The 144,179-nt window shown below is 43.8% G+C and overlaps 1 long non-coding RNA gene across 1 annotated transcript; it reads right to left on the reverse strand.

Annotated features, from left to right (window-relative positions):
• Positions 1-2,101: 2,101 nt before the first annotated feature.
• LOC142015829 (uncharacterized) lies at positions 2,102-115,948 on the reverse strand. Its single transcript, XR_012646230.1, has 5 exons — positions 115,834-115,948; positions 110,525-110,609; positions 109,584-109,696; positions 2,631-2,770; positions 2,102-2,200 (listed from the first exon to the last, which is right to left on the reverse strand). It is a non-coding gene; the product is annotated as an uncharacterized LOC142015829 (long non-coding RNA).
• Between the last annotated feature and the right edge of the window lie 28,231 nt (positions 115,949-144,179).

Here is a 144,179-nt window from a genome sequence, read left to right on the forward strand (position 1 = left end):
CTCATTTACCTGTTACACAGCTGGAAGGGCTTCACTAGATGTCTGTCCATGTGGTTTAACAGATGGAAAATGTGTTTTTAACAGGTTTTGTCCCTGGTTCTTTTAAAGGGCACCTGCCTGTATATACCAAGAATCTCCAAAGTCTATTTCTCTTGTTGAGGACTGAATGAGCCCCATCACGGAGGGCAGCCAATGGGGACTCACTGGATTAATAGATGTTTCTTTGCCAAAGTCGCTTCAGGAATCATTCCCATCACAGCCTTTCTTTGGTCACTTTAAGGGTGCACTGCTGGCCTGAGACTTTTAGGCCACTTGAAGCACAGCAGGATGTTGGGTTATCCCTCCCTCTTAGCAGGAATAACAGATTGTCAGCAGCACGGGATTGGATATGTGGAATCTTGGACTGAATCACAAACAGTAGTTAGCCCTGAAGACACTCTATAGATTTGCTGGTAAACTGAACTATGTTAAAAATTCCCTAGGTATTGCTACTGGTCCTATAGCAGCAGGGAGTGGGAATTTATCTTTTATTTCTTGTGTTGTCTGTGGTTTGGATGTAGAAATCAGACTTGGCTGATTGTTTTAATCATCACTATAATAAAAGAGATATCTTTAATCAAGTGGTTTTAGAATAGATTCTGAAATCTCCATTCTTTGTAGCTCTTATAAGCTTGGAAAGACTCTTTCTGCCTTATTTTGACCTTTTCATTTGGCAAGATGTTTATTCTGCCTCATGTTTCAAATGGACGTGGAATGAATGTACCTGCGTTTAGAGCACAGAAGAAAGTTCAGACTGCGATGGCTGAGCAAAGAGTCTAGTATTTGTATGGGGACCTCACTTTTAGACATCAGATGGAATCCAGCCCAGACTGTTACCCCTCCCTGAATGTTGTTGAGTGGCCTATAAGAAGTGAGTGTGATGGTCTCAGTCTATTTTGCATCAGACAGGCATTTGTGCCATTACAGGTTGTCACCATGGTATACATAGAGTGAATGAGCATGGGAACTGACCTTCCCTGTCAGCCTCACAAGAGGCCCTCCTTTATCCGAATTGATGCACTATGTGGGGAAGCTTGAATGGCCCCTGCCTGCATTGCCTTTGTTCTCTGCATAATTAAACCATTTCACTCTCTCTGGCTGCCAACTGAGCAATTTTCAGGGGCTTAGAAAACAAAATTCACCAAGAATTAGAACCTCAGCTTCACTTTGTAGCACACCTTGAGTGGGAGTGAGCTTGCACTACCAAGTTATCCCGTGTTAACAATAGTCTGGGCACTACTGCTAGTTTCCTGCAGAAGCCATTGAGGGAAGCACAAGCTAGCCCATTTTACATTTCTTGCTGATGGAGTTTTTTTACACAGATATAAATATAAGTTGGAATTTTTGCTTGTCAGATAATTTAAAAAAAATCAGTATTTGGACCTAATCTAGGGAAGGTGTTATAAATTAACCAGTCAATAGAACTCCATTGCTATTATGAAGATGTTTGTGTGACAATGTCAATATTTTAAACAGTTTCAAAATAATAATGTGACTGTTTTCCTTCAAGTAGTGAAAGGGTTAGAGCTGCGTGCACTTATAGTACACTAGAAAGGCTACAAACAGGACAGTCATTTTTTTGTTTTTTAATAAGGGTCCACATTTCTTGGTCAAGGTCCAGACTCTAGAGAAATTGAAAAAAAAAAAGTAAATAAAGATTTCATGATCTGCTCAAAAGTGTCCAGAGGTCTAGATATGGCCTATTGACTACCTCTTACTACCAGCATGTGAAAATGCTGCTGAATGTCAGCGCAGGGCTGGGAAATCCTAACATGCCCCTTTTCATCTCCCCTCAAGGGCTGTCTTCAGCATCAGGGCAGGTGTGTGGGGTATGGAGCTGATCTCAGAGTTCTTACTATTGAGGGATCATGCTTAGACTGGCCTGATCCTCCTAGAGTCAATGGAACTACTTTTGTGGTCAGATCCTGTCAGTATGGTGCAAAACAGAAGCATTGCACTAGAGTCGGCTTCATGTGTTTATTTGGAGCAGATACATTTCCTTCTTGCAAACCCTTTCCTTATGAAAATCAGCAACAATGCTTCTAGTTGCCTCAGTTTGATACTCTTGCACCATGGCTCTGTTCATTGTATGCAAATGCACTTCTTGTTCTTGAGCTTTGCCTTGTCTATGTGGATAATCCATTAAACAGACAGATGATTCCTGCTGGGCACAAAAACCATGTGGTTACAGTGAACTGTTCTTTTGTTATGTCTAGGCAGGTGGATAGGTTATCTGGCCAAGTGCAAACTGATGATATTAGTGTTTTCTTCAAATGCCAAACAATAACTTGCCACACAAAAAGATCCTACGGAAGTGCAAATGCCCTGTAGTCCAAGGCTGTTACTAACAAGAGCTCTGTGTGGCTCGAAAGTTTGTTCGTCCCACCCACCAAGTTAGGCTGATAAAAAATATTTCCTCAACCGCCTTGTCTCTCTAATTGAGAGAAAGTCAAAGACAGAACAGCTCAGGAGAATCATGTAACTAATGTCATTGCAGCTGGGCTTTTAGCACTTCCTGCTGGACAAAGTTAGGATGTGTTGGCCTTTAAAAGACAATCAGCTTATATTTAATCATCAAAGCATGCACTTACATTACATAAGACAATGAAATCCTGCGGGAAGCTGCATCCACCTTGTCTGATGTGCCCCTGTGGCCTCTAAGATGGAAGATGACCTTTGGTTTCTGCAGTCATTTCCCTTCAGTCCTTTGGATGAGGAAGCCCACAACATGCTAAAAATGTGAAGATGTATGTTTCAAGGAAGACACAAAAGGTGGAATAAGGTAACAGTATGTCTAAGCTGGTAGATAAGAACCTTGATAATTTTATTGAGCAACGTGTGCCATCTGAAAGTCTCCTCAAGATGACCGTCATTTACATAGAACTAATTTGTGTTACCTTCACTCCAGAATTCTCAGGGTTGTGACTTTCTTTTAGAACCATCCTCATATTAAACCTCATGAGTTCATGCGAACTCGACTGCTTTGGAAAGAAGTTCCGCTTCACTGGTTCCTTAGGGATCTCTTTGGGCTTAAAACTTTTCTCTGGCAATGGAAAGGGAATATTGCCTGGACATTCTCTGTCAGCCTGAGAATGCCAAGCTTGGCACGGGACAGCCCACCTTAGTGCACCGAGCAGACGCCACCAGAGAAATATGTCTAGCAGAAACTGTCATAGGGCAAATTAACCTTTGAAAATACACATGCAAACTATAGTTTCCGAACTCGGCATTTGGGATATCGGCAAATGACAAAAGCAGAATGTAAGAGAACAGCAAGATGGACAAACGTTTAGTCCTGCATGGCAGAAGTGTTCCAGGAACGAAGGCTGAAGAGGAAGAAATACTGTGCATTTTTAAAACTAACTATGCAGATCAACATTTCTCTTGCTTGCTTTCTCCACCTCTGTAGGGGTGCTGCTGTGCAGGTTCAGAGCCATTCATGCATAAAAGAGCCCCCCAGGCAGTTCTGCCAGTGCGCCTCAGTCTTGTCGTACAGTTCCTCCTGCTTTTCTCATTTGGCACCCTACTCACACCAGCAACTCAAAGAGCTGTAGCTCACTCCCTCGCATGCTGAATCCCACATAGAAGCAGTGTGTGGCTGACCCCTTTGTGACCCTGAGAAACAGGCAGCAGTGATTCTCCAGGAATCTGACTGCCTCAAAGTGCTATTCCCTCCTTGCTCCAGGTATGCCACATGCTGCGTAAGGTCAAAACGTAACCCTGCGAAGTAGATGTCTTTGTTGGTGTCTAATTATAACATATATCTCAGTATAGACTTTTTTTTTACTAAGTTTAGCTGCTGCTAGGATTTACTATAGGATTTGCCTGCTGTTACCCCATGTTTTCTCCAGCTAGACGCTAAACACCAATCTTGTACATCTCTGTAGTGAAAAAGATGCATTTGCCAAAGTGAACAGGTAGGTTTATAAAACATTGTAAATGTTCTTTGACAGCAGTGGAAGAGCCTGTACTTCTGCAACAGGCATTGATCTTTCCAAAATATTACATGGAGCAGAGACCCCTACCATAGAGTCCAGTCTAGAGAAATACTCCAGTGTTTAGTTGGGGATATTGCTGTGACATGACCTACACATGAAAGCATGGAAGAAAACTTTGCAACACTAGACAAAACTGCCGCAATGACTGGACTGAGCATGAACAAGGGAAAGATCAAGACAAAGAGGATCAACCAGTCCAACACCACAGCCATCACACTGGGAGGGGACAACCTGGAAGTTGTGGACCGGTTCACCTACCTGGGGAGTATTATGGGCAGAGATGAAGGAACAGACAAAGATATCAATGCCAGTCTAGGGAAAGAAACAGCAGCATTCAAAGCTTTCCGTCCCATATGGAGTTCAAAATTAATATCTGCAAAGATGAAACTGAGGATCTTCAACACAAATTGAAGAGTGTGCTCTTGTACAGATCTGAGACAGGACATAATAAAAAGTCTTCAAATCACAAGCTACAGACATTCATAAACAGATGCCTGAGGTACATCCTTTGCATCAAATGGCAAGACTTGTCACAAATGAGGAGCTTTGAAACAGGGCAGGACAAGCACCAATTGACACTGAAATCAAGAGAAGAAAGTGGGGATGGCTAGACCACACTCTCAGAAAACCATCATCCAACAGTCCATCAAGCTCTCATATGGAACCCGCAAGGAAAACATAAAAGAGGAAGACCTCAAACAACATGGAAAAGATCTACTGAGATTGAGGGATGACTGGGGTACTCCTGGAGTCAGCTAGAGGTTTTGTCCCGAGACAGAGTGATGTGGAGGACACTTGTGGATGACCTATGCTCTTGTCAGATTACAAGGGTTTATGACAAAGATGACACTCATGTTACACTCCAGATGAGTATGTAGCTGCTCTCTAACCCTTTACAATGCTTTGTTGCAGTAGCCTCCAGTCTGGACTGCTCACAAACAGCCTACAACCTGCTGCTCACTCCCAGCTATTTGTCTGTGTGTGGCAGCCGGTCAGCCACATGTTATATTGCAGGCTGAACCCCATGCAGCCGCATCCTAGATTTCTTCCCTTCTGTATTGCCAAGCTGTCTTCTGGGCCATATAAATTCACAGATTAATAGAAATATGCACTTTTTTTTACCCCAAATGGAGTTTCCCAGACACCTCAATGTAAACACACTGAAGTTGATAAAATAGTAAAACACGTTTAAGAACTACCAAGAAATGGGTTCCCTTAAAATCTAAGTAATGAGGCATAAATTCAGGGCTGGCAACAGACTTTGCTGGGCCCTGAGCCTTGTGACTCAGGCAGGGCTAAGTTCCAAGCCCCCTCCACCTCTGGAAGGGGCAGAGCTTGGGGTGGAAGGACAACCAGCCCTCAGTGCCACTTGGACCATGCTGTGTGGGGCTCCATCGACAGTCCTACATAAATGTTAGAAATAGTTACAAGAACTATAAAGATAAAATGCAAATAGTGCCTGACAAATTATATTCAAACCTAAATTGAAAGTAAATTTTCTCTCACTGCATGTTCTCAATCTTATTGCCCCAATGTTTTAGACCAGGATCCCTTCTTCTTTTTAATGGGTGCTTCCTTTGTTCCTTCTCATGTGCTGAATTAATGGACAGAGACAGCAAAGAGGGGGTGTCTTGTGGGGTTCCCCCCACTTTTTATAGGCCAGACTCTGCTTTGGACTACATTTCTAGCTGAGACTCTGGAGACAGGTCTATAGGAAAGGATCTTCCCTGTTGTTGAGTTGTCGTTTCCCTACACGGAAATCTTGTAACTTCATATACAATGTTACCAGATGTCTTTTAGCAGGACAAGACTGACTAAAAAATTATGAATTTTCAGATGACACCTCACAAGGCACTCTTTGTACAAAGATTATTACATCGGCATGTAGGGCTTGGACCTGGGTATATTCCATCACAATTGTTCTCAGGTAACATATTGGTCAAGCCAGAGATACACAGTGGTTGGAAACATCTCCCATCTATTCTCATCTCCTGTAATGAACAGCACAGGAGCACCAGTTCTTCCAGTACCAGGTTTAAGTCAAAGTCATTTTCCACCTGTAGAGACAAGCCTTGGGTGACAGAGCTTGAACTGAGTGTGAGGTCACAGTACACAGTGGTGGAGGGTGCAGAAATGGGGAGGTGGTGCTATTTCATTTTCAGCTGCTGAAAACTGACCTGCAGCCTCATGGCCTCCAAGTTCACTTCAGACAACAGTTCTGTGTCTCTCCCAGAATAGGAGGCTGGGGAAAGAGGAAGAGCCCTGCTGAGTAGGAGTAGGAACTTGGCTTCCAATGAACAGGAAAGGCAGGTGCACTGTGCAATTCAACAGTGCAAGCAACATATGTTAAATGGCCCCAAGGAACCTTTCAAGCCTCACTTGTAAAAATCTACATCTTTCTCTCTGTATGTAATGCACCTTTGTATGGATAGTAATTCCTCAAGTATCCAAGCCAGAACTGACTTTCAGTGTGTTTGTCCAGGCAGGCTGCCAGCTCACCAGTCCCGCAATGCTCCCAAGCTCCGACATTTGTTAACACTGCAGTAAATCACAGAGACTCTTTGGGGACATTTTCCATAACAAAACAGCCAAAGAAAGAGAAGAACCCACAACACAACAACAAATGGCTTATTTAACCCAAAGAGGAATAATGGGTCTGAAAGCAGAGACAGATGGGAGACAACAGAGAGGGAAAGATGCTGCAGAAAAATCTATTATCCATCAGTGTCCAACAGCACAAACATTTAGGAAAAGGTTGAAGATTTGTATTTCCTTTTGAATGGAGAAGATGTGACAAAAAATAGAGATGGTTTGGATATTTCATGGTAACTTGATTAAAGAACCTACAAAAAGTGTCTGGTTGGGAATGATGCCGCAGTAACCGAATAACCCAGACTGGAGAAAACCCCTCTATTTACCATCTACCTCCAGGAAGCATGGGGGAAAAAGACATAATATGGTCCATTTAGCCTGAAGGTTTAACAGTAGCTGCAGCTTCAGACCAAGTTTCCAGAGAGAAAATTTAAGTTATGGAGGAAAAAAAATAACTTGGAGGTTGAATACCTTCCACACAGCCAAACTGGAGTCTCTTGTGCACTATTGCTGAATACAAACAAAACCACAGCAGTCATAGTTCTCTTCTGTCTCTCCCTTTTAAAACCGTTTAGGGTGAAATGGCCTCGCTGGAATCAGTAGTGGGAATTTAGCCATTGGCGTCAATGGGGCCAGCTTTTCACATTCATATTTTAAGGTGGTGATTAAAGCACCAGGTAACAGATATCAAGAATACGTATACCAGAGCTTGAGGGGAAAAGAAACAAAGGAACCAATTCAGCCATGGTTTAAGCAGGTGTAAATTCTACTGGCATTAGTGGGTTTGTGTCTGCTTACATGGTTGGACTTGGTCTTATGTCTTTCCTTACCAAAGAGCACCAAAACCTGAAACCAGGACATCTCAGCCAGCTGCTGGAAAGATCAAATGCTGTGTAGGTAAAAGAAGCTTAAAGTTCAAACTTCTTCCGTTTCACCAATGAAGTGAAGGCTCCATGACAGCCTTTATGAGCGACGGAGTACTGTACCAGATTCACCAGGAGGAAATGTGGCCCTGTATTGCTCTGGGCTCTTTTAAATCAACTAGTTCTCATAAAAACACATGCAGCAGAGGGGACAGGAGTCACAGGTGGAACTCACACTGGCTTTGTGCCTCAGGAGACTTGGGAACATCCATGCGCTACAAGTGAAGTAAATAATGTAGAAGCAAACCTTTGCCCCTGCGAGCTTTGCATACTGGCTTGATGGCTGTGTGAAGTGAGCTAGAGACTGGATAGTGATCATGGCAGAGACACTACAGACCCAGATCTTGTGAGCCTGGGAGAGAGGGGGAGCATTTCCTGAGCAACAGAACCTAGAAGGAATATACCATTGAGAGATGTGGTACCTCCAGAAGCCAGGGAACAGAGTCATAGATTCAATCCCATCCTGCTGGTGGCAGTGCCAACCAGTTAACCCCTTTGCCCTGGAAGCCAGATTTATGTGTAGCACCAAATGACAGCTGCTTGAGATACAGCGGGGCAAAGGAGTGGGAAGGGCTCCCTGGACCTCACACCTCCCAACTCACTATACCCCAGGCTTTTAACTTTCAGATAAACTTTCAAAGTTTTTGCTCATAGCCATTTGTTTCTTCACAAGCTCAGAGAGACAATTCAAGTAAGAAGACACCAAGGAATATTTCTCTGAGGAACCAAGTGCAGTAGCAACAGCCTTGGCTACATGCTTTGGGAGGGAAGATGTCTTACTTTTATGGAATTTCCAGCTCAAACAGACACAGCAAGCAGCAGTAATCTCATGAGAAAGTGCTAGCTGTGCAATTCCAGGAGTCTGATAGGTTGGCTTAGGTTCAGAGAAGCACATGAACTTTTGAGAGCTCTTCCAAACTTTTAAAGGTTCATCCAGCTCCAGTGTTAGCTCAGACTCTGGTATGTGCTTTAACAATTCACGACCCACACCTAGGAGATTGGGATGGAAGAAAAAAGTGTAGGGGTGAAGAGATTAAAAGAAAGGAACTTTAAAGTGACTGCTGGCCTGGGACAATATCACAAACAACAGCTGGGAGTTTACAATCCAACACACACTGCAGGTTCAGCTGAAGCCTATCATAAAAGGCACGATTCTCTCAGGTACTAATGCCAACAAAGCAAAACAACCACAGCCATCTGGCCTCAAGCTCCCTGTGCTGAGTGCCAGCTTCTCCATGTTATCCTTCACCCATTTTGCCTGACTTTCGCAGAGGGCACTGCTCTGCATTCTACTGTCACTTTATTTTACCACCCTCTTCCCACTGCTGGCAAGATTCCCGATCCTCCAGTATGCATCCCATGTAGCATAACCCTGTTTCCAGACTGCAGCCCATCTGATTCGCCCAGACCTGTCTGTGTCACTGTCTGAGAGCAGGTATTTATTTATCTCTGCCAGCCTTCTTTCTTTTTACGTTTGCTGGCTTATTTATGGCTCTCCCTTTTCAGCTTATTACCATCTCTCCCTGAACATGTCCATTATGCTCTTCTCATCTAGGAAGCATTAATCTGCTGGCCCAGTGTGCAGAGTGATGGAGTTCCCTCATCATCATTAATTTTTCCTCAGCTTCTGGTCTTCTCTTTGGTCCCAGCAGCTGTACATGTGCTGCTGGTGGCTCCTGAGCTCCCACACCGTACATTAAATTCATTCACAGAAGTCCATTATTTTGTTCTTACAGGCATCAGGTGGTGTTCCAAGCTAGGTCTGCACTGTCCAGAATCCCAGACTGTGCTTGGGACAGACTTTAAGAAAAAGTAGCTGAACAATTAAATGAAGTCAGTTATTTTACTCTTCAATGACCCCGGCTTTGAGAATACTAATCTCGTACATAGTTGAGAAGTAATAAATATGCAGATATAACTACATTTAGCTAGAGATGGACTCAATAACCTTTACTCATGCTTATCAGCATTTATCTGAGTAGTACCCTTGACCTCAAAGGGATGAGTCGTGCAAGTGTTGCAAAATCAGGATCAACACATTTTTGTGGAAGACATCTAAAGGAGCTTTAATAACTTGCTCTCTCTATGTACCGTGTGTGCCTGCACATACATAAAAACAGACACCTCATTCAATCCTAAATGCAGCCACTGCTGTGATGGAACATGGTAGATGTTTAACAAGACACAGCAACGGTACATAATTTAAGGACAAAGAAAAAATGACATTTATTAAACTTCAATGAATATGTAATGTCTATATATTTAGCAGAAAATAGTTATTGTACAGCAACCCAAAAATACATGAGGTGCTTCATGAACAGCTAAGAGGACATTGTGTCTGAACAGAGTTGTAACTAAGTATTTTTCCACCCTGGGCAAAATTTTATTTATGTGCTTCCTCTCCTCCAAATTAAAAAATGTCTCTAGTTTATTATTTTTATTTATCTTCACTTCAAGAAAGTTCCACAAAAATTATTAATTAGTATAGTAATATAACAAAATATATATTTTCAATAACATTAGGAACATATTTAATATAGATATTTAAAATATCAATAAATACAATGTGATTCTTAACGAACAATAATATTCATAAAGGAACACATAATAAAGGACAAAGCCTCATAAAGTTACTTTATGCACCCTGAGTGCGACAAACTCATAAACCAATGAACTTTAAAACAACTCCAGAGATCTTATTTCCCCTGTAAGAGCAGACATTAAACAACAAAAGGCTGGAGTTGAACCACTGCACATGGAGGTGGCAACTGTGTCAGACCACGAAGCCCAGCACCTGATGTGTGGGGCAGTCCAGTCTCTAGCCCCTCCTAGAGCAGGGGGCAGAGCCCTGTAGCATGGGAGAGGAGGTCTACCCCTTAGCTGCTGGAAGCTGCCCACCCAGGCTGGGGCAGGGGCTGGAAAAGACGATCCGAGGTGAGTGGCTTGCAACTTACTGGAGCTGTGCCCTGATTATGCTGCACCCAGGGCAAGCACCCCACTTGCTCCACCCTCTTTACAGTGCTGTGTCTAACCTTAAGAGCTTGTGTAAGACAGGCTGCAGCAAGAGACAGTAATCTGTGATGGATGGATAGATGGAAAGGAGGACCAGACTACAAATGTAAATCGTGCAGTCGCTTAGCATGTCGTGTATGTGTCAAGCAATCACAGGATGCCTCCATACACAGGAATTTCTAAAAACTCTTACTACATCTGCCTTGGGACCAGGACCACCAAGGTTACCAAGCAAGTGAGGGGATTCACTGAGCAAAGCTTGCCTGCACTACAACCAGAACCACCTTTTATTGTCTGCAAAACTTGCAGAATAGAGAGCCTCCAGCACTGAGTGGAGACCCCGGTTGCTACTGTAGGACTGAGTAGTTAATCTGGGGCACTCAAGTAAATATACTGTGTTTATGTTTGAGATGAGCTTGAGGCAGGGAATTCAGACACTCAGACCTCGATGCTGTAGTGTGGCAGTAGATTTGGCAGATTCACTTCGTGTAAGTGAAGCCCTGTGCTTTGCTGAGCTTAATGGCCCAGATTTCACACGTAGTGGTACAACACTCCTTTGTATTCTTACCAATGTAATTTCTGGATGGAAACTCTCAACAATATATGAACTTAAGCCCTTTGAGTGATGCTTCCTGATACAGAGTGTTTGTCACAGGTGCCTATCAGCAGGCAGCACAGAAATGCACGTCTTAACTAAAGGTCTCTCTATTTTAACACCAATCTTCATCATACAAGGAGAGGATCTACATTTCCCCCTCACCGAAGTTTCCAAAGGATGTGCTGAATTTTGAAAGAGATTCCTCTTGGCAATGGGTGAAGATGCTGGTTGGTGAGACAAGCACCACAGCTTGTGGCCCTGCCCATACTTCACCCTTGCTTCTTCAAGGTCCCACCTCCTCCCCACTGTCCTACCCTTCCCCACTGTCTTCCTCTTCTCTCTGCTTACTTATTCCAGCCAATTTTCTTGAACCCAATGTAGCAAATGACATTTGGGAAAAAAATCTCTTCTAAAATTTCTTTCTAAAGAAAATGAAACATATTTCCCCTTCCGTGCCAGATTGCAAAGACTGGACATGCAGAAGCGCAATTAAAATCACTAAATTTGGGAATAAAAATGTCAGAACCAAACAGTTTCTTGATATACACTAAATTTTGCCAGCGCTTTATTTGCAAAAACTTTGTAGTAAGGACAAGTCAGGTGCCCTGGAATTCAGGGTACATTCATGATTTTACACTCTCTTCATCAGTATTTCTAAGCTGATTTTATATTTTAAATATACTCTTAAGCCTTAATAAATGAATCACTCCAGATTACTACATATTTAAACTCACTGAAATAAAGACACTATTTTAAATTAATTTGTCATAGCTGTTTAGCGTGTTCATAACAATGTTCTTTCTTTTTAGAAAAATGGAACACTAATTTTGTGTTGTTTTCATCACAAGTTTATGAAATTTCACTCTATGTTTATATTAAAATATGTTTCCAAAGATTTTAGGTATATCAAAGGATTTTACACTTTAGTAAAGTACTGATTTTGGTGGAAGATTCTCTTAAAACTAGTTCATTACATAGTCAGACGTAAAACGGAAACTCATTTGTCCAGCTATCTGGAAGAAAAGGAATGGGGTCTACTTACAGGATAGCTTCACCAGGGTAGGGGTGAAATGAGAGTAGAACTGAACAGAAAAGACAGGAAGACTTTGGAAGCGAGTTCTTGTACTATTGTAATTAAAATGTGTATTTTATATAATGGTGGTCTTTTGAAGAATTTAAAAAAAGATAACCCATATCTGAAGATCCAAGCATTTAAGGCTAAAGTTGAATACTCAGATTGTGCATCTAAATATCTATGCAAGGATTTTTAGGGATGTGATTTTTATAAGATTCAGCCACAAACTAACAAAATCATTTAAAGCAAATTTTAAGCTAAGGTCCTGTAGACACAGTAATGCACCACTGCAGAGATCAGCAACCTTTCCAAGTCACAGCACTGAAATTTGACCTTTTGACCTGTATGTACCGTCCCAGTGCCAGTGATACTTTTTAAAGTCACTAATAGCCCTACTTACAACAGCTGCATTAATAAATAGATTAAGAGGCAGAGCTTTACCCTTTTGGTCTTTAAATCTCTGGACAGCTGGGGTTTTTTAAATATATAAAAATGTGCAAGATTTTAATACAGGTTGAACTTCTCTTATCCTGGATTCTCTGGTCCAGCAATGTCCGTGGTTTGGCAGGACTACTGATATTGCTGAACCAGGGAGCCCTGGCCATATAGGTGGCTAGGTGTTAGGGGCTTGGACAGTCTGCCAGGCAGCCCCACTGGCTGGGGATGGAGCCGCTGCCAGCCCTGAGCAAGAAACCCTGTGGCCTGGGGTGCGGAGCTGGTGACTTGAGTTGTAGAGTTGCTGCTGCCCCAGGCAGGGAGCTGCTGGCATCCTCAGCCAGGGAGCCCTAGTTACCAGGCGGAGTGGAGTCAACACCGGGCCTCAGCTGGGGAACCCCAGCAGCCAGGTAGAGTGGTGCCGCTGTGGGGTCCTGCAATTGAGGAAGAGGGGCTGGGCTGAGCTCCCACCAGGTGCCACAGAAAATCATCTCCCACGCCACTCTTGTCACACACAGCAAGAGTTTGCCTACCTGGGCACTGCTGCTTTTATCAGTAAATTCAGGGTGAGCACTTGCCTGCTAAAGGGTGTTAACTGCTACTTCAGGGCTCTTTCACAGGTTCAACGCTATGCTAATAGGTCTGGCAAACTGGAAGACTTTTCACTTGAAGATAACAGTGGGTGTGTATATGTGTGTGTGGGGTGGCCGGGGGGGCGGGGGGAGACTGTCACCTTTCTGCAAGCTGCAACAGACTGTTGTAAGAGCCTCCACAAACTGTCAGAGGAGGCCAAAGCAGCATTTATAAGTACAGAGGACCAAAAAAAAAATTGCAATAAAAACTGACAAATCAAATAGGATTAAAGGAAGGCGGTTAGAGGTCTGGGGATGTTAATTGACTTGTCTGAGATAATTACGAGCATCAAAGGAAGGGAAGCAGTCCTTGTAATGTGTGAGGTAACCAATGTCTCTTGTCATACCACATGTTAATGTGTCGAATTTAAATATGTACTCTAACTCAGAAATCTCTCACTCTAATCTGCTATTAAATTCTTTGTGTTCCAGGACACAGATTCTCAGGTCTTTAACGGAATGGCCCACTCCACTGAAGTGTTCACTGACCAGCCTATGTGTATTGAGTTTCTTGATGTCTGCTCTGTGTCCATTTATTCTTTGATGAAGGTTTTGCTGTCCTGGAACACAAAGAACAGAAGGTGTGACTCTTGACCAAACACCTCAAGACAGCTGATCCATCTGCAAACTAGAGCAACAGGACATGGGTCCTTCTCAAATCTACAGACAGATAGTCCAGTAACCTTCAAGCTTCAACTTCCCCAGGACCTCAGAGTGCAACCTGTATTTCATGCTTCCCTCCTGAAACCCTTCTCAATTAATTGCTTCCCTAACCTGCTCCCCAATCCCACTGCCAATCATTGTTCACCAGATCCTTCCAAAAAGGGAAGTTGTGGTACTCCAATGATGGAGAAGGATTCTGGCCTGAGGAGTGGACCCTTAAAAAGTCAATTCTTTTCAAAGGAGATACTGAGATCTCTTGCAGGTAACCTCAAGGTGGGACATATGATCTTGAACCTGATTAGTTGGTGACCATATATAAAATTCCTGCTTTGTTTTTGCCCTTGTCTGAGCAACAAGCCATTAGCTGTTGGTCGTTACATGGACCCCACTTGACACCCCTTTTGCTGCCTCACATGACCCTGTCCCTCTAAGTGCTCTGATCCTGCCTTACCAGACCTTGTCCTGCTGGCCTGTCTTACTTGACTCTACTTTCCACCTCATTGTATGCTCCCTATGGATGGAATCTCCTGATTATTGGACCTGGGTTTAGATATAGGACTTGGATGCAATCATATGTTAAAGACAATAATGAAGTACAACAATAAAGGAAAGCTGTGCTCTTTGTAAGCCATGAGGACTGAGTACTTGAGTAACCAAGCAGGGCATCTACTTTAGAAGATCAAAAATGCACATTCTGAGCTTTCACCTAAATCTCTTCAGACTATTTCATTTGCATATTCTTATGTTATATTCATCTAACACTACATAAACTAGTATCAGAGAGGTAGCCGTGTTAGTCTGTATCTTCAAGAACAACAAGAAGTCCTGTGGCACCTTATAGACTAACAGATATTTTGGAGCATAGGCTTTCGTGGGCAAAGACCCGCTTTGTTAGATGCATAAGTATGCCTCATGCATCTGACGAAGTGGGTCTTTGCCCACGAAAGCCTATGCTCCAAAATATCTGTTAGTCTATAAGGTGCCACAGGACTTCTTGTTGCACATAAATTAGGCAGGCTTTTAGATGCAGGCTGCAGCTAACTGTTCTACTGAACAATTCACATTCTTACACAAAATGTCTACTGCACACAGGGCCAGTATAAGCGTGTAGCTCCTTTGTCACCTCCTTGAATAATATTGTACTCAACCAGGGGCAGAGGGTGAGATTCTCAGGCCAGGATGAGGAAGACAGTGGAGAAATGATACTTTTGACATTTAATTCATACAGGCATGAAAAACAGGGATCACAGAGCCTATCTCACTGGCTTTCCTCATAGCATAATGCAATACCTTGGAGACAAGGCCATCAGTGTAGCCATGGCAAGCTTAGTGGACCAGGACCTCTCAAAAAGTAATGGCCGCCCCTCCTTTTCCAAGGGAATGGGGTGGGAGCAATGGTTCCTGAAGAAATACATAAACTGTAATCAGGAGTCCTCCTTTGGCTGATTGGAAAGGCTAGATGTTCAAAACCAATGATAAAAGAGAATGAATATGTGAGGAAAATGAGGGAGTGGGGTAGATGGGATGGGAAAGAGGGGAGATTGTATGTCTGAGCAAGGGACAGGATCAGAGAGCTTTTAAAGTAGGAGAATTCCTCCTGAAGTAGTCATATGAGCTGCTCCAAGGACAGTGTCACAGCTCAGGAGAGTCAGAAGCCTGAAAGAGAGAGCAAGTCCCCCTTCCTCAGGAATCCCACTGCTGCAGGTGTCAGGGACAGCTGCTCCAAAATCCACCTGCTACTGTTGGGGCTGGAGCAGGGAGCCTAAAAGAGAAAAAAACTCTCCTCCTTTCTTCACACAGCAGGGTGGGGATGCTGATGCTGGCTGCCACAAAGCCTCATTTCAACTTCTCCACTCTCCCCAAGGAGGGAGCTGGGAGGGTGGTTCTCAGTAATACACTGAAAAGAAAAGGGCCACTGAAGTCAACGTTTTTCACAAATACAGTGAAAAGAAAGAAGCCATTTGATTCCCACATAGCTTCGCTGACTCCCTGCATGCCTCCTACCCTTGGGTTGATCTACTTTGGCTGAACCCCTTCTGTGTGCTGGAGTCCCCTTCATTTTATATGGTAATATCTTCATTGGGCTTGCTAATGGCTCTCACCTTATGGAGGTGCTGGGCTATAAATTTATGACTGCTCACCATCTGCCTGTCCTACCTGCTGTGTCAGCAGCATCAGAGAACATCTGCTGGGCTACCTGGATCAGCAGCATTAATGGAATTAAAACTGGTGTAGGAATTATTAGAATCATTCTGTCAAGAGATCTAAGAGCCCATGGAATGGTTGGGGCTATGTCACTTCAGATTATTCTTTCTTTAGAGGAAGGAGGCAGAGTTCACCAAATTATTGCAATCTTCCTTCCTTAGGCCATTTGACATTACATCCATCTGAGAATGCCAGAAATCTACCTTAAACTTCTCCCAGGAAACTCGTGTGTTCTGGCTGGCTGCCTGCGTTTGGAGGTGTCAGATGCCCTCTGGTGGGCACGTGTAGCTTTTTTGTGAGAATAAAAGGCAATTTGCCACGGGTAAGGCCGGGTGTAGAGGAGAGTTGTTTGTTAGTAATTTTGAGATCAGTTTGAGGTTTTTTTGGTGGGAGAAAGCAAGGTAGGTTCAGAGAGATTATTGCTTAGTTATCTCTACTGCTGAACCTGGGTTTCAAGGTTGAAAAGCAACTATTTCAGCCACCTTCCCATGCCAGAGCATCTCTCCATTCCTGAGTAAACATTCGAGGGCGACAGGGTGCAGTGTTCTATTAAACACAGCTGCCATGTCTAGTGCCATTGCTGTAGAATACTACTGCATCTTGTAAATGTCTCATTGGCCTCCCCAGCCCCCTTATCTATTATCCCTCCAATGGAAGACATCTGACCTGCCTCCGTCACCCCCCCAACCCTTTCTCCCTTCAGAGGTCCCCATATTTTACCTCTGCCTTTGAAGAGGTGACACTGACCCTTCCACACAGCAAGACTCCTTCCCATGGAGCTAAACAACCTAAATAAAAGACGACATAAAAGAAGAGGACTCAAGCTTCCTCAGCAGCTTCAAGTTACTCTCAGGCAATGTGGCCTCATTCAAAAATAAACTGGTGGTTATGGCAGGGTGTATGCTGGAGGTGGGGGGAGGAGGGTTGTTAACATGCCTTAGCTTCCATGCAGTATTTTTAGGGTTGGCATTTAGACTTGGCTCAAGTACAAGTGGCAGGAAAATGTCTGGCATTTCCTCTTCCTGTCAGATAATATGGTAAGCACGTATGGGGCACTATACCCTAACGCACCAAGCCCAGGTCATCAGGTGGCTTGTACACAATGCTGGTGTCATTTGCTTGTCTATTTGTTCATCCCTAGCTTCCAGAAATAAGAGAGAGTCTCCCTCGTTAACAAGGCTAATTATGTTATTGTGGTTAGCGGTTAGGTCCCCTAATGCAGCCCTTTCCGTCTTCAAAGCACTCTAGAGATATTCACTAATTAATTACTTCTCCTGCTTTGCTGGCTCACAGTACCTGTCTGAAGAGAATCAAATAATTTAAAGCATGTTCTGCTATGTCAGGGGCTTCAAATAGCACAGGGCACTTGGGAAATACTTCAAATATATTCTGTGAGATGCCTAAGGTGGTTTTTGTTGTTGTCGTTAGATGAGCACCCACAATGGGGAAATATACTATTTCATGGCAAGGAAAATAAACTGCAAGTGGGTAGAGTCCCCTTCCCAGACATTTGGGAATGTGAATTATTTAGAATGGAAACTGGTGACCAGCTGCCACAAATTCACACAATTTATTTTGAAGTGTTGGCAAAAGAACTGCCAGAATAAGGTACCAAATTATTAGGGAATTGTGGTTTAGGTTGCAGCTTCCCCTTCCCTTTGCCTTCTTAAAGTTTCATATAATGTCATTTTCTGTGATCCTCCCTACCCCAGCCATCAGTCCGATGATATGACTGATTTGGGCTCACGTCACATCTGGGCTACCAGGTGGGGATGCCAAGGGTGGGGTAGCCTTATGTCACTTGCTAGGAAATTGCTGAGTCTCCTGTTTTACTTTTATATAGGGAAAATATACTCAGGATATTTTGGTGGGGGTGGGGTGGGGTGTGTTTGTGTGTCTGTGAATACTGAGAAGACATGGTGCAGTAATTACAAGGATTTGGAGTGCAAGGGGTGGCTCTCTGGACATACTTGTGATGCTTTTCTCGCTAGACCTTTGAATATATTTAAAGCTGCTATTCCCAGCACCATTGGGAATGGTCAGTTCTAATCACTAGAAGGTTAGTGTTTGACTTTTGGCTGCTGTACACTGGACTACACCAGTACCAGTGAGGCTATCCTTGTTTATAGTGGAAAAATCTCAGGCCATGATATAATCTACAGTTTACATCTTTACAAACACATGGGTGCAGTTTACTTTTAATGCTCATAAAGACTCAAAAGATGCATTTGCAATATTTTAAATACTAGACCATGGAGTAACACAGCGCAACAGAGAGAGGACACGCTGGAAGGTCCCAGAGTGTCCATGGAGAACAAGCAAATACAAAGGTAGGCCTGGGTGCCTGGGGAAACTGAAAGAAAGACACACTTCAGCAAGCCTTGGTATTCACACGCTGTAAAAATTCTTCAATGTGTTGGTTTTGAGAAGTTTTTTCATGAGATTTAATATTGAGGAACATCCTAGTCTAGATCTTCAGCTCATGTACACTGTCAGTCCCTTTTACTTCACAGAGGCAATTCCAATTTACACTAGTTAAGGGTCTGGTCCATAGTGCATGTGTGCATACATCTGGGCAGGTAATCAGAGGTAGGTCAGGGGTCTGGGAATAACACAGAATCAAATGGGGGCAGTGGGGGGTCAGGTAAGTGATAAAGTGAAAGGATTTATTCAGTCTTGGAGTTTCAGCACTGCTGATTGCAAGCAGTTATGATTTGGTAAGCACTGACATCATGCGCAAGAGCTGTTCAAGGCACAAATATAAAGAGAGTCCCTGCCTAGAAGAAATAAATGTGGTGACCTCAATGTGGTTCCATGGAGTCAGGAGGTCCAGTGCAAAGCTAGTCATCCCAGAGTGAGTCAGGCTTGAGCTTAGAGTATAGACTGAACTTGACTCCCAGTTAGAGGGTTTCCATCACTTTAAGCACACTGCTATGATGGAGCTTCTCTGAAATCTGCCAAGGGCATTTGAGGATCATTGTGGGCATGGACTACCTTGTCAATTCTTTCATTTGACACAGTAGCAGTAAGAGGAAAACTGTGACCTATGGTATCAGTCACCCCTAACCTTTCCCCACATCATTAATCCCTTCACCTGGAACAAAAAATCTAACACAAGAGAACCAGATGCAGAAGCCTTTGAGTGGGAGAAACTCATAAATCTCCATCCAGTTCCCTGACCTTTGGTTTCCCTGGGGATCCAAATGGAGGGAAAGGAAGCATTTTTCCTGTGGCAGTGGCATGTGGGACAGAGGTTTCCCCTTGTCAAACCAGATGTTATATAGATATGCAAACATGTGCTGTCGATCATACAATTTGTCCAGATCCTTTTATTGAAGAAAAAGTTGTTCTAGTTGGAAAATAGAGCTTTGATGGGAAGGTATGGCTGGAGTAAGGGTTGAATTAAGGGTTAAAAAGCAAAGCCAGGGGCTTCTTTTTGTGGTGAAAGCCAGATTTCACATTTCAAAAGCCCCAGTCTCAGAGAAGGTTGGGGGCTGCCTCTGGGCATGAAGAGGCATCCGGATCAGGATGGGAGGAGGATCATTAAAGACAAAACACAGACCTGCCCAAGGTCAGCGCTACCTGACAGCAGCTGTCTTGATCTGAGTGTTGGCTCAGGGATTGATTTGGAGCTGAGTTCCAGTTTGGTATGCAGTTCAAGTACAAGATAAATGTTGGCCCCTGGAGAGGGCTCCACTTCGTGCTCATCCACACCTAAGCTCATACGGCAGGTAAGAGGCAGATGTACATGTTTTCCAAAGCATCTCGGTCTGAAAATCAGAAAGTAATTGGCTGCAGAGAGTCATCTAGTGACCTACCACGTTCATGTGACAGAGACCATTTCAGCCAGGAAGTGCAGCATAGTGGAGAAGATCGTAAGCATTGTGAGGGTGTTACCAGAGGAACTTTCAGCAGTCGGTATCAGAGAAATGCAGGGCACCACGCAGGGGTTTCTTCAACCAGGTTGGGATTGTCAGGTGCACTGTGTGGGCACAGCAGAGTCAGATGGAGGAACATGACACAGGCCGTGGAGATTTCATATGTGGATCCAGTTAACTTTTCAACATTCAAATGCCAAGAAATAGCTAGAAATAAACTCCTACCACAATTCTCCTTTGTCCCCTCACTGACAGTACACACCTGTTGTGGAGGTGCTAAGGCCCAGTTCTCCCAGACAGTGGGTATTTGCTCAAGGGGACACAGGTGGAGTGCATTGCTGTCATTTTGACAGAAATGGCAAGTCCCTGTTCTTCCATAAAGGGGACTTTCCTGTAGGTGGCACCACAACCACTCCCTGCTCTCTAACTAGACAAAGATAGTGATGCTATAGCCTGTATCTCTCTCACTAGAAAGGGTATTTCCTTTGGGTGGCACCAGCACCATGCTCTGCTTTCTAGCCTGGGCAGCAGCTGAGATGTTAAGAGCCAGTTTCCCAGTTACAAAAGTTCCTGAAATTAAGCTATTTGCTCTCCATTCTGCAGAGCGCAGTGTTTGGAGAGTTCCCAGAGTGCAAAATCTCTCCCCTAGCACCCAATATAGGAACTCTGAATTCTAGATGCAAAGATAAATTAAAATATGGCTTTGCAGAGCCTCTCCATGGTGAGCTCCATGCTACTGAAAAGAGATATTAACAGCGACCATCTGAAGCTTAATACTGGTTTGTACATCAGAATAACTATTGCTGTTTAACAGATTGTTAATGTTCTCTGTGTAATTGTCACAGTTCTTTTCCTGATTGTCAAACCAGTAGTGAAAGAGGATAAAAGCTAGTTCATTCTCACTGTGGCTGTGCTCCTAAATGGCTGGTGCCAAAAATGACAATTTTTTTCCAATAGTACAGTACAGCGCTGCCTGCCAGAGACAAACAAATGCAATGTGAGTGGGCATATTCACTGTCTTCTCACACTGGATACAGGACTCACTGGAAGTAACTACTTTCTGCACTTCATTTTTGTAGTGAACTCAGTGGGACGCTGTGAGGTCAGCAACTTGATTACGAGGCTCAGCAAAGGGGAAAAATTAATCTCCCATCAAATCCCACTTAATAAACCAGTCCACGAAGAGAAAAGCCATGACCAAGCCCAAAGTAGAACTCATACTGCTCTTCTGTTTGCTAGCATCATTTAAACATCCAAAATATGCTCTGGAAGGGACAGTTGTACTAGCTGGGCGAATAAAGCAAAAGCAACGCTGGGAGCATTCATGTGAGCATTCAAGGAATTGTGTTTGATTGTGCTGTGGCACTGTGTGCTCACATCCCCCAGAACTGCACAGAGGGAAATTTGCTGCAACGAATAGGCACAGTAAGCAAGTGGTCAGCCGGCGTATTTGTCAGACTTGATTGTTGATCTGAGCAGTGAACTTCTACAGTTTGAACAGTGAATGTGCACTTTGAAATCTGCTTAGCCAGAGATGTGCTACAAAAGTCATCCAATCAGGGAACAGAATCAATATGATTGCTACATCCCACTGCCAGAGTGCAAATGATGAATATTCACAATGAACTTACAAAATGCTCTGCGAGCTGAGAATTAGTTACTAAAGAAATCTGAAAACATTAACAAATACATTTGAGAATTATGCAACTTGTACATAAGCAGAAAAATTATTAAGGAAATAATTCACGAAAAATTATTTGCCAAACTTTTCTTGTTAACTCTGCCTGTATTTTGGAAACTTTCAGGGGTCATGTGAGGCCTTCATTCTTCATCTGTCTCCAACAACTTTAATCCCAGGCCGGCTATGGAGATGGGACTTAGTATCTGCCCTGACCATCTCATCTGTGGGGATCACAGTTACTCTGACCATTTACAAGGGTATGGCCCAGCGCAGCAGCTGTACACTGCTCAGCGGACACAGGCAAATGTAGAGTAATTGTCAGGGGCGGAAATTCTGCTCTGCATTCTTCCCCTCTCAGACACTGCAACATGTGTGCTGTTGTAAGGTCTACTCTTGTCAAAAGTATGCAAGACAGTGGTCATGTTATTTGTGTTTTATGGTTGTCACTTATGAAGCACGTCAGTTCAATCCGCTGTCAGTGCCCCTAGCTCTGAATAACATTATTAATTACTTGACTCCTTCATTCAAACAGCACTCTCCCTACTCTGCCATCCACTGAGTATATTTTGTTCCTCTTTCCTAACCTTTGCCTTTGTTTGCCATTGTGTTGTGGACAGAAAACCACAGTTTTGGTTGCTAGGCAGGCGGCAGAAGCTGTAATATAGTATCTGCCCTTAAGAAGCAGAGGTGTCCTTTAATGAGCAGAGCATATATGCTACAAAGAGAAGACAAACAGAAAGGCTGCATCTACACTAGCAAGTTCTTTTGAAAGATTTTTCGAAAGAAGGGGGCTCTGTCGAAAGCGACTATGGAGCATCTGCACAGAAAAAGCACTCTTTCAAAAGTAAATGGAAAGAATGTGGTGCTCCTTTCAAAATCACTCTTCCTTTCCCATTTCAGGAAAAGTGCCCCTTTGCAAAATCATCTTTTGAAAGGAAACGTATAGACACTCCACAGGGCCCTTCTTTCGAATGATCAGTCTTCATTTCCAATCCCTGGCCTGCTGTTTTGAAAGAGTGGGGGTTGTATGGACACTTTTTTTCGAAAGAGCAGATCACTCTTTTGATCTGCTTTTTGGTGCATGGATGCACTCTTTCAAACGAAGTTCTTTCGGAAGAGATCTTCCGGAAAAGCTTCTTTTGAAAATCTCTGAAGTGTAGACGTAGCCAAAGTCAGCTAGAGACTGGCAGGTAGTCACACAGGGAGATAGAAAAAGGAGAATGAATGAATGACATGAGCCGCGTCTACATGAGCCAGCTACTTCGAAGTAGCCGACCAACTTTGAAATAGCGCCCGCCACGTCTACATGTGGCGAGCACTATTTCGAAGTTGAAATCAACGTAAGGCGGCAAGACGTCGAAGTCGCTATCCCCAACAGGAGATGGGAATAGCGCCCTACTTCAACGTTGAACTTCGAAGTAGGGCGCGTGTAGACGATCCACGTCCCGCAACATCAAATAGCGGGGTCCGCCATGGCGGCCATCAGCTGAGGGGTTGAGAGATGCTCTCTCCAGCCCCTGCAGGGCTCTATGGTCACCATGTGCAGCAGCCCTTGGCTGTGTCTACATGTGCCCCAAACTTCGAAATGGCCATGCAAATGGCCATTTCGAAGTTTACTAATGAAGCGCTGAAATGCATATTCAGCGCTTCATTAGCATGCGGGCGGCAGCCGCGCTTCGAAATTGACGCTCCTTGCCGCCGCGCGGCGTGTGCAAACGGGGCTCCTTTTCGAAAGGACGCCGCCTACTTCGAAGTCCCCTTATTCCAATGAGCTCATGGGAATAAGGGGACTTGGAAGTAGGCGGCGTCCTTTCGAAAAGGAGCCCCGTCTGGACGCGCCGCGCGGCGGCAAGGAGCATCAATTTCGAAGCGCGGCTGCCGCCCGCATGCTAATGAAGCGCTGAATATGCATTTCAGCGCTTCATTAGTAAACTTCGAAATGGCCATTTGCATAGCCATTTCGAAGTTTGGGGCACGTGTAGACATAGCCCTTAAGCCCAGGGCTTCTGGCTGCTGCTGCTGCAGCTGGGGATCCATACTGCATGCACAGGGTCTGCAACCAGTTGTTGGCTCTGTGGATCTTGTGCTGTTTAGTGCAAGTGTGTCTGGGAGGGGCCCTTTAAGGGAGCAGCTTGCTGTTGCCCCGGAAGTGCTAGTCTGCCCTGTGACCCTGTCTGCAGCTGTTCCTGGCACCCTTATTTCGATGTGGGCCGCTTTGGTGTGTAGATGCTCCCCTGCAGCGCCTACTTCCATGTAGTGCTGCCCAACGTCGACGGCACCAGCCCTGGAGGACGTGTACAGGCTATTCATCAAAATAGCTTATTTTGATTTCGCTACATCGAAATAAGCTACTTCGATGTAGCATCCCCGTGTAGACGTACCTATGGAGAGTTAAGAGAAGGGCAGAAAGAGACAAAAGAATAAGCCCTGGAAAGGAAGTGAGAGAAAGTGGCACAAGGTTGGAGAAAGATGCTCTTTTGGTTAAGTCACTAGGTTTTGAGACAGGTGATCTGGGTTCACCTCCCTATTCTTCCATAGATTTCTTGGTGAACTTGTACCAGTGACAGCCTCTCTATGTCCGAGCTTCCCATCTGTAAAAGGGGGATAATACTTCTTACAATGTTAGAAGGGAACATAAATCCCCTAATACCAGGAGGTGCTCAGATAACACTCTAATGAAGACGACGTAAATAGAAAGAGGGAATGGATAAAAAGAGCCTCTTCTGAAATGTTATGGTACCTCCTGTTCAGTTGCTTCCTTGTCTTTACACTCCTACTTGCTCACAACTCTGAACACGGAGGATGCGCAAATCAGATTTATATAGAAAGTCTTTCCTTATGATTGGACCACTGGAAATGGTAAGAGGAGAGAGAACTCCATTAGCTAAACCTTGCCTTGTCATGTGTGCACTGGGGGAAAGATGAGGGGTACAGAGGGACTGTGAAAGGAGGGGAACGCACCATGATTTTAAGAATCCAAGATTGAAATATACAGGTTGAACCTCTCTAACCTGGCACTATCTCATCCAGCCATATCTGTAATCTGGCATGATTTTAGTTACCTGGATGTCCACTTACCATGGGTGTGGCCAAGTTTCCTGTGGTCCCGTAAAGTTTGTTTACAGCCACCAGTCCTGGCTTTCAGTGTTCTTTGCTGTTATTTTGCCGTAATTTATCCTAACTGTCTTGTAAGAGCCCAATAAGCAGTGGGAGTGTTGGTAGTGCTGCCAGACAATACTGACCTTTTGTGGTCAGGCAAATTCTCTCCTCCGATACCTGTCAGGTCCTGAGGGTGCCAACGCAAGCAGTTTGACCTGTATTATGAAGTGTGCACAGTGGCTGGTGCCCCCAGCTATATTTGGAAATTGCTCTATACACTACTTCACTAAAGGGACCTGCTGTGCCTTGGGCTTTCCCCTTTTGCTTCTGAGCACAATGAGACCCGGTATGGGGTTTCATTACTGACCTCAGGTTGGAGTAGCAGGGGCACTTGCATTCTTCATCAGCATCTCAGTAGAAGAAGCTCCCTTGTCACTGCCTACTGTTGCATACCCAGAGATAATAGAGCAGGAGAGACGTCAAGCATGGTCACGGCTCACGTACTTGGTGATATCAGAGCTCGCTCATGGGGAAAATGATGGCCCAGGCCCCCACTTTCCCATCCATTCTAAATGAACAGTCAAGTCAGGCAAACAAGAGGAGTACTCGGAAAGACAGGTTGGCTGTGCAGGTGAAGGATAAGAAAGCAGCAGAAGGCTCACTTCAGGGGAGCTTTGGAGCTCAGATCCGCAGAGCTGCATGGCAGGAGGGGCCCCTGTAACCATGTGAGTGAGCAGGGAGTGGGGAGCCAGGCTGGGAAGAGGAGGAGGAGCTGAGCTCTTTGGTGGATCTGGGTAGGAGACTACAGGGAGAGAGGTCCAAGGGGGGTGGACGAACCAGGGTGGGAAGGGAAAAGAGGGGAGGGGTGTGGCCAGCAGAGGTAGGCAGGGATGGCTGTGAGCAGGTGGGGGGCAGGGTCAGTCACAGAACCTCTGGGGGTTGCAAAGGTGAGTTGGGGGCAGAAAAGGGAAGGGGATGAGCTGGCCACATGACTGCTGGGGGCAGAGCTGGGCAGGATTGCCGAGGGTGACAGGGAGTGGAAGAATAGCGGGAGGAGCACATCTAGGCAAGTGAGGGATTGGGCTGTGACTGACCAGGAGGTCCTCTGATTGAGGGGTGGTGCTCAGGGTTTCCCAGGGTGGCTTTATTGGAAGGAGGGGAACAGGGGGCCCATTGACTGCGGTGCCCTGGGGCCTGGAATTCCTGTCAGTGAGCTTGCAAACCACACAGGATACAGCTGAGGGCAGGAAAGAAGAGTGTAGTTGGGGAAAAACAGATGAGGTGTCCCAAGACTAGTTATTTCCATTTCATACTCTATTAAGTGTATCATTATTCTTCAGGGCAGGAAGTGCAGAAGTGGAAGTGTTCCTCTCCAAAATCTGGCAGAGAGGAAACCTCTCCTCTTTCCCCCCCGCCGCCCATTTTTTTTTTATCATCCTGTCTCTGCCACCTCCATCACACAGGCCTCTCCCAAACACTCAATTTCAGGTTTCAAAGCAGATGCTCCAGATGGGACATTGTATACCTGAGCCTGGATGCTGAACAATGCCCACTTTCTTTCCCAGGCAGCAGTATGGAGTAAGAGACTGGTGTTGTCTCAGCTTTCGTAGGGGCAGATTTATGAGGTGTTCCACTCCAGGGGACACTGCCAAATGTTAATTGCTTCTGTTAGATGACTGCTGAGGAAGAAAGGGAAGAAAAAGAAGGAACTCTTTCAATAGAAGAGACTGTGTTTGAGGTCCATTGCCTTTAACTGAAGTATCAGTTTATATCCCTTCTGAATTGCTGGTCACCTTCGGTTCTACTTTTGAATACCAGTTGCCAGAGTACTACCTGTTCTTGGTTAAGTATAATATAGAAATGTCCCATCAGCACATTTAGTATGAAACAGAAAAAGCCAGGCTTCAAAATTAAACCCACAGAACTCAGCCTTTTAAAAGTGCTATGTCTAAGTAAGGTAACCTGGCTGGTAAAGGGTTAGTCACATAAGGAGTTTAAACAAAATACCTATGAATGCCTCTCTCCCCAGTCTGTGGAGTTATACCAGTATACAGCTAGAGCCATGCAGCTGTAAATCACGCTCCATATCTTCATTTTATGTGTGAAGGGAATGCTTGTTTTTCCTAAAGTTTTCTTTTATTAAACGGATGTAATGGTTTGGATCAGGGCTAATTTATTTTAGGAAAGTGGCATGGATAATTAATCTATAATCCCACTGAGAAATAAAAGTTAGTGGAGAGTTTAATAGACGTAATAATGTGTTAGCTGAACTCATTACTTTCGCAACAAAACAGAGACACTTTGTCCAGTAAGTCAGTGGCTCTCAAACAGGCGAAGGTATTGGTCTTGCAGGGGGTACATCACTCATCCAGATATTTTCCTAGTTTTACAACAAGCTACATAAAAAGCACTAGCAAAGTCAGAACAAACTAAAATTTCCTACAGTGACTTCTTTGTATTGTTCTATATGCTGTACTCTGAAATTTGAGCAAAACATTTATAATTCAATTTATTTATAATTCCATGGGGAATATGGAAAAGTAAGCAATTTCCAGTAACAGTGTGCTGGGCCCCATTTGTATTTTTATGCTTGGTTTGGGAAGTAAGTAGTTTTAAGTGAGGTGAAACTGGGGGTCGGGGGGGGGGCACTCAAGACAAATCAGTCACCTGAGGGATACCATAGTCTAGAAAGGTTGAGAGCCATTGCTCTTTTGATGTGGAGTCGTGATAACCACAGGGCAGTTTCTGTAGTGCAGTTGATCCACTGACAATTTTAATTACATAAAAACTGAGAGGGGCTGTTACTGGATTCAAAGAAAGTCATTTCTTCAGCTCACACCAAGATCTATGTGTGACCATTAAACTCCGTATAAATCAGATTTGGTTTATTATGGCCATAGCCTGCTGCTCTTATTCAGAACTGAGATATGACTAGGTAAGGCTGCAAGGTTCGATTTTGGGTATTTAACTTCTTTAATGAAAGAAAACAGGATGTTCCCCACATATAATGCACACATAATAAAGCAGCATATGCATATGATACTAAAGTAAGTCTGTGCAAAAATAAATCTCAGAAACAAAGAAGCCTCATTATGTTGCAATGCTTGGAATTGCCAGAGCAACACGTCACATTCCTGATCAAGTTCAGTCTCAAATAGAATTAATTGCATTCTTCTTTTTCAGACCTGGCTTGAGTCACTCCAGTAATGTTGATACTAGGCACAGGCAGTCTAGAAACATGGCCAGAGTCCAATATGTGAGAGGGGCCAATCTGAGCTCTGGATGGTCTGGTCAGAAGCTGGCCCAACGGCAGCAGTGAGGAGGAGCAGCTCTGGCCACCCCATTGGCACTCAAGTTTGTTTGTATGGTTCCTACATGGCGACAGCACTGTTGTAGCAACATGGCACATGGGGGTTGCACTGCAGCTCAGGCTGGCCCCTGGGAGGCTTAACCTGAGCACCACGATGACCCCTGTGCTCTATCTTGGAGTGCCAGGAAACCACATCTGAGCAGTGCTGCCCGGATGCAATGCCATTCACTCAGTTTTGGTCCTGCCAACCCCTCCATGGGGCTCAGTCTGAATGAGTAGTGGGGAAACCCATTCTTCCCTCCTTGCTTCTGTTTTGGGACCAGCTTCTGCACTAGGGCTCCTCTGCAGCCTTTTTCTGCTTCCAGAAGCCCATGTCCTTCAGCTCTGCTTGCAGGACTTGGTCAAGTGAGTCTCAAGTCCCGCTAGAAATACAGGGAACCATGGTGAATGCCCACATAGAGATGAGTGGATGCAGAGATGGAGGTGGGGAGTTCTGGAGTGTAGACACCAGGAGAATGTACTTAGTGTGAGACAAAAAAATTGTATGAGTAGACAGCTGAGAGTAGCTCAGTTACGTTCTCCACATGAAAATGTTCTAGGGACTGCTGTGAACCACACTACATAGCAGATAACTCATAGGAAACAGAAAAGGAAGACAAGTGAGTTTAACATGTAATCTTAAAAAGAGAGCTATCAAGTAATGACAGGGCTAGAAACTGCCAGGAGCAAGGGGGCCACCGTTACTGAGTCCTACTAGTAACCTCCATTTCTGACAGGGACTGAAGATGCATCCTGAAACATTTTTACTCAGCTCTGCAGTCATTCTGGCACAGGAGTCTGGATGGAAAACCATTCCCATGGCCAAAACGTCTTTTAGTTGCAAGAATGATGGTGGATTTGATTTGTACCTGGGAAAGTTTTGAGGGTGGAAAAGCAGCAAGCAGAAGTACCATGACTATTCACAGCAATGTATTATTCATTACCAAGAATTTCACAAAACCTCCAGGCCATTTCTTACTGAAATTCCAGCAAAGAGGTCAAACGGAAGGTGCAGAATGACAAATTCTTTGGGGGGCATTTGTCCATATTCAATCATCACTTTAATGTTCATAAATTTACTTGTAATAATGCTTTTCAGGTTACTCACCATTCAGTCACTTAATGGAAGGGCCTAACTCCTACCCCTGCTCGTCAGAATACTCACATTAGCCGTGTCTACACGTGCACGCTACTTCGAAGTAGCGGCACTAACTTCGAAATAGCGCCCGTCACGGCTACACGTGTTGGGCGCTATTTCGATGTTAACATCGATGTTAAGCAGCGAGACGTCGAAGCCGCTAACCCCATGAGGGGATAGGAATAGCGCCCTACTTCAACGTTCAACGTCGAAGTAGGGACCGTGTAGTCGTTGTGCATCCCGCAACATCGAAATTGCGGGGTCCTCCATGGCGGCCATCAGCTGAGGGGTTGAGAGACGCTCTCTCTCCAGCCCCTGCGGGGCTCTATGGTCATCGTGTGCAGCAGCCCTTAGCCCAGGGCTTCTGGCTGCTGCTGCTGCAGCTGGGGATCCATGCTGCATGCACAGGGTCTGCAACCAGTTGTCGGCTCTGTGGATCTTGTGTTGTTTAGTGCAAGTGTGTCTGGGAGGGGCCCTTTAAGGGAGCGGCTTGCTGTTGAGTCCGCCTTGTGACCCTGTCTGCAGCTGTGCCTGGAACCCTTATTTCGATGTGTGCTACTGTGGCGTATAGACGTTCCCTCGCAGCACCTATTTCGATGTGGTGTTGAGCAACATCGATGTTGAACGTCGATGTTGCCAGCCCCGGAGGATGTGTAGACGTTATTCATCGAAATAGCCTATTTCGATGTAGCGTGCACGTGTAGACGTAGCCATTCTGACCCAGTGTTCAGGGTTCCTTCTTCCCTTCAAAAGTAGGATCTTCCTGCATAAAGGACTAGGCCCACCACTTGTCCAGCCTTATAGGAGCTAATTGGATCCACTTGACAGTATGACTCAGCAGTAATTATTCAGACCCAATACAGGATTTTATGTCCAGATTTATGGTGACTCAGCAGAAGAGCACAGTTTTTCTATACAGGGCCTTAGTGTCCCCAACCTTGTAACAAATCCACACTTACACAGGCTGAACCTCTCTAGTCCAGCACTCTTGGGACGTGACCGGTGCTGGACAAGAGTATTTGCTGGACCACAGGAAGTCAATATGGTTTAGCACACTACCAACACTTCTGCTGTTTACTGGGCTCTTAGGAGACATTTAGGGGTAAATGACAGCTAAATAACAGCAGAGATCACTTACAGCCAGAACTGGTGGCTGTACACAAATGTTATGGGAGCACAGGAAATTTGGCCACAACCATGATCAGTGGTCATCCAGGTGGCTAAAATCATGCTGGATTATGTCTGTTGCCGGATGAGAAAGTTCTGGATTAGAGAAGTTCGACCTGTATGTATTTGGATAAGAAATACACCAAAAACTGTGTTAGAAATCATTCCACAGTAGAAAGGTGGATTTTTTGCTGACTTCTTTTCTGGGTATTTTATTAGCTAAAGGTTTCTCCCTGTCATACCCCAAGATGCTTGCCTGATAGTAAGTCAAATTCATTCCTACTTTACTGACTTCCATTGAGTTACACCAGCCATGAATTTGGCTGGTTATTTATGGGAATAACATCATTGGGATACTGTAAATAACACACGTATGTCATCTTCAGGACTTTTTCTGACACCTTTACTGCATGTGTCATGTCCTGAGGGGGCACAGTTTTCTGGGAATGCAGTCATGATACAATAGACATTATTGGGGTTTTAAAAATCGCCTCCCTTGCCTCTCCTTCACCTCTTACATCAGCTTGAAATTAGACTGTGAATGAAAGCGCTAACAGCAGCATGGCTGGCGAAACACCAACTGACCACAGCAGACTGGAGACCTTCAAAAAGGCCAACGCATGGTGGTGGGATGGTGAAATGCCTGCTCCAAGCTGTACTTCAGTTTGTAAAAGGGAAGTCTAGCTGAAACTTCTCTCCTAAAAGACACAAACCAGCTTGATCCAAGCTGCTTTCATTCAAGCAAAGTGGGAATATGGGAAGAGTTCTAGTGACCTTGAGTGAGACAGAAATGAATCTCTGTTCTGCGTAGACCCTTCTCCATACCTGTAGCCAGTTGCTCCAACTTTATGCAATTGACGTTGCATCTCTCAGCAAATTAGTCCTGAGAACAAAAGCTGGGGAATGGGGCAGGAGGCAAAATCTGAAGATATTTTGTAAAATCAAACTCTTTTCTAGACTTGTTAAATAGTGTTGGAGCTTGTAACGCTCAGCCAGTTAGCAATCGTATCTCCACTCAGAGCTGCATCAGAAAATTAACTTTGAGACCCTTTCCCTTACAAGGCAAAGAAGTGGTAGCGGGGGTCTATTTGCCAAAATAGCACAGAAAGATTCTTGTCCATGCTGGTTTGCATAATTTGTTTCAGTTTGCAGACGCTGTCACTCAGCGTTCAGATGGTACCTGTCTCCTCTGTGCAAACAGCCTGAGTAGATCTCCTGCTCCTGGTTTTCTAGAACTCTACATATTAGTGGTGATATAACAAACCACTTTCTGCCTGGCATTTTCTACCACATCATGATGCAATGCTGTCCTGTCCACTGATGGGGCTACTCCTTCTTGCCTGCTAAAGATGAATATGGAAGAAAACTTAGCAGGGAGTGGGTAAGGAGGTAACAATCCAAGAACTGCCAGCTGTGTCATTGCTCAATGAGGGAGTTTTCTTCACCTGGAATAATATTTTAGGAATCAAGTTCTTCATATGAATTAATAATGTTCCCCAGGGAGAGCATTCTGTTTGGTTTGGTCATGACTGCACGTGACCCTTCGCAACCCAACCCACCTTAAACTTTGGCCCTGATAAAATGAAGCCCCCAGTAAGGATCATCTCCAACAGGCTGTTCCTTTGCTTAAAAGGCTACTTTAAAGAAGCTTTGCAAAACTGTTACAGACATTTACATGCTCAGGTACAATTCTATTGATCAGCCTTTTATCAAGATGCTTGAGAATGGGAAAAATTAGTGTTTACCAGTACTTGCCTCAGACCAAAGAAGAAACTCCTACTGAGAACTAAAACAAGGTGTGCAGGCAAGTAAAATTCTGCAAGGCTACTTTTAAGTGTCCCTAAGGCTTCCCATCAATTCTGTTTGATCTGTAGCTCAGTAGTTAAAGTACACAGCTAGCTACATCAACCAGGCAATACCCTGGGTACACTTGATTATATAAGGAAAAGCACCTCCATGAGATGTTGATATTTGGCAAACAGTCATTACTGGAATGAGAGAGAGCTTGCGGGGGTGGGTGTGTGATTATTAAATCAGGCTCACTGATAACAATAATGAAACTGCTGCTGATTTCAAAGGGAGCAGAGATAGACCAATACTGAGTGTTTGGGAAAATACCGCCCTTGCACCCTAACTGGGATCCTTTGCACTCGAAAGGGATGTTTGATGTTCTCTCACAATTTCCTGCACCTCTGCCCTTTCTCCTTTGAAGCTCTGACTCTTACCAAATCAGGCCTGTGGAGTATGGCCATGAATCCCTCTCAGGATCTGTCATCAGCATTTCTGAATCAGTCATACCGAGTCATTATGGAAATTCACTACGTGTTTCTTCATTTTCACTTCATTTAAATAACCTGCTCTCACTCCAAGTCTCATCTCTCGGTGGTCAGTCTGCTGCCCTAGGACTTGTTTCCTTTTGGATCTGTCCGCTTTGTTCTTTAAACAGGCATAGGTGTTGGTGAGAAGATGCAAAGTTTTACCTTCTGTTCCCCTGCCATCGCTTGGAACAAGAGGATAGGCTCAGGGACCAAAGTGGGTCTGTCCTAGAAGGGGTACAGTTTTCTCTGCCAGGGCATAGTAAATACACATTTTGAATAACGTGAACCAAACCAGACTAAATAAGTTGTTCTTCTAATACAGCATAGCCTCAATGGGGAGCTGGGAAGGCAGGCTTGATTGCATGTGTTGCTACGTATGCGTTGCCACAAAGAGATAGGAGGAAGACAGGAGTAGGTGTTGCCTTATCCTGCCTAGGATTTTATTCAGGAATAAGAAACCCCATATTATTTAGAAGCTACATCTGTCCTCTTCCAATTTCATAATAAGTTGACCCCCCCTCACATGCAGATAATTCATGTGGTAACATCTATCTATCCATCCATCCATCCTTAGGTTATGTGCTTATTGCAAAATCCCTGCTGCTTCTGCCCCACCCTCCACCCCCGCACTCCCCAAACCCACCAGCCAGTTATCTTGTCCCTGTTGTTCTGTGAAACTTTTGCCTGTTCCAATCCCATCAGTATCTGTCACTCCAGAAAGCTGAGTCTCTCTGTGATCAACCCCCCTCGGCTCTTGGCTCGGGGGCGGGGCAGGGTGGAAGGGGAACATTCTTGGTCACTGTGTCGCAGTCGGCTCTGCACCTGTTTCTCCACAACGGCACCATGGGAGCCTAAAGTATAATAAAGGGATATAAATAATGCAGTGACACACGCTACCTTACACAATCCACTATGGACGGCAGCTTGTGCAATCTGTAATGAGAACCATCAGCTGTCCTCTTGCAAACTTCTCAAAACCCTGTCACAGGGCCCTTTTGGTATCATCCTGACTATTACAAGCAAGTGAGTTTTCGAGTTCTATATTGAGACATCCTCCACAGCTCAGATGGGAAAGATTCTGCAATTCTCTCTAAATATTTGTACCATATGTATTGATCTTGTGCTTTTCTCTTGTCATCAAACACATTTTAGGTAGTGAAAAACAGGGACGCAAAATCATCCCTGGTGTAACACCACTGGCCCAGAGTTTTTAATCTTATTGGAGAGATCTGTGGTTTCCTAGAACCCTAATTTAAAAAAGAAAGGGTATTATATATCTGCTTATATTTAAAAAGGCACATGCAAGTCTGCACACTCAAAACCAGTGAGGAGTTTATGAGATTATACAAAACCCCAGTGCAGACTCTCCCAAGAACATTAGGTATATATTTTAGTCAATAACATAGTAGAAACTCTGGGTTGTATTTAACATGAAAGCTTTACAATTACACTGACAATTCCCTGCCTCTTCTCAGCAGTGACCATCCCAATAGAAGGTGACATCATCTGTGGTATCAGAGGTTGGAGAGGCCCAAAGACAGAGACTAAACCAGTTTCCTTTGGGTGAAATTCTGGTTTAACAATCAGGAACGTGTGTGTTTGGGGCGGGAGTGGGAGGGAGGGGGAAGCTTTTCTTTTTAAGCATTAACCACATTATTTTAATGTTAGAGTATGATCCTATTTCTGATCATTAAAGCAGCATTAAAATTGAGTGGGGACTGTGAAAGCTCAACTTCCAACAAAGGGAGTCTCTTTTCAATACCTGAATAAAAATTCACATTGCCAAATATGCCAGGTCAAACTTTCACTAAAGCTCTTTGTTAAACTGTTTTCAAACAGAGCAAAACAAGGTTATTTTATCTGCTTTAACGCAGTGTGCGCATGTGTTTGTGTGCACGCATGAGCGAGAGAAAGAGGAAGAGAGGATATACCTGTGCAAGTTGTATATGCATCATATTATCTTACAGTACTCTGTAGGTAACAGAACTTGTGGGTAGATCTGGATCTCATACCCCATACAAACAGTTACACCTAATATGTGAGATGCTCGTGGGTTAGTATTTTAGTGGCTGGAGTGTTTTGTGTTGACAATGAAAATCTTGTCATATTCAGTGAAGTTTTGTTCACTGGGACAAGTTTGGAGATTTTATTACAAAATTTTTTTCTGACATTCTATGTTTCCCACTGGAAAACGCTTATTTGTCAAAAGCAAAAAATTTTGTGGTAACACCTAGATTTTGGTTCATTTCTTAAGGCACCTAGCTGCATCTTCAGGCATCTAAATGCCTTTAAAACCTGGACCAGGTTTATTGACAAGGTCTACTGATGAGGGAGGGACTTTCTGCCTTGCACATACCTGTTCGAGGGGTTGGCTCCTTGAGTCCTTTCCCTGTGTAAGTGAAAAGCTATAGGTAAGGAGCTGAATATGCATCATTCTGTTTAGCAATTTCCCATCAAAGTGAAAACATCAGCAGAATCTTGTTCAAACGCCAGAATGCCCACAGGACCCAGTCCTTGGATTCTGCTCACAAATTACTCCCAACAGTGCTACAGACAAGAGATGCGGACAGGTTGTAGTCCTGTCAAGGGCCACCATGTGGCTTTTATGGAACTACACAGAACCCAAGATTTAGGATAACTGGGACGCTGATCAGAGCCAAATGTTCTGACGTTTCTGTTCTGCCATCTTTCAGTGAGGCACAAGAAACACTGACGCAACAGGAAAAATTAAAAAATTAATGGCATCAAAAAGCACCACCTGTATGTCATAGGTGTGTATTTATTCTTATAGGCCTACAATTTTAAGCAATCTGTTTACACAGGAAAAAGAAAAAGTAGAGCTGCATTCTGATTAATTTATCATTTTGATCTTTTTACAAACTGTTTATGGTTGCACTAGCGAGTTTTGCCAACAAAGCCCTGGTTTTGTTGACAAAACTGGTAGAACTTCCCCACACAAAATGCCTTTTGTTGACAGTTTGTAAACAACCATGAGGCATAATGCTGCTCTTGACAGATTTTGTCGACAAAAGGGCTGTGTGGATGCTTGGCGCATGGGTGCATGTGTGTGCTTCACTTGACAGACAGGGCATTCAGAACAATGGGCAGCCCTGTCTTCTCTGCTTCTGGGTGCCTGTTTTGCCAAGAGAGCAGCTGGGCAGTCCGGCCACTCTGTCAACAGAGCAGAGTGCTCTTCTGATTGGCTTTTGTGTGTGACCGCACTCTTTGTCGAGAAATCTCTTTCAACAGTGACTTCTGTTACCAGTAACAGAGAGGAAGCCGTGCTAGTCTATACACTATCAAAACAAAAAGCAGTCAAGTAGCACTTTAAAGACTAGCAAAATGGTTTATTAGGTGAGCTTTCGTGGGACAGACCCACTTCTGTTGACAGATCGCTGGAGTAACCATAGCCCCTGGGTTTTATAACACACAAAAGTTGTTCTGAAAGTCTACAGGATTTTTTGACGCTGTCGTGTGTGTGTGTGTGTGTGTCTGTGTGTGTACACAGAGTTATACTGCAATGTCTCACTGATGAATGTCTTTCATCAACTTGCTGGTTAAAATATTCCCTCAGATGCCAATCCTGCAGTCGACTGTGGGTGCACATTAGCCTGTGTGGAGCCCCACAGACTTCAGAAAGGGTGTGCCTGCATGCAGTCACTTGCAAGATCAGGGACTACAAATAGTCATGATCTGACGGCTGCATGATGAGCTAATGTGAAATTAGTTGGTAATCTTTTAGTCCAGTTCCTGGTAGCAAACATGTGACCATATCTCGTAAAACCACCATCACAGCCGGTACTACTTGGCACCCTTATTAGCAATCTCAAACAAAAGGTTCGGTTGCCACCTGTGCCTAGACATCAAACTACCCTCTGATCTCTAGAGACAGAGCTACCAGATCAGGGTTGAGGTACACTGGCAGGGCAGCCTGGAGAAGGCCACGTTTACATGAGCAGCTTTTGTCAGCAGAACAGGGCTTCTGTTGGCAAAACTCACAGAGCATCTACATGGTTAAAGCACTCTGTTGAGAGTTTGTTGACAAAAGTCAACTGTTCTGCCAGCAAAAAATTTCATAAGTTACACCTCTCGCTGTTCTGCTACAATGGTCTCTGCTGACAGTGTTTTGTTGACAGGATGCCCATGTAGACAGTTTTGTCAACAGAGCGAGTCCTCCATGGTGGCTGGCTGTGAGAGCCGGGAGACGCCCTTTCCATAGCCAGCGGGGCTCTATGGTTACTGCTTCCACCCTCCCTTAAAGGAACAGGGATTCAGGACGCCCAGAGCAGGAAGCTGGGGGCATGCCTGAAGGCTGGCTGCATGTGCCCAGGCACACACCCCAACAGCTACACCCCACACATTGCCAAATAGCACAGGCAGCCCAGGATTGCCCTGGCCCCTCCCAAGGATCCCAGGAGACATCCCAGAAGCCCACCTCGTGGTGGAGGTACAGGCGTGTCCTGTTGTGGTCCAGCAGCAAAATCAAGGACCACCTGACCCTCTGGGCTGATGAGCCCCTTGTGCTGGACCACAGTGCAAAACAGCGCAACATCCCCAGAACACCCTTGCATCATGGCTGCGGCCTGACCACCCGATGTAAACATCTAGGAATTGCCCCCAGTGGTCCACTAGGGCCTGCAGCACCATGGAGTGGTTGTCCTTCCAACTGATGTAGCATCCTGCACTGTAATCTGGGGCCCAAGTGGGTATGTGCCCCGAAGCAGGTGGGGAAGCCAATGCAGGCAAAGCTGGTGACAAGGGTGTCCATGTCCACATCGCTGACCTTCACCGGCCTCTGCAGCAGGACGGTGTTGGTGGCTCACACCACCTGTGGGGGGGGGGTGGGGAGGAGAGAGAGCAGAGATGCCCATGAGGGTTGGGCAGGTATTGGGCCCCTGGTCAGCGGCAGGACTCATGTCCCTGTCCCTCTGCTCCCTCCCTCTTCCCCCTGCCCATCTCCCCCTCTATCCCCTCCCACTGTGCTCAGCCAGAGGCTGGCTGGTTCCCTTACTTGCATCAAGATGGCCCCAATGGTGAACCTCCCAATGTCGAATTAGTGACCCACCGAGCAGTAGCTGTTGGGTGTGGCCACCTTCCTGAGGGCAACTGCGACCCTCTTTGCCATGGGGATGGTGGCCCGCATCTTGGGGTCATGGTGGCCAATGGCGGGGGTGAGCCAGGTGCATAGTTGCAGGAATGTGTCCTTGCACATCCTAAAGTTCAGTGTCCATTGCTCATCACCCCATTGCTGCATGATGACCCGCTCCCACCATTTGGTGCTCGTGGGGTACCACCAGATCCGCCCAGCCACCTGAGCTGTGTCTGCAGCCAGGGCAAGACGATGTCGGGGCCGTCTCTGCAGGCCGTCTCTTAGGGTTTGGTCCCCCATTGTGGTCACAGAGACAGACGATAGCCAGTGGCAGGGCCAGCTGGAGCTGGTCCGCAGTCCCGGGCATGCCCATTGGCTGCTGTGGCATGATCGGTGTTGGGAAAGGTGGGGACTGAGTTGGGGGGAAAGGTACTGGGTTGGGAGTGTGGATGAAGATGTGGGGAGCTGGGCTGGGGAGTGTGGGGTTGGAGGGAGTCGGTGTTGGGAGGGGTAGGGTGTCAGGAAGGGTGCTGTGTCAGGTAAGGCAGAAAGTGGTTTGGAAAGAGTGGTCTCTCTCTCAAACAGCAAGGAGCCCTCAACAGCTTTGCTTTCGCTCCTGGAGGTAGGCAAGCTTCAGTTTGGTTTGTGGGGGAGCCCTTTAAGGGGGCGCAGAGCCCATGGTCTAGGATGGACATTCCCTCCATGCCTGCCTGCCTTCCAGATTGCAGGGACATCTCCGTCAACAGAGCGACCAGCATGTGTGGTCGCTCCCGGCCTAGTGAGAGGCTCGCTCGGTCGAGGTGCGTTTGTGTGTAGATGCGCTGTGTTGACGGAGGGTCTGCCGAGATTTCTCTGTCCACAGCGACATCTGTCGACAGAAGCTGCCTGTGTAGATGTGGCCAAAGAGTACAATGCTGCTGGCTGTGCTTTATCAGTTCTGTGGGTCAGCAGAAGACTTCAGTCTTCTGACTTCAATGCTGTGTTCAGTCTGGCATTTTGCACCAGTATTAAATATATTATAAGTGAAAAAAGCAACCTTTGCATGTGTTCCAAAGGCATGATCACTGGGGGAACTAAGCTTTTTTGGGGACCAGAAGGATAGGTCAAACTGTATCCAGGAAGTCCCAAGGGATGTACAAACCCACCACAGCTTTCACTGAATTCTCAGACCTTTCTGCACACTTTTGAAATATTTAATATTTATTTGAATTTTCTGTCATCAGATTTCATATGGTGCTAGGAATTTCCTTGTCTCTGGGTGGAAGACTCGCATTGCTAAATAAGGAGCTTTCAGACATAGTTGAACATTGAATTGCTTTAGGAGTGGCGAAAGGCTATATAACAGAACTCAGAACTTAAAGGGCTAGTTCCTAGAATTTGAGCCAATATTTGCTCCACCTTAAAATTGTTGTAATCTAGATGGAGATATCTTATTGTGTCGGATAGTCTGATTTTGATCTACGGCACACTGTTTAGAAATCAGGAGTAATTCCACTAAAGTCAACAATTACACAAGTCTAAAGCTCAGAATCAGATTTAAAAACAACATCTCATTCCCCCATAGCTGAGGAAGTATTCTTTAAAATGCCATTATTTTTATAGGACTATATGACTGCTTTCTGCTCTTTTGTTATGAGAGTATGCTTGCTGGCTCAGACTCTAAAATGGTAATTAATTACTGAGTATTCCCCGCCCCCCATATATTTCTGCTGGCTTGATTGAGGATCTGAATGCACAACCAAATAAATAAAGAAAATATTCATGGAGAAAGGGTGCTTTCAAGGCACACTGTGTAATTTGAAAAGCACAAGCATTTCTCTAGCTCTTATTCACATAAGTCATTGGAAACTGGAATGCAGATGTGTTACACATACAGTAGGTCTACACAGCAATGTGGCCTATAGTTTCTCCTTCCCCTTGCTTTTTAGAAGGTGAGCTTCTATAGCAATGCTGCCCTTCCTGGCCCAAGACAAGGCTAGAGATCCCTGGCTTTGCTTTGTCTGTTTTCCGCCTCGTCACTTTTGCTTTATTGCTTCTGCTGTGTTTTTATTCATCTCTCTTCTTTTACAAGCAGGTCCCTGAAATCCTTCTCTGGCTGTGTCCTTCCTGCTCTCCTGAAGAATCCGTTACTGAAATCCCAACTGGGCTAGCCTGCCAGATTGCTTCAAGTAGTGAACTGCTGCCCCCGTTTCATTTGCCTTGTAGGCAACTCTGCTTTTCTTTCCTATTCACAGATGTTTCACATTACTGTAAGGGTTCAAACAGGAAGGCAGCGGCCTGTGGAATATTTTGCTACATTAAGTAATGCAGGCCAGACTTGAAACATTTGGAAAGGAGGTGGATAAACTCAAACAAAGCTGGTTGTTGAAGCCCCAGTCCTGTGGGTTTCATGCATCAGTCTCCAGTGGTAGGGACAGATGGTAAAATTTGGCAGATTGGTTAAGAGGAAAGGACAAAGACTGTCACTAGCATATGTGTAAATCTGGCCTTTTGCTGTCTTTCCTTCCTTACCAACTCAAGTTATCACCCCTTAGTAACTTCTTCCTACATGATGCTTATTGCTCCTTTCCCTTGGCTCGGTGACCTTGTCCTTCAAAAAGCCTGAACTTTGGGTCATATACAGAGACGATATCCAATAATTCAGACTGCCGTCATCTTTGATGGAATATTTTACAACCGTTCAGTTAGGGTAGGTCTATACTTAATGCACGTTTGACGTGCTGCAAAATTGATCCACGCAACTTTGATTTGCTGTGTCAGTGAAGATGTGGCAAAATTGGGCTCTCTGGGCTCAGGCATCCACCCTGGTACTCCATGCTGCCATGTGGAGTAAGGGACGTTGGCATGATCCTGAAAAGCCCTGATCTACACCTGGGAACAAAATCGATCCTGATGTGTCAATTCTAGCTATGTTAATGGCATAGCCAGAATTGTATATCTGGGATCAACTTTGATCCCTATTGTAGACCAGGCCTTAGAATATGGTAACACTACTTATGTTCAAGAGCAGATTTTCTATTCACTTCAGTGGGTTTTGGATTCATCCCTAAGTAGGTACAATTTACATAAAAAGTAGTTGGAAGAAAATGTGAACGAAAGTAGCCACATGCTCCTTTAATTCGTACCTTTCTTGTACTTGCGCAGAAGTACGTAAGTGCAGCCACACTGGCTCAGACCAGGGGTCAGTCTAGCCCAGCATCCTAACAGTGGCAGATGCCAGATGCTTGAGAGAGTGACTAGAACAGAGAAATTATTCAGTAATCCAGCCCCTGTCATCCAATCCCAACTTCTGGTAGTCAGAGGTTTAGGGACATCCATTACATGGGGTCGCATCCTCCTCATCTTGATTAATAGTCATTGATGGACCTATTCTATGTGAACATATCTAAATCTTTGACTCCAGTATTTCTTTTGGTCTTTGCAACATCCTCTGGAAATGAGTTACAAAGGTTGACCGTGCCCATTGTGTGAAGAAGTACTTATGTTAGTTTTAATTCTGCTACCTGTTAATTTCACTGATTCCTGGTTCTTGAACTATGTCAAGAGGTAAATAACACTTCAAAATGCTTCACTTTTTCCATGATTCATTATAGATTTCTATCATATCCCATTTTAGTCATATCTTTACAAAGCTGAACAGGCAAAGTCTCTTTAATTTCTTCTTGTATGGAAGCTGTTCCATACACCCCATCATTTTTGTTTTAAAAACCTGTTCCAGTTTTGGAATTCACAACATCCAGAATCCCATTTTTTGTGGGGAAGGGGTTAATCACTCTATTTGTCTCTTTACTTTACAAAAGCAGACCATTTATCCCTACCCTTTGTTTCCCATTTTTAACTAGGAGAAGACCTTCCCTCTTATCCTGTAACTGCTTACTTTGCATAAAAGCCTTGGTGTGGGACCTTGCCAAAGGCATTCTGAAAATTCAAGTGCACTCTCTCAGCTGGATTACCTTTGCCCATGTGCTTGTTGAAACCCTCAGAGAATTCTTATACTCTGGATGAGACATGATTTGTCTTCACAAAATCTGTTGTAACTCTTTCCCAACTTCTTGATTTATATCACAGCTACTTAGACTCCCTCACATATGGGCAGAATGAGGGTGAGTAATTGTAACAGTTTAGTAAACATGTCTGACTTATACTATCTCTGAATTATCACTGTGATGGTACACCACCTACCTCCCCCTAAATCACAGCAGGAGAGCAAACGGGAAGGTCTTAAGTCTAAAAAGAGGAATTTTTGTTATTCTTTGGAGTTCATTGGCAAGGAATGGTCATATTCCCATGCTTTTATATACAGTGTGTCTGTCCCATGGTATTAAAGGCCTTAGCTATCTAAACCTGATCCAGGCTCAGGTCCAGGTTTCAAACTTTCTCTAACTTCATGAGTACTGGGAAAGTTTAGGGTATTCTGGAGAAAAGCCCTGCTCCTGACATCTGGGTCACAGAGCAGTTTTATGTTTTCAACTAAAAGTTTGGAGATGTTCAGATTAGGGGATCCAGTTTTGGCTCAGTTCAAATCACAAACTGCAACTCCTTTACACCTTTGTCAATGCTACACAGATGCAGTGTTAGTCAGCCTGTGGGGGAGTCCAAGGTGAGTTGTGCTGAAAAGCATGAGTGACCCTGGGAGATATTCTGTGAGCAGGTGGGCAGCTTTACCACAGCTACTGTGTCACATACTTAGTGCTTAAAGACACAGTGTGTCCCTAGTCCTTGAGAGGTGTAGCTGAGGATGTAATTACAACAGACTCCAAGGCAGAAGTTCCCCCCCATATTTTTCTTCAGTTCTTTGGAGGGGGTTTCAGGGTGAAGAGAAGAGGGAGTACCATGGTCAGTCTCTGCATGTAAGTGCAGCTGAATAGATATTATCTTCTCAGATTTAGAACAATAAAAGAAGCCATAATAACGTGTGAGCTGCTCGTTTAAGCAATTGAATTATGATCATGGTTGACAAGCAAACCTGCCAGGCCAGGAGCTCTTACCCTGGGGTTTGCTCCAGTTTGCTCCAGAGGAATTCTCGGCCTAATTCTTTGGCCTTTTATGAAGGTCATTTGAAGAAGCTGGTAATTTGTGCAGCCTTTTTAAAAGGGCTTTGTCTGGAAGAAAAGGTGACGAAAAGTGTCTTGCCTGGAGCAGGTAGAAGCAGCAACAGCTTGAGATGACAGTCACTCTTGTCTTTTCTGACACCTTTTCACTCCTACTCTCTTCCTCATTCCATCTTATTTCTTCTCTCTCACCCTCTCTCCTTTTCTTTTATTCTTTCTGCCTTTGTTCAGCTTCTTAATTCTCCCTCTGAAGGGTCTCTCCTCTTCTCTTGAGACCTTCCATGTCATTTGTTTCTCCGTTTTCTACCCCTGTGGGCCTCTTTGCCCTCATCTTTGTCATCTTCCTCCAATCTTTTCCTCTGTGGTTTGAGCACTGGCCTGCTAAACCCAGAGTTATAAATTCGATCCTTGAGGAGGCCATTTAGGGGTTGGGGCAAATAGCTATCAGGGATGGTGCTTAGTCCTGCCAAGAGGGCAGGGGACTGGACTAGATGACCTCCCAAGGTCCCTTCCAGTTCTAGGAGATGTGTATCTCCAATTATTCCTAGTCCTTTCCTCTGTCTCCTACTGACTCCCCATTCCTCACTCTCTGTCCCTGTCTCGCCACCCTGCTTGTCATTATAACTAGCAGCCCAGCAAATCCATCATGAGGGATATTTGCCATTGCTCTCTTTGCACTGACAGCCTGAATCTCTCCCCACACCTCCTCCTTTTCTGAACCACTTGACTCTTTGCAGTGTGGAGACATGAGGAAGAGATAGATGTGGGGCAGCATCAGTTCCACTGCAGCTGGCATCTGATTTGGAAAAAGCTTCAAGGGACAGCTGGAAGTCTTTCTAGGTTGCACAAAAATATGGAGAACTTTGATCATTGTTCATCAACACACCTCACAGATGAGCCTCCCACATTACTGTGGGGCCAAGGTTTCCACTTTTTAAAATTTTAGAGGGGGTGGAGCCTAGCATTTCTGAACAAAATGAATGCCCACCAACATTTATTGATGTCACAACATAGCACCAACGAAGGGTCCTGTGGCACCTTATAGACTAACAGAAAAGTTTTGAGCATGAGCTTTCGTGAGCACAGACTCACTTCATCAGATGCTGGTCTTGGAAATCTGCAGGGCCAGGTATAAATAAGCCAGAGCCAGGGTGGGGATAACAAGGTTAGCTCAGTCAGCAAGGGTGGAGCTTACTACCAGCAGTTGATCTGGAGGTGTGAACACCAAGGGAGGGGAAGCTGCTTCTGTATTTAGCCAGCCATTCACAGTCTTTGTTTAAGCCAGAGCTGAGGGCATCGAATTTGCAGATGAATTGTAGCTCAGAAATTTTTCTTTGGAGTCTGGTCCTGAAATTTCTTTGCTGTAGGATAGCTACTTTTAAGTCTGCTTCTGTGTGGCCTGGGAGATTGAAGTGCTCTTCTACGGGTTTTTGTATATTGCCATTTCTGATGTCTGATTTGTGTGCGTTTATTCTTTTACGTAGAGACTGTCCAGTTTGTCTGATACTTGACAATGTAGCACTTCAGCCACACCTGAAATTGACAGTTGCCTGTGTCCCACCAAACTAATCAACTCAGAAGGTTCACCTAGCTGAGACTGATGGAGAAAAAACTGTATTGAGTTGAATGAATGATTGACAGCAAAATTTGACGTCGCATAACCAGAGAAGACAACAAGCAAAAAGTGTAGGAGAGGGCATAGGAGAACAGTGGTTACCACCACAACAAAACCCCATAACATAGCAGAGGAAGGTTATGCACGGTCACAAAGAGGTCTATGTCCATTGTCACTCTTGGCAAAAATGGGGAAGAACCTCCCTCCAATTCCACGTGAAACTTCTCTTCTCTCATCAGAAGTGAGAGAGAAGAGGGCTTTCTCTGACTGGGAGACCCAGCACTGAGAGGGGTCAGTAACAAGTGCATCTCTATGCATCTCTGTTAGCCTTAAGATGGTGCTGGAGGGCTGCTGGGACAGTCGGTCCAGAAATAGTCCTTCCTGCCTTAACCATTTGTCTTCTTCAGTGTGCCCATTACAGTAAAGCTAGGGTAGCCTAATGTCTGCAGCTCTCTTCCTCAGAGTTTCTCCAGCAGGTACTGTAAATTAAAGCCTGTCTCAGAAACCCTTAAGAAGCAACAACCAGCAACATGAAAAACCACTACATTGCATCTGATGAAGTGGGTGTTTGCCCGTGGAAGCACATGCTCCAAAATATCTGTTAGTCTATAAGGTTTTCTCGTTGTTTTTGTGGATACAGACTAACACTGTTACCCCTCTGATACTTGTCAACTTGTAAAGGGAGTCTGGAAACATTATAAATACAATTAGACAGATAGCGTTATCTTAACCACAAGAGACTTGTATTCTCTTACCCTGCATAACAACACATCTGTAGAACCCCTGGGCCAAAGGTAGCTCTTTTACATTAGCCCACATACAGACTTACTTGAGTAAAGGAAGATACTCGTGCATTCCTGAGATTGGGCCCTGAATCACTAATAATTATTTCTTTAACTTCCTCTACATGATGCCAAACTATAGATGAATAAACAAAATAGGAATCAGATGATTTATCAGATGTAAGACACATAACAAGACAGGAAGGACAGAGGTGCTCCTGGTGACACTAGGAATGGTGACAGATGTCAACACCTCTTTCAAAATAAGTTCTGTATTTTCCTTTTTGTTGCTTATTTTGCTTAGTGCACATTTCCTTGTCAGATGCACACTGCTCCTCACAAAACACAGAGGAAAACTACTATTTCTTATGCCTCTGGGATCTACTTGCCTTGGTACATGTCATCACACCGCAGATCCTGTTTGAGTTATAATTAAAGTGGCAACTCCCAGGGATTTCACAGCTGCTCAAGTCACATCAAGGAACATTGTGAAACATTTGCAGTTACAACTTATTCTCATAGCATAAGTTTTCCTGGAATCAACTAGAGCAGCATTAAATTGATCCCTAAAGCTTTCTTTTGGCTATACATCTTTTTGAGTCCTCACATTAGGGCAGATGGTGATAGCCAGACAAGGGTGTTGGGGGAAATGCACAGAAGGAAGGAGACAGTTTACAAAGTAAGACAAGATAAGGTACCAAGAGACAAATGATAGTGAGACCTCTCCTGGAGGGCATGATATAAATAGACAGCAAAGGGTTTCATTTTCAATACAGCACTTGCCTTGGCTCCTCGCACCACTCACCAAAGCACCGCTAAATGCATCCTAAGAATCCAGAAATCACAAAGTGGAGCACAGTGAAACTGGGACACAGAAGATACTGGCAGTGTTAGGCACAGGCCATTGGTGCAGATATAAAAGGAAAGAAGTCTGCTTTTGGAATTAAACAATGAATAACATAAGGAAGACAGAACCCCTTCCACTAAACTGTGGGTCCACCTTTGATTTTACACAAACCTGTTTCGGGAATCCTCCAGCCATAGCATTAAACTGGGTGTGATAGAACATTACACCCCAATCTGACCTTGAAACCCAAAGGCAGGATACCAAGAGAAGCAACAAGTAAAATGCAGACCAGCAATGACAAGGAGGGCCCATGTTTTTCATAGGTCACATCTTGTGGCTTTCAATAGACAGGCCATTTTGTAAAATGGTAGACAAGTTCCTGGGCCACTACTGAATTTGCTGCCTGATCAGGCTGGTTACCTTTGCACTCCTCCTGCTGCAGTCCCTCAGAATTCAACTGGTATAATTTCTAAAGCTCTTAGCACCGGATGGTTCCTTATCACTCACAACTACTCCACTCACCGCTACATATTCAAGGTCACAACAAATATGTCATCCATGAGATCCTTAATGTCAGAATAAGATGTGGTAAAACCTGGTATTTGATGCAGACTATAATCCTCCCAAAGAATGCTCCTGGCAGCCCACAGAAAATGTCCACGCCCGGGACCTAGTACACAAGAATAAGCCTGGAGAGCCCATTCTACTGACTGCCAGATGCTGCCCTGGGAAGGGTGATGTTTAGGATCATAGGTCTTGAATCCAGCCCGTGGGTCCTCTGGTAGCCCACAGGTGGCAGCCAATACCTTGAGGTTGCTCATAACAGGATGGACTGTGAGCTGGTGGACATGAGCTCACCATAGTCACCACCCATGAAAGTCATAATTGGAAGAGATGTCCAGACTGACTAATTGGCTCAGACTCACTGGGTGCATCTACACTAGCCAGCTACTTCGAAGTAGCCAGAACAACGTCGAAATAGAACGCATCACGTCTACACGCGCTGTGTGCTATTTCAACGTTGAAATTGACGTTAGGTGGTGAGATGTCAAAATCGCTATTCCCATTTGAAGATGGGAATAGCGCTCTATTTTGACATTCAGTGTCAAAGTAGGGCGTGTGTAGATCATCCACATCCCGCTACGTCGAAATAGCGGGGTGCTCCATGGTGGCCATCAGCTGAGGGGTTGAGAGACTCTCTGTCCAGCCCCTGCGGGGCTCTATGGTCACTATGTGCAGCAGCCCTTAGCCCAGGGCTTCTGGCTGCTGCTGCTGCAGCTGGGGGTCCATGCTGCGTGCACAGGGTCTGCAACTGGTTGTCAGCTCTGTGGATCTTGTGCTGTGCAGGGCAAGTGTGTGTGGGAGGGGCCCTTTAACGGAGCAGCTTGGGGCTTTGCTGGCCCCTTATTTTGATGGGGAGTACTTGTGTGTGTGGATGCTCCACATTTCCTTCTGGGGTGGCTCCTTTCAATGTTCCCCGTCGCTACTTCAACGTGGAATGTTGACAGCACCAGCCCTGGAGGACATGTAGATGATACACGTCGAAGTAGCCTATTTCGATGTTCTTCCTTTGAAATAGGCTACTTCGACGTAGTGTGCTAGTGTAGACGTAGCCACTATGTAAGACAGGAGGAGGAACAGGAAGTTGTGAATCCTTGGCTGTGAGCAACTCTGTGTATCCTTGGCTGGTTGCTACATTGGATTCAGTCTCATTGAATTTAAAGCCAGAAGGAGCCATCATGCTCAGTTGTCTGACCTGCTGCACATTGCAGACCACAGAATCTCACTCACCCAACCACCCCTGTAATAAACCCCCAATCCCTAGATGAGTTACTGAAGTTCTGAAAGCATGATCTGAGGACCTCAAGTTACAAAGGACCCACCATTTACACAAACCTGTACCTAGAAGTGACCTGTGACCCAAAAGAAAGTGAAAAGTCGCCATGGTCTCTGCCAATCCTACCTTCCTGACCCTAAAAACAGTGGTCAGTTAGATTGGGTGCATTTCAGTAAGACCTACAAACAGACACCTGGGATAGCATACTCTGCAGTAACTCAAAAGCCCTCCTCATCTAGTGCCCCATCACTGGCCATTGGGGATATTACTACTAGAAGTCATACTGTGGTTAAGATGTCACTGTAGGAAACTGCCTTCTCACATGACTCCTGAGCTTTGCTTTGTTACTGCCTTCCTGTCCTGTTCCTTGATTCCTGATCATCTACCTTGCTCTAATTCCTGCTCCTACCTCCACCCTGACTACTGATTCTGGATTGGACTCTTAGTTGTCCTGACTCTGTTGCCATCTTTGACTCCTGCCTCTAGTTTTTGGCTCCAGCCCACCACTGCTCTGATGACTAGGTCTGCTCTCTTGGGATGGATATGCTAAGATGAGTTTGTGCCTGCCTGTCAGTGATTTTGTTTTTCTCTCCATTTGAAGGTATTGGACATGATCACAACTTTCTCAGGTGCTAGAGTCACAGTTCCTGGTTTACATGTGATGGTATCAGCTATGAATACCAGATGGCAATGGCAGAGACAGGAATTCCATTCTTGTGCAGATTAATGGTGGAAGCACGCTCAGGATTTGTGCCAGCCTCTTTATTAGTATACTCTTCTCTATGTGGTGACATCATCATACAGCCTCAATTTGCAGTACAGTGTACACCTTGGTTCTGCCATTCCAGCACCAAGAATCCCTGTTCTCTCCTTGAGGTCTTAAAGCTCCGCAGTTAGTCTCCCCAGCCACGTCACTGGTAATTTATTATTATGCCTACCATATGTTGGTCTCCATTCCATACTAATCTCTCTTCAATCTCTGCTTCTGCAACATGGCCAGCCCTGTAGCTTTCTTGCATTCTTCAAGCTGTCCTTTCTTTGCGGTTATTTTCTCTCTGACCAATCTATTCAATCTCCCACTTCTCTGTGGGATACACATCTGTTCTGCCTCCTAGAAATGGGCTAATTCTTCCATACTTCACAATCTAGCTTTTAGATTTTGATCTATTATTAGTGTTACCTTTGGCAGTAGTACAGCATCCCTTTTCAATAGAGGTTTAAATCAGAGGTGTCCCAATGAAAACTGGATAATTCAAGCATAGGGTAACAGAGTGCCTAACTTTTCTCTCCCACAGTAATTGTTCTGATGTTTCTCAGGTCAACAGGGAGTTAAAGTCTTGAACATCTGCTAGTTATTTAATTGGTCTATAAGAAATAAGTTATTAGCTTAACTCCATTTTATAGCAGATAGCTGTAGGCATCATAAACAAACACTGCCACATATAGCTCCCTTATTGGCTGCCTACATAGACAGGCGCTAGAATGCATGCACATGGGGAATGAACTACCCTTTCAATTCAAGGTGTCTTGGGCTATGTGGTACAGGGAAGTTTACACTGCTACTACCTGAAAACATCACTCTCTAGCACCTTCCACCAGTGCTAGTAACACTTACAAAAATGTAATAGTGGAGACAGGCTGCTGGATAGATGCAAGAAAGTCAGTTATTCAGCAACATTACCAACAATCTGTTCAGCCATTACAAGAGAGAATGAAAACAATTCCTTTGAAAGACTCCTGTATATGTTCAGAATCTCCATAATAATTTTCATAACACCTAACAAGTCCAGGGCTCAGCATTTTGGCCAAGTCTTTCAGACAGATCTACACCTAACCAAGAAGCAATGTCTGGGTTTATTTCATAGGCATTACCTTTGGACTCAGTGAGGGAAAAACATCATGTTTCAGTTCCCTGGGTGTGTGTATATCTTACTGTGCAGTTTGTACCACATCTGTAAAGACACCTCCAGAAAATCACAGCAAGATGGGAAAAGATGAAGAAAAAAATATGCACTTAGGCCAAGAAAAAAAAAAGCATGGCGAGTTTCTGCAGACGAGTTCTACTGCCTTTTCCCACCACAGAACTTGCTGCCTGCCTTAGAACAGGCAAGCTTAGCTTTGGAACAATCCTCCCTGGAAGCAGAGAAGTCATATTGTGACCCACCGTCACTTTGCCCCCACTCATCCTCAAACACTTGACTGATAATATCAGTTCGACTTGTACTTTGTAATAACAATAATAAAAACAATTCTTTGCAGATCAAAGTATCCAAATACTCAAGAGAGTTTTTAAACCTTTGGAAAGTTAAAGGGTGGAATGCAGTCAGAACAACCAGTCATGGGGAGTTTTGATCATTATGTAAGCTTCGCTGCAGGGGTCTGCCAAGGCACCTTGATCCTGATCTGCAGCACCAGCTGCTATTCTAGTCCTGAGTGTCCTGCAAACCTCTGCTAATGAACCCCTGCATGAACTGTAGTACCCCCTGCTATTTCAATCACAGAATCTTTGCCAATGCACCTGAATTCGGTTCCCCCAATAAAGGCTTAAATTCCCCGTGGCACGAGTGAGCGATGGAATGCCCAGTCTCGTGAGATTAGCACATATGAGATTTGGCTGTTAAAATTATTTCTCGCTGTTCATGTGCAAGTCCAAGGTAGAGAATTCCTGTAAAATACATCCAAGGGGTGCTTGATTTGTTTGTGTAGGTTTGATAAAACTCTGCTGGGAGGATGCTAAAGGTGTCAGACACTGGGCCGGGGGGAGGGGTGTTAGGAGTGAAGCTAAGGGGCATGCAGAGAGCAAAAGCAGGACTGTCAACCACTGAAATTCCTAATATATGGAGTTTCTTTTGTGCTGAGATCAGCTGTCAGCTTGCTCCCTATTTTTAGGCATACAGATCCCACACCCTCCATATTGTGTTAAGGCAATGCTAAAAGAGAGTATGCTAGCTAATGGGACCTGTGCATGGGTCCTCATGTGTTTTTGTATTAAGCATGTTCATTTGAGCATCTGCATGAGTGCATATCTCAGCATATGCATATTAATACCAGTGTTCATACATGTCTGTGGGTGTACATAGGTGAAAGTGTTCATGTATAGTACAGTGTGCAGAGATTTTGTTATAAGCAAAAGTATTTGAGTGTATTCCTATTCCAGTATGCATTAGGTACATGTATTTAGACATATATATAAATGTAGCAACCTACATGTAACCTGAAGAAAGAAGCACAGCTGCTGGAGGGAAGTATTGACAGGAGGTACTTGTCAGTCAGTCTGTATGCATATGACTAGAATGCCAGCTGAAGTTGCAACATCTCAGTAAATAATTCTCTTAAAAAAGGGCCAATTTAGTTTTGACCATTTAAAAGCCAAAACTTAAAAAAAAAATCCCAGAGGTCATGTGAGCAGTTCATACCAGGGATCGGATGAGCTAGGGGCTAGGCCCCCCTGGCCAGGGCCTGTTGGGTAGGTCTTCAGCCCCACCCAAGAGTATATGGGTTAAGTTTGGGGCATGGCCCCAAGAAACTAGTACCTGGGGGAGGGTCCTGGTTGCACTCTCCAGTGGCTGACCTGATGGCAGCTCTGGCTTGGGGCCCACTGCCTCAGAGCCAGCCCCTGTCTCTTGGCTGGTCAGCCACAAATTCGGCTGGCTTCCTTCCTTTTATACTTCTCCAGGCCCCACACTGGCTACAGGTGAACCAGGGTGGGGCTGATTAGGCCAACAGGCCTTGTTTAACCCCTGCCTTGCTTGGCCTCCCTCTCACACTCCTACAGGTGGGAGTAGATTTATTACAGAGCTGAGAAGTTTAGCATCTACATGCAGCTCTGAAGACATAAAAGACTTATATAAAAGGAGGATCACTTGTGGGATGTGTGACCAACTGTTGAACGAACCAGAGCTAGACCTAAGTATATGCCTTCTAAATAGCTATGGCAGTTGAATTGTGCTAGGATAGATGAAAACAATGACAGTCCCTAAAGTGTAAATATATAAACTCAAGCTAAAGGAAGCCAGAAGGCAGGGCAGAGACTGACCGATAATGCAGGCATCATGTTCAACATATGTATTATGTAAAGCAGCAAGAAATGTGGAAAGAAAGATATCCCGCCTATGGGCAGTTGTGCCAGAAACGTGGGGGAAAAAACATCCAACATCCCAAAATAGTACATGCAGTGATTGAGGGCACAGAAGCTTCCAGCAAGGAGAATGTCTGCAGTGTGATTATAATAGATCCAAATGCTCTCTGTGTACACTCACTGCACATGAAAGCTGACAATTATTCTCCCTTCTCTCTCATTTGACTCAGTACAATACCACAATATCGTCAGTGAGAGAGAGAAGGGAGAACCAGCAGTTAGCATAGGCCCTGCCCAGTACTCTAACAGAATGTAAGGACTTATTTCAGGGAGGTAGACACTTGAAGGAGTCCCTGGGAATTCCATTAGTTCTGGTAGAGCCATTGAAGAAGGAACTCTCAGGCCTGCAGAAAAGAGGCACATTACAGCTGTCAAAATTAGCTCAGAGTGGAGCAGTATAGTCTAAACAGAGGTCTAACAGAAAACCTTCAAGGAAACTGAGAATCTGTATTGACCAAAAACCTCTTAAAAGAGCATGGAAAACAAGTCACTATCCCTATCAGCAATTGAGGACATACTACCCATACTATCTGGGATAATAGAATTCACTGTTTGTGATGTCAAGAGTAGGTTCTCAGATACTGAGCTAGATGAGCAAGCCAGCCACCAGACAATCTTTGCCACACCTTTTGGCAGGTACTGCTAGGGATATATGCCAATTGACATCAGCAGTAGGCCACATGCCTTCCAGAGTACAATACAGATGACTCTGAGAAACAGCAGACAGCTTGTCAGTGTGGTACAATTTTAAATCTCTTCATATCTTTGATGGGAGGCTCCAGGTATTCCAAAAAAACCACCAAACAGCTGGGGTGCTATAGGCAGTAAAACAGTCGGCCAGCCTGACCAGATCACAAGGAACAAATACTAAATGAAGTTACCCCCCTAACACCATGTGAGGGATGGTGTGTGTGTACAAAACAGGATTTAGTGTAAAGGACACCAGGCAATAATCCCAGCATATTTATGAGCTGACATCATGAGCTGAATCACAACTGGGAATAGAGGCATACCTGACTCCAGGCAGTATATCTACTGCACAGGCATGAATGTCCAACTGAGAATGTACACAGAACAGTGACATGTGCAAAGAATACAATGATCAACATCAGAGACTCTGCAGTCTCCTGAAATCCCCCCTGAAACAGAAAAAAGTCAGAACAGACCTTTTCATTTTATGACAGGAACTACATGTTCACAGCTGATCGCTGCTCCTGCTAATGGGAAGAGGACACTTAAGAAACAAGACTATTATCTGGAAACTGAAGGTGCATTTCGCAAGTTAGGAAATTCCTGAGATGCTATTTTAAGAGAGTAGGCCACCGTATACTTACAGGAGAATTCAAACAGTTCAGTGCCAAATGGGAATCTGAACACCAGATGTCTCCCCTTGGGTATCCACTGTGTCTCTAGCAGACCAGGCACCAGCTCATGCCAAGGTCCCCATATCTTTACTGAACACTGACAGACCCTGGAATCTGTGTGGTTCAGTTTTGGGTTAACAATGATACAATAGGTATTGAATTTACAAGAATGCATGTGGTAGACTCTACAAAACATTAGTGTCTTTGTATGACTTGATCTTTCCTGTAAGAATGGTGTTGCATAGTGTAACGTAATATCTAAGTGGATATAGCATGAGCTTCTGTCACTGAATAGAAGAGGGCAATGAAAAGCCCCTCTTCTGTATAAATTACTGTGCCTCGCCAGAAAGAGGCTAAATGATACACACTATGGTTGCTTCTTACAGCTGCAACCTCCCTACATCTGGGCAGATGAATTGTCAACAAAAGGATAAAAGACACTTATTGTTGTTTTACTTTCCTCCCCATGAAGATGGGTCATGTGAATGGACTCCCCCCACCAGCTGAGAGCACATGGCAGCAGAAGGATAAAAACCCCCGCAACAAAAGGAGCTAAGGAACTCTGTTGCTTGAGCTATGAAGTGGAAAGGAGTTTCCCAGGCATAAGCCAGAGATTCCCCCAGGAGCTTACCCTAGGTTATAGGGGACAAATAGAGTTGCTGCTTATACAAAGCTCTACCACCTTTTAAAACCTAAGATTGAAACTCAGTTGTGTGCCTATATTTACTTTTTTAAACCTTGTAAATAACTCTCAGGTTTCCTTTTAAACAAATCTTCAGTGTGGCAAGGTGCCCCTTTTGTCTTAGTTTAGGCCCCTTGTCTCTATCCCTCAAGCTGGAGAGTCCTGGCTGCAGCTACCCTTGCTGTTCCGGCCCAGGGGCCAGTCTCCTTCCCTCCTCTCGCATTCCCAGAGCTGTCAGACTGGCTGGGGGAGGGCGGCCCACCACTCACTCCTCCATCCCCAGCTCCGTTGTAGGCGCTCTCCTCCATATCTGTTTTTGGCTACCTCTTATCCCTGTCACAACATCTCTCACACCACCACTCCCACTCCTCCCTCATTCTATTCCCAGTGCTGTTTGCCTCAGCCGCTTTTGTGCCTCCTGGCAGTCACCTCAGCTGGTCCTTGTTAATTGGTTGCCTGTACCACTTCCTATTGCCTCCACCTGGGAGCTTAATTAACTCTGTTTTTTCCCTCTAGCCCAGGCTGGGTCCTGAGCTGCCTTTCACCCATCCACCTGGGGTCTGCTGGCCTGACCCTGTTACATCCTATAGCCTATGATGGGATTGGCAACGGCTGTTATTCTTGGTGTAAGATCTAAGGACCAATTGATCTGGAGTAAGTGATTGCTCCTTTGGAACTAAGAGTAAGCTGAATATTGCTGTGATTCTTGGTAAAGTGTTAGCTGTCACAAAGATACGCTCAGCTGGGTGGTAAGCAGATCATCTCTGACTCCATTTAATTTTAAAGTACTCCTGGAATGGTACAGTTGGCTGGTGAAATCTTTAGTTGAGAACTCCAGGCAAACTTGAGGGTTCCTTGTTTTTTTTTAAATCTGCCCTGAAGTTGGCACTCATGCTGGTTGGTTCCACCCCCTTGTCCTGGCTCCTTCCTTTAGAGCGTCATACCACAAAGCAATAGGGGGGCAGAGTCTGCATTAAAGATTGCCAAGAGACTGATAGTGAAAGCAAAACAGACATGAAGATCTAGCAATATTGTAACCACACAACAATGCCACCCTTGGACTAGATCGTGTCCTAGCACAGGGACTGATATGCTAGAGAACCAAAACACTGCTTTCTTGAGGGGGAGTCTGGTATAGCCCAGCAGAGGAAAGACAGGCTGGCTGTCGGCACTCTGCTGATCAGCTGGGCAGCATCTGAATCTCTCCTGGGTGGGTGCCCAAGCACTCATTTTACAAGGAACACTGCTCAAGACTCCTCCTCCATGCTAGCCCTGTTCCTGTAGTCAGTGCGAATATTTTTTCTAGTTTGCATCCTCGAGCTGGTTTCAACTCTGCCCCAGACCAGGCCTACAAGTGGGCCATAGCCTTGGCTCCCCGTCTTATCCTCAAATCTGTGACTCTCCTAAGCCCATTAGTGTCCATAAGCAGTTCTTTCTTATCTTCCTGAACACACTCCATAGTGCAAGGGTGTTGTCACACTGGCTCACTACCACCTTAACTGAAAACAGTAATACAGAGACAAGAACTTTTATGGAGATAAACAGTTATTAAAAATGTGGCGTTCTCCTTGAGGTTTGCACATAAAGTCACACAAATCCTTCCTCGGGTGGTGTGCAAGGTTACGCTCACTTCAGTGGAACTACACCAGCTGAGGATCTGGCTGGGTGCTCGGATTTGGGGTTCTGTGTGAGATGCCTCAAGAGTCACCTATTTTCTCAGGCTTTTTCTGGAGTTAAGAGAGAGAGTGGTGGATGGGCTGAACAATAGGGTGGTTATGGAATGGCATTTTTTAGGAGATCTATTTTTCTACTGCCATTTTGATGTATTTGGATTATTGTTTGTGGTTTATTGCTCTTAGCTTTTGCTTTCAGCTTTTGTAATATGCCCACAAAACCAACTGGGTTAATGGGGAAAAAGGCTACAGAAGGCTCGGTCTTTCCACTTTTAAACATGCTAAGGAGCACTTACTCATGCAAGTTAACCATGTCCACTTCCCTGAGGCCTTCTGTGTGAGGAAACATTCCTCAGTGTGAGTGCGAGTGTCAAATCTGCCCTCAAATTGGAAAAAAAAAAAAAAAAAAAAGCTAAGGAATTTAAAGCATTGACAGTGGTTCTAAAACCAGCATCTCAGTCTGTAAGACTCAGAGCAATGTCCAGCCTTTGTGATGGTAGCGTGATGCCATCTGGTTTTTATGCACTGTTGCTTTACATAGAAGCCACCCAAACTTGGCAGACATGGTCCCATGTCATCAGTGGACATGAGCCACTCCATTGGCACTGGCTACATGCTGTTTTTGCAGCTAAGAATAAGCAAATCTATTTTATTGTGGTAAATGCTTGTTCCTGATGGCCACAAATCATACGCAGGAAAAAGACTACTCCCAGGGCTATTGAGGCATTGGGTGATATGTTTGCTGCACACAGCTGAGCTAGGGAGGTTGCTTACATTACTAGTCTTTATGTGGGAAAATTCTTTCAGCCACAATGGCTATGTCTACGCTAGCTCCAGAACTTCGAAAGGGGCATGATAATGAACCTAATTGAAAGATGCTAATGAGGCACTTCCATGAATATACAGCACCTCATTAGCATAATGGCAGCTGCGGCACTTCAAAAATGCCGCTTTTGATCGCGCAGCTCGTCTACACGGGGTCCTTTTCGAAGGGACCCCACGCACTTCAAAAATCCCCTTATTCCTATAAGAAGAGCCGTGAATACCATTATGCTAATGAGGTGCTGCATACTTATGGCAGTGCCTTATTAGCATCTTTCGATTTGGTTCATTATCATGCCCCTTTCGAAATTCTGGGGCTAGTGTAGACATAGCCAACATAAATGCACACTTCTGACACAAATTTCATAATAAAATAAAGCAAAATTGGAAGTAGAGAATGCAGGTTTTTTTAAAAGGTATTGCATCTTTTAATGTCTCAGAGTCTTTCTGTGTTTGGCCATTTTGGTCTTAGAACGGCTGCAGACTACAAAAGAAGAGACTCAGGAACTGTGCTCGCTCCTGGAGACTTTGGCTTTCTTGTCTCTTGTTGATGCAGTCAATAAATCAATTACAGTTAAACTCCTTCAATCGGGAGGCTGCTGGATATTGAAAAAATGCTGCTTAACAGAGAGGCGGCTGCAGGATCCCTGGTAGTGGGGCAGGGGACCCTGCCAGCCCTGTGACTGGGAGCTAGCTGGGGCACCAGGTTAGGAGGAATTCTGGCAGCTCTGGGGCTAGAAGAACTTCACGGGTTCCTGGGGCTCTGCTGTGGCATGTGGCAACGCCGGTGCATGGGGCTCTGCTGGTGGATGGGGTGCAGGGCTCTGCCAGAGGCCTCAAGCTGTGCTGGCGTGCAGGGCTGTGCTGGCGTGCATGCGTGCCTGGGTGCTGCGCTCTGATGGCAGCCCTGGGGCGTGGGGGAACACCAGCGGCCCCACAGGGGAACTCTGCTGGGGAGCAGAGCTCCTCCAACAGCCAGTCCATGGAGTGGAGTTCTGCTGGGGCCAGAGGAACTCCAGCAGCCCAGGGGCTGAGAACTGGGAGCTCCAGAGCCAGCAGGGGCTGGTGCTGGTTAATTGAGAGTTCTGGTATAACGAATACCAGATCAGAAGGAGTTTACTGTATATGCATTTGCTGGTGAATTTTTGTGCTTCTGACTTAAGACGGTTGAAGCACACGTGCTTGTTAATTCAGCACAGATGCTTAGGCAGATACTAGTCAACTTTCCTACACACATTTGTGTACCACTTCCCAGCGTGAACTTGAAATGTGTCTCACTGCTCCAGTCTTGGTACCTCACAGAGCTCTGCCTCATGGATTCAAAGCTGACCTGCAGCTTCCTGTTATTCCAAGGTCTCTTCTGGGCACAGACTGCCAGTCAGATGGCATACTGTATTGGTTTGTGAGGCAAACAAGCACAAGTCTAAGCCTGCCAAAGTTTCCCTTTGTGAATTAAATTGGATTTGAACAGAAGTCTCCAGAGGAGAGCGGCTGTTTCACTAATCCTCTGCATTGCCGGCTCCTAAGAGAAACTGCTTGGTCTGGTCCTATGTATTCTTGCCTTGGAGTCTGCATGGTGAATAGTTAACATAAAACAGGGCTTTCCCCCTGTTCTGTTCTATGTTCTACCAGCAGCATCTTAGGCAGTGGTAAAAAGGTGTGAGTGAGCTAAGCCACTGTTCCTGGAGCTGGGAATGTAAAACTTTGGCCATTCACCCCCAGATTGGTAGGTCTAGCTCATTGTGGGAATCATGAGTGCTGAGCTTGGTCTGACACCATGCACATTGATCCTGTCTCCAAAAAGACCTCAAGTCTGGCAGTCACGAGCAGGTTGTTAGAGTCCCAGGCCTGAGCAAGTCTGAGGTGTGAACCTGTGAATTCCAGTCTGTCTGCAGGAGAGGGCTAAGGTCACTGGCAGGACAGTAAGAAGGAGAGGTGGTTTGTATTTAAAAGAAAAGACTATTTTTAAATAAAAGCATATAGCCTGCCCTGTTTGGAAAGCAGTTCCATTATGGGATGCACAATTTGATTACGAGGGCCAGAGCATTCCTCTTGCTGAACGTTCTTACGGGACTGTAAAATTACTCTCAGTCCCCGCAGGCTCTGATATAATGAATTCTGACCTCTGCCTCCAAAGAAATGGTGCTAGAACTTGCTCTCAGTCAAGGGAGAATTTTTTAACAGGGCCTATACTGCAATGCAAGGGAACGGAGTGAAATCAGCAGTGTTGATGGTAGAAATGGTAGGTACCGTCCTGCTCTCAATCTTTCATATAGGGTGCATCTACTCTAGCCAGCTACTTCAAAGTAGCTGGCACAACATCAAAATAGCACGTGTTGCATCTACACACGCGGTGTGCTATTTCGACGTTGAAATCGACGTTAGGCGGTAAGACGTCGAAATAGGGCGTGTGTAGACAATCCGCGTCCCACTTCTTCGAAATAGCAGGGTCCTCCATGGCGGCTATCAGCTGAGGGGTTGAGAGACGCTCTGTCCAGCCCCTGCGGGGCTTTATGGTCACTGTGTGCAGCAGCCCTTAGCCCAGGGCTTCCGACTGCTGCTGCTGCAGCTGGGGGTGCATGCTGTGTGCACAGGGTCTGCAACTGGTTGTTGGCTCTGTGGATCTCGTGCTGTGCAGTGCAAGTGTGTGTGGGAGGGGCCCTTTAAGGGAGCAGCTTGGGGCTTTGCTGGCCCCTTATTTCGATGGGGAACTCTTGTGTGTGTGGATGCTCCACATTTCCTTCTGGGGCAGCTCCTTTCAATGTTCCCCATCGCTACTTCGACGTGGAACGTTGACAGCACCAGCCCTGTCAGGACATGTAGACGATACATGTCGAAGTAGCCTATTTCGATGTCCTTCCTTCAAAATAGGCTACTTCAACGTAGTGTGCTAGTGTAGACGTAGACCTAATGTTTTAAGCCTCCAGGACGGGAGTCCTTTTTTGATGATTTTCCTAAGGGTCACTGAATGCAGCGATTCACAGGAGTATCACCTGGTGCAGAAGTGTCCTTTATAGCCAAGCTTCTAGGCAACTTTAGTTTTCCGTGCCCACTGTCGGTAGCTAAAATGGGCTAGGAGGGAACAGTCCGAGCAGAGACCTGCAGCCAAAGTTGCCTGGGAACCCTGGCTTGCAGCTTTGCTATGAAGGAAACTTCACCCGGACAAACCTCCTGCAAAAGATGCTGTGGGGTGGTAGTTCCCGGACACTGTCCAGATTTCAGCTCAGACACTTACATAAATTTCTCTGTATGTTCTCTTGGCCACTTCCCACTTCATATTCTTTCTATAAGCAGCATTGTGTAGAATGGCTGCTGTGCTTCCATGCCAGCTCATAATCACATCTCTGAGAAAATTACTTCTGTTTGAGTATAATTGCCTACTTCAACCTGTTATAATCCTCCATCCTGGAACCAATGCTTTTATATCCTTCAGCCATAATGGTCACAATGAGCGCCATTACTGGCAGGAATCTGCTTACCTGGAAGTTTGGACTTGTTTAGTTAGAGGTTGAACAGTTAGACATTTTCTCGTTAAATACTTAGGAGGCCTCAAACCAGTGTGAGAACTGCATATGATTGTAATTAGAAATACACGTTTTCTTTATTAAAATCTTGTGATGCCCTTCAAATACATTAACACCCACCCAAAAAAAAATTGCTATTTAAGCCACACACTTATCTCTGGCTTGTGTAACTAATGCCATTAGCTCTCTGTAAAAGGGTTGTCCTATTAAAGTCACTGGGAGTTCTACAGTGTGCTTGCAGACTAGGCTGAGATGCAAACAGCTTACAGTTAGGTGGAGGGACTATGCCATGAGAGGTAAGATAGTTGGACTTTAGGCCCTTAACAGATTGCAGTTCCCTTGGTTAGAAACATTATGGGTCTGACAACTATGTTCATGCTCTTTGAAGCAAAATGTTACACAATTTGATTATGGGAATCAGAATCTGACTCTATGTTGGGTTCTTTCAAGTGGCCATAGTTCAGAAGTCTCACCCTGAAATGTAACTATCCAAGTGGAACTCAGACATCTTGAGTTCATGGGGGTTTAGGTAAACCCTTTCATCAGTTTTGGTTCATGGGTTTTAACCCTCTTGCCTCCACACTTTGGAGTTAAGATAAAAACTGAAAATGAAAGTCAGCCAAGATGTCTGAGAGTTGCCTAATTTCAAGATGAAACAACACAAAGGGAAGCCTCTGAGTTTGTTATGATTTCTACCCCAGTCAATAATCTGAAATAAGAAATTGGCTTGGGTTCACTTGAAACAAAGCCCAGGCTTGCTTGAAACATAGCCCAATTTTGTGAGAAGGAAAATCTTAAAAGCAGGCTGGGTTGTGTGTCCATGTGGGGTGTCTAGCACATGGAAAACACATGAATTACAGCCAAAGATGCACAGCACTTTATCAGCCTGGGATAACTGTAGTGCTAAACATAGGAAAACAAACCTGTCTGAATTCCAAGACAGTGATGTGATACAGAGAGCTCTGGTTGGTGCAATCAAACCTGCAAAGGTAACTTTGAATCACCACAAGGGGAACAGACATTAATATTACGTCACTTTTTTTTCCTAACTTAATCAACCTAAAGCAAGTTGAGAACTGGGCATCAGACTGAGCCAGTTTATCTTCTGACCTGAAAGTTGGACATTAGGCCACACAGGTGTAACTGGTGTGCTGGCAGAGTTAGGATGACTTGGAAACCCCTAGAAAGGCATTGGATTCCAGAGCTGATACATCTCCAGCAGCCTGTTTGACTAAATCATTCTGGTATACACCCAGGACCCTTTGAAAGTCTGGGTGGGCTGGTAGTGCTTTATCCAGAAAGCAGCTTAAAGTGGACCTCTATGCATTTTTTAATCAAGTTATGAATGAATTTTTCCACTGCTTTATCCACATAGCAAGTGTATTCCCTCTGGGAAGATGGGCATAACCATTCCACTTCTATCAGGCTGTGTTGCTGTAGGTGTTAGATGTTAGAACAAATAAACATACATGTTGGTGCAACTTACAGAGAGCAAATTTTATCCCCAATGATGCTCAAGGTAGTGAGGATACCTAGTATAACAGAAAACAGAATTTGGCCTATTAGTCATAAGGAAAAGTAAATTAGGAAGGGTGTAAGACTAAGCTGAATGTCATTGCACAGCATCCTCTTAAAACCTCTCGAGAGCAGAGATGCACAAAGTGAGGGGTAGACCCTCATGGGGCCATGAAATTTCCTAAGGAGGGGAGCAGCACGACTGGATGTTGAGTCTCAGGCTCATCCATTTGATTAAAAATGTTGAAATCTGTGACTGTTTTTCTGTGTGTGTATTTACATTTATGTTTTTATATTCTAAGTCCTTATTTTCTTACACAGCCTAAAGGGGGTTTCTTCATATGAACTTAAGTGAAATTTCCATCAGTTTGGATTTCATTAGACAGGTGTGTGTGCGTGTGTGTGTGGGGGGGCTGCTAATTCAGGGATGAACAGGGGGTCTAAAGTAAAAAGTTTGCTCACCCCAGCACTTTGCCTAGAGTAATTTATACAAACAAAAGAAAGGTTTTGTGACTAATAAATTCATTTTAGCCTAGATGCTTCCTGTCATTTCTCCTGTTTTGCTTTGTTTGGGATAAAGAGTCAGAAATACCAAGTCACCATGATGCCAATTACCCTCAGAATATCTACAACCCTGAGGCTTTCCTAGGCACAGACTATGGGTGCTGAGACAAGCAAGAGGACTTGTGTCTCTTTTGAGGGCCAGTGAGAATTCTTTGCTTGGCACATCTGTCTTGGAGCACGACTCGCCCATTTGTTCTTCACACTCTCCTGCCTAGAATCAGCTGTGATGCCTGCAGGAAATGCTGCCTGGGAGACAGAAAAAGAATGTGGGAGGGTTTTAGAATGGAAGATTTTAGCAGATAGGTGGAAATGGTCTTCATGAAACAAGCTCATTCATCACATCTTCTTGCCTTCGTTTTTAAAACTGAGCTTCCCACTGTTGCAGTTTAGCAATTAGACTGTGATATATGTTAGAAAACAAAAGTATCTGACCATGACAATTTCCAGGTAATGATGAGTTAGAACTGGATAAGGCTAGGGGGAAAACTGCAGCACCAAGAATATCACAGAGATGCCAAATCTGCTGCTTTCCCTAATAGACTAACTACAGCACAGGTTGGACCTCCCTGCTCTGGCAAGCTGGGAACCTGACTGGTCCCAAATGAGGGAATTTTCTGGACCAGGAGAGGTCCCCTGCCATCAGCCCCTCAACCTACTGTCCCTCCCTACCACCTGCTTTACTTCTGGACCCGAACAGCCCCCTGCCTTCAGCCTGGCTGCACTGTGGGGTGCCAACCTGCCTATCCTCAGGCTTGGCCAACCCCCACTACAACCAGCCTTGGCTGGGTCCCTTACTGCCAGCTTGGCTGGCACACTGGCCTTGGCCCTGTTGCTGCTGGTCCTGTGGCCGCTAGCCCCAGCCCTGCTACCACCAGCTCTGGCTCTGGCCCTGGGCCTGCTGCCAGAGGCTGGCCCTGATCCTGCTGTTGCCAGCTCTGACCCTTGCTGAGCTGCTGGATGCCATTCCTGGCCTGGATCCCAGGCCCCCTGCTACCACACTCCCAGCTGCTGGCCCTGGGGGTCTCTCGTCCAGGAACATTACAGACCAGAGAATCCCAGTTTAGGGAGGTGCAGCCTGTAGTGCTTTTTGGTCCTTTCTGCTAGTGAACTGGAAACCCTCCCCCATCAACTGCTGGGTTGGAGGAAGGGGATTTTATACAAAATCAGATTGTGGTTTCTGTGTGCTCGTACCTCACTGTGGGATTCAAATGGTTAAAAGTGATCCTGTTTTCCTGACCCCTCTCATAATTTAGATTATTCATATTCTCTGTACTCTCATATGGCACGTATTTCTATTGGGTATGCAACGTATACATAAGATACTGTATAGGTCATATGTGCAAACTTACAGTCTTTTGCTGATGTATTAGATGATGTGGCATGTGCTTCAAAGATGGGTGGGGATGTGCTTCTAACCTCAGCACCAGCTTGGTAATTATGATGTCAGCACTTTGGGCGTGAGAACCAGCCTGTCTTGGAAAATGGAAACCATGATGCACTGTGATGCAAATGGCACTATATAGCACCTTCCCTGGCTACACTACCCTGTCCGTCAGGCTGGCAGAACTTCAGCATGAAAGGCAAGCTCAGACTCCAATGGCTTTTCGTGGCCACTGTCCCACTAATGAAGCTCCTTTGAGTTCCAGTAGAACTATTCCATGGTCTGCTTCCAGCAGTAATTTGGTTTTATGGCCATGGGGGAATGTTCCTGCAAGCCAATAAACATGTGCAGGGGTGATAAAAGGTGTAAACTGAACTAACTTCATGTGTTCACTAAGAAGCAGCAGCAGATGAAGAGACTTACTCCCTGGTTTACAGCCCCCTGCCCCCCCTTCATAATAAATTGGGCTTGAGGTGTTACTGTACATGAAACAATATTTTTACAATGGCTACAGTATCCGTGGGATTGCCCCTGTGGAGATCTTCATGGACTGGTGTTTTCTCTCCATTACACCTCCTTCCTCTTAGACTTGGTTTCCTGATGGCTATTCCATTTCCCTGTACTCATGTTATTTTATTTTCCTGTAAGTTCCCCACCCCATCCCCAACTGTTTCAAGGTTTTTGTACCCTGGCTTATTTTCCTCCCCTCCTGACTTTCTGCTGTCTCCTTTGGTGCCTTCTTGTTCTGAAACAGACATAACTGGGAGGCACAGAGGACCAATGCCTGAAGGGGCAGTGGCATTGAAACGCCCCACTTCTCTCGTCACTGACAGAAAGACAACAACGCTGTTGTGGGAATGTGTTGCCAACCAAGAGAACAACTCCCCAGACTTGTATTTGTTTTTGACAGTGGAAACGTCTGTGGCACCATCTAAGGCATTGGACTCTATGAAATCACAGATGGGGTGGAGAAAGTGAATAAGAAAGCAGATTTTAATCCCTTGACACAACACAAGAATCAGGGGTTCCCTTATGAAATTAATAGGCAGCAGGCTTAAAACTAGCAAAAGGAAGTACTCAGCTTATGGAACTTGTTGTGAGGGGATGTTGAGAAGGTCAGAAGTATAAATGGTCTCAAAAAGGAATTAGGTAAATTCATGGGGAACAGTTCCATTGGTGGCTGTTAGCCAAGGTAATCAGGATGTGACTTCAGGTTCTGGGTGTCCCTAAACCTCTACTAGAAACTAGGACTGGACAACAGCAGTGGATTACTCAGCAAAGGACCTGTTCTGTTCATTCCCCCTGAAGCAGCTAGCACCAGTCATTGCTGGAAGACAGAATATTAGGCTTAATGGACCATTGGTCTGTTCCAGTATTCTAATGTTCACTTTTAGTCAGCTTGGTAGATCTGCCATAAGATCACAGGGTTGGAAGGGATCACATAGGTCATCTAGTTTAATTCCCACCCAAAATTCAGGATTTGTTGTGTCTAAACCATCCAATGCAGCAGGATGGTCACAAGCCCACCCCGCCACCAAATATATTAAAATTTAGTCTTATAGGGTTTTCCACAAACATTAGTGAAAAGGCATCAAAGTAAAGCCATTCAGTCAGAGTCCATAGCATGTTTCTAGTTTGCTTGGAACATGTAAAGTAGCTCAAGAGACATGAAATCAAGCAGTCCTTGGTAATACAACTCAGGACTTGTATGCTGGCATAATAAGTGGACTCTGCTGCAATCAGACTCTGTACAATTCACCTTAGGCAAGATTACACTGATGTGAGGACCTGTTTCACTCAAAACCTCAGAGCTGTGTGGGAAAACACAACTATTTTGTACTGCCAAACACCACTGCACCTTAGCAAAGGATCCCGTCCGGCACAAACAACTCCCAACTCAGACCTGCCAAACTCACTACACCAAACATACCTTACATGATATTTATGCATAAAGAGTAATGTGAAGTTATCCATGGAAAGCTTGTAACTTGTCAAGATTCAAAAGCATTGTAAGTTTGTATGTAGGGGCAATACTTAAAAACTATTTATATTGAAATTATGCCTTATGGGCTGGGATAAATATTAGTCACCCACAGGGTATAATGCAGCCTTTGTGCTAAGCTATTTGGGCAGGGAGAAGGGGGCTATTGTCACCTCATCCAGCAATACTGAGACTTTCAACAGAAAACCATCAGAGGCAACTGCAAATTGGATACTGGTTCATTTGAATCAAGTCAGTTCTGCCACAGACTGAACTTTGTTGGGAAAACCTGTTATATTAGCTAGCAAAGTTAACTACTGATAAGGGTAAAAACATGTTTGAATTTTATGATTTTGTTTTGTGTTATAACCATTTGTTTCAGTCAAATTCTCTCATTTCTGATTAAATCTTTCCTCTCACTTAAATAACCCAACTTTTGTGTGATTAGAAGTGTTGTATGGTTAGCAGGAGTTGGAGGTTTACAGTAAAACTGTTAAACTGGGGCATACTGCAACTGTGGGGACATTTGTGAGCAGCCAGTGTCAGGAGCTCTGTACCACAGAGAAACAATTCAAACAGACTTTGGCACAGGGATGTACTGTGAACTTGCAAGGTGAAGGCAGGGTGGGCATAACCCAGAGGACAGAGCTTGAGTGGCTGGAAGGCCGGTGGTGTTTGGGTGCCAGGAAGAGGTGTTACTCCCACATGCTGGAGGCAGAGGGTAACAGGGTGAGTCACAGTTCTGGGTGTCCTGTGAGTCCTTGTATTGAGTGCAGATATGAAGGCTGGCAGTACAAAACCCTAAAGCACGTAATTCTCTACAGCAGTGACATAAAGGGGAAAAATCCCCTTTGTACAGATGATGAGAGAGAAGCAGCAGGAGATCTCTCCCTTTCAAGGATATCACTTTTTATTTAGCCATATTAAGTGCTGAGTGTCCCTCCTCTCTTGCCTGCAGCCCACTCACTGGTCCCAGCTGGCAATCTGCCAGTTGGCACTGCGCTTCACTACTATTTTCTCTGCTTTGAAGATTAGCGCTCCACCCTTCAGGAGGCTTCTGTTTTTAGAGGCAGGAGTATCGTCTCAGAGCCTCATCCGAGCTGAGTTGCTAGTGTTAGACAAGGGGGAAGGTGATTTAGGAAGGCTCTTAAGGGATGATTTCTTCTTTCCAGCTACCGTAGAAAAGAACAGTAGGTCATTAACATCACTGCAATGGGACACACAGAACAAAATATTGAACTAACTCAAAGATTTACCAGGCATCACGTGGCTCTTTCAGGGCAGGAGGCTGGGTGAATGGGGGGTTCCGGAGTCAGGGCAGGGGGCTTGGAGATGTGGGGGGCTCAGGGCAGGGAGCTGAGGATGTGGGAGGTGCAGGCATCAGATGTGAGGGGTGAGAGGGACTCGGGATAGGGGATGGGGTGCTAGAGTCAGAGCAGGAGGTAAGGGGTCTCACTGCAGGGATAGAGTTGCAGGAGTCAGGGAAGTAGATTGGGAGGCATGGGGTGGGAGTGGCCACCGGCTGCTCCCTGGGGCTGGACTGAGGTGTGGGGGCCATCCTGCCCATCTACCAGCTGCTCCCAAGGGCTGGGATGCTTGCTGCCTCCCTGAGGTCATTACAGAGTTTGACAGCCTCTGCTCTCAAAGCCCTCCCTTTCCATTTGATGGAAAACAATCTCATTCCATGAAGAGCCCATTGTCCTGGCACAACCAAACCCTTTCCTCTTATCATAAGTGAAAGCATGCTAACTGCATGCCAAATCTGGCGACCCTAATGCTTACCATTTAGGAGGAGATCTTGAACAAACAGACTCACAGACAGATGGATGCACAGACTCTCTCACAAATATAGTAGACTGTGATGCTGGAAGAGCAGATGCCAGCTCATGCCAAAGCTGCAGGGTCTCTCTAAAGACTGACAATTGCATAGCTGGAAACCAGTCTGGCTCACCCGTGTGTTAGTATAGTTAAAAACAGACATCAGTATTATAGGAGTGTGTTTTGCCTTTGTGGAATGCTTGTAGGGTGCTTTGTGTCGAATCCTACTTACACTGTCTGTAGCCAATGTTACGAGGCAACACTTAAATGGTTGCTCTGTAACTATAAAAACCCGGAAGTGTGGGGAGAAACATTATCTAGCTGGGTTACTACAAGAGGAGTTATCTCCTCCCCAACAAACATTATTGACCTCAGACAAGCCCTGCAGGGTGGGCTTGGACAAAGGACTTTGGACAAAAGACTTTATTGAGTGCTTCCTACAGCCCCTTGAGGAGGGTACATGCCCAAACCTTCACCCCATCACAGCCTGAATGCTGGTAAAAGGGAATAAAAATCCCCGTTAAGGAGAAATTTTTATCAATGTGCTGCTTAGAGAATGCAAAATTTTTAAGCATAAGTAACTGATCCTCAAGTTGCTTGGCTTGGGTTAGCCTGCAAGGACATATAATGTTTGCATCTTATAGCACCTACTAATCTAATGCGAAACTTCAGACTGTATTTAACCTGTAAATGACTCATTTTTCCTAGTTAAAAACCTTTATTATTTAGTTAATTATTAGATTGTCTACAAGCATCATCTCTGATGAGCAAGCAAGGGTGCAGGTCACCTGGAATAAGTGACTGGTCTTTGGAACTGAGCATAATACAAATATTGTTGCAACTTTTGGTGTCAGGGACCATCTGTCACAAAAGCAGGCTTGCCTGGGTGGCAGGACAGAGCAGAGTACTCAAGGGGACTGTCTGTGACTCCATGCTAAGGGTGTTATATAGTGCTTGAGGAGTTGTCCCTTGTTGTTTGGCTGGTGAAATCTAAGTGCAGAACTCACAGCTAGTTTGAGACATGTGGTCTCTTTTTTGACAGTCTGCCTTGAGATGGCCGTGAGCCACTCCAGCAACATTTTCCCCAGAAATTGAAATTAAAGGGGATGTTTTAGCTTACAGGGTGTGTGTGTTGGAAAACAATTAGATGGGAAACACAACATGTAACTGCTGTCTCCTGCGGGGGAGGGATAAGGGAGTCCGGGGTGGGGGTGTAGGGCAGTGGTTTTCAAACTTATTTTCTCACGATCCAATTGAAGGAAATTATTGATGCCCGCAACCCAACATAATTATATCCTTTGACTAAAAGAGGGCTCTGAGGTGGGGCCAAGTTTCAGAGTGCAGAAGTGGGCTGTGGCTTGGAGGTAGAAGACTGGGTACAAAAGGGGTGTGGGGTCTGGGCTGAAAGTGCTGGCTCTGGGGTGGGGCCAGGGATGAAGGACTTGGGGGGCAGGTGGGAGCTCTAGGTTTGGGGGGAAGGACTCGATGCTGGGGAGGGTGGGGCTGTGGCCCAAGCTTACCCCTGGAAGCTTCTGGTCAGAGGTGCAGTGGGAGTGCTAAGGCAGGCTTCCTGCCTGTCCTGGCCCCATGCACTGTACTGCACCCCAGACATGTCCAGCAAAAGGTCAAGCTGCCAGGGGTAAGCACAAGCAGCTCCATGGGGCTTTTGCCTGAAGGCAGGACCCTCTCCCACCTTCCAGCAGCTAGTACCTGGCCAATAGGAGTGCACAGACAGTGCTAATGGCGAGGACAGTGTGTTGAGTGCCATAATCTCCCCTGTCTAGGAGCTGGATCTGCAGCTATCCACTTCCAGGTGGCAGCACAGTATGTGGTGCCAGGACAGGCAAAAAGCCTTAGCACTCCGCTTGGTCACCTCAGCAGCCTACAGCAAGGCAACCCAGTGCCTGGTACTCTGCACCCTAGTACAGGGTCCCAACCCATAATTTGGCAACCAGCAGGTACGAAGATCTCTGGACAGCTTGACAGTAACAACATTAAGTCTCTGACTTCAGTCAGTCAATAGCAGGAAAATAGGAATTAAAAGCTGCTAGAGTGTCTTTAATTCACCTCCCCAGAATAAAAATAATTGAGATATAACGTGCAAATTAAGGAGGGAGCTGTTTAACTGGCATAGTAGGGAATTTCTTGGGATTTATGGTGGGGAAGGAAGAAGGAAGTTATGTCCTGAACTTTATCATGAAAAGCCAGCATAGTCTCTAGGGTCAATACAGACCCAAGAATCATAGACTCATAGAACACTAGGACTGGAAGGGACCTTGAGAGGCCATCGAGTCCAGCCCCCTGCCCCAATGGCAGGACCAAGTACTGTCTAACCCATCCCTGATAGATGTCTATCTAACCTGTTCTTAAATATCTCCAGCAATGGAGATTCCACAACCCCCCTTGGCAATTTATTCCACTGTTTGACCACCCTGACAGTTAGGAACTTTTTCCTAATGTCCAGCCTAAACCTCCCTTGCTGCAGTTTAAGCCCGTTGCTTCTTGTTCTATCCTCAGAGGCCAAGAAGAACAAGTTTTCTCCTTCCTCCTTATGACTCCCATTTAGATACCTGAAAACCGCTACCATGTCTCCCCTCAATCTTCTCTTTTGCAAACTAAACAAGCCCATTTCTTTCAACCTTTTTTCATAGGTCACATTCTCTAGACCTTTAATCATTCTTGTCACTCTTTTCTGGACCCTCTCTAGTTTCTCCACATCTTTTTTGAGCTGTGGTGCCCAGAACTGGACACAATACTCCAGCTGAGGCCTAACCAGCGCAGAGTAGAGCGGGAGAATGACTTCTCGTGTCTTGTTCACAACACACCTGTTAATGCATCCTAGAATCATGTTTGCTTTTTTTGCAACAGCATCACACTGTTGACTCATATTTAGCTTGTGGTCCACTATAACCCCCAGATCCCTTTCAGCTGTAGTCATTCCTAGACAGTCTCTCCCCATTCTGTATGTGTGAAACTGATTGTTCCTTCCTAAGTGGAGCACTTTGCATTTGTCCTTGTTAAACTTCTTCCTGTTTACCTCAGCCCATTTCTCCAATTTATCCAGATCATTTTGAATTATGACCCTATCCTCCAAAGTAGTCGCAACCCCTCCCAACTTGGTATCATCTGCAAACTTAATAAGCGTACTTTCTATGTCAATATCTAAATCATTGATGAAGACATTGAACAGAACCGGTCCTAACACAGACCCCTGCGGAACCCCACTTTTTATACTTTTCCAGCAGGATTGAGAACCATTAAGAACTACTCTCTGGGTACGGTTATCCAGCCAGTTATGCACCCACCTTATAGTAGCCTCATCTAAATTGTATTTGCCTAGTTTTTTGATAAGAATATCATGAGAGACCGTATCAAATGCTTTACTAAAGTCTAGGTAGACCACATCTACCGCTTCTCCCCTATCCACAAGGCTCGTTATCCTATCAAAGAAAGCTATCAGATTAGTTTGACAAGATTTATTCTTTACAAACCCATGCTTGCTGTTCCCTATCACCTTACCACCTTCCAAGTGCTTACAGATGATTTCTTTAATTACCTGCTCCATTATCTTTCGTGGCACTGAAGTTAAGCTGACTGGCCTGTAGTTTCCTGGGTTATTCTTATTTCCCTTTTTATAGATGGGCACTATATTTGCCCTTTTCCAGTCTTGTGGAATCTCTCCTGTCTCCCATGATTTTGCAAAGATGATAAATAAAGGCTCAGATACCTCCTCTATCAGCTCCTTGAGTATTCTAGGGTGCATTTCATCAGGCCCTGGTGACTTGCAGAAATCTAATTTTCCTAAGTGATTTTTAACTTGTTCTTTTTTTATTTCAACTTCTAACCCTACCCCTTTCCCACTAGCATTCACTATGTTGGGCCCTCTTTCATCAGACTTCTCAGTGAAGACCGAAACAAAGAAGTCATTGAGCATCTCTGCCATTTCCAAGTTCCCTGTTACTGTTTCTCCCTCCTCAGTGAGCAATGGCCCTACCCTGTCCCTGGTCTTCCTCTTGTTTCTAATATATTTATAAAAAGGCTTCTTGTTTCCCTTTATGCTTGTAGCTAGTTTGAGCTCATTTTGTGCCTTAGCCTTTCTAATCTTTCTCCCGCATTCTTGTGTTGTTTGCCTATATTCATTCTTTGTAATTTTTCTTTGTTTCCATTTTTTATACAATTCCTTTTTTATTTTGAGATCATGCAAGATCTCCTGGTTAAGCCAAGGTGGTCTTTTTCCATATTTTCTATCTTTCCTACACAGTGGGATAGCTTGCTTTTGGGCCCTTAATAATGTCCTTTTGCAAAACTGCCAACTCTCCTCAGCCGTTTTTCCCCTCAGCTTTGCTTCCCATGGGACCTTACCTACCAGCTCTCTGAGTTTACCAAAATCTGCCCTCCTGAAATCCATTATCTCTATTTTGCTGTTTTCTGTTCTACCCTTCCTTACGATTGTGAACTCTATGATTTCATGATCACTTTCACCCAAGCTGCCTTCCACCTTCAAGTTCTCTACCAATTCCTCCCTATTTGTTAAAATCAAATCTAAAACAGCTTCCCCCCGGTAGCTTTTTCAACCTTTTGGAATAAAAAATTGTCTCCAATACAATCCAAGAACTTACTGGATAGTCTGTGCCCCGCTGTATTAGTTTCCCAACATATATGTGGATAGTTGAAGTCCCCCATCACCACCAAATTTGGGGCCCTGCTTGACTTTGTTAGTTGTTTGAAAAAAGTCTCATCCACCTCTTCCACCTGGCTATGCGGCCTGTAGTAGACGCCTATCAGGACATCACCCTTGTTTTTTACCCCCTGAGTCTAACCCAGACACTCTCAACATGTCCATCTCCTACGTCCATCTCAACCTCAGTCCAAGTGTATACATCTTTAATATATAAGGCAACACCTCCCCCTTTTCTTCCCTGTCTATCCTTCCTAAGCAGGCTGTACCCTTCAATACCAACATTCCAATCATGTGTATTATCCCACCAAGTTTCTGTGATGCCAACGATGTCATAGTTATATTTATTTACTAGCACTTCCAGTTCTTCCTGCTTATTACCCATACTTCTTGCATTTGTATACAGGGATCTAAGATATTGATTTGATCTTGCCTCCCTGTTTTGCCCTGACCCTCTTTTAACTCTGACATTGTTGCCCATGCTGCCTCCCATTTCTGACCCATCACCCAGGTTTCCATGTTCTCCACTCGCCTGTGGGCTTGTCTCCCCTGCCCCCTAATTTATTTCTCAGAAACAACAGTGCCAGGGCCTGAGCCAGAGAGTTACTGAGCAGTTACAATTCCTGTTAACTTAATAGTAGTGTCTGTTTTCGGGTTTACCAAGGTCACCTCATTCACCTGCAATGTTACATGCATCTGTTACATGTTACAAGATATCTACTTGATTGGTTTGATTTATATTTACATTAATGATTTTGGAACAGTCAGTTTCCAGAGTCTATATGGACTTGTTGACGTGTGTTCAAGGCTTTCTCCTTAAGTGACCTAAAATAGAAGAACTGTTTGCAAACTGAAATATCAGAAGTCAAAAGCAAGAGGGGACTTAAAGCTAGTGTGGTGGTGGACAGCGCTAAACTGTGCACAATTTGCTCTTTGGTTCCCTCACAAAGAACATCACTGGGAACACTGGCAGATTATTTATTAACTGAAAGAGAACAAATTTAAATGTTGTGCCAAGGGTACAGCGGGTACCCAACTAACAGTTTAAGGGAAATCACATGCTGTCCTTTCACCCAGTAACTCCAAAATAAAAATACTGGCCCATAGTTTTAGCATACAGGTTTAGTACTGAGTTAGTACATTCTGGGTAGCAGTCACTAAAGCATCCACTACTACTGTACATGTTTTTTTCCTAGCTCTCTTTTCAGTACACATACTGGGAATTTCTTTTTTCTAATCTCAAGGCTCCTTAGCTCTCCCTTCAGGACTCTTTAGTAGTCCTGCAACTATCTAAAGTGATACAATGACCAACAACACACATAGCACTTAGCCATGTTTTCTCCATAATGGCAAACACACACATATGCACACAGGAAAAGAAATGGGGTGGAGGTACATGCTTTCTTCAGAGACATCTAGTATGTCTAGGTTTCAGCAGGGTCAGAAAGACGAATTTTTCCCATAATTTCTTTTTATCAAAACCATGAAGCTCAGACAATATTTTAAATAAAAATTATTGGCCTTTTTTGAATATAAAGAACAGGTTTGGTTAGGCTGAAGTTTGGGGCACAGTTCTGGCATCAGTCCTTGGTCTCATTTTAGTTTGCAGATTCAGTAGAAATAGCCCTTTCGGGACTTAGTGTCTTTGATCATCTCTGCAAACATCAGCCCAAGAGTTGGAAAAGTCATCCCGCAACAACTGATCAAAACCTTTAGACTTCTTGGCACTCCAGGCAGTCGCACAAAGATTAGTTCACCACATGCTGGGAAATCAGTGCAAGTCAGGATAGATGACAGAACAGTAGCTGTGTATCAAAATGCTAGGAGGGCTAAACACTAACTTTTCTTTACCAGAAAGGGACCCATATATTCCTCTGCATGAGCCAGAGCATGCAACATACATTATATGTAATTCCCACCGCAAGGGAGACTGACTGTCCAGGCCAGGGGTTGGCAACCAAAATAGCAAGAAGAGCCATTTTTTTGGAATTTGGTACAAAAAAATCCCCTCAACAATTCTAGAGTCACAATGCATGTGAATGAGACTTTATTAGCAACACAATCAAAACATGGCTACAGTATCATATCCCACAATGCACTGCACATATTAAAGGGGGAGTTATTCTCTATTTTGAGATCGTATGTCATTTGCTATTTAGATCTGTGTTGTTCATTGTTGGGCTTTTAGATGTTCACCATTTATGGGAAATAATCAGGATTTTTTTTTAACTTTACAATTTTAGTGTTGGGAGCCACAAAGAAGTCCTTAAAGAGCCACATGCAGCTCTGGAGCTGCAGGTTGCAGACCCCTGACCCAGGCAGACTCGCCTCATACTGCAAAGCACTTTTCAAAGGAGCTGGAATTGTACCATGAAGGCTTGATGCTCATAACTGAACTCTGAGGGAAAGGGGCACCAGATGCAGATTGACTGTTCTCAGATTACATTGACAAACTTCCCACACTCTGATACAGGATCAACTCACAGACGGCACGGAATGTGGATAGACTCTGCTTTCCTAGGAATGCTCGCAATCCTTAATAAACTCAAAAGAGAAACTAAAGGATCATGGAACATATTTTCCTCTCGGTTACATCAACATAAATCAGCAATTACTCCACTGAGTATCAAAGGAGGTATCCAAAACTCTGTAAGACCAGACCCTGGCCCCATCACTGTACATCTCTGAAAGGGTGACCACTCTGAAGGCAGTGTTAACAAGTACAGTTGACTATGGCCACACAAACCGATCCCAAGCCAAGACAAAATCTTTTACCAAAATTCCTACACAAGTCAGCATTAAGGATGTGGAAGGATGAGCTCTTGCAAAGGGTTACTTTACCAAGCAGTTTAAGTTGTTTCAAGAAAAGAATTTACCCATTATTCTACTTATAAGCTATATTTTACATGCAACCATGCAACTGTCTTAAAATAAATGTAGTACAAAGTAAAAATCAGTTCTTACAAGCTAATTCATTATAATTAGAATAATAATAATAATAATAATTCATAATAATTAGAATAATAATCATAGTAAAAATCAGTTCTTACAAGCTAATTCATAATAGTTAGAGCTGGGCAAAAATTACAAACCATTGTCTGCAAAACAGGCAGTATGTTATGTTCTGTATCTATTTTGAATCCAAACCTGGAAGTTATATACTGTGTGTAACCCATGACTGAGCTTCAGCCATAACTATAAAGCAAGAAGTGATTATATCTTCTGTCGGGTTATGGAAGACATGATGTGACATTTGTTTTTCATGTTTTCCATATGTTTTCAGGTAGAAGATAGGAGGTTACATTCAATGTCAGACATGAACATAAAATCTTTGTAGTGACTTGACAGAGAAGGCAAAATTTAAAGGGAAATGAAAGGCTGAATCTACTGGATAATCATATAACTATTCTCAGTGATTTATTAGCCAGAAAAGACTCCCAAGGAAATTACTGTAAATACATAGTTGCAAATGTTCAGAATGGTCGCTCAGTTGCTGGATGCCCAACACAAGACATCACTTTCAGAGGTGCTGAGCTCTGTCATTTCCATATCTTTCACTGCACGAGTACAGACTCAGCACCTCTGAAAATTAGACACACAAGATCCCAAACTGGGAATCTAAATATGGAAGATTCTGAAGTTAGAGGCCAGTCTGATAATTTTGCACATAAAGACAAATTCTTTCCTGAGATACATACACAAACTAGCCACAAATGTCAGTGGCTCTTGCATGCATGTGTCTGAGGGCAGCATCTGACGACCACAAGTTATATAGTTACTGCCCAGACAAGGCGACAGAAAATTGAAAGTGGCATTTTATGCAGAAAAATCAAAGCTTTGAAAAGCCTGCCAATAACTGACTGCTTCATGGTTCTTTAAACAGCAAGATGTTTTTGATGGACAGAAAATACCACATTGTTTTTTCTTGGAATTCATCTAGCTCCCAACAGACCATCCTACTTTCAGCAGAACATGTTGATTAAACAGTCTGTCTGACACAAAGTCACCTCGTACATCATTAAATTTATTTGTAATGCCCTACAGGAGACACACCAGTGCTGTCAGGATCCACAGAGCTGGTTAACTTCACTTTGATTTACAGATAAATAGATGAAGTCTTTGACTTCCACTTGCTGACTGCATGCAATCAAGTGCCATGATTACATGTTGAACTCTGACTCGTTGGAATTAATTGGGACCACCTGGAAGTGTGAGTAGCTCTGGTGTTACAGAGCTCACCAGGGCATTGTCCTCAATCACAGCATTCACACTGAAACATTCAGTCTTGCTGCTGTCTCTCCAGAAATAATAACCTAGATGAACCTGACAGTTAGATAGACATTTTCTAAAGCAGGCTGAACGATTTAATCCACTGAGCAATAATGGAGAATTAGGGCAGTTGGCAGGATGGGTTGTTTATTTTTTTTTAGAAAGGATATAATTGACGCCTCCATTTTTTCCGCAGGACAGTGTCTTGATTCATGAGTTTTTAGCACAAATAAAACCTATACCTCCAAATATAGCAATTGCAAAACACAGAAAATGATGGTGAATTTGTGAACTTCAGCAACATCAGGCAAAGAGTACAGTTAAACTGTCCCTGGGTCAATTGGTCAGGCAGGTCACAATTTGAGACCAGGTCTACACCAGACATTGAAGTCGATTGCACAGATGCAGTTCTAGCTACTGCAATTGCATAGCTGGAATCAGCTTATCTACAATCGACTTACCTGGCTGTCCCAGCAACCTCCCTTACTCCTCGCAATATTGAGAAGTACAGGGGTCATGTGTTGACCCCTGATAGTTCAATTCCATGCGTACCTACTAGGTGTGTGACATTGAACCCTGGAAGATCAATCTTGACGAGGTCAATCTTCTGTGTAGTGAGGACATAACTATAGTCTGCTCTGACTACAGTTTTACTGTTGTGTAACTCCATTGGTTTCAGTGGGTACTTTTTTTACATCAGTGAGAGAGGATAATTAGGCTTTACATTGCTAATTAAGCTGCTTACAATGTATCCTTCTCGTTATCTGAGAGATGAAGTACATTTAAAATGAACTCAAATTACACTTTTTACTCATCTGCTTTCTCAAGTCTTTTTTAGATTAATTAATTTCAAACTACACAACAATTATCTTTTCCAATGTCTGCTGCATATATCATTAAAGAGGCTGTCACAAGAGATACCTGCCATAATTTAATTTATTCTACAATCCAAGCAACTTTTAATGTGTTCTTTTTGTTGAACGCTCAATCCTACAAACATTTACTCATGTGGGTAATTTAAAATTACACCCCATTGTGCTGCTGAATTCAATGAAAATAAATTAAGGAAATGACAAAGAGATGGTAGATTGTTCTTCCTTTTGCTGCTTTAGTAAAAATGTGTCAAGCCATTTAAATCAGCCTGTGGCTCAAGTTTACTGAAGATAATGTACGTCACATATTGAATCAAAGTCTGAATCCTTTCTGATTAGAAACACTGGGAGCAACAGTGAGAACGGACTTTGGGAGACAAAAGCTGGGTCTACACTACAGAGTTCTGTTGACAGAAGAGGTCTTCTGTCAACAAAAGTAGGGAGCGTCCACACTACAGAGCTATGTCTACACTCAGGAAAAACTTTGAAATGGTCATGCTAATGGCCAAATCAAAGAATACTAATGAGGTGCTGAAATGAATATTCATGCAGTCAGCCACGCCACTTCAAAAGTGCCCTGGTTCACTCGCACGTGGCTCATCTATACAGGGGTCTTTTTTGAAAAACATTAGTTCCTTTCTAGTTCTACCCAGAGTTCTCCATATTTGCTCGATTTATCATATACACTGAGAATTGTTCTGGTGACAGTCTGGTGATGGCCTAAACCTCTGTGATCTTAAAAGCTCCCATCTGGCACGGATGCTTCTGTTATGTCATCTACTTTTTGTCTTCCTGTAAAAGGCTCAGCTCAAGGTTAACACATGTAGAAGTCCTGGGACTTTAATCGCACTTAACTACCTCAAATTCCCATTGCAACTGGCAGATGCATTAAAAAAAAGTGCTCTGGGTTAACAAAAAACCCATGAAGGAGCATGAACCCTGCCCAAATGTAAGCAGATACTGTTTTTGCTTGTTTGTTTGTTTCTTTTGTTTTTTGTTTTAAATACAGTGTGGATCTGGGAGAGAGAGATAAGGATGCTGAGAAGAGCAATGCTCACAGGTTATGGCCTGGAAGTATGCCATGGAAAACAGCTTTGCACTAATCATTTTTTTAATATGTCCCAACAAGGATATGAAAAAGATATGCGTGGCTCTGGTGCAGGGGTGTTATATTGAAGAGAAAACCTGATGTTCTGCAATAGGCACACAAAGGAAAGGAAAGGAGGATAGCGTGTGTGCTCAGAGTATTGGGGAGAGATGCAACTCTAGGATTTTGTGGGTTTTTTTATTTTCAGATGATCCCCAAACCATGCCTAAATACACCCTGAACTTTGGATCCCTCTCTGTTTTATGATGTAAGCTTATTATGATCTTCAGTTGTCTCCTTAATTTCACAGTTCCTTTCCCCTTCTCTTTGTTTTGTGCATATGTGTATTTATAATCCTTGGTTTCCATTACACAGCCTTTCTTAGCTGAGTATAGGCGTGTATCTGGAGTGATACAAGGCTGAACAGCAGCTTTAACCCAATTATCCAACAGTCACATGCGGGGATGTCTAGTTGAGCTCAGGCATGCGCTCATTAACACAAAGTCTCCCGTTGCATGCTTGTTTGGTCTCATGCTGGTATTTGGTCTGTTAAGTGCAAGGAGATTTTGCTTCAATGATTTTGGTCAAGAAAAATTGGAGGGTTAAGAGAAGAAACATTTTCACCATCTCAAAAAGCAAAGTGAACTGAAAATTCCAATTCTGCACAGAGACAGAAAATATTAATGAAACAATAAAGAAACATCCTTTGTTAAAGATGTCAAAAGCTCGACTATAGTATACCAGTGCAGGCTCACGCTGGGGTGAGCAGTGTCAGGAAGAGCAAGACTTTCAATAATAACAAATCTGTGTTAAAAATTGACATGCAAATAGAGAGGTTGTGATCTCCCTTTGCCCTCACCTTATGGAGCTGTTCACATCTGCACAACAGGTATGTGAACAGATGCAGAATCAGAGCAGTATAAATGTCCAATCAAAGTGCAGGCTTGCAGAGATACAGAAACCCAGACTTTCAGCTCATTCCACAAAAGAGTTAAAGAGTTGTACTGGCTGTACACCAAGTTCTAACTATACAGCATGTGTGAAGGCTGTTTACCAACACAACAAGAAAAGAGAACAAACCAAAGATTGAGAATTGCATTTTTTGAAGATACAGACTAACTTGGCTACCTCTTTGATATTTTGCATATATGTACACATAGATAAAATTAATTATAAGAGTGCAGAGTGCAAAATATTTGGTAAAATTAAATATAGCCAAACTGCCAGTGAACAAGTGAAAACCAGGAGAGCAAACCTCATGCCGGTTTGTAATGTGTTGTACACATAGCATACAGCACATTCTTCAAATAGCTTGTTTGCACAAGGCAACTTGTAACCTTCTATTTCTGTAGCGCACAGTGCCCAGTTCAAAAACAGGGACAGTGACACTGGCCCAAGAGGTCTTTAATGGTCAGCCCCATGATGACCCCCTACATGTTAGTCATCTGGACTTGGAATTAAGCAGTAATGAGCCATACACTGCTATTCCTTCGTCCTCAGCTCCATACCAAGGTCTTATTTCTTTTTCTCTGTCCCATTTTACCTGCTAAGCAGAAAAATGTACACGTGATTGAACCATTGCATGCAGGTGAAGCAATAAATAGCTGATTTTCCAAGCAGTAAAGGTGAACTAAAGACTTACGTAAACTAAAAAAACAGTGGGAAAACTCCCAACGAAGTAGCAGGAAATAAAAAAAATCACATTCTTCTTTACAGCTCAGCCAAGACCTGAGATCAAGGCACTGTGTTTCCCCTGCAACAGCCAAAGTCATCATTGAAACTCAATGCTCTTGGTGTGTTTTAAATGTTTCTGGAATTGGAGGGCCTGGGGACTGACAGTGACTGTTTATTTTTTGCTGTTGTTACAGTAGGTATCTTTGAGTCATTTCTGTCTCAGCCCTTGCTCCACCAGTCTTTGCTTCACCTTTGCTCTTGTATGAACTCGTTCTGATTTCTGATACCCATGTGTGCTTCACTGTGAACCTTGTAGATTGAGCGTGAGCCGTGGCGTGCAAGCAACGCCAGTCTGCTCACTCCATCATGGGGATCCAAAAGAATTTGACTCTTGGATTGGCTCGCCCAATTTGATTTTGCAAGGGAGCACCTGAAGCACAGCTGGAAATGATAGTTTTTAATAAAATTTCTTTATTAACAACACTGCATGTAATGGGAACACAAGGGATGGACTTCTTCTATGGTGAGTATATTGCTGTCCTCTTCCAAAACAATCCCTCCCCCCTACAGACCCTTCAGCAAAATGGTTTTATGTTCTCAAGGAAGTTGCACCAACTTTTGAACCAATTTTGTTTAAATGATGCAAACACCTGCGTGGTCTCTCCTTTTTCAGTTTAAGAATGGTTGCAGTCAGTGGCTTAGAATGATTCCCAGTAGACTGAAGCTAAAGTGAAATACACCTGGTTTAAAGTGAAATAAGAATGTCCACATAATCCTTTTGCAGCAGTTTAACTAAACTGGCTTAAAATCACACCATCAGTTAAATCTCTGAAGCTTTCTCATGCAGACCAGGCCTGAGGCTTTGATCCTCTAATGGAATGATTTCAGTGCAGTTCTCTGTGGGCACAGGGATTTGCTGGTGCTCAGCCTAGGACAGCAGTCATTGGACACTGAAGAGATACAGTGAAATTTCACCAATGTTAAAGATCCAATCTTGCTATGGGAGGCCTCAACATAGGTGAAGATCATTGAGCAGTATTGGTACTATATTCACTGTGCAGTGACTGCCGTCCTCCACTGTGCCTCACGTCAGCTCTGCCACCTTCTCAAGGAGAACTGAAGAATAGTTTCATATTCTGAGAAGCTGTCCGAGTCCCTAGGCCTTGGTGCAGAGATGGGACTGACTTAACCTATGTCTACACAGCAGCATTATTCTGAAATAAACTACTCCAGAATATCTCTTCTGGACTAGCTCTTTTTGAAGTAACGCTGCTACACACAAAATGCATTTTGAAATAGTCCCGAGCTATTTTAAAATACAGTGTCTGCACACAATACAGCCTATTTCTAAACAGAGCCACAGGATACACGATGGCTTATTTCCAAATAGGCTCTATTCCCTGTCTGCATAGACCCTATTTTAAAATATCTCTTTTGAAACAGGTGCTATTGCTCATGGAACGAGGTTTACCTATTTTGAAATAAGCCAACCCCTATTTCAAAATTATTTCAAAATAGTAGTTGCATTGTGTAGATGCTAGGATAATTATTCTGAAGTAACACCTGTTTAGGCAGACTCTTAGGGAGCTTTGTTCACCCTAGCACCCCCAAGTGTGAATAAAACAGTCAGGAGCCAGTATATCAATCACTACAATATTCCCTTCTTTCCTAACTAGCCCAGCCCAGCCCAGCCCAGCCCAGTCCCGCCCAGCCCAGCCCCACATGGATCAGGTCCAGCAGTCTGAACTCACTTTATTGTTTTTGTTTTTTAAAACCGTAATTATCAGCACAGTCTGGGTCATGCACCAAAACCTTTGCTCTGTGAGCCCCCAGCATGTTTAGTCCCAGGCATCATCTCAATAAAAAATAGAGCAATGTCAACTTTTCTGATTCATTCATCACCCAAGAGGGATGAGCGCAGAAAATACATTCCCCATTTTGTTCCCTGTCCCCAACAACCCTCTCTATCCTCCATTGAACACAGATGCAAAGAAATATATGTGGTGTAAGACTGAAAACACATGGGCCGCGTCTACACGTGCACACTACTTGGAAGTAGCGGCGCCAACTTCAAAATAGCGCCCGTCATGGCTACACGTGTTGGGCGCTATTTCGAAGTTGAAATCGACGTTAGGCGGCGAAACATCGAAGTCGCTAACCCCATGAGGGGATGGGAATAGCACCCTACTTCAAAGTTGAACGTCGAACTAGGGCACGTGTAGCCAATCCGTGTCCCGCAACATCGAAATAGCAGGGTCCGCCAAGGTGGCCATCAGCTGAGGGGTTGAGAGACGCTCTCTCTCCAGCCCCTGTGGGGCTCTATGGTCACCGTGGGCAGCAGCCCTTAGCCCAGGGCTTCTGGCTGCTGCTGCAGCAGCTGGGGATCCATGCTGCAGGCACAGGGTCTGCAACCAGTAGTCGGCTCTGTGGATCTTGTGTTGTTTAGTGCAACTGTGTCTGGGAGGGGCCCTTTAAGGGAGCAGCTTGCTGTTGAGTCTGCCCTGTGACCCTGTCTGCAGCTGTTCCTGGCACCCTTATTTCGATGTGTGCTACTTTGGTGTGTAGACGTTTCCTCGAAGCGCCTATTTCGATGCGGTGCTGCCCAACGTCGAAGTTGAACATCGACGTTGCCAGCCCTGGAGGACGTGTAGACGTTATTCATCGAAATAAGCTATTTCGATGTAGCGTACACGTGTAGACGTAGCCATGGAGGGAAAAAATCCTACATCTCCAACTTAACTACTCTCATCTAGAGAAACTTGGATACTGCTGGGAAGACGTGTGAATCAGGTACACAGTTGTGTATGTATGTGTGTTAGCATACATGTGCACCTGTGCCATATTTCAAAAAAGCACAATTCTGTGTCCTAACAGCACTTATTTCAAAATAGCAGTTTTGGAATAGGCATTATTCCTACTGCATTAATCGTTACCAACTTTGAAATAACACACCTGCTATTTTGAATTTATTTCAAAATAGAGTGTGTGTAATGTAGATGACAGCAAATTTATTTTGAAATAAAAGCTGTTATTTAGAGATAACTCTGTAGCATAGGTATAGCCTAAGTTACCCAATACATGATGTTGGCAAGTCACTTAAATGTTCTCTGCCTTGGTTTTTGCACATGAAAAATGGGGCTAATGATACTTGTCTTTCTTTGTGATGCACTTTGAGATCTATGAATGAAACACGGAATACAAGAAACAATTATTATTATTATTATTATTATGGCTATATTATTATTAGCCATTATTATCCATGACAGTTTATGCCTAGAAATCTGGGGCAAGGTCTTTAGCTGATGTAAATCAATGCAACTGCACATTAGCTGAGGATCTGCTATCCTTTTCTGCCTTCCAGTAATGCATTAATTTGTTTCAGTACTTCCCTGCGCAATGTGTTTTGCTGTAGGCAGAATAGACAGTATGGACATACAATAGGCTGATAGGATCAGATATTTAACACTTCCCAACAATGTGTTTCCAACATATAACAAGAGCAATGCCAAGAAATAAATATAATAACATTATTAATAAATGAGAGAGACTAAACTCTTGAAAGTTTGGAAATATTCTTTGTGGAAGGAATGCTTTTTGATGCACAGTAATGAAACAAGATGGTTGGCCATCGATCTCTGTCAGCCCACAAAGACTTCCCTAGTCTTATGTGATTTCTGTTCTTTGTGCAGGTGTCAGGTGGGGAAAGTGGCTACTGTATGGTTTTTGGGTAGATTTCTGGTGCAGAAAGGGGGTTCCCTACTGGAACAGCTTGGAATCATTATATGAGCAAAGAAAGTGCTTGTCAGTGGTAAAGCAAGGGAAACTGCTAGTGCTTAGGACTTTTGTATTTTAATTTCCTGCTCCAAACAAATAATGCAGGAGTTATTCTAAACTGAGCGTACTCACATCCTGAGGCCTTCACACTGGCAATCTCAGGTGGTAGTTTGAAGGGCATGTGAATGTTATCCACTAACAGTCTGCCACTGTCTGGAGTAAAAGACTTGTGATTTCCGCTTGAGACTCTTCACATCTCCAGTCTTCTTGCATTTACTCATCCCAGTCTCCTAATTTTGGGTCCCACATCTTTAAGCTGAATAGGACAGGTCAGTAACCAAAGTCTTGTGTCTTTCATGTTTGTGCATGATTTTTGCTGCTTGTGTTATCTCAGTAGTGGTGTCACACAAACAGTGCAATTCAATGCAAGGCTAACTTCATTGCATCTTTGAAGGACAAAATTGAACTATTTCAGATAATACAGCAATAGAGATGGTCATTTATTCATAAGACCATAGCCTTAACTAAAAAACAAAACAGAACTAAAAAAACCTGTCACAAAAAAGTTGATATTGCTGAAATTACTGTTTTTAAAGAAAAAAACTGGAAATATATTGACTTTTTTGGATTAACCACAAACAATAAATGAATGTATTTTGAACCCTTTGAAAGAAAAACAACTTTGCAATTTTGAATTTTTATTCACAAAATTAATGTTCTCAATTTTTCAACAGCTCTCCCTAGCAACTATTGCTGGGTCTCCTGGCTTTGTGAACAAAGGTGGATTACCAAGTGCTGTTTTAGTATGGGAGAGACCTTTATAGGCCAGGCCAAATTTTTAGGAAACATTTTCCCTTTCTTCATAGGCAGTTCAACTTACTCCACAGTAGATTATAAGGACATACATGTAGAATCACAGAAAGCCATATTAAGTCCATTTCAATGGCAATTAAGGTCTCTTGTCTTGTCTTTGTGCACTCTGGTTTTAAAAGTTCAGAGCAATGGAATATTTTAAAGGGACACTGTCAAACAAACTTTACTCATGGGCCTTATCTCCATTGCAATTGTTGCCATATAAAATGCCACTGGTCTGCTAGGTAGTTTTGCAAAGATCTAAATAACTATACAAAGTGCAGTGAAGTGGGGAATCATGTCTACATATTTCTTAGACCACAGCTGACATAATACCCCAGAAGATCAGTCTGGTGTATACACAGAACTCCTGTCCCTGTCCACCAGAGAAATCCCAGGCCTATCAATAGCAAGAATGGCTAGGCTGGAGAAAGATATATGTCTGGAGAATGCTGGGGAGTAATTAAGAAAGTGAAAAAACAATTGGAACTGCAGCTAGCAAAGAATGTGAAGAGCAACAACAAGGGTTTCTAAAGGCATGTAAACAAGAAGAGGGTTATCAGGGAGACATTACTAGATGAGGGGGGTAACCTGGTGACAGATGACATGGGAAAGGCTGAAGTACTCAATGTTTTTTCTGCCTCTGCCTTCATGGACAAGGTCAGTTCCCAGACTATGGCACTAGGCAATGCAGTGTGGGAAGGAGGTGGGCAGCCCTTGGTGGAGAAAGAACAGGTAAGAGCTATTTAGAAAAGCTAGATGCACACAAACCCATGGGACCGGATTTAATGCATCCAAGGGTACTGAGGGAATTGACAAATGTCATTGCAGAGTCTTTGGCTATTATTTTTGAAAATTCATGGTAATGGGGAGAGGTCTCGGATGACTGGAAAAGGCAAATGTAGTGCTCATCTTTAAAAGAGAAAAGAAGGACAATCCAGAGAACTATAGACTGGTCTGCTTTACCTCAGTGGTCAAGAGTACTCAACATGGATTCACCGGGGCAAGTCATGCCTGACCAATCTGATTAACTTCTATGATGAGTCAACTGGCTCTGTGGACATAGGGAAGTCAATGGATGTGATATCCTTTGACTTTAGCGAAGCTTTTGATACACTCTCCCATAATATTCTTGCCCATAAGTTAAGGAAGTATGGATTGGAAACATGGTGTAGAGTTTGGATAGAAAGCTGGCTAGACGGTTGGGCCCAACAGATAGTGATCAATGGCTCAATGTCTGATTGGTGGTCAGTTTCAAGTGGAGTGCCCCAAGGATTGGTTTTTTGGGCTGGTATTGTTCAACATCTTTATTAATGAACTGGGTGAAGGGATGGATTGCACCCTCAGCAGATTTGCAGATGACACTAAGAAGGGTAGGGATAGGGTCCAAAGTGACCTACATAAATTGGAGGATTGGGCCAAAAGAAATCTGATGAGATTCAACAAGGAGAAGTGTAGAGACCAGCACTTGGGATGGAAGAATCCCAAGCACTGTTACAGGCTGGGGACCGACTGGCTACATAGCAGTGCATCAGAAAAGGATCTGGGGATTACAGTGGATGAGAGGCTGGATATGAGTCAATAGTGTGTCCTTGTAGCCAAGAAGTATAATGACATATTGGGGTGCATTAGGAAAAGCATTTCCAGCAGATCTAGAGAAGTTATTTCCCTGTATTTGGCACAGGTGTGGCCACATCTGGAGTACTGCCTCCATTTCTGGTCCTCCCAGTATAGAAAGGATATGGATGCATTGGAGCAGGTTCAACAGAGGGCAACGAACATTATTAAGGGGAAGGGGCACAACACCTATGAGGAGAGGCTGGGGATTTGGGCTCATTTAGTTTGCAGAAGATAAAAGTGAGGGGCAATTTGATAGCAGCCTTCACTTCCTGAAGGGTGCTCGAAAGAGGCTGTTCTCAGGAGTGACGGGTGGCAGAAAAAGGAGCAATGGTCTGAGGTTACAGAGGCGGAGGTGTAGGTTGGATGTTAGGAAAAACTATTTCACACGGAGGCTGTGTCTACACTAGCCCCAAACTTTGAAATGGCCACACAAATGGCCATTTCGAAGTTTACTAATGAAGCGCTGAAATGCATATTCAGCGCTTCATTAGCATGCGGGCGGCTGCGGCACTTCGAAATTGATGCGCCTCGCCGCCGCACGGCTCGTCCCGATGGGGCTCCTTTTTGAAAGGACCTCGCCTACTTCGAAGTCCCCTTATTCCCATGAGCTGATGGGAATAAGGGGACTTCAAAGTAGGTGGGGTCCTTTCGAAAAGGAGCCCCGTCGGGACGAGCCGCGCGGCGGTGAGGTGCGTCAATTTCGAAGTGCTGCGGCCGCCCGCATGCTAATGAAGCGTTGAATATGCATTTCAGCGCTTCATTAGTAAACTTCGAAATGGCCATTTGAGTGGCCATTTCGAAGTTTGGGGCTAGTGTAGATGTAGCCGGAGAGTGGCGAAGCACTGGAATGCATTACCTAGAGAGGTGGTGGAATCTCCATCCCCAGAGGTTTTTAAGTCCTGGCTTGACAAAGTCTGGGCTGGGATGATTTAGTTAGGGTTGATCCCGCTTTAGGCAGGGGGTTGGACTCGATGGCCTCCTGAGGTCCTTTCCAGCCCTAGGATTCTGTGATTTTATAAAAGCAGAGAGATGGAACCTGGCTTCAGCCATTTCTACTGAACGTGCCCAATGCATTTGAGGATGGTCGATAAAAGCCAATCAGCAAGTTGGAGCTGGGGCCACACGTTCCCCTGCAACATGTTGCCTCTGCCCTCTACACATTGGTTGCACACAGCTAGTCTTTCTAGATAAACACTATATCTAGAACTTTACTGTGTCATGGCCTAATTCAGCACAGCCCTTAAGCACATATTTAACTTTAAACATGTCCTGCTGGATGATGTTGTCCTTCTTCCATTGAATTCAAAGGGCATTAAGCATATAGAACACTTCCTTCATGCTGTTCTGCTAGGAACAAGAGGGGAAAACCAAACCAAAGCAAATGGCAACAGTCACTTTAGCAGGGAACATTGCTGCCTAGGTTTGTACAGTCTGAAGTACTTCACAGTGTTCTTTAAACCTCTGGTGTTTCCTTCGTGTTACTGACAGCCCTTGCTGTTCTGCACAAAGGTGGCTCAGGTCCAAGCTTATACTAACGCTTTCTCCGTAAAGTAAATTTCAGTACAGTGCACATTATTAAACTAAGCTTTTGTACTGGAAATGTGGAGAAACACATGTAAGGAAACACTGAATATGTTTGTTATAGGATGTCGTTCCTTTTATATCAATGTCATACTGCTCGGCAATGTTAATGATCACAGAACATTTAAATTCTCCATCTGGAATCTTCATCCCAGGTGGGTTGCTCTCCCCTCAGCCCTACTGCTGAATTTGCTTTTAGTTGCAGGTGACAAAGGAGAAATGCTGGGACTGTATTTCCAAACATCTCTTAAGCAAGCAGTCTCCTCAGCACTCTATGCTTTCTCTTGTGTACAGATCACTGCACTTTCTGCAGCCAATCCATTATGCATTTCCTTTTGAGTTACAAGGAGAATGTTTAAAGGTTTATAAATTAAGCTACTGAGCCATGAATTTCTCACTGGATGGGTGTAGTGTATTCATACATCACAGGTTCCATTAGATGGTGTGGGTTTGGTTCTTGCACATGTATTCAATAGCTTGGACTGTACCTGGAAGCACCTAAGTAGTACCCAAGTGAACACCAGTCAGCTTTTATAAAAAAAACCCAGGAATGATCTTTGGGTTTGGCTGAAAAAAGTTCCACATTTCAGCCTTTGTTAAACAACAGCTGCTATGAGGAAGCCACAGACCCACTGTTTGATTGCTGCATCTTGTGAACTTTTCCAAACCCTGTCTATGATTTAGACCAGTATTTCCCAAAGTGTGGTCCATGGCCCACTACCAGTCCTTGGAAAAAAAAATACTGGTCCTTAGAAAATATACAAATTATCACTATATACTATTATTATTGTGAATAAACAATAAACAGTGAAGGTATATTCATTTTTCATTTTTTTATATGAGTTTATATTTTTGGGCCGCAAAAAAAGTACTGAAAAAACACTAGGTCCCAACGATATAAAGTTTGGGAAACCCTGGTTTAGACAATGGACGTCGTCCAACCACATTTCCTTGAACATTAATAAAAGCAAATAACTAGCAATAGGCATTCCATCTGCTTGTGCAAAATGATTTCTATACCTCAGACAAGAGTTTTGTTCTCATGCAATCTCCAAATCACCCACACACAGTCTGGAGCTGTTTAAAGATTTGCCTTTGTTTATTCACCAGCTCAATAAATAAATTCCTGCTGAAGAATCTCATAGAAATTTGTGTGTACAATGAGCTGCTCTGGGTTCTGATCCATAAGAGATATCAGCTCAGCCAGTTTCTATTTCCTTGTCACTTGATTTCTCCATCTCCGGGTGATGCTCCTCAGCAATAGGTCACAAAACATTGGCATTGTTAGGCTGTCATCATTGTTCAGAAATGGCTATTGGGGTTAGGTACTCATTTGGCCCCCTTTTCCATAGTATCTGAGCATGACATGATCTTTACCATATTTATCCTAACACTACACCTGAGAGATAGGGAAGTGCCATTATCTCCATTTTACAGATGAGAAATGAGGCATAGGGAGGCTAACTGAAGTGCACAGTGTCACACGGGAAGTCTGTGACAGTGCAGGGACTTGGGTGCAGTGCTCCTAAGTTCTAGGCTAGTGCCCAAACCACTGGACCATTCTCTTTCTCAAAAGCATAGCAGAAATAGTAATATTTAATAATGTGAGCTCTTTAAGGGATGTCAGTCCCAGGCAGAAAAGGAAGAGTGGAGGTCAACAGAAATTACTGGTAATATGAGTGTGGTGATGGGAACATTTCCAAACTCAGCACATGAGAAGGTCAGAGGTAGGGAGGCCATATTTCCCTACACTGAATACAGGCTACCTGATAAAATTACTTGTATTCAAGCAAGTTCAATGGCAACCAAGCAGAATTATGCAGTACAAACATTCAAATGAATACCAGGTTGACCTAGCACCCGTAAAAAGAATAACTGCATAGTTGGTTTTTTTTATTTACCTTTTTGTCTTTAAGGCTTAAAGGTTCACTTGGAGAGTGGTGACACCCTCATACAATCATAGACTCCTAGCACTGGAAAGGACCTCAGGAGGTCATTAAGTCCAGCCCCCTGCCCAAAACAGGAGCAACCCTAAATAATCATCCTGGCCATGACTTTGTCAAGCTGGGACTTAAAAACGTCTAAGGTTGGAGATTCCAGCACCTCTCTAGATAATGCATTCCAGTGCTTCACCACTCTCCGGGTGAAACAGTTTTCCCTAATATCCAACCTACACCTCTCCCTCTCTAACTTGAGGCCATTGCTCCTTTTTCTGCCACCCATCATTACTGGGAACAGCCTCTCTGCATCCTCTTTAGAGCCCCCCGCCACCAGGATGTTGAAGGCTGATATCAAATCACTCCTCAATCTTCTCTTCTGCAAACTAAATGAGCCCAAATCCCTCAGCCTCTCTTCTTAGGTCATGTGCTCCAGCCCCCTAATCATTTCATTGGTCTCTACTGGACCCACTTCGATGCATCCACATCTGGGGGGCTGAGAATGGTACGCAGTACTCCTGATGTGGCCTCACCAGGGCTGAATAGAGGGGAATAATCACGTCTCTAGATCTGCTGTAAATGTTCCTCTTAATACACACCAATATGCCATTAGCCTTCTTGGCTACAAGGGCACACTTTTGACTCATATCCAGCCTCTCATCCACTGCAATCCCCAGATCCTTTTCTGATGCACTGCTACTTAGCCAGTTGGTCCCCAGCCTGTAACAATGCTTGGGATTCTTCCATCCCAAGTGCAGAACTCTGAACTTCTCCTTGTTGAACCTCATCAGATTTCTTTTGGCCCATTTCTCCAGTTTTCTAGGTCACTCTGGACTCTATCCCTACACTCTAATATCTCCCTAGCTCTGTGTCATTTGCAAATTTGCTGAGGGTGCAATCCATCCCCTCATTTAGGTAATTAATAAAGATGTTGAACAATACCGGGCCTGCAACTGATCCTTGGGACACTCTACTTGAAACCAACAAGCAACCAGATATTGAGCCATTGATCACTACCCGTTAGGCCCAACTGTTTAGCCAGCTTTCTACCCATCTTACAGTCCATGTATCTCATCCATACTTCCTTAACTTTTGGGCAAGAATATTGTGGGAGACTGTTTCAAAAGCTTTGTAAAGTCAAGGGATATTACAACCATTGATTTCCTCATGTCCACAGACATAGAAGCAAATCAGATTGGTCAGGCAGGACTTGCCCTCGGTGAAGCCATGTTGACTACTCTTGATCACTTTCCCCTTTTCCAAGTGCTTCAAAATGGATTCTTTCAGGATCCTCTCTGTAATTTTTCTGGGGACTGAGGTAAGGCTGACTAGTCTTTAGTTCCCTGGATTGTCTTTCTTTCCTTTTTTTAAAGATGGGCATTACATTTGCCTTTTTCCAATCATCCAGGACCTCTCCCCATCGCAACGAATTTTCAAAGATAATGGCCAAAAGCTCTGCAATGACATTTGCCGATTCCCTCAGTACCCTTGGATGCATTAAATTGAGACCCACGGATTTGTGTGCATCTAGCTTTTCTAAATAGCTCTTAGCCTGCCCTTTCCCCATGAGAGCTGCCCACCTCCTTCCCACACTGCGTTGCCTAGTGCCATAGTCTGGGAGCTGACCTTGTCCATGAAGACAGAGGCAAAAAAAGCATTGAGTACTTCAGCCTTTCCCATGTCATCTGTCACCAGGTTACTCCGTCATCCAGTAATGGCTCCACACCCTCTCTGATCACCCTCTTATTGTTAACTTGCCTTTAGATACCCTTCTTTTTATCCTTCACATCCCTTGCTAGCTGCAGTTCCAATTGTGCTTTTGGCTTTCTGATCACTCCTCTGCACTCTCCAGCCATATACTTAATCATCCATGCAAGTTTCCACTTCTTCCAGACACCCTGACTGAGTTTAAGCTCACCAAGGATTTCCCTTGTAAATCAAGCTGTCTGCCTACCATATATTTACTTTTCTTATTGCACATTAGGATTGTTTGTTCCTGTGCCTTCAATAAGGCTTCTTTGAAACGCTGCCAGTTTTCCTGAATTTCTTTCCTCTTTATATTAGCTTCCCAGGGGATCCTCCCCATCAGTTCTCTGAGGGAGTCAAAGTCTGCTCTTCTGAAATCAAGGATCTGTATTTTATAGCTCACTTTCCTTCCTTTTGTCAGGATCCTGATATCCACCATCTCATGATCGCTGCAGCCCAGGTTGCCACCCACTTCTATTTCTCCTGCTAGTTCTTCCCTGTTTGTAAGCAGCAGGTCAAGGTGCACAAGGCCCCTCCCCCTCTCTCACACATACCTGACTCATGGGGACATGAGGAGGGGTGGCCAACCTTTCCCTCCCTGTGTGGTGCTTTACACCCCCACCAAATCTGGATTGGCTCCCGGCATGGACCCATGGGGGCAGGAGGATATGGCGCTGCATCTTCCCAAGGCAACCTGCAGGGTGGAATGCACAGGGTCACTTGTCTTCCTCCCAGAATTTCTGACAGGACTCATACCAGAAAGTGGCCAGCAGCCGTCTTTTGGCACTGTGCAGGAAGGAAGGAATGAACACTGCTTCCTGCTTCTGGGGGGTGAAGGAAGAGGGATGACCTGGCCTATGTCTTTGCAGAACTCATCTCTTTTTTCCACCTGTTTGCCTATGGCTGTAAGTATTTGTCCCTTCTTGTCTGCACAGTGTCAAAAGGCAGCTAACACGTCCAGGTTGCTGCCGGCCACTGAAATAACCCAGCTGCCTCCTATATCCTGGCTACAATGCAGCAGGAAGGGATTAAGCCATAAGGCAGGGGTGAGCAAACTTTTTATGTCAGGCCCCACTTTTCATCCCTGTAATTAGCAGGGTCCCTCAACCTGTCTAATGCAATCTAAACCAACAGAAACTTCAGAAACTTCAGTTATATTCATATATATATATATATAAACCCTTTTGGCATGTGTAAGAAAATAAATCTGTAGACTAGAAAAACTATTAATCGGCACATAAAAACAGTAACATATTTCAACATTTTTATGAGATGGATGAGCCTGATACCCAGTTGCCAGTTGTGCTGTGCCCCCCACTTACAAAATTTCACATACACACCCTCCCCTAGGGACCTGCCCCCACTTTGCTCACCCCGCCCTAAGGATGCATTTTGTATCAGAGCCCAGGAAACTTGGCTGCTGGAACTTCAGTGAACCCAGCCTGAGAAGTGGTTCAGCAGAGGAGGGTGTGTAGGGGACAAAGCAGCCCCATGCTTTCTGGGAGAAGGATCTAGGGTCTGGTGAAGAGTTGTTAAGCCCCTCCACTTCTGTGGAGCCTGCAGAGTCAGGGCACAAACATGTTGGAAATTCCTTCCCTCCCTCCCCCAACTCCAGAGCTTAGCTCAGGGTGAGAGATTGCCCCATGTCAGTGTTCTGTCGGGCTTTGACACATGGAGAACTTGGCTTCTCGTGGCCAGATTTGAGGCTACAGCTGATATGGACTCTATCAGGTTGCACTGACTTATCAGAAATTATGATGACAACCACCTTCATGGGTCGTATCTGGTAAGTCTGCAAGGAGAAAGGGAACCCCTCTTATCATGTGGGTATATGATAACAGAGCCCTTTAATGGTGGGAGCAAGGGTGAAGATTTGGGGCCAGTGCAGCAACAGACCACCCAATAACACATGCAAATTCTTTATGCATTTGGAATGTAAAATTATATGGCAGTTTTAAATGAGCTGTGACAAGTTTTTGGAGGTTCATGCTCTAAAACACAAAGACGCTGGGGAGACGTAAGTGATTACATAACAAACTGTTTTAGAAATTAGTAGTCGCGCAAAAGCTGTTTGCTGGAGAATCTGAAGACTTGCAATGGGATTCAGGCCCAAGGAATTTCATCCGTATGATCCCACAGAGATGTGTGCTGCTATTCCTGTACATCTTGAAAGGAACCTGCTATCAGATCCTGTGCTATTTTCTCTCATGTGGCCCCCCTGATAGGCATGATATTTCAGTCTCTGCTAACCCATGCACTCCAAATATTTAAAGACACTTGTGCATACATAGAATCACAATTTGCCTTATGTTTAGGAAGAGACACTAGGAAGGAGCATTCCTTTCTCTACAGACATGCCTGGACAATGAATTCCCTCTTCTCCTGAGAAAGATAAACCACAGTGTCTCAGCTGGCTCAAATGATTTATGGTGAAACAAAGTATTGCATCAATCAATCACAAATCCTAACAATGAGGGTAAATCATACTTAGCTTCTGCCTTATCTATGTTCATTGCTAAGTCTTCATAAATTCCAAGCTTCACACAGTTTCAGGCTAGATGGAACAATTAGAACATCTCTTGGGATCCCCAGTCTGACCCTCAAATATCACCTAGTTGTCCACGTATTGATCACAATTATTTGTGTATGACTAAACTGTATTTTCTAGAAGGGCATCCAATCTGAAAGACATTTAGGCCATGTCTACACTTACAGAAATCTTAGAATTGACCATGCTAATGGCCAAATCGAAGAATACTAATGAAGTGCTGAAATGAATATTCAATGCATCATTAGCATGCAGCCAGCTTGCCCGCAGCTCATCTACATGGGGGTCCTTTTTGAAAGGACCCTGGCAGCATCGAAATCCCCTTATTTCCTATCAGCTGATAGGAATAAGGGGATTTCGATGCTGGCAGGGCCCTTTCGAAAAGGACCCCTGTGTAGATGAGCCGTGGTTGAAAGAACCGTGGAACTTTTGAAGTGCTACGGCCAGTGGCATGCTAATGATGCAATGAATATTCATTGCAGTGCCTCATTAGTATTCTTCGATTTGGCCATTAGCATAGCCATTTCGAAGTTTTGTGTAAGTGTAGATGTTGCCCTAGAGGTGGAGAATCCATCACGTCCATTAGTAATTTGTTCCAATGGTTAATCATTGCACCTGTTAAAAATTATCGTTAATTTTCAATCTGAATTTGTCTGGCTTCAGCTTCCCACCAATGGGCTTTTTAGGCCTCTTTGTACTCAGCATTTTTGGTCAAAATATTATGTTAGCTGTGGTCTAAGAAATGTTTCACCCTATTCAGCTCCAAAGCTCAGTTATTATCTCTTGGTCAGAAACAATGCATTGATTAAATTAGTTGTCTATGGAGGATTCCCAGGGGGCTGACTTACCACAATTTACTAGAAATCATCGGTAATTAATCACAAGTCATTCCATTTTGATGGGGATGCTCTTTCTCAAGGATTTATCACTTCTCTTCATTTTCACCATTGTGCTACAGCAGACTATCTAGCTTTAGGTGCCTGAATAACCTTGGTTACAGATGAAATAAGCACTAGAATTGCTTTAGTTTATTTAAACTAGGTCTGTTATTTCTTCATCTAACCAGATATACATATCAGAAAGAGGAATTTAAATTGAACATGCTTCCATATTTTCCCAGGAGGCTATTTATTGACTTGATTTTTTTGGAAAAGTTACACGACATGGTTTTCCAGTTTCCACTCACATTTTAGTTCCTTTTCCGCTTGCTTCATTCTAGTGATTTACTCCTATATTTGTAAGGGCAGCTTCTCCATATTTGTTCTGAGACTGAAAGTCGTACTTAGTGCATGCATGAAATACATAACTGTGTTTTCTTACAGTGCATACAGATATTTTCAAAGGAATCATACCAGCTTAATCTAGAAAACTGTATTGCAAAAATTTCCTAACATTACAATCTTTTAATGTCACTTGAAACTATGAGTGCTCAGCAACCGTGTTAATCAGGGCAAAGACCCCAAGTACCTAAAATTTCAGACACCCAAAATTCAAGGCTACTTTCAAAACTTGGGTTTATTATGTTGCCAACATCGATGGCACTATCCTGGTTCCTTTGCTCCGTTTTGTTTTTGTATACTGGTGGCATTATTGATAAAGTCAGGTGTATGGTGGTCAGTGATCACAGATTACTTATGGAGCTTGAAAGATAACTTCTACGTATACGTTCCATCTGGCTGTGCCTGCCAGCAGCAAGAGCTTCAGAGACTCATAGGCTGTCTGTCTGGGGAGCTCACCCTTTAAAGGCACAGTTCCCAGCACCATAGAACCTGCTTGCCTCTGGGATTATATTTGCCAACTAGCTGCTGCTGCTCCAGAGCCTGCAGGTGGTGCTCTCACATTGTCTTCCTGTTTGCCCCTCAAAATAAGAGCTCTTGGGTTGTATGTAATTTTTCAATAGCGACATGTTGGTTAAAAGAAATATTGAAGTTGTCGAGGACGTGACTTGTTGCCAGATTCTAACATTTTAAAGTGAAATTTTACAGGAGGTTTTAATTCACCTTAATATTTTATTTTTACTCATAGCTGTTTATGGTCAGAATCAGGCATCTCAAGTTTGAAACTGATACCTGTCTGCTTACCAGAGCTGGCATTAGACATGATGGGGCTCCAGGCAGAAATCAGAAGGCTGAGCCCCTCTGCCTGGGACTGAAGCTGAAACCAGAGCCCTGCCAGTAGGTCTGAAAGTTCTGCCACATGAGGCTGAAGCTGGTGCACAGGCAACTTAACATTGTGAGGCTCCCTGTGACGTGGGGCCACAGCAAATTGCCCTGTTTACTACCTGCTAATGCCAGACCTATTTCTTACTAAAACTTGTCCTTGCATTATCAGTGCAATGGTTTTTATTGTATCGCTTCTGGGTATTCAGCTGCTAACCTTAATTTAAAATCAGAAAAAAGATCAGTTATTCTGAAAGGGAACACATATACAGAATCACAAGGATTTTGCAAACTGACATCATAAAAACAAGGTTGGTTATACCAGCCTATTTTCACCGACTTCAGGTGCTGGCCCTTTGTCTCCACATCATGAAATTTTGCAGTTGAGTCTTCTCTTGCTTACATTCATGTCAATCTGAATTAACTACAGACAAGTCAATCTAGTGTAAAACACCTGGGCCTGATTCAAAGCCTACTGAAGTCAATGGAAAGACCATTGATTTTAATAAGCTTCCGATGAAGTCTCAAATTAGAGATGAATCTCTCCCTTTTTCAATAAATTCAGTCATAGCCATGGCCCAAACTGTTTTGCGGTGTCCTTTGAAATAAATGATCATGGGGTACAGAAACATACTTATATTAAGGATGACTAATAGTTCAGTCAATGCACCTTGCTCTAGTCCAGCAATGACTGTTTGACTCTTGTGAAAAAAAAAGAAAAGAAAAAGGAAGAAAGCCTAGAGGAAGTGCTTCAAGAGTATCAGAAGTTCTTAGTGAGCAGAGTGCTGCAAAAGATGCGGAATGATATATTACAGTTGTCTAGCTGTGCTGTTAAAAAATCTTCATTCATATGGCAGCTAAAAGAAATGACAAGCTGGAAAAAAGCTCACAAATGGCTGGGGGTTTTTTGAGAGAGAGCTGACTTTAATAAGCAGGTTAACCCCTGTGACAGGAAGATTTACATCAGACATTGCAAAAGCAATGACAGAGAGAAGCATGGTACAATAAGAGTTGTGTATAACATGAGCTCTATAAGCAGCAGCAGCTGGTGCCTCATCCATGTCCTACAGCTGTAGCTGGAATTACTTCAGTGAAACTCCTAATGCAAAGAGCAAAAAGCTTCTTACAGACAGGCTATTTTGCCTTCCCTCTCTCAGGTCTTTGTGCTAAACTGTCACCAAACTGCAGACATCAGGGGACTCTGGACATGGAGAGGAACTCCAAATTAATAATTACACTAAGGAAAACCATTGCAGACTTCCATCATTGGAAGTATTCCCCACCATGGAAAGCAGAGCACAGAACAGACCTAATGTTTCGATATCACTCCCCAACAGAGAGAAGTGAGAGAGCCTGGGAGAGATGGGAAAGGAAACTAAAAAGTAGAGAAAGGGCCTCAGGTCATATTCTGCAGAAAATTCAAAAAAGATGTGACATAGCACTAGGGTTTCTATTACCCAGGGCACTCCAGCTCAGGCCATTTCCTGACAGTTGAGAATATCCTGAGGGGACAAAGTTCTCCTTTTCCTTTTCCTCACCCTAAATTTAGTTTCATTCATTCTTTTCTCTCACTTTGAAGTGAATTATTGTAAAAAATAAATCCAGATTCAAAATCTGTGTTTGTTGATATGGACTATCAGAGAGCTGGCCAGCACAGAGATAGACAGTAAGGAGATGAAAGGGGAAAGAAGAAATGACGAGAAGTCTTTCTTACTGGACCGTGTGGGAATAGGTTAGTGGCCTTTAAAATATATATGAGCTATCTAGTGGCCCTCACCATGTTCTGTGTTTCACAGGCAGCCAGAAACAAGTCACAGCAGAAGTATTTATGTAGCTGGGCCTGGCTTGTTTGTGTATGTTTAATAAACACGGCTTTTTGGAACTCAGCTGTACCCCTGTGGTTGCTTATATGGTTGTTGTGCAAAGAACAGATGACAGCAGTTACTTTCTGGGTTGAAGGCTCACATACTTTTGTTTTCCTCTAGAATTTTCCAGGCCTAATTCTCCATTCCCTGGTCCCTTTTGTGCTTATTTGCATCACTGCAGGAGGGGGACAGAATGTTAGCAAATCAGAAGGTAATGGTTTACATCTATGTAGCACCAGTATAAATGACCACGCGTGGTGAAGAATCATGCTCTTGCTATTCAAAGAAGATCTGTATCATGGCATTCTTTGGGAGCAAACATCAGGTTCCAGTTAATCAATCCCTCTTCGGAGGGAACATCAGATCAGTATATTCTCTAGCCAGCAACATCAAGACTATTCAAATAGTTCTGCTTCAGATCAGAACACTCCGGTCAAAGAGCATGACACAAATTTGCTCCTCTGACAGAGACTGCTTGCATGACACACCCTTTCCCTGCTCAGAAGAGTCTCGGGTCTCTGCACATTTTCTGATTCTGTGAAATTAAACCTCCTGGGAAGCCTTCAGACCCTTGATCCTCACTACCATGGGAACTGACCTGACATGAGACCCCTTTTCCACACCTTTCCCACCCTGCAGTTCCTTCAGAGGCACACTTAAGGCAATGAGCCACCCTGGATGTAAATTCTTTGCCTTCAACTAAATTATGCCAGAGATGAATTTATCCCTATTGTTCAAGCTTGCTGTGGGACCTGAACCACTCAGCCGTTGCAAAGCATGCCCCAGAATGTGGGTAAATCATCTACCATATTTGCAGAGGCATGCACATCAGTCAGGGAATTAGACCACCCAACAAAATAAACCATCAATCCACAGAACACCAAGCAAGTGTTTTTTGCACTGCTTTGGCATTCTTTTAAGTGTTTTGGTAAACAAATGTTTGGGGTTTCTGGACACACTTTGAGTCATGGATACTTAAGATTAAGGGCTCTGTGTGTCTGGTTGGGGGAATGAATTCCACAACATGAATCCAGTGTGACATTTTGACAATACGTGTCTCACTTTGGGCACTCAGGGCTTGGAATGCAGGCAGCATCCTGGTAATTATAGACATTAGGAATGAATGGATGGGTGAAGTCTATAGTTTCTTTAATGTGGTTAGCTTACAAACGTGGTACATGCAGTGTCTGATCCGTTGCTCGCTATCTCCACTTCCTGCTGTACGCCCCTAAACTAATAGCAGACATACACACAAGGGATGTGCTCCTGCTCCTCTGAAAGTCAATGGCAAAACTCCCACGGCTTTCTGTGAAATCGAGATTGGGTCAGTCACATCATTAGTTGGATAGCTATCGTCCTTCCAGGTGCTGCACAGATACATATAACGTCTCTGACGGTCTCTGGGAGCGTACACATGCCACTTATTCCTTCTGGAAATTCTCATCTCCTCAGCATGAAGAACAGTCCTCTTTGTAGGTACCAGGTGTGATGACCAAAATGATTTCCAAGATGTCAATCAAGGGGCATTGGCTCTGGCCTTCCAAATATGAGAAAACAGATTCTCTCTACCCCTTTGCTCCCAGAGCTCATTTCACAAAGCCTCGCCATCCTGTGATCCTGCCCTGATTGTGTTTCGTTTCCACTTCTCCCTGTTGCTATGCCTGACACTAAAGTAGTTTCTCCCTCCTTGTGCAGCTTGCTTCCTTGGTTTCTGAAATCTCACTGGTCCGTCATATTGCTGAAAATTGAGTGAGTGACAGCTTGTATGAAATGAGCCCAGTGTTGTAAACCAGTTTCTATCCAGGTGCCATAATTCTTGTTTAGTAATCACAAAACAATGCCATCACTGAGAGGGTAAATATAGGGTTTGGTGTTAAAACATTGGAGAAATTCCTTTCCCTTGCACTCCTGGCAGGTGCAGGTGTCATGGTGCATCGACGCAGGGAGGAACAAGTGCTCTCCCTTGGCTGATAATGCCCCAAATAATCTTTGAAGCTATGCCGTTTAGATTTTAAGGCTTTGCATAGCTTTGGTGAAGATGGTGAAGCTGCAAAATGACAGCTGTGTTCCTGGTCTCCAGCTTTCCTTTGCAAGTGACTCCAGGGGATATTGAAAACGACTCTGCTCCATTAGCCATTAACCTCATACGTACCATGCCTATCTTTTGCATTACCCTAGAACATAGCTGCCTTGAGCCAAATCCTGCACTTTGCTGCCAGACAAAGAAGGCGCACTGATAGAGGGTTTAAGTGTTTGAGGTAAAGGAAGTTTTTGCCAACACTTGTTTTCAATTTCCTGACCTAGCTCTGTGCAGTCCTACTTTGAGGCTGTGCTCTCCTACAGCCTGTCTGTGGTTCATTCTGTCTCTCTTCCTTTCTTTCAGTGCAATGAATACTTTGTTTGGTTTTTCCCCATTCACTGTATCCTGATGCTCTGAACCAGCTGCTGTAGAAAGCTGTCATAGCTCATCTATTCCCGGGCTTTCCCTGCTACTCCCAGGGGCACACACATGCTTAGGGTCTAAACATGTCTATGCTTGCAGACTGGGATTTCCCTGGGGATCTGAGTGGAGCTGCATGATCAGGGATGGGGAAGAAGAGAGGATTTATGCAGTGACGCTGGGCTGGAATTAATGGGGGAAGGCTAGCTGTTGTGTTAAACAACTTCAGTCTTTCCCAGGGCTTCAGAAAAATGGAGAACAATGATCTTAAATATGCTGAAAGAGAGGCACTAATGATATGGTCTAATTTCAAATGTATACAAATAGCTATCTGTTTTACACACACAACGCAGCAGTACATAGGTACATGTGCATTCAAAAAATGTACCCACCATGACTGTGGTCTATTTTGGGCTATTTTCTACTGAGCTTCTACTGGGCACAGCAGGGGAACAACAGGGAGATAGTTACTGCTTCCTGAGAGTCTGTTTGAGTCACTTGGCAGGTTGCCTGACCCTTCTGCCTCTGGCAATGAGCCTCACCCCAGACGTAGGGTGACCATCTGTCCCACAGTTAGGAGGGACAGTCCTGTATTTGGGACACTGAAAAGGCATCATGACTTATTTTTTAAAAGGGACTCACTGTCCTGTATTTGAGCTGTCCCTTCCCCCCAACTTTTCTGAGCCTCAGGGAAGCAGGGGGAGCATGGGCAGCTGCTGCTTCTCCAGAGCTCGGGGAACACCAGAGGCTGCTGCTTCCCTGGGGCTCCAGGGGGAGGGCCAGCAGCTGCCGGTTTCCTGGGCTCCTGGTGAACACCGGTGGCTGTCACCTCCTTCCCAGCTCCCACGGAGCTGCCCCTCCCTTCCCCATATCTCCCTGTCCTGTATTTGGGACAGGGAGATATGGTTGCCCTACCCAAACAGGGCACTGTCTAATGGGATCTCTAGAGTGTATTATGCATCAGTCACTGCCATCCACCACTCCGTCCCTCTTGCACTGGGGGCTGCAGGAAAAGGGAACAGACTTTGGCTCAGACAACTCTATGTTCTTGGGATTCCTCCACAGCAGGGCCGACAGTCATTGCAGGCCCACAGCGAATATGTGGGGGACACAGCTCCACTACTGTGACAGTGGCTGAGAGCTCAACGGCCCTTCGAAACACTGGACCCCTATGCACCTGCCCCTCTAGCTCTGTGGCCAGGCCTGCTCCTCCCCTTTCTGAGTGGCAAAATTTTTATCAACCAAAAGCTTGGAATCTGTCCACTGGTGTTCCCATACACAACAAACAAAATGTGCTCTTTCATCCCAGATGCAAAAGAACAGCTCTTTGGGTCTTGCTGGATCACCACCAAATGGCTGGTATTTTGAAAACAGTTTTCCAGGGGATAATGCTCTGTGCTCCTCTGTAAGGCTTTTACACCTCTGTTCTCTATAAATGTCCCAACTGTCTGACACATGGGCAATAAACATACCCATGCAGTTCCCATATACTGTGTTCATTTGTTTGCCTCTTTTTCTGTAGGGATCAGCTGATGTTCTTTACTGAATAAGTAGTCTAGTCACTGCCTTGTTTCCCCTAGAAACCTTGCCACTCAGGCTGTGCAGGAAGTGAGATAACTGCAGATCAAGCTAGAGGAGATGGCCATCTCTGTGACTCTCACTGCACAGGGAACAGTCTGTGTGAAATCAAATCCATGCATCAGAACAAGAGAAAGAGGAGTGGCTGCCTGTGAGAAGCTGAGCTCTCCCACCCAGTCCGACTGCTCTCTGGCGTTTCTTTTTGAGGACATAACAAAAAAGAGTTCTTAAGGCAATGCTCCTCAAGGTGTCCAGCTCAACATAAAAGATTGGTTGAAAACACCAATGGAGTTTTAAAGATGAAAGCTTAATTCTGAATATTTTGGATTCTCTGTTTGTGTCTCAGCTTTCATGCAATTTTAACCTAGTTGTTTTGAATTTCTTGCAGTGGGGAGGAGATGTCCAGTCTTCCTGTGCTGACTCCTGTCCAGCTTACTGAATATGCCCTATCAGAACTGTGTAGCACTAGGGGGTTAGCTCAGATTGGCTCCTTCTGAGTGCAATGCCACTGGAAATGATAAGTATGCCTACTGTGACACTAAAACCATGAGAATAGCCACAGAGAAGTAGCTGTGTGAGTCTGTATCTTCACAAAACCAAAAAGCAGCCATGGAGCCAAAGGGGAACATACACAGTTGTAGCTATTGATATGAAAGACTAACAAAATAATTTATTAGGTGATTATGTTGTTGTTATTATAATTATTATATATAAGATTATATTACAATCATATAAATATTATAATTATTATGTTAGTCTTTAAAGTGTTACATGACAGCTTTTTTGTTTTGTGACGATACAAACTAATACAGCTACCCCTATTCACCATGCAAGGCACTATATTTAGCCATTTGGAATGGAAATCCATCTATCACCTAATAAATTATTTTATTAGTCTTTCAGGTGTTACATGACTGCTTTTTTGTTTTGTAAAACCATGAGACGCCACCAAGTTCCATGTATTTCCTTCTAAAACCAGACCTCACACTTAGGTTTGCTTTATATTCGACCATGGCTTATTGTGCACCTAGTAGGGGCTTTGTTATGGAACACACAAAATTTGAAGAGGTCTTGTGAAAATTTTTTACTGAGCTACAGGAGCCATGCCTGATTGTGAGGTGTATGAAGCTCTGACTTTGCCTCAACTTAAAAAAATAGTCTGACCTTGTTTGAGTTACAAAATGGCAAAGCCAAAGGTATATGTCACAGGTTCCACGTCTTACTTTGAGCTCTTGACATTTGTCATCTTATACACAATGTGCACTGAGCCCTTTTGTGTTTTAGAAACCCTGAGTGCCTGAAAACAGCCACAATACAGCAGCATGTAAAGCATTATTGTTCACAAGCAAGACATTTTTCCATTTATTTTCATAACTCTTTTCCCAATAGATAGCGTATGCCTCAATTCTGTAGTTCCACAATGGGCTGGAGCAGCTCCTAAGGGAAGAATTGTTCTGCTCCACAGGCTACTTAATAGTTTCTATAAACAATTGCCAAATTAGGTAGTTACTAGTACCCAGTGCAACTGACCTGACCAGCATGGTATGCATATTTGCATGTCTGGGGAGAAAAGGAGTGAGAGACAAGGGAGGTGAGACTGGGGATACTGAACAGAAATCTGTACCACAGGATGCCTGTAATTGCATATTTACAGTGCACATCATATTTCATAACTTCAAATGAGATGTAAACAAGCACTGGTCACTCAACCCATGTCATACCCAGTTACAATGCATCCAGTAAAGGACTGCATTTCACCACTAGCCCAGAGAGATACAATTGTAAAGGGGGAAGCAATCTCACCCCTGACTTGCAAACACCAGAGCTTTTTTTGTCCTAAGTAACACCATGCAATTCTCTATATATACCTTACACCTGATCTATGACCTCCCTCATTATTCAAGTCCCAGGCATGCCCATGCAACTATTTTCCTGTATATTTATCCTCATCTGACATTCCAGTTCTGTGCTTCCTTTAATAGAAATTGCTGACCACGGTGTACTGGGTGATGGTGCACAAATGGAGAAACAGATGTGACCACCAAATTCATTTCCCCCTCTGCTCTCCACAAGTTGAAGCTAGGTAGGAAATAGGTGAAAGATCTCTCCAACCACATGACAAAAGCATCTGGGGGCTGAGATGTTTCCCTTCAAGGCTCACAAAGTGCTGTGTAGTAACAGAGAGAAAGCCGTGCTAGTCTATATACTATCAAAACAAAAAAGCAGTCCAGTAGCACTTTAAAGACTAACAAAATAATTTATTAGGTGATGAGCTTTTGTGGGACAGACCCACTTCTTCAGATCATAGCCATTCCAGAACAGACTCAATATTTAAGGCACAGAGAACCAAAAAATAGTAATTAAGGTTGACAAAAAAGAAAACTATTATTAAGGTGAGCAAATCAGAGAGCAGACGGCAGAAGGTGCGGGGCAGAGTCAAAAATTAGATTAAGCCAAGTATGCAAAAGAGCCCCTACAATGAGCTAGAAAATTCCCATCCGGGTTCAAACCATGTGTTAATGTGTCAAATTTGAATACAAAAGAGAGTTCAGCAGCTTCGGTTTCCAAACTGTTGTGAAAATTCCTCTTCAGTAAAACGCAGACTTTCAGGTCATTAACAGAATGGCCCACTCCATTAAAGTGCTGGCTGACCGGTTTGTGGATCAGGAGTGTTTTTATGCTGTTTTATGCCCATTAATTCTTTGTCTAAGAGAGATGGAAGTCTGTCCAATATACAAAGCATCTGGGCATTGCTGGCACACAATGGCTACGTCTACACGTGAAGCCTACATCGAAGTAGCTTATTTCGATGTAGCAACATCGAAATAGGCTATTTCGATGAATAATGTCTACACGTCCTCCAGGGCTGGCAACGTCGATGTTCAACTTAGACGTTGCGCAGCACCACATCGAAATAGGCGCTGCGAGGGAACGTCTACACACCAAAGTAGCACACATCGAAATAAGGGTGCTAGGAACAGCTGCAGACAGGGTCACAGGGCGGACTCAACAGCAAGCTGCTCCGTTAAAGGGCCCCTCCCAGACACACTTGCACTAAACTACACAAGATCCACAGAGCCGACAACTGGTTGCAGACCCTGTGCATGCAGCATGGATCCCCAGCTGCAGCTGCAGCAGCCAGAAGCCCTGGGCTAAGGGCTGCTGCCCACGGTGACCATAGAGCCCCGCAGGGGCTGGAGAGAGAGCGTCTCTCAACCCCTCAGCTGATGGCCGCCATGGCGGATCCCGCTATTTCGATGTTGCGGGATGCGCAATGACTACACGGTCCCTACTTCGACGTTGAACGTCGAAGTAGGGCGCTATCCCCATCTCCTGATGAGGATAGCGACTTCGACGTCTCACCGCCTAACGTCGAAGTTAACTTCGAAATAGCGCCCGACGAGTGTAGCCGTGACAGGCGCTATTTCGAAGTTAGTGCCACTACTTCGAAGTAGCGTGCACGTGTAGACACGGCTAATGGCATATATGATGTTAGTTGAGGAACATGAGAATGTGCCTGTGATTCTGTGAATAACCTGGTTAGGTCCAGTGATGGTACCTCCAGAATAGATATGTGGACAAAGTTGGCAATGGGCCTTGTTGCAAGGAAAAGTTCCAGGATTGGTGTTCATGCGGTATAGACTGTGGCTGTTGGTGAGAATCCTCATAAGGTTGGGAGATTGTCTGTAGGAGAGAACAGGCCTGTCACCTAGGGCCTTTTTTAGTGTGGCATCCTGATTAAGGGTAGGTTGTAGGTCTTTAATAATGCGTTGCAGTGGTTTGAGTTGGGGGCTGTAGGTAATGACCAGTAGTGTTCTGTTATTGGGTTTTTTGGGCATATCTTGGAATAGCTGGACTCTGGGTATTCGTCTGTCCCTGTCGATTTGTCAACCTTGATTACGATCTCTATGCTTTAAATATTGAGTCTGTTCTGGTCTGGCTGTGATCTGAAGAAGTGGGTCTGTCCCACGAAAGCTGATCATCTAATAAATTATTTTGTTACTCTTTAAAGTGCTATAGTTTGTGGTGCACAAAATGGGTGAAAGGTTGGGGAAACCCCCAGTTGGAGCGCAGTGGATAGGCAATAGCATTCTTTACAAACCGGATGTGGTACCAGGACAGTTCACTAAGAGCACAATGGACAGCTGAATTACATGGACAAGGGGGCTCTTGAGACAGTTCTCTGTGGAATCACCAGGAAAGACTTGTGGCAAACATTGGCAGAACCAATAATTCACAAGGCCCACAGGCCATGTCTCCTGACATGGGGATTTCTAATCATAGCAACAAGTGGAATTGGACCTGAAATGCGAAGTTCAGATCCAGAACTAAATTCACCCCAAACTCCAGGTATGATAGTGATTTAGTGTTGCAGTTAGGCATGTTATTAAGCCAGCAGTCAACCATAATGTTTCAACAGGCATCTGGGCTTTCCCCAGTTCAAGAATGTTTTAAACTTGTCTCTCTGTATAGATCCATCCCTACACAAAATAAGTCTAACCTCTGTTTGTGCAGCATCAGTAAAAGTAATGCCATCCAGGACATTTGTGGCTATAACCTCTTGTGGAGTGGACAGATATTTCAACTGCTTAATTATCTTTTTATAATATCTGCATGATTGACACTCTGATGAGAGTTGCTCATATGTATGTGTAGATATACATCTCATAGAGCTGAAAGGGACCTCAACTCCCACCCTCCCTTTTTTTAAAAAAAATATTAATCTATTTGCCCCAGCTCCCTAAATGGTCCCCCTCAAGGGCTGAGCTCACAGCCCTGCGTTTAGCAGGCCAATGCTCAAACCACAGAGCTATCCCTCCTCCCAAAAATAAGAGCAGCAGTTCAGCTTTTAAAATTAACATAAAAATAAGAGCAGCTTTCATTTATGGGCTGGTAAATTTGCCACTAGCACACTCTGGCCCCTGGCTAACTCTCGTGTCCCTTGTGAACTTCAGGGACCATTCACAGCCAGACCCTTGGTTCCCCCACTCAAATGTGCTGTTTTTCTCTCTCTCCCGCCCCCCTGCCCTTTGCTGTGTCTCAGAAAACATCTGTTTCCAGATGTTCTTAAGTCTAATAAATGCAACAAAAGGCTTGAGTTAATATATTTACAATGGCTTGAGATGTCGGCTGCTAGTTAATGTCAGCAATGGATCACCCGAGAACAACAAGCCCCCTCATTTCCTGACAAGGAAAAAAAAAGGGGGAAAAACAGAAATAGTGTGGACTTTTTCCACAGAAGACATGGCCTTAAAAGGGGAACAGCTCCTTAGAAAACATCCCAGATTTACAGGATCAATACTGTGGGTGGTTACTGAGACAAATGGCTGGAGTTCCTAGCTACTGCTCGGAAGGGGCTGTTTGTCTGTTACAGAAGAGGTCCCCTTTCAGCAGAGGAAAGTTGATGCTGTTTGATGCTGTCAACCAGCCCTTGCAGGACAAATAAAAATTTGCCATAAACTTACTATAAGGTTGGTTAAAACACACAGCAGTATATGGCTAAAACATGATGAAAATATAAGAGCACCTGAGTTCTGTTCCCAGCATTGTCTATGACTTCCTATGTGACTGCTGGGTTCTTAAGTTGAGAGGTGAGGAATGGAAAGTCCACTTGAATTCTGACAATTGCAAGGGGTTAGCAGTTCTCGTACAATCAGATCCATAAAAAAGAAACCGTTCTGTGACACAGTTTCTGCACCTGTCAAATAAGGAATTCATGTCTACTTCCTTCCTTAGAGGTGTTTCATGAGGCTTAAATATTTAATGTTTGTAGAGCACTATGAGATCCCCAGATTAAAGGAATTAGAGAGAAGCAAAATACTAGTATCAATTATAAATTAACAGACATGTACAGAGAACAATGAACAAACATGTAAATTAACCAAAAGCATGAAACACAAACTAGAAACAAAACAGCACCTGTTGCCAGAGACACAGGTTCACATCTCCTTTCTGCTTAGGGAAGTATGTATTTTTATATATTTACCACAGATTTCATTGCATGTTTATAATATAGAGTTACCACCCCCAAAAGGACCAGTTACAAATCACGAATGTTTGTGGTTATTGACCCTTTTATGGAATTATATAAAACTTCCAAAGGAATGAGAGGTCTATAGCCTGAATGTTGGAATTTTGGAGCAAGTCCAACTAGGAAAAGTCAGCTGAGTGCATTGGGTCAATGAAACTACACCACTGGTAGCATATGAGTGTCTGGTCAAATGTCCCCAGCTCAGCTCCAAGAGTCACAGTGAGCTCTGGGTTTGTTTCAGGAGCAGGGACACAAGCACACAGACACCCCCCTCTGGAGGACTACAAAAGAGCAACATAGAATTCTGCACCCTTATCAAGAATCATGAGGTGATTCTAACTGCTGGGAATGGTCTCTGGAGACATCTTATTAACAGAGCAGCACCATTCACTCAGCTTACATGGTTGGATATGGTCCACAGCTAAATCAGTCAGTTTATATTGGCACAGGATTATAAGGCTCCTTAATGCCTCATGGATAAAAAAATTACCCTGCTTGTACATCTGCAGCCAAAACTCCTCATACACTAAACTTTGCTGAGTTGCAGCTCCCCAGCCAGCAGCAGCTATTACAGTAAATGAACTGGTCAGAAGGCAGCTGGCTTAGAGGCAGGAAAAGGCATTTATAGAGCCACTCAACCGATGCTAGTGTCTGGACTGCAGGCTTATATCACAAATCAGATCTGAAGAGTGGAGAACTCTCTCTAGCTAGCTCTGGGATTTGAATTATATCCACACAGCATGTCCCTTTTAAATTTTAAGGACAGATTTGGTGAATTTTAGTGTTCACACTGGTACAAGTGAGACAGACACATGGCCTTAGGAGGAATCAGAAATAATACAGACAGGTGGTACACAAGTTTCTGCCAGTTCTCCTCAATCATGGCCTTCAGCCCCCTTGCTCTTTTGAAGGCTGGCCACACACTGTGTTACTAATTCGTTCCTCCCTGGGATTTCACTCACTGGACCCCATATCTCTATCCCTGTGCTTCCCCCATGAACATCAGCATTGTTATAACCTCCCCAGCCCATCGTTATTTTTTCTCCAATCACCTCATACTTCCCTGCAACACCCCTTGCCTCCAATGTCCTTCCAGCCATCCCCATATCTTGGTTCTAATTTGAGAACCTGTTACCTCAGCCCAAAGCCACCAGATACATGTCACTTCAAACCTGTCCTACCACACAGCTCTACTACAAGCTCTACTCCTAAATGAGACATGAGAACAAAGCCTGGCTGAACATGGTAGGTTTATGATATAGTCAGTTACCACTGGTGACTTGGCTTTGAGCATCAGCCTCATGCTATTCAGGAGCTGGTGAGACTCATAAATTGTGGCTGCAACATTAGTGCATTAACTCATGGAAAATGCTGCTGTTATACTTACCCTAATCCATCCTTAAATAGATGCTGGTCATCAGGGCTGACAAATGGGCTACCTCTCCAGGAGTAGTACAAACTTGAGAAAGGGGGAAGGAGAGGGACTTTCAAACCTATCATCTGTTCAATATAGAAAGAACAAATTATCCATTGTATTATTTGTCTTGTATGTGTAGGTTCCCATCACTATAGTATCTAAATAGATGCCAATGTGCTGGTATTTCTTCATATTCCCCCATCAAATCTTGCTAACCACAGAATAGAATTGTCAGCAGAATTGAAAATTGGGCAATGAACATAGGCATTTCTCTTTTTTCCTGGATTTGTTTTTAGGATCTTATATACCCTATTTTTCCCCACTCTTTTAGCTCCTGCACACGCTTACTTTGGTCTTGCAGCTAATATGCTTTCAGCCAAGAAGGTCTGTACGGGGCATCTCTTTAGAAATATCAACATCACTTTGAAGTGTATCATACCTGTTGAATGACAATTTCTTTCCCATGCTAGAAGCCCAATATGCTAGTTCCCAGCCTCCTGCGGAGAAGAGGGGCTCAGTGGGCCTGGAGGCACTGCATAGTGAGTGCTGGAGAGGCTGGGAGAAGGCAATCCCCTACAGCTTCTGCTGCTGCCTGCCCCTGGCACAAACTCCCTGCCCCATTTAATCCCACCCCTCCTGTCATAGGACAGGCGTGGGGGCAACCAGGCCCCTGAAAACATGGAGCCTGGAGCAGCTCCCCTATCCTCCTATGGACAGGACAGCTCTGTCCTCAAACAACAGTGACCACCTAGCAACTTGCTGGAACCAGTAGGGAGTGTGAGCTAGTGGACCCTAGGTCACTAGAGGCACTGCCTATGAAGCTCCTGACTGGAGGAGACACACAGCCTCTTCATATACCTCAGAGGCGCTACAAAAGTCAAGAGGCACAGGAAATAGTCTGAGCCACCCACCTTGATAAATCTGCTGAAAGCCAAGAAGCATTCCTGTATTTTCACCACACAACTCTTCCTTGCCTCCTGGCTTGTCTCCTGGCCTCTGAGGATAGAACAAGAAGCAATGGGCTTAAACTGCAGCAAGGGAGGTTTAGGTTGGACATTAGGAGAAAGTTTCTAACTGTCAGGATGGTCAAACACTGGAATGAATTGCCTAGGGAGGTTGTGGAATCTCCATCTCTGGAGATATTTAAGAACAGGTTAGATAAATGTCTATCAGGGATGGTCTAAACAGTATTTGGTCCTGCCATAAGGGCAGGGGGCTGGACTTGATGACCTCTCAAGGTCCCTTCCAGTCCTAGCATTCTATGATTCTCTGCCATCACCAATTTCCCTTCCTCAGGATATACCCACATTCTTCATGGGCAGCAGTTAATGGGGGCATAAAAGGGAATTATGTTTGCGATACAGCTTCCTTTGTAGCTGCCCAAGCCAAAACTCCCACAAAATGGTTTGGACTGGCTATGCTGAAACATACACAGTGGACTTTAATTGGGCAGAGAATGATTCCTTCAAATCAGACCACAGCAAAGTTGTTAGTGAAACAAGATATGGAAAAGATATCTGGAAATGCATTGCTCTATGGGTATAGCCCTGATGTGAAGAACTTGAAATGGATTTCTTCAACTAGCTAGAATGGACTCTGGACACAAGAACCAGGGAGAAGACAATCTATATTTTTTGTTCCCTACTGGTGTGTTATTGAGATAATCTTGATACTTGGCATCAATGTGGATTTAAATGCACAAGGAAATCAGATCAAGGATAGGAGTGAATTGTACAAGTTGAACCTCTGTAATCAGGTATTCTCTCTTCCAGCAACATCTGTAATCCAGCATGATTTTAGTTAGCTGGATGACCACTTATCATGTGGAAACACATTGTGTAACTAAGAGTGCCCCAGAATAGGGAAAACTCAAAAGCTTCAGGAAATTCAGTGGGAGGCCACAGCATGCTCTGCTGACATGGGCACACTTTCTCTGTGTACCAAACTCTCAAATTATTCAGCACTGACTGATTTATATGAGAAACTGTTGAAAGCATGTGAGCATCAGAGGTGCATGCTTTCCATTTATCTAAAGGAACATCCATCTGAGCTGTTAAAAGACAAGAAAGCTGTTAAAAAGAAATGAAAAAAAAAGGATTTCCCGCCTAGCAGAAATTAAAATCTCATTTTGGAAAATAAGTGGCTGTGAAAGGGATGTGGCTATTCAAAGAATAAACCCTGTATGCTACTGGGCCCTCAGAGGGTTTGTTTTGACTGAGGGGGAACAGTTCTTTCTCTCTTTAACCTGTTCCCTCTAGGTCTATTTTTTCAAACTCTCCAAAATAGAGATTAGTTTGGACATGAATAAGGGTTTTTTTCTGGAAGTAATTCCAGGCACAGATTGCATGCAAAATGTTCATTTAAAATGTGTAAATGACAGGCAAATGGTCACAGGGGAGCTTGACTGAAGAGACCATTTCAGGGCTTGTGTTTTAATAATTACACATTGCTGTAAACTCACTTTGCTTTGTTGCTGTAGGGCCTTTGGGCACCTCTCTCCCCTCAATCTGAGTGGGAGGTCACGGGTCTTTATGATAAACCCTCTGGGAACAACCCAGCCAGCGGGAGTTAGCTATGCATCTGCTGGCTCTATCTGCAGTCAGACCAGGTGGCAGGGAGCCTATAAGGCCTGGACCCTCACACAGGGCCAGGTAGTCACCAGCTAGTGGACCTGGCTGGTAAACACTCAGGGAAGCAACTGACAATTACCAGCTCTGGTCTGAATCCACTCAGAGCAATGCAGTATTTTGGGGGTGGATGAGGAGAGAGAGGGAATATAGATCTCCAGTAGCAGCAATCTAATTTTCCAGGCAGCCTAACTCCAGTGCCTGTCAGGCCAATACAGGTTTCCAGGTAGGAAAAGGCTGGGGTAGGAGGCCACCCTCCAGAGCTAGGCTTGCTGGGTTAAGGGGACCTAGACCCTCCCACTCCATTTCAGCCCAGAACCCGATCAGTGACAGATTAGTCCTCCCTAGGATCAACGGGGATCTCCCTGCAACATGTTGGCCATTTTGCATTTAGTCCCACAGCCGAGCCCTGTTTGGCTTCCTTGAGTTCCTTTGTATCTTCCCACACCTCAAGCACCTGCATTCCAGGTTTGTCTTTGGTTTTGTTTGGGTAAAGAGCAAGACGCAGATCCACCAGCTCATCAGGATTCTCTGGGTCTGTAAGTTCCGGCAATTCTTCCAATTCTCTGCTACAGCAACAGCCTCTGTCAGCTCAAAGCCCTTCTGGCAGCAGGGGAAATCTTCCTTGTGACTCTGGCAGCTCTTCCCCTCCTGAGCTAGAGGGCCTATATGTTATATTTCCAGTACCTGTTCTTCCCCTCTGCTTCAAACTGGGCAGCCATAGACATCCCAGATCACTGCCCCTCACCTGCTTTTGGTGTAGGTAAGTGAGGGACAGAGACAGATAGACTAAAGGACAGACCGATGAGCAGATGAAGAGACAAAGGGGATATGCCACCTCTGTGGGTGAGATATGAAATGAGATTTGTTTTCTTCAATGTGCAGAACATGACAAAGTTAGAAGCCCCTTATTCAATGCTCCAGAAACCAGAAATATGTCACCACTTCAGCTGTAGAAGTGATGTATACTCTTTATAGCATACCTGTGGCATTACTGCCAGAGCCATATGTACTTTGTGGTAAGCGCTACCTACATTCTGTCTCCAGGTTCTTGGGTCCTAGGACATCCTTGCTACAGAATTGTGCTCAAGGCTAACTTTTCACTTTATAAAAAAGGTAAAATTCAAGACCTTATAGTTGGGAAAATAACCTTGGAAACAGGAACCAAATGTCCACGGATGCAGTCCTGTCTTCTTAAGTCAGCAGAGAAGCCAAAACAATACCTCTGAGGCTGTGTCTACATGACAAAAATAACTTCGAAGTCCCTTACTTCGAAGGTGAGCATCTACACAAACCCTACTTTGAAGCTGAACTTCGAAGTATGGCACTACTCCATTCCCGGGAATGGAGTAAGGACTCCGAAGTAAGGGGAAAAAAAAAAACAATGTGTGTAGATTCTCTGCTGGCTACATCGAAGTAGTGCCAAACTTCGAAGTTAACTTCAAAGTTAGTTCCTACTGTAGACATACCCTGAGAGGAGTAAACTGAGGCTCATCTGAAAAGCCAGATAAACCTGCAAGGAATATTTAACCTTCTCAGGTCGCCTTTACCCACCCTTAGAGCTTTCTCCAGGACTGTGGGATGCTCCTGGGCCAGCAGAGTAGCTGTTCATTTTGCTCTGTGGAACTAATCAGAGTCCCATGGCGGAAGGTCTCAGGAACAGCAGGTAAAACAACCACAGAATGTGGCCAGCTTCTGCAGGTAACAATATTTCCTCTACTAATTCAAGGAAAGGGAGGCGCCCAAACGACATAGATGTACTAGTCACTGTTCTACTAGGTCCATACCTTTCAAAGGCTGGAGCAGATAGCTTGCAATCAGTGCTGCCAATTAGCCATAGAAACTGTTAATTAGCACTAATAATGGATAGATGTAAGTGTTCATTTAATCTCTGTCACTCTTCCTCTCTCTCTAGAAGATCTGAGACCTTTAACCAGAATTACAACACGTTATCTTGAGAAGCTGTTGCACTGAGTTTCCATTTCTCAGAAAGAACAAGGGTCAATTTCTTTTGAGTTCTGCAGAAGTGATGGCTGCAGACTCTTTATTCCAGGTATCTGGTGCACTGCACAGCTCTCTTGCCTTCTCCAGACCAAGTAACCATTCTGTAAATCTTCTCAAAACATGGAGAGGTGCATGGGGAAGAGGAATCAATAAGCTGAAATCATGTTTGAGAGAATGCTTAGGGCAAAGGAGATACCACTGATTGAAGTACTTCATGTATTTATCTATAGCCCCTTTCCCATCCATGATTGCAAAGCACTTTACTAACACTGGACAAAGGATATTAAAGATTGGTCTAGCACTAATGGCCCTCTTTGCATTTCATGGGGAATAGATTTTTAATGGAAGGCTGATGGTATGTCCACTAGGAGAGCCCTTTTAGGGGTTGCTTGCTATGGTTGGGATGGGATCTTTCAGCACTCCCGCTAGGGGCTCCAGGAAACCCTGTGAGTAGGGATTTCTGCAAAGAGGCATACGGCCTGGACCCCTCCCTTTCCCAGTTAGCACAGCCTACATTGGTGGCTACACTGGCCTTCTATGTTCCCCTGCCTGTTTCCCCAGTGTAGGGAAGTTTGTGGCCACTTTCCCCTGAAACCTCCTCCTTAGGTCATGGCTATGCTCTGCGCAAGCAAAATCTGATATGAGACTTTGTTGTTCACCAAAACCAATGTGAGTTAAAGAGAGACACTGAGACTAGTTCACTTAGCACTGAAATGCAGCCACTTCCTCAATGGAAGATAGCATGTACACAACCTGGCAGGCTGCTGGGGCACTGAAACGACTGCCCATTGTGCTAACCACGATTGTCTCATTGTTTCCTTTCCTTTCCCTTCCCTGTCTGTCTGTCTCCTTCAGCTGTCTCTGGTCTTATACTTAAATTGTAAGCTCCTCAGGGCTGAAGCCATCTCATGTTCTGTGTTACTAAAACACCTACCACAATGGGGCCCTGATGTTTGACTGAGGATACTCAGCAACGTGGTATGTCGTTAACAGATGACAATGAGTATAATAATAGTAACAACATTATATTACATTTTAGATAACAAAATGAAGAATAGTGAATCCAGGGGAGATTGCAAGGGAAACGTAGGCAGCCAGAATACAATTACCTCAGCAGGAATTTGGCCAGGGACCCATATTCTTACTTTAACCGAAAGTGACATAAGTTTTTAATGCAAGTGACAAGAGCCTAATTTTTTACATCTAGTTTTTTAAAAAATAGAACTTTGAGCTGCCCATTGCCCTCTAACTCTGTGCGTGGAGAGGAAAACAATAGGTACTGAATCATCCACCTCACTTCCTGCAGCACCAGAGTGTTTCAGGGCAGGTGTCCTGTCTGACAACTGGCTGGATAGGTTGTAGACCTATCATGAGCAGAAAACAAGAGACTCTGACCGCAGGCTGAAATAGGAGCCCCTTGAACCAGCATTCCCCTTCCATCCCAACACATTCTCCAGCCCATCTATTTAGATTCATAATAGGTTTGATTCGAGATATCTGGGATCTATATTCAATGTACATGCCAGCCAGATGCTGCTGACATGACAGTCACCATTCATTTCAGCTGCATGTTGAATTTTAGGTCTCACCTGGCTTGTACAGAGTTCTGGCTATTTCACTCCTCCTGTCCCACATCAGCACTGGGGCTGCTCTTCAGAAACACCTGCTCCAAATTAACCTTCATGTCATCGTTACTGAGCCAGCTTTGCCTCTACACAAAGAAAGAAGACAGTGGGAGATTCACTGCAGAACAACATGAAATTCTGCTCCCGGTTACTTCTGTCCCAAACAAGTTCAAAACATCAGGGCTGTCTAGAAAGCAGGACCCATTTGTGGCGGTCTCTTAAAGTTCCGTATGAAGGAATTTAAAAAAAACAAAACAAAACAAAAAAACCCACCATGGTGTGAGACAAGGAAAGAAGTGCGAGTCCTGCGTCTGCTTTATAGTCTTTTTCCTGATGCTATAAATAACTGTAGTGAGTGTCACTTCAAAGGGAAGGGGTAGCTGATGAGAGGTGCTTAGGGGACTGATGGGGTTGGGGGCGTCCCAAGGCCTGATCCCACCCAGAAACTTTGCATAAATAAATAAATCATCGCACACACAGAGAGGGAGAGGGAGAGCAGAGGAGGTTACTTTGGGAAGCAGTACAGCTTGCTCATCCGATCCTCGTAGTTCAGAGAGAGTGTGTCATGTTACAGAGAAGCCAGGATCAGCCACAGTGCAACTCCAAAGCAGTTGAGAATTACCTCTTTCTAATGGGGACTTTCATGTGCAATCTCTTAACCACTCTGCTAAAGAACTGAAACAGACAAACCTAGAGGGAGAGGAAAAGAACAACAAAGACTGAAAGACAAACTGATTTGATTACTTTCCCCATAATTTTTCTGGAGTTGGAGCCTTTCTTTTTTCGTTTCTTTTTTTTTAAATAACTTTTTTATCCATACAATTTTGTTATTGTTGTTGTTCCAATTACTATTATTCAGTGGCATTGGGATTCCCTTGGACAGTGCTCTTCCATGAATTCTGGATTGCTCTTCTTGGAGTGGGATTGAAACATTATTTATTCTATTTATTTATTTATTGTTTCTCAGGACAGGGAGGGAATGTTGGAGGAGAAGGGCTGGAAAGGTGCTAGCAATGGTGCCTTTGATGGGGGATGTATTGCTCCCCCCAGGACAGGAGATGGAGAGAGATGCTGCAGGTTTCCTCTGCTGCTGGGCTCTGGGCTTCCTGGGGTGTCTTTGATTTCTCTGGTGCTGAGCCTCCTGCTGTACTTTAGGACATCAGACCTGCAATCCAGGGTTTCACATTTGGAAGCAGACAGATGCACTCAGCTCCCTGCCTGGCTCTCCGCAGACCAAATGGAGACAGCTATTTTGGGAAGAGTTGACCAACTGCTTGATGAGGTCTGTGAACTTTCATTTTCATATAAATATATATTTTAGCTGTTTGTACTTTGCAAAAGGATTTTCTAAGCAAATGGTACAGCCAAAAACTTGTTAATGCATTAAGACCTGAATCCCCTCAGATCTCTTCCCCTTTAGCCCTCCTTAGTAGGCAGCTCAGGTTTTGCTCCTGTCTGACAAAGTCTATGATTTGTCTGAGCTTTCATAGTTTGACGATTACAACGTTTTGGTTGTTCACCCACGAAAGGGCCCCTTTCTAGCATTGTTTATTTTTAGCTTCAGTCTGGTAATGGGAGGTTTGGATACATAAGAGATGACAGAATACTGGTGGAGATAGGTAAACAGAGCGCAATGTAGAGACCCGATGTGAACGTGACCATTAACACAGTTTAAAACACACACCAAAATGAACTGAACATGCCTAGTAACAGCCCAGAGACAGTAGTGAATATATACAGATTGTAAGAGGTAAACTGGGAAAAGCAGCAAGCAGAGACAGGTAAATGGTAGGGTGAGTTGATTCCGAGGTGCCTGTTTCAAAGCAGTTCAGAAGAAATTCTCCTTTATTTCAATCCAAACTATGTTTACGGTAGTTTGGGAAATAAAAAAAGACACATATTGCTGGAATCCTTCAGGGTATTAAAAGAAGTTCATAACCTTGAACTCTTAGGTGACTTAGGGCAGCATTTCTTAAACCTTTTGAGACCACGGAACCCCAAACAGTAGTATTTTTTTATGTGGAACTTTGTATGTAAAGTTTCTTTAAAAAATTATTGTCAGACAAAAAAACCAAAACCAAACAAACGCACCAACAAACAGCAGCATACACAGCAAAACCAAAATGAAGTAATTTAATCAGGTGTCATAGCAATGAAAAAGTAACACTGTATCTAGTGTTAATAGTAGAAAATATATACCATCCCTGTACGATATCAAAAAAGTGTCACCTGTTCGCAGCACACTTGCGAGTTATTCACGGGACACCAGCGTTCTGCAGAACATAGTTTAAGAAGCACTGGCGTAAAGCAGGGAGGTCCTGATCCAAATGCTGCTGGAGTCAATGAGAGTCCTTTGGTGTAGTCCAGTGGGCTCTGGGTCAGATTCAGACCAATAAATAAGTCATATGGTGCATCTTAAAACTCAGAGACAAACTTCTCCAACCTTGACAGATATCCCATTTCATCAGTTTAATGTAACTTCATGTCTCTAATCACAGAATCAGAGAAGTGTAGGGCTGGAAGGGACCTCAAAAATCATCTAATGCAGCCCCTGCACTGACACAGGATCAAATAAACCTAGACAACTCCCAACAGATGTTTGTTTGACCTGTTCTTGAGAACCTCTAGTGACAGAGGTGCCACGACCTCCCTTGGAAGCCTATTCCAGAGTTTAATTTTCCTTATAGTTAGAAAGTTTTCCCCAACATCTAACAGCAATCTCCCTTGCTGCAGATTAAGCCCATTTCTTCTTGTCCTACCTGCAGTGGACCCGTGGAATCATTCATCACTGTTCTCTTTAGAGCAGCCCTTAAAATACGAGATTGTTATCAGGTCCCTCTTCTATCTTCTTTTCTCATTACTAACCATGCCAAGTTTTTTTAACCTTTCTTCATAGGCCAGGTTTTCTAAACCTTTTGTCAGTTTTTAGCTCCCCTCTAGGTTTGTTCTAATATGGCTGCATTGTGCCTAAAATGTGATGGCAAGACCAGAACACACTACAGCTAGGACCTCACTGGTGCCCAGTACAGCATGACACTTACCTCCCATGTTTTACATAGGACAGTCTGTTACTGCAACATGTTTGTTCTTCTCAATTGTGGTTGAGGGCCAACTTTTAAAAGCCTGTGCAGTTTGTGGCTTTTGCTGTGGCTCTGAGAAGTGCTGGAAGTTAAATTGGTGCTCACTTGTCCAAGCCACTTAAAGAGGTCAAACTTTGCTGTGAACTGACGGACACGATCAGGGAGGGTGTTCTGTTATTATACTGAGAGAAATCCTGTGTGTTGGGACTCACGGTGCATCTTCTTCCCACTTTCCCTGAGCAAACTACTCCGTCTTTTGCTCAGGTCTCATACACAGATTTGTATAAATGAGTGATATGGAAAGGACTGGTTTCAGACTCATTTGCTTATAAAAATGGAGCTAGTTTCTGCAGCCCCCTGTATTTCGTTATTTCATTCCCATGATGCAATATTAGGGAAGCAGTAAAGGAATGAAGTAATAAAACCAGTCTATTGTAATGGCCATTGAGAGCTGTATTACCACAGAACAGCAAACAGTGAGTGAGAGCAGCACTGCGACTCTGCCATAATCTCATCATGCTCTGAGACTTTTGGCTAAATAAGGGGGATTCCAGATGAAATATCTCTGTACTACATGTAATGACTTTAAGTGCTTGGTATCTGTGGATGGTTCTTTGATGGGCTGATTAGTTTGCAGATGAGTTCTTTAACAGCTAACCTTGATATGGCACTACTGTGAGAAACCTCGCATGGATGAACTAACCGGGATTCACAGAGTGCTGCCCCATAAGCCCACGCTGTTGGAGTTCTAGTAACGCGTTTCTCTGGGGTAGATCACACTGCTGAAGTCCTGCTGACCTATGTGGGACACAGCCATGAAGAGGCTCACACACTGCCCAATTCCTAGCTGATACTGTCAGAATGGGAGTATGAAGGGAGTCCCTGTCACTGGAGACCTTGCTAGTAGCGACAGGACACTGGTGCAAGGAAGCTGGCATCCTAGACAGGGCTGCTAGGACCCTGCTATGTGAAAGTTTAAAAATGATAATGTTAGGATCTGTAAGAGAAAATGAGTCTGATACTCCTGTCACACCAGATTCGCACTCTTGTAACTACATCTTCATCAATGGAGTTACTCCTGATTTATACCCATGTCCCTGAGAGGAGAATCATGCCACGTAAACTAGCTTTTTTTCTTCTAACAGTGAATTCAGCACTCTAGCTACACCAAGTCCAGAGGAAGGATGACTGGAAGTAAGAGGGAAAGAGACAGAGCAAAAGCTTAGAGGAGAAATTGACAGGAGCTCAAAAGGAAGAGAGAATAAGAATGGGAAAAAACAGGAAAGGGAGACAGAAACTGGTGTAATATGAGTGGAAGGGGCTGGGAAATCACTTTAGAGGAAGGGTGAGCAAGGAAGCGTATTCATCCCATTCTCTTTCAGATCACCAGGCCTCTCATGGCCACATCCTCCTGGACAAACTACATTCTCCCTCAGTGTTTTGACCTTAATGAGTTTTACAGGTTTCAGTTTCATACAATTCAGCACACAATCATTTCTTATAAAATCTCCAGACTTCCAAACCTGGGGCATCACTTCTAACTGAGGGGAGTGCGGGGGGAAGGAGAAGGACATGGTGTGAAACAGCCTGGCATTCTCCCTTAAAGTGAGTTGCAGAGAGGGCTGGATGAGAGGGTACTTGTATTTGTGATCTGAGGATTAAGCACATGTATGCACAAGTGTTTTGCTTGGATTCATGGGGATGTGACTGTGCATTTTCTGCATGTGGATGTGAAGTCAAGGTAGGCATGAGGACTATTACAGCATGCTTGCATATTTATTGTGAAGGTGCAGTGTTGCGTGCTGTGTGTATGCTAGTGTGTTGCAAATGGGTCTGTTATGAGGTGTTTATATCGGTGAGTGTATGCATTATGGTGGATTGTGAGTTGTTTTATGTTTGCCTGAACATGATCAGGCTGAGTTCTACTGCGTATCTCTATGGGGGAAGCACGCTGGGAAGACTGGGACCCAATTCTATGCTCTAGGGCTGCATCTACACATGCACACTACTTCGAAGTAGCGGCGCCAACTTCGAAATAGCACCCGTCACGGCTACACCTGTTGGGCGCTATTTCGAAGTTGAAATCGACGTTAGGCGGCGAGACGTTGAAGTCGCTAACCCCATGAGGGGATGGGAATAGCACCCTACTTCGAAGTTGAACGTCGAACTAGGGCATGGGTAGACGATCCGCGTCCCGCAACATCGAAATAGCGGGGTCCGCCATGGCGGCCATCAGCTGAGGGGTTGAGAGACGCTCTCTCTCCAGCCCCTGCGGGGCTCTATGGTCACCGTGTGCAGCAGCCCTTAGCCCAGGGCTTCTGGCTGCTGCTGCAGCAGCTGGGGATCCATGCTGCATGCACAGGGTCTGCAACCAGTTGTTGGCTTTGTGGATCTTGTGCTGTTTAGTGCAACTGTGTCTGGGAGAGGCCCTTTAAGGGAGCGGCTTGCTGTTGAGTCTGCCCTGTGACCCTGTCTGCAGCTGTTCCTGGCACCCTTATTTCGATGTGTGCTACTTTGGCGTGTAGACGTTCCCTCGCAGCACCTATTTCGATGTGGTGCTGCCCAACGTTGAAGTTGAACGTCGACGTTGCCAGCCCTGGAGGACGTGTAGATGTTATTCATCGAAATAAACTATTTCGATGTAGCATACACGTGTAGACGTAGCCTAGCTGCACAAAGGGATACAAATGACACTCCAGGAGTAACCCTTTGTAAGGCGTTTTCTCAGGTAGTTTACAGCTGCTTGAATGGTAAAGCCCTGCATGGATACAAAATTTGAGCCGTGTATCCACAGAATGAGCTGTGGATAATCACATTGACATTGGCGGATGCAGATACCCATTGATACAGTGAATACCTATGGATTTGAAGGGCTGTATAGAATGGCTTTACACTGCTGTCCACCCAGCGTGTCAGAGCTGTGACATGGAAAAGCAAAGGAGAGGGTGTGGCTGGACCATGCTGCGCTCTGGCTGTTCTTGCCTAGGGGCAGCTAGTGCAGTCAGTGTGTAAGTTCTAGCTTACACCAGACAGAGACCTAGCTTCCCTGAAAACATGGGGATGGATAGGAGGTTGGCAGCCACATTCCCTCCCCTCCTAACACACCGTGCCTGTGTGAAATGCGGTAATGGAACAACAAAGACTTGGGGCCCAAGTACATAAGTGATCTAGCAAGAAATCTTACAAGGAGAACATTTGTTGCTGCTTAGGCCATGTGAAGAGTTCATTCCTGCTTCTTATGGAGACTGAAGGATCACATGGGGAAACTTTCACCACAACAGAAATCCACCCTCATCCATTTCAGTAACTTCTTCTTGTTCCCAGGAGTTACATTCACAAGCTACTGCATGGGATCACCTACCTCCTGTTCAGACTGTGCCAGAGCTTCCCACTCTCTTATTTTCATTATAAATCTTGTGATACTGTCTTTATTAAACCCCAGCTCCTGGAGTCAGGAGATTATAGGAAAATCCCCAAAACAACAAGCAGTCCTGTGGCACCTTATACACTAACTGATTTTTAATTTCTATGCCAGTAAAGATAATGGAGCAAATAATTAAGAAATTCATCTGCAACCATCTGAAAGAAAATAAGGTGATAGGTAACAGCCAACATGGATTTGTAAAGAACAAATCATGCTAGACCAGTCTGGTAGCTTTTTTTGACAGGATAACAAGCCTTGTGGACAAGGGAGAAGCAGTGGATGTGGTATACCTAGACTTTAGTAAGGTATTTGACATGGTCTTGCATGATCTCCTTATGAATAAACGAAGCAAATACAACTTAGATGGGGCTCCTATAAGGTGGGTGCATAACTCTCTGGCTAACCATTCTCAGAGAGTAGTTATTAATAGTTTGGAATCATGCTGGAAGGGCATAACAAGTGGGGTTCTACCGGGATCTGTTTTGGGAAGGGTTCTATTCTATATCTTCATCAACAATTTAGATATTGGCATAGAGAGTACGCTTATTAAGTTTGCAGATGATACCAAGCTGGGAGGGATTGCAACTGCTTTGAAGGACAGGGTCAGAATTCAAAACGATCTGGACAAACTGTAGAAATGGTCTGAGGTAAACAAGATGAAGTTTTATAAGGACAAATACAAAGTACTCCACTTAGGCAGGAACAATCAGCTTCAGCCATATAGAATGGGAAGCAACTGTCTAGGAAGGAGTACTGTGGAGAGGGATTAAGGGGTCATAGTGGACCACAAGCTAAATATGAGTCAACAGTGTGATGCTGTTGCAAAAAAAGCAAACAAGATTCTGGGATACATTAACAGGAATGTTGTGAGCAAGACACAAGAAGTCATTCTTCTGCTCTACTCAGCACTGATTAGACCTCTATCAGAGTATTTTGTCCAGTTCTGGGCACCACATTTCAAGAAAGATGTGGAGAAATTAGAGAAGGTCCAGAGAAGAGCAACAAGAATGATTAAAGGTCTAGAGAACATGAGCTATGACAGAAGACTGAAAGAACTGGGCTTGTTTAGTTTAGAAAATAGAAGACTTAGAGGGGACAAGATGATGGCTTTTAAGTACCTTAGAGCGCGTTACAAGGAGGAGGGAGAAAAATTGTTCTCCTTGGCCTTTGAGGAAAGGACAAGGAGCAATGGGCTTAAACTGCAGCAAGGGAGGTTTAGGTTGGACATTAGGAAAAACTTCCTAACTGTCAGGGTGGTTAAACACTGGAATAAATTACCTAGGGAGGTTGAGGAATCTCCATCACTGGAGATTTTTAAGAGCAGGTTAGACAGACATCTATTGGAGATAGTCTACACAGTGCTTGGTCCTGCCAAGAGGGCAGGGAATTGGACTCAATGACGAGGTCCCTTCCAGTCCTAGTGTTCTATGATTCTGTGAGTCTATGATTTCTGGAGCATAAGCTTTCATGGGCAAGGATGCCCTGTGTCAGCTGCAAGAGAATTCCAATTTTCATTTTTTTTTAAAATGTGAGTTTCCTGCTCTCCTAGTTGCTTATGTTATAAAACAGCAAAGCATGAGAGACTTAGGAACCAGAAGGTAAACTTTTTTTTTTTTTAAAAAAAATCTCTTTTTCAGTAAATTTCATGATTGTTTTTTGTTTTGGAAATCTTAGGCTATGGCCACACTATGGTTTGGTCCTCTGTATTTATGGGGTATGAGAAAAATCAAATAAAAAGTGCAAATAAACTGTACTGTTGGCATTGAAAGAGGCAAACAAAACATTTCTGCATGCTGGTGAACATGTGGCCCTGTCTGTTTTTGTCAGAAGCTCAATGAAGTGGAGCACAGCTCATTCTCAGGGCTGCCTGCTCACAATACAGGAAGAAGTGATGAACTTCCAGAACTGGAAATACATTTTTTTTACATAATTTAAAAATAATCATTGTCCTGACCACCACCAGGAAACAGAAAGTTGATTTACTGCCACTCTCAAGATACAAAATAGTGCTGAACACAACCCAGCCATATATCAGATGTCAGCTCAACAGAGGAAATCTTGGCATATTTTCCTTCTCTGTTCCCATCTGAAGATATTTTCTCACATCATTTAAGTGATGCAGGGAACTGAATTTCATGATGAGTTGCTGTCTACTGGACAGTTAGTGCCAAGCTGTGGTGCTTTTAATACTACGCTCTCCATTTCAGCCTTGCCAATCCCCTACTTTCATAAATCACAAGGGAGGTCCCAAAATCATGAAAATGGCTTAAATTTTATGAGATTATTTGCTTATTTGCCTTTTTTATCTCTCCTTTGTATCTTTATTTGAGCTTGAATCTTTCACTACTGAAAGCTTTTCTTTGCCACCAAAGAGGCTAGAAACTTTAAATAAAAATGAAGGTTAGAGTCTCATGGCTCCAGGTAACATGCACAAGGAAGCAGGGGTATAAGAAGAGCACCATGTAACAGGAGACTTGAGATCAACTCACAAGACTTAGTGACACTACTGGCCTTCCAACTCTTCTGGTTGGCTATAATGGATTCTCTAGTATCTGTGTCCTTTACTAGTTGGGGTGGAACAGGAAATTAGTGAACCTCTTGTGAACAAAAACTACTGCAGCTTGCTGAAGAGCTCTAATCCAGTGATTCCCAAACATTTATCTAAGGCGACTCAATAACCGCATTTGGCCTTTTTTGGGGATCCAGCATTACATATAGTCTCCTTTCCTTTGGCACCACAGCCCTAATCCCAGCCCAGTTTGGAATGAACGCCCCAGCATGGTGTGGGGTAAGAAAGTGAGCCTGCCTCACCCTAACCCACTCACTCATGACGGAGAAGTTAGGCCAAATTTGCGTACGAGACGTTGTGACCTGGTGCATGAGGTTGCCATACCTCTATCGCATAGTCTGACCTCCCCTCCTAAAACAACATCTGGGCCAACTATGAGTGGCGGTGCAGCCCTCTGTGCCAGGTGACAATGCCCAGATCAGGGACCTAGGCCCAGCCCTGTAAGACAGGAGTCAATGCTGGGTAGTGGGCTCACTCTCCACTATTTATAGCCACCTAAGGGCCTCCTCTCAGCACTGGGGCAGGAAAAGTGTATATATTTTCCTAGGTCGGGGCCCAGTGAGGGGTTAATCCAGCCCAGTGCATGACAGCCCATCTACACCCTTTCTACAACCCATCTGTGGATCAGAACCCACAGTACTGTCCCCTGTTTCCCCTATGATGAAGGGTACATCCCAAACTACCACTCATTTGGGACAGAAGAAAGGTTTCATGAGTCTGATCCACTTCACTGTAGTGACAATGTAAAGACTCCCTTTAAATTCAACTGAAATTCGCTGGGACCTTAAGGCTACGTCTACATGAAAATCCTATTTCGAAGTAAGAGATTTTGAAATAAATATTTTATTCTGAAATAACTCAATGACACATAAAATGCATTTCAAAATAGCACCCATCTATTTCAAAATAGCACTTCTGGTTCCATAGTGCTATTTGAAAATAGTGCCATTGGAGCCCATTATGACGTATTTTGAAACAGGCATTACTCCTCAGGAAATGACGAAATAACGCATCCATTATTTCAAATGTATTTCAAAATGGTGTGTGCATCATTTAGATGCCGCCAAAGTTATTTTGAAATAACTGCTGTTATTTTGAGATAACTTGGCCCTGTAGACATAGCCTAAGAGATCAGAAGTGAGCAATAAACCACTATCTATATCACCTTCAAAGAAACTCTCTGCCAGCTATTTCCAACATGTATTTCAGATACACATTTTGTTCTGTTTGCCCCCTTCCAGATACAACATATTTCCTTGTGTTCGCAGCTGGTGATGGCTGGTGACTTAAATACAAACCCAGTATTAACCAGCTAACCACAAAAAGGATCAAGAGTAGACCTTATAACCTATAGTTGCAAATGCACAGGTGACTAACCAAAGCACGAGAGCAACAATTCCAAAAACTCAGGACAAGTTTATATACCAATTAGTTGTATAAATAGGTTACATGTATTAGTTGTATTAAAAAACTTGGCAAATGGTGTCATGATCCCAACCTAATGCTGGTTGCTGAACCTAATGCTGGAAGAACTAGACAGAAGGCACAGTGTCAAAAAGACCTGAGCCAGGCCCTTCATTATCACTTTCACCTCTGTTACCATGGGTGCAGTGGACCAGGAGATGAATTACAGGTCTGATTTTGGCCAATGTAGATGCACTTCAGAGGCACAGATTCTAGTCCCACTTCACAATTTTGTGTTAATGGATCTACAGACATCTCAGACTGAATCTTAGAGCTAGTGGGAAAATAAATCTTATTTTGGGGAAAATTCAAATAAAATGAAAATATATAACTTCCACTTACATTTTTTCACTGATTACTTTTGAATTGATAACACTAAACAAAAAGAAATCAGTTTTCTATTTTCATCCATTGCCACAAGAAAATAAAACAAAATTGAATTTTTCTCATAGAAATTTCTGGTTAATTAAAAAAATGTTTTGTAAGCAAACAAACAAGCGTAGTAGAAAAATTACTAAAAGCATATCTAGAGCTGCCAAATTGTTATTCAGGACTTTTCCAGTTATGTAGATTTTCCAGTTATGTAGATTCAAACATTTTATAGGATTTAAATATCAAATGGATTACATCAATATTCAATGTTTATTTCTTTGGACATAACTCTCAAAGCAGCCAAGTTATTTCTCTTATAAGAATTGATATCTTTGCTGCTCATGATGAGGAACAGAGAACATCAATTGTAGCATGGGAAAATCATTTATAGATCACCAATGCATCTTAGACTAAATTGGCACACTCGCTCATTTCTGGGTCTAGATCTCTTGGGAGCAGAAACTGCTGGTTGTATTTATTTGAATAGTGGTTTTATGATATGGAGAAATGAAAGTGAAGCTGAAAGCAGTAAAATTAATTTCATTAGTGACCTCAACTAGAATTGGATTTAGGTCTCCTGAAGCCATATGTTTTTCTGTTAATTCTCCTATTGGTCTAGGATATTATTCATTGAATTGAAACCCACCAACTCCCAAAATCTAATTCCATAGCACAGAAACACAGTGTCTCACCTATCTTATCCATGAAGTTTGAGTGGCTCTCAGAGGATCCAGGTAGTTTGGAGGCCCTTCCATGCAGCCAAACACCACTGGAAGAATTTGGAGGAAACTCCACAACAGGAACTGTGCAGTTTTCCTCTGGTAGAAGAGGGGCAAGCCCTCCATTCGTACCCTTATAAATTACTAGAGGGTGTGTACAGGGTGTCCCCTGGGGCAATTGTGTGGTGCCCTGGAAGCCTTTTCTGTCAACAGAAGGCCCCTTGGCATGTCCAGACCGGTTTTCTGTCGACAGAGGGATTATGCCTTATGGGGAGCGGGATAGGACTAGACAAGAATGTGGCATTCTGTCTATTTACTGTCAACAGAACACCTTGGGAATTTGGATGCTCCCTGCGTTTTGTCGACTAAACCCTCTAGTGTAGACATAGACTCTTGTAAGTTCTGTGTCTCTGTTTTCAGAGGTTGGCATGTCATCACTTCCTCCACACAGTTCTACAGCAACAAAATAAATAGCTGATGAATAAATATTTATTTCCACTTGTTGTGTGTTGCTGTCAATTTCTTTTGACAGCCTGACTGTCCTCTTGCAATTTTGAGCTGTCCGACAGATCCTTTTTACGTTTTTAGTATTTCGGTTCTATAAATAGTACATCAAAGAGCTGAGTTCCAGGCAGAGCATTAATCTTCACTAGTTAGAGAATGACTTGTCACAAAACACTCCTGTCCATGCAAATCATGCACAGTAACATGAATCCTTAATTCACAACCCTTAATTCACATGCAGGGTCTAATTTCCAGATGTGGGATCCTTACTGAGATGCTGAAATCTTGTGTTTGGGATGTTTAAACTGACACTTGGATGCAATGGGGAATAATTTAAGATTTAAGATTACCTGTAGAGCATATGAATCTCTGTGGCCCTGTTTGAAATTTAGCTCAGAGTATTAAAAAGCAAGTTACAGCTATGAACCTTAATTCCCAGTGAGTCTGAGACACAACATTTAGATCAGGCTGGAGATCTCAACATTCTCAAAATACAGAGGCATTCAGACCTAAGTTTTTAGTTCAGGAGGGTATACATGTTGTTTAGCTGTGTGGGAATAGGAACTCAAATTCTGTGGGCAGTTCCATAATTTAACATTTGTTTTCATTGTGAATCAGAATGAAAACAATAAATCTATCAATTTCCCTTGAAATGAAATGTTAGGAAAATATTTTGGGTTAATTGACATGTTTCTGTTGTTTCTTATATTACTTGACCTTATGTGAATTGAAAAGTAGGCCCATTTTGACCTTATAAAAACACTTTGTTCCAGTTTTATTTTTCTTAATTAAATTGTGTCAAAATCAACAAATTCCCATGGAAAGTTTTTATTTTGATGAATAATATTTCAATGTTAATGTTTCTGACCAGCAGCACTACATACTCATATGGCACATACAGTAATGGACACATCAACGGTCAGAGGAAAAGGGTCAGATATATGAGAGTCTCCCAGACTACGGGTTTTGAAAATAGGAGCCTAAACTTAGGCTTTTGAGTCCATATTCAGGCTTCCAAATAAGTGGGCATGGCTTTCAAAGGTACCAAGCATCCACCAGTTCCTATTGACTTAAGCTGAGTTACAGCTGCTGGGTGCTTAGCACTTTTAAAAATCTTGTCACCTACTTAGGATCCTAAGTCCAGATATAACAACATACAGCCAGACACTCATCTTTGAAAACATTGCCTTCAGTTCTCAGAGATGTGGGTAACAAAACAGATGAATATACCACCTTATGGTCCTTAAAAGTGAGCTGAGATTCATTAGGGAGGAGTATGAGAGAGGTAGCCATGTTAGTCTGTATCTTCGAGAACAACAAGAAGTCCTGTGGCTTTGCTACCCTAAAATTTGTACAGATAATTCCCTATTTAATGGATAGGCTTCTCAAATCATCAATACACCCAGGGCTCCAGCCATGAACAAGATGCTGAGAGCAAAGGGGTAAACCATAAACTACTTCTGAACAGAGACCCTGTGCAGCTAACCTAGCAGCTCAGTAATGTATGGCCAATCTAAATGCATTTGTGTCTTCTGTTCTAAATCACGATGGATGTGTTAATGTAGGTCATGCATACACAATTAGAGATGGTCAGAACATGTTCAGAAAACAGAGTTTTCATTTTTCTAAAATGACATTTTTCAGAAACTAATGGTTCACAGGAATATATTGTTTTTAATATAAAGAGTTCTCTAAAAGAAAGAATAGAATTTCTGAGATCCACTGTGGGTTGTCTTGTCAATTCCCAGAGCGAGCAAGACATAACTAAAATATCTGATGTGTTTGATCCAAAATAGCTATCATTAACCCAGCCCTGTTTCATGGATATTGGCAAACGGTTTTCCTTTTGTTCCAGTGGAATGAGAAAACATTTAAAAACCTCAGAAGTGTTCATTAATTGGCTTTGTTGTTGTCCACTCTGCTCTGTATGGAAAGTTAGAAAGTCACTGTCTTCTCTAGGATCATATCTTTCAACAAAAGTTACCAGTAGGCCAAGGAGGAGATTCTTTGGGAGAGCAGGGCCTGTCTCCATTTTTCATCTGCCATTTTGGTTTTTTGGTTGGGGTTTTGAACATAACAACCTTCACATGGGGGGACAGTCATCTCCAGCAGGGCTGACAGACACTATAGGCTCCATGGCAATATGGGAAGAGGCCTGGCTCTGGGCCCCTTGGTGGGGCTAAGGGTGGAAAGGAAGTTACTTAGGGCATCAGCCATTAGCACCACTCAGATTGCGCACTGCCTGCTGCCTGGGGCATTGCAACCACACTGCTGTGGCGTTTCAAAGGAGCCTGGAGCTGTGTCTCCTGCCATTGCCAAAGTAGCAGTGGTGGCAGCCAGAGCTCTGGGTCCCTTTCAAAGGCCAGGACCCAGGGCAACTGCCCCTTTCCCCTTTCTCCACACTCCTATCAGTAGTCCTGGTCACCTCTTAATTCAACTTTGCAGCTTCTTGCCAAAGGGTCACTCTGTTTTGAATCAAGAGAGACATGATATAAAGTTTAAGGCTGTGGACTAATTACCTTCCTTCAGTCCAGTACTAGGCATCTCTTTCTCATTGTACCTCACTGATTAGCTTTCCTCCCACCTTACTATGCTGCCACTCTTGAGGTTTGGGTTTCATCACTATTACTGATGCTTTTCCCCCTTTACTTTACAGAAATTAAAGTTCAACTTGCCAAGACATCGAGAAGTCCGAGACACCCACCAGAGATGCAACTGCCCAGCAGGTAGGGATCTCAGAAATCTTGGGACTTTAGAATGACTAATGAGCTCTTATTTAACTCATCTCACGTTGAAAGCTTTCCTGCTGTACTGTAGTATTGGATTATAATGAGACATATAAGATAATAAACTTGCATATGGAATGTATATGTAAATCTCTGCCTGCCAGAAACTCACGAGAGCACTGATCTCCACACACCCAACGTGAGCAATAAAATAGACAACCAGCTGTCATATCCCACAAGGCACTGCACATACGAAAAGAGGAGTCATCCAACATTTTGAGATCACACGTCATTTGCTATTTAGATCTGAGTTGTTCATTGTTGGGCTTTTGGATGTCCACTGTTTATCAAATAATCAGGTGGAGGTTTTTCGGTTTTGTTTTTTTTACTTTGTAGTTCTAGTATTAGGAGCCACAAAGAAGTCATTGAAGGGCTGCATGCGGCTCTGGAGCTGCAGGTTGAAGACCCCTAATGACATGAATGAACTAAAACCCAGGGTCCAAAGACTACTAAATTTTGAAATACTATTACAATTAGGCTCTTTTCCACACTAGTGCAACAGGTTCAATTTGTGCTTAGTTTAAAAGACAAATGCAAATTAAACAAATTAAATGGATGGGTCATTATCTCTCTTTTTCTCCACAATATAGCAGAGATGGGAAAAGCAGTTCAAATCAAATCAGAATCACCCACCCTAAATCTCTTTCCAAAACTCAAAACAAAACTGAGTTGAACCATTGCCAAAATTCAAAATATATATACATATAAAATTGCACTTTTCTTGTCATTAGTCTATAGCTTCATGCACTGCTCCACCCCCAGGCTATTGCCAGGAGTTGGCCTCCCTCAGCACAGCACATCTGAGTCTCCCTGGTCTCCGGGTAGGCTCTGCCTCCTCCTTCTGCTCAGTCAGGAGGCCTCCTCCTTCCAGTCAAACCACCCATATGCCTGGCCCCACTAGCTTCTCCCGTGTCCTTTGTCTTCTGTGCAGGTAAACAGGACAGCCTGGGCCCCTATCTTCTCCATTTCTCCTTTCATCTGTCCTTGTTTCCCCTTGGCTGGAACCAGCTGGTCAGGTCACCAGGGTCCTGTCTTTGCAGCCCAGTGTCCTCTCACTGGCTACAAACAGCGTTGCCATCCAAGCTGGGTCTCCCCATCAGAATGTCACCAGTCACTGAGGTCTTCATTCTTGAGGCTACTGGGCAGTGTCCCAAGTTCCATGCTGGTCATCTGTAACAACAAATGTCCTCTTCTCTTACGTTGTTAAACCTGTAAGAGCCAGGAACATTGAGTCCCATCCCTTCTACCAGCAAAGCCTTAAAAAACCCAGCAAATCCCCCAGTTCATCACACAGGGCCCTTGGAATTTTTGTTCAGAGTAGAAAAAACATATCAATACATTATTAGGCCAGAATAGACCATTATGATAATCTATTCTCACCTCCTGTATAACATATGCCATAGAATATCACAGAATTCCTGCATCAAGCCCCTGAGATCAGCTGAGGGTAGCTAAGACCTTTGTGAACTGATGACAGCAATAATGGCATATTTCTTATGGGATTTGGGTGGCTACTCATTTCACACAGGTCTCAGTGTCTTCTTGATTCCAAGGAGAGATTGGTATTTCTGTAGACCTTACTTGGAGGTGGGGATGCTTGTTTCTCATTCTGAGCTGCACCTATCTGTTATTGGTAAATATTCCAGTGGCACAGATGTTCATTGCAAAATTCCTTTCAGTCAGTGAGTGAAATTTAGCCATTCCTCCTGATTCAGTGAGTGACATTTAGCTACGTTTCAAAACTGATGGCCTGGCTTGTAGAGCCTTTCCTAATGCCATCCTCTGTGCATGTGCTGCTCCGACGTGGTCCATAATCCAGGTGGAGATCTTGGAAATCATTTCACCCTTGATATTCTTTTCTGATGCCTAAGATATATGAGGGCTAGACACAATCCAGACTCCAACACAGTGTGACCCTTATGGGGAGCCAGCATGGAAGAGAATCAATATGTTGTGAGAGCCACCCCACTCCAAGGCCTATAAACAAACACACCCATTCTCCTGTCTGAACAGAAATATTTATCAAAAATGACACTTGAGTATAATCACAATTCCAGTTCCAACTCGTTGCATGGTACAGAAGGGAAAAGGAAATCAGGTCCATTTGCTGAACTTCTCAGTACAGGATATAAAGGTCCTGGACTGTCAAAGGAGGGTCACTCACACAGTGGGAACTTAAGCCATTTGAAGGCGGGGAGTAGGGGAACAGAGAGGATGTATAAGTGTATAACTGTGTCTCAATTATCTGGGTAGCCATGATAAGAATAACAAGAATAGAAGGGTCAGGAAAACAACAAAGATTTTTTTTTGGTCTTATATATGGAAAAAAATAAGGAAATATATGTTTCCTAAAACTGGGAAGTTGATATTTGAAACCATTCATGTTTTGGCTGGGTGTGACTGCCTAAGAGTGGAGTGTCATTGCAGGGTCATTGTGTTTTTGAACATTATAGGTCACAATATCAAGTTTCTTAGTCCTGAAGGCATGTGCATCCAGGTTACCAGTACCAACCTGGGTAATTTTGGACTAGATTTCATGCGTTCATAAGTCTCCTGGGACCCCTTTCATGTTCATGTAATCTGCCAGATCTCTCTGGTGCCACACTGCCTGAAATAGGTTTATTATATTACCTGAGACAGACCCATGTATCTTATCTGCTGGGCTTTTCCTGCTACAAATTAAAATCTTAGTAATTAGGGAAGAACAATCCTTGTGAACTATCTCTTGGATTGCAGGTTTAGCAAAACTAGCACAAATATTTGAATGACTTTTTCCTGTTATTTAAACCCATGCTTTTTCCAAGAGGGTATGATTTTAAAAAATGGATGTTTGGGCAAACACTGAATGTTTCAGGTGGACTTTAAAGAAAACCTCACAAGTTGACCATCATTGGCGCTTACATGAAACTAGAATGAAAACAATATCTCTGCTATTATTATACTAGTTCAGCTGGCAGTTGAGCAACAGATTGTCTTATGTATAGCCTAGAAATTGTGGTAAGGATGATGACACAGATTGATTTGAATTATGGTAGAGTTGACAATGCTCTTGACACTTTAAAAGCATAGATTAAGACAAAGTTCTTGCTACAAAAAGAATGAGGGCATAAGGCTCTTTAAGGAACCACAACTTAATACTGCAGGAAAAATGAAGAATTTATTGGCCAACCCAGAAGAGCAACGATTGCTGTCCTAAACACTGGTGAGATGACACTCAAGCGTAGACAAACACCCAACATACGATCTGTGCCCTGTCATACTGAGACATACCAGACTATTAAAACAACAAGAGCTACCAAACACTCCAGAATGTCACAGTAGGTCACCTGCCTTTTCTCTCTCCTTAAGATGCTATGAGATCTTTTTTCCTAACTCCTTTCTGAAAAGTGATAAATACCCTCCCAGTCAGGACTATACCTACCTTAACCCAACCTGAGAGGAGCTGTGCTGTTCTCTTCCTGACTGTAACATTCAAGAATATTTCCAACAAACTAAATTGCAAGGGTTTGAGTCAGTGACTATACCCTATTAGCAGATACCTGCATTGACTTCCGGGGAACGAAAGTGACTCCATGTACTGCGAAGCCTCCTTCCAGATTTCTGAGGAGGATTTTAGAGCATCTGCAGAATAGGCTAGAGCCAAAGATCCATCGCAGGTTTTGATCTGAGTCCCTTGCTTGCTTGGCAAGACTTTGGAGCTTCAGCAGGATTCTGCATATGCAGAGCAGAGATGTTAAATAAAGCTCCAGGTTGTTAGACGAGAGCCACAGGTAGAACCACGAATCCAAACTCGTGAATTTGGATTGGCCACTGATCCCTAGATAAGAACCTGATTTTACAGTTTTTATTCTGTGTCAGGCACTAAACTGGCAGGGGCTTATTCTCCAGTATTGATTTGGATGTGGCTGAAATCTCTTGAGAACTGCTAGAGACTGCAGAAAGCCCTAAAGAAAAGCTGGTTTTCCCACATTCCTGCCATTTGGTGTCACAGTGTCATAAAAACAGATTGTTAGGTTCCAGTGTCACTGAATGCAAATGTGGATCCTCCTAATCTAATCTCAGTGTGATCACAGATCTGAAACCTGTCTCCTTAGAACATCTCTTATAGCCCCCCATTTTACCTCACTCCTGAATTTCAGTGTGTGGATTCAGGGAGTTCTGAGTGACTGAAACACAGCAAAGAACGTTCTCACCCCTAAGATGGTTGGCACGAGAGGCTGGCTTGTACAGCACAGAATTCATATATTTTTATTATCATTTGTATTATACTTTTCTGTCTTCCTCTCTCGTGCTCCCATTCTCACTGTTTGTTTGGATTTGTTTCATGCTCTGCTGGCCCTCTGCTTCAGTTTTCAACATAATTTCTCTTGGGTATTTTCTTTGCTAATTTTCTTTTGAAGATTTGTCTTCAAGCAGAATCTGAGTTCATAATACTTCAGTTTATCGAACTTTTGAGATCATGAGCAGGTTAAAAATAACGCAAGGTCAGTTTTCCATCTAAGAAGCAAATCTCAGATGGATAGCCGTGTTGTGTTAGTCTGTATTCATAAAAACAAGGAGTCCTGTAGCACCTCAGGCTCTGTTTAGACTATACTTGCTATTTGGGGATACAAACGTATCCCAAAATAGCAACTCTGCAGCTACTCACCGTGCTTGAAATAGCACTGCTATTTCAAGTGCAGTGTTCCTTTTCCATGAGAGGGGTAGCAGAAACCTTGAAATAGTCCCTTATTTCCAACTTTGGTGCCCTTTGGATGGCACCAAGTTTGAAACAAGTTAACTCGAATATATGCAATTTGCACTGTGCAAATTGCAGAAATTATTTTGAGCTAGACGTGCAGTCTAGCCATAGCCTTAGGCTTCGATTACACTAATCCGAACTGCAAATGGGTGGTCTCAAAAATGCAAATGGCTGTTCATTTGCATATTTTCTCACTGGCAAGCAAATATGCAAATGAATGGCCATTTGCATTTTTGAGACTAGCCATTTGCATACTGCTGCCAGCAGTTTGGGTCAGTGTAACCATAGCCTTAGAGTCTAACAGATTTATTAGGACATAAGTTTGTGAGTAAAACCCGCTTCATCAGATGGAATGGATTGGATTAGGGTTTACCTTATTTATATTGCTGTGGGACCTGGAGGTTCTGATTAGGTCCCCATTTTGACAGGCACTGTACATGCATATGCTGAAAAACAGGTCCCTGCCTCAGAGAAGTTACAGTCTACCAGTAGCTGAAAGCCCATGTTGATGATAGATGTAATATGAGAAGTCATGTTCTCAAAAAACTGAAAAAGTCTGAGACTGTAAAAAATTCATGGCAACAGACTGTGAACCCCAGTGATGAGTGAATCTGGTAATATTCTGAACAAAAAGAGTAGAGCCCTGTGTGGATACAAAATTTGTATCTGTACTAGTGTATGAAAAATGAGCCAGGATTATTGTGTGTTGGTTGTGTTGCTGTGGGGATGGCTTTGAAGAACTATGCCATTTAGACCAAGTAATCCACCATCTATCTGTGCCTCCCCTGGCAAGGGTGCATGTAAATTAGCTGTGGAATAAGGCTGGTAATTAGCTGAGATCCCTCTGATATCACAGTGGTCTAGGAAGGGTTTGATGTGGCATAGATACATGTCTTCCTTCAGCACAGGCACAGTACATAAAGTCGAAATGACTGAGAGACCTTAAAACTTGACAGTAACAGACCACAAAACCTAGTGATGATTCAGCCTGGTGATTTTCTAGAACAAAAAGAGCTATGAACCCTGCTAGTAGCTTCTTCCATTGCTTCACACTGACTCTACACTACAGACACTTCAGAATGACACACAGTGCCATTCCTGGAATCTTGTTATATAGCTGACTGGAGACAACAGGTGGCTACAAGACAGAGATAGTGAGGAAGGGGACACAAGGTAAGACTGAGACAATTGTTATAAGCAATAATCACAAGTAATGAGGAGGAGGGTTACTTTTGTTGTTTGTTTTGGGGGTGTTGAATTTGAAAGCAGATGTCAGTTGGTAGCAGTTGAAAGCCCAGGATTGTGAGTTGAGTTTAGGAAGAACTCTATAGTACTCACGCGTCTAACTCCAGAGAAGGGTTGCATAATCTGTGTCCGACTGCAGCAACCTGACACCACCCTGCTGTCAGTTACATGAGCCAAGCCTTGGCACAGACCGATAAAATGATTCACCATCTGTCAAAAGAATGGGCTCCTGTGAGAAATCTCTTCTGGCCTCTTTCAGTCCTGGGAGCTCTATAATATAATTTCTTCCTAATTTCTCATGAAAATCCTTGCACAGCCATAACCCCTCATAAAGACTATGTGCCTCCTTCTATCAGTTTTCACATTTATTGATGGTGGCTACCTGAGTCCTGAACTGCAGTTAATATTTGTCTTCTTAAATTGTAGTCAGTCTTGGGAACAATAGATAGGAGTTCTGCCTCTATCCAAACTCACAACACACAGATCCAGTGGGGACAATAAGACTTGGTCTACACTAAGCAGGTAAGTCTATTGCAGATATGCAATTCTAGCTATGGCAGTTGCATAGCTAGAATCGACTTATCTGCAATTGACTTACCTGGCCTTTCTCACCAAGGAAGGTTGACAGGAGAGTTTCTCCTGTTGACCTCCCTTACTCCTCGCGAAAGGTCAATTTCGAATGTCTCTACCAGGCACATGAAACAGAACCCTGGAAGATAATATAGATGTGACCTAAGATTTAATTCAGAGGCTCTACTTTCCAGGAAGGACTCAGATAAGACCCCTGTAACTGCTTCAAGGGTGAGGTATGCCAGGCAACATACTAGGCCTCTCTTCACTCTACTTCCCCTACAGAAAGTGACTTCATTCCTCTAGGCCTACATCTCTTAGCATGTCTGTAGTGGTCCTCTTAACTTAAGGAGGATAGAAAGGAATCTCTTTGGACTTATCCAGGCTGCAGTACAGAATATATCATCCAGAGCTGGTCAAACCAACCAGCAGAAGGTAACAGCATTTCCTATTTTCCCTCATTTCCCTTCTCATTTTCTTGCTCTAAGGACAGTAAAGAGGAGAGAAATATTAGCCTAGGTTTTTCTGAGTACAAAACTCTGCATTGCTTCATACAGTATGGCTATGCAGAGGTGAAGGGGGAGTAAAACCACTCTCTGTTTAGTCATGTTAGACCTCACCCATCAGCTCCAGGAACAAGGAAGAGGTGAAGACCTGGTAATACTTCTTCCCAAGCAGAAGGGAGAGTTGATGATTGAATCTTGGCTCTACCCCTCTAATGTGCTGGCCAGCACTGCTGAGCCAGAATGAATGGGGAAGCATGGGCAGCAGGTGAAGGCACAATCCTGCTCCCTTCCTCCCAAGGCCACACACCTTCTGTCCCTGAGAGCCTGCCCCTTCAGCCACCTTAGCCCCTCCTCCTCATCCCATGGAGCCAAGCACTGCCCAATCCCAGCCTAATCCTTCGTGGCCACCTGGAGGGCTGGGGCGGCCACTCTGCTGTCACGGCCCTCCTGAACAGCCAGGGAGCTGGGCTGCTGTTCTGTGGCCTCACCGCCAGGCCTCCCAGGCATCTGGGGAGCTGGGATTCTTCACTGTGGCCCTAGCCTTCCTGGGTGGCCAGTGAGTGTAGGCAGTTTCGGGAAGGCAATGCCTTCCCTTGCTTACATTACCTGCCTGCCATGGGGGAAAGCAGCTGCACCCTGCAATAGTTTGCAGTATATGCTTCCTCCAGGAACTTTTCACTAAAAGGAATCTGTAGCAACATAGGGAATGTGTCTATGAACAGCTTATCAATTCTGTTTGGTACTGGAGACTACACCTGTGTCCATTTTGGACATGGGGCTTGCTTGCCTTCTCTGGTGTATTTTGCATCCATATTGAGCTAACATCCGCAAGATAAATTCTTTCATCTGGCACAGGGCTGCTAATGGAGGGTCATTAAATCTTCATGATCATCCATTCAAATAGAGCACCCTTGGAGCAAGAGAGAGCTACTGCCCAAACCAAATCAATTTTCAAGTCTGAATTCCAGGGGAGAAGTAATAAAGCAACAGATCACCCAGTGCGTGGTTTTGATCACCAAATATTGCTGATCAGGGGTCACCTGACAAAGGGGACTGGAGATTGTAAAGGAAGATGTCTTATTGGCACATGAGAGACAGTGAGAGAAAGAAAAAGCAAAATGGTGTCTGCAGGAGTGAGAGAAAACTGAATGTTGCAGAAGAGAGTTCATGTGTGGGAGGGAAAGGGAGAGAAGAATGAACCTGTATTCCTTGAAAGGTTCTCTGCCCTAAACCCAAGAAATATTTACGGGGGATAAAAAACTGACATGGGGAAATTAAATACAGGTGGCACGTTGTTTGGCTGAGTTTGTATATGTCTTGTTCTGTCTGAGGTAAAGAGTGATTGGTGTGGAAACATTGCAAAGCCCGTGTATTGTATGTTTCAATAAACATGTATCCATGAAGCAATAAGTTATAAACCAGAGCATCCCCACAGAGCTGGGCTACAAGGTCCTCTTCTATGAAGAGGGAGCATTCTGTGCCTAGGAAGTGTGCCAGAAAGGCAGGAGCCTACCGAGACTCACTGAAATTTAGAACAGAAGGTGTTTTCTCAGGGCTCAGTGTGACAGGACAGAATGCTTCTTGAAGCTCCTTGGTTGCTGTGATGAAAATCAGTCCGACGCATCCCTGTAAGAAGTGCAGTAGGTAGTTGCTCCATTGGAGAGGCAAGATGTGGTGTGGAGTGGTGAGGAAAAGCTATGGCTCCATCTACTACCTCCTGCTCTGTCCACCTTTCTCGACAAACTGCTTCATGGGTACTTGGAAAGGCGGTAAGCAACTCAACAGAAGCTCCAGTGTTTGCCCAGTTCTGGCTGGCTCTTGTGGTACAAGGAAAGGGAGAAAGTTCTTTCCTCCTTCTCCCCTGTGCACTCTGTGGCTGCCTAAGCCAAGACCACCATTTCCCTGTCCCTTTTTACCTCAGCGAAATTCCCAGTGATGTCCACAGAATTTTGCCCCCATACTTATGTCCCTTGTACTCTTGTGCCAACCGATGCTCTGGCTGGTGCAGCACAACCTTTCACTAGTCCTCCCAAAGGGCTGAGACAAGATATCACAAGCTAGCTCAGTGTGAGGACTTCTGAATTTGGAAGCCAGAAGGGGGTGTGCAGGGAAGCAAAGGAGACCTGGGACTCTGCAAGGCCTCTCTCAATACCATTGATAATATTATAAATATACTGGTCTAAGTCATAGCCAAAGAAAAATACATGCTGGAGGTCAGCGCCTTTCTCTACAGAACCCTATATGTCTGTCATGATGGCAGGAAGGTGGGAGGAACCTAGTCCTACTCCTTTTACAGAGGATAAGTGTCCAGCAGGGTTGTGCTAGTCAGGATGGAAACCTTTCACTCCATTCTCTTCCATCCCCTGGCCCACATCACATGATTAGTCCTGGTGCAATGTGCTCCTTCCCCCCATGCTAGGAGTCACGCAGTGTCAACAGTCCCTAGAATTTTACTCGGTGGATTTATGGTGAAGTCTGCCTCCATCCCCCACCTCACCTGCCAGCACCCTTTGAAATGTTTGGGCAGGGGGGTTATTTATTGTTGTTGTTTTTAACTCTGTCCTTTTTTGTCCTGTTGGGAGAACACAGCGGGATCTGGCACAGGCACAGTGCGACAGATACTAGTGCTCCTGAGCGGCCTGGGAGATTAAAGGCCTGGAAACCAGCTGAACTATTGGATTTGGCTTGCAGGGCATGGGGGGTGGTGGTGGAGAGAAGTTCTGAGATTCTTGGAGGCGGGGGAGATGAAAAGGAGTGGTCTGTCTATTTAAATGCAGAGGCTCTGTTGAGAGGAAGTGTGATTTGTCAGTTTGTCTGGCTCGGGGCCACAGAGACGTGCTAGCAGGGTTTGTAACTAGATACGCCATCCCCTACAGTTCCTATAGTTATACCTGCCTCTCACAGACACAGCTCTTGCAATAGAGATGGAGAGACATCAATGGTGGGGGGTGGGAGGGGCTGCTGGGCATGTTTGTGGGGCTGCAGGCCTGTGCTCTTAACTATGCATAATATATACTAGTACAGATTCGTGACTGGTTGGGTTTCTCACACCCTGTGCTCTACAACACTCTCTGACATCAAAGGGAATGGGGTCTTCGGGCCGAAACACTGGCAGAGTCAGAAGCCCTAGCCTTGCTACACCAGCAATCCGACATGCTTTACTAAGAAAGGTATAGGTTTAGCTTTCAGCTATGTCTATGGATTATTTGACAGTGTTTTCAACATGTCAGAATAGTCAAGTTTTAATTGAGGGTGTAATTGCATCTTGCTACCTTTCATCTGTTGTATGTTTTAATATATTCTAGTTTAATGTTGCTGTTTCTGAGACACATAAACTGCCATGGGTATTTTCCTCTTCAAAGCACAATAAAATGTTAACTAAATCAATCACTCTGCTCCCCTGGGTAGTAGGGCAATAGAGTGAGGTGGGAAATAGCTTTCACATCCCACAACAATTTTCAAGATTTTAAAAATGTTACTTGTCCCAAATTGGGGTGAAAAATCAAAATCTTGACTTTTTGCAATTAAAATATCTTGTATTGGGTCAGTTGAAATGTTTCATTCTGATTTCAAGCATTTTAGTTTTATAATTTAAAAATACTAAAATTCAAAAAAACACACTGAAAAATGAAACTTTAATTTTGAAATGTTTTAATATTTTAAAAAAACTAGAAATTTGTCAAAACCACTTCTTTCTCCCAAAATTATTTGGTTTTGACAAGCAGCATTTTCCTATGGAAAAAAAAGGTTCATCAAAAACTTCCCAAGCCAAGCTGTGTAGAAGTATTTATAGATGAGGAAACGGTGCCTTGAAGCGGTGAAAGGACTTTCCAAGATCAGTCAGTAAATCATGGCATAGCCCAGTGTAAAATTTAACAGTTTTTGGGCAGACCATTAGATACTTACGCCTCTTCTGCTGACTTAGCAACCTCGGAAAAGTTGATTAGCTAGCAGAAGCACCTTCTGCATGCAGCACATCTGGAAAATTATAGCACAGTAATTGTTTAAACAATTTTCCTTACTTTATTACACAATAACTCTCCTCGTGAATTATTGTATTATTCATTCAAATTTAAATCTATTGTCTTATCAACATTTTTTCCCCTCCAGTATCTACATACATTCTGATCTGTAGGGTTTCTATGCACACTGAGCAGATGGCAGTATTATAGATTAGTGGTTTAGAAATACTGTTGAATCATTTGTTTTGAAAATTTAAATATGCAATTAATTCCATGGATTCTGCAAACAGTAATGAGTAGACGAGAGTGAACAATTTACGATAAACTATTTATTTAGTAGTCTGACCTATTTTTTATTAGTGAATTAATAGATTGGAGCTCAGTCACTATTCACAACTCTGAGGAATACATGAAAAAATTCAGCCTATTGCTTATTGCAGCTATTCCTTCAAGGGTTCAGTATTCAGGGTTCAATATTCAAACTGTTCAATTGATCAGCCAAATCATGTTGTGGTTTTGCTTTCTGAGTGGTTGGACAAATGTTTGTAAATAACTTGTATGAAAATCAAAATATATTGATGTTAATGGGACTCTCTGTTGATATCAGTGGGCTTTAGATCAGACCCCAAAAGAATTTTGTTTCTCTATAGAATAAATGATCTTTCATTGTTAAACGAATCTCAAATCAAAACTGGCTTTCAGCAGATTTTCTAATTTATTCCCATTTCATGAATATTTGTGAAAAGTGAATTAACAGGCTGCAAAGCAGTCAAAGTGAAATTCTACTTTGAAGTTCCCAACATGTTGGGAAAATATTTTCCCCACTATTTTCCCAGCTCTGAGTATGAAAAAATGAAGGCAAGTCCAATTCTGAACCACCCCCTTTTCAATTATAATTAAATCAGTTAAATATTACAAGAGACATAGACCGACACTGGATCTGAACACTTTAGGCATGGGGGATATTTGTGTCTATTTCTCTAAGGTACTTATGTAATTGTAATCTGAGCACTGTGTTGTGCATTTACTTTTATCAATTTTAGCGTTTGTGTTTTCATTAAATTGAGCTACACTCAATTTCTTATATTGTTCGAAGCAGAAAACAGGAGGACCCGACCGGCCTTCTTTATACCACCTTTCACTTTAAAGCATCAATATTAGGGGTAGGATTTCCAAAACCAGTGATGGTTGGTCTAACTGTGCTCTCATTGAATTCAGTGGGAGTTTTACAGCTGATTTCAGTGGAAACAAAGGTAGGACAATGCTGTCTGATTTTGAAAATTGCACTATGTATCTAATTTGACTCTTCTTGAACTCCTCTCATCACTTGCTGTCTGGCCATGTACACTCATATCTCTAATCATCTCTGATTTAATAAGGACGAATTAAATTAAGATAGTGGTTTACTATCTGTGAAGTCATTTCAGTGAGTCTGAGTAACATGATTAGCAAAATGTGAGTATAATCTATTTTACTGCATAGTAATTGTGTTGCACACTGATCTGGGGAAGCAGATTGGTATATATGAGCTTTGTGCCTTGGATGTGGAATTCCCCTTGACTGGCAGTAGCTGGAACTGTGGAACTAGTCTCTGTGGAACAAGTCCCTGTGGCTGATGTCCTGGGGCCAGTTCCTCAGCTGGTGGAATTATCTGCACCAAGGGGAGAACCCCTCCCCTTGGCACAGGTAGCATCTTCACTTGAGTGTTACAACAGCACAGCTGTGCTGATGCATCTGTGTTTCTGCAGAATTTTATGCATAGAAAAGCCCAGAATTCTCTTTTAAAGCCGTTGTGCAGGCTTTCTTTGAGGACTAGGACTGAGAGGCCCGGTATGGTGCTATTGTTTTGTGAAAATGTTCACCCATGGGTGACAGGTCTTTGATCATTTTTCTGTGTTTATTCAAAAGCACAGTGATTTCTGATTTCACCCAGAGATTTTCTTGCAGTTGTGCGAGGAATGGTTTGGGGATTTCCTTAGTTTCCAGTGTGAATTGTGGTCTGGGCTTTTCATTGGGATCTTTGTAAGAGCTGGAATCAGTTGTTGTTGGGATATTTGATGCATCGGTTGAGGTATGGCACATGGTGTGATAGGCATGTGTAGGACCTATGGAACATGTGGTTGAGAGTGCTGAGAAATGGAGATGGTTTAGCTTCTGTTCTGGCAGGGTCTGCTGAAGCTTTGAAGTGATATATCTTGGCCTGTGGAAGCTTGCTTCTGTGCTGAGTTAGGTAAGACTAGGGAGTTGTTTTAGAGTCAGAAAGGGGTTGGAAAAGATTTCTGTGAGACTGTGACCTCCACCAAATATGGGTTGTAATTCTTTGATGATATGTTGTATGGATTTTAGTGTGGGTTGGTAGGTGACAACT

Source organism: Carettochelys insculpta, chromosome 7, assembly GCF_033958435.1.
Source record: "Carettochelys insculpta isolate YL-2023 chromosome 7, ASM3395843v1, whole genome shotgun sequence".
Classification (NCBI taxonomy): Eukaryota; Metazoa; Chordata; order Testudines; family Carettochelyidae; genus Carettochelys; species Carettochelys insculpta.